This window comes from Pithys albifrons, chromosome 2, assembly GCF_047495875.1.
Source record: "Pithys albifrons albifrons isolate INPA30051 chromosome 2, PitAlb_v1, whole genome shotgun sequence".
In the NCBI taxonomy this organism is placed as follows: Eukaryota; Metazoa; Chordata; class Aves; order Passeriformes; family Thamnophilidae; genus Pithys; species Pithys albifrons.
In genome coordinates, this window is record NC_092459.1 from 3,123,886 (window position 1) to 3,250,579 (window position 126,694).

Genomic DNA, 126,694 nt, shown 5'->3' on the forward strand with positions numbered 1-126,694 from the left:
AGCACAGTATTTGCTCCACTCTGTTCTCCCCCTTAGAATCATAGAATCGATTGGGTTGGAAAAGACCTCCAAGATCATCGAGTCCAACCCTTGGTCCAACTCCAGTCCCTTTACCAGATCATGGCACTCAGTGCCACGGCCAATCTGCATTTAAAAATCTCCAGGGATGGTGAATCCACCCCCTCTCTGGGCAGCCCATTCCAGTGCCTGAGCACTCTCTCTGGAAAGAATTTTTTTCTGATCTCCAACTTAAATTTCCCCTGGCAGAGCTTAAGCCCGTGCCCCCTTGTCCTATTGCTGAGTGCCTGAGAGAAGAGACCAGCCCCCACCTGGCTATAACTTCCCTTCAGGTAGTTCTAGACAGTGATGAGGTCACCTCTGAGCCTCCTCCTTCTCCGCCTTCCCCCCAGCAGTTGTCACGCAGCATGCGATGCGTGTGCTCTCCACTCCTCTCTGCATCCCCTCGTAGGCAGGTGGCAAAGTTACCACCAAGATTTTAATGGCCAGAAATGTAAAGGCTGGCTGAAGGGAAATGCCAGCGCCCTGACCTGAAACAGCAGTGCTGTTACAGTGGGGAAATCGAGGTCAGTGCGTTTCTCCTTGTAACCCTGGGCAGCCCCTTGTGATGGGAATTGCTACAGGCGCCTGAGTTGCTGTGCAACCAGACAGTGAGTGGTTGTACTGAGTGGAAATCCTTAACGCCCTCTTATCCTCCTTCCTTTAGCATGGACACTAAACCGTGCGATGGCAGTTAAAGCCTCCCTGCCATCCGATCCCGTCAGATCTCGGAAGCTCAGCAGGGTCAGCCCCGGATTAGTACTTGGATGGGAGACCTCCTGGGAAATGCCGGGGGCTGTAGGTTCTAGTCCTGAGGACTTCACTGGCACCGTCCAAGCTCGCTCGGCCGTGGCAGATGAACCTCAGGACTGAAACGGTGGGGCCAGTTCTGCGCACGCTGAGCCTCACCTAAAATCCACTGCTCAGGCTGGAAGGGCACAGCCACGTGGGGACAGCCCTGCCCAAATCTTCGTTCGCGAAGCCGAGCCACACACACACAAACCATGCGACTGTGGGAAGAGTTTAAAGAGGAAATTTAGGTACTAAGAAATAGGATAAACTAATTTCAGTTGCATTGCTGATTATTTTCATTTCCTAAGGTGTGGTATGGTCTGTAAGAGTGCTGAGTATTCTTCCTGGCACAAAGGGTTTCAGAGCAGCTCTTGTGCATCCAGAATTTCATACAGATCATGTACAAATCAAGAGAATTTAAAAAAACCCCACCTATTTGTCATTAAGACACAACGTTGATTTATTTAAAAATGGTTATTTTTTAAAAATTAGTTCCTTAAACATGACAAAAATATTTCTACTGCCTCATTATGGTTTGTGTGAATTATGACAGCTGGTGGCTGATTTTCTTCTGAAGAGCCAATTCAGAATGAGAACAGCAAAGTTGTGGCTTCTGCTTCCTCAAAGCTGCGATAAAAGGGTGATAGTTCGTGGCAACATTTAACGACTTGCTAAACAGACACAAGTCAGCAATGCTGTTAATTCAGGGGAAATTCCTAACGATTAAACTGGCAATGAAGTTTCGAAGGGGGTAGGGGATGTTTATTGTCCTCACCCAGCAGTGGAGGCCGTTTCATTACAGCGAGTGGGTTCACAAGGGAACTCAACACTGGGTACAGAAGCTCTGCCACATCCACTCCTCTGGGGTTCTGTGCTTTTTGGCCATGAGCATCAAGGAGACAGTTCCAGAATTGAGCTGATTTCAACTACAGCTCTGAAATACTGGTTTCAGGGGGAAGTTTAACTTGCTGCCTACACACTGCCTATAAAAATGAACCAACGTCGTGTACCTCCAAGGATCAGGCCACAGGGACAAATGGTTTGTTCTAACATGCATGGTAGCATTTTTTATTGAAAAACAAACAGTAAGGGAGGTTTGTAATAAGGATTCAGATTAGGATTTCATTATTGAAAGGCTGACAGCACTATTGGATTCATCATTTTTATGTGCTTGCAACAATTTTTGGAGCCTACCATCTAATAAATGCTTACATCACTTGTACTGTAGGACAGACATGCCATTAAAGGTTTGTACAGCAGCATAGGTATGGCCCACACAGCATCCATGCCCATTATTTAAGTAAGAAGATAGGGAAATAAGCCTGTTAAATTTGCATTTTACAAAAACAGCAGGGCCCAACCAGTGCATGTTTATTCTTCCTCCACACTCAGCTCAAGATTGTGTTGTTCACACTTAGGACAGGTCCCTGCCCTTGGTGGGGGAGGGCTTGAAAGTAAAAGATCTCTAAGGTGCCCTCCAACCCAAACCATCCTATGACTGTATGAAAAGTCAGGCTCCACAACTCTTCATGCTACAACAGGCTTGGCAGTGCTGGGTTAATGGCTGGACACCATGGCAGAGGTCTTTTCCAACCTAAATGATTTTATGAATCTGATTTTCCTGCCTTTTTTTTTAATTTTTTTTTGAGACTGCATTTCTTGTAGCAGCATTACTACAGCTCTTTACCAAGAAAGTCTAGAAGACTTTTTTGGTAAAAGAAAATATATTCTCACCATGAGATCTCTTATAAAAGAACTTTGACTTAAAATGTTTAAGTTGTCACACTTCCAGTTATTCTTAATAAAGGCATACACTATGAAGAATCCAAGAAATATTTGGGATGTGGGAGTTAAGGCCATTTTCCCCCAGCCATCCCCCCCCTTCAAGTTTGTTTCCCAGAAGTGTTTTTCAATGAAGCCAGCAAAGATGTACTTCAACAGTTCCAAACAAGAAAAAAACAAAAACCCACCGTTTGACATCTTGTGTGCTTCACAGGTCAGTAATGAAACACATCATGCATCACTCTTGGCTTCCAAGGTTAAGTTACAAGCAGTACACAGTGCCCTCAAATCCAACAAACTTGTTTGTACATCACAGAAAGTATCATATATACAGAAACCAAATCCCACCTCCTCCCCACCCAAAAAGACAGTCTCACATCAGAGAAAAAGTCACTGTGCTTGCATCCTCTGTGCTTTACATTTCATTAAGTTCACACCCAACAACTTAAAACATTGTCTGACAGCAGCTGGGCAAATACCCTACCTGGGAACTACCCAAAAGGTACCTGCAAATATACCTAATAAAGGAAATATTTAGCCCTAATCTGAAATACCCAAATGCTACAAGATTTCCTTCATTTTTTATGAAGTTTTATTTTAACCTCCTCAAAGAAGAGCCTCACAGTGCAATACAGAACAATGACATGGGACTATTCTCCTGTCCATGTTTTTATTGTTCCTAAAGCTTTTGGGGGAAACCTGCTGCTCTTCCCCTTTCACACGTTTTGGGCAGGTAAAACTAAGTCCAGGATGACTGAACAACACTGACCAACTCTGCCCCCTCCTTAAAATCAAGAGTCACTTTGGCTGTTGATAGAACCACACCTCCCACAATTAGAGAGGGGGTTCAAGGAACAACTTTGAGACTACAATCCAGTTATTTTCCCATCTGCCATGATTTCTTCTATAAAATTGCTACAATAAGGAGAATTTCTATTAAAGCAGCATGTTCCAAAGTGTGTCACTGCAGTAGCTACAGGTGAAGGTTACAGCATCTCCCATTGTCAGTGTTATTGCCTTATCCAAGCCCGTACATCTTTCTTTAAACACACACTAAGTTTTGCTACAATTCATTTTAAAGTTATGAAATAGCAAGAAAAGGTGGATTCAATGCATCAGTTTGCTATTTGCCATCCACTTTTCTCAAGGTAGGTAGGGAAGGGATTAGTAACAATCCAGAGGTTCAGGTTTTCTCTGCTCAGACTTCCCAGCCTGAAAACTGTTAACACCATTACTGCCTTTGCCTTTCAGCTTGACAAGCCCTTGCAGCACTCGGTTTTACCTGATCATCAAATTAAACTTAAGGCATAGCTAATGGCCAGCTCCACTAGAATCAGCTTCACAGACGTTTTCCTTCAGTGTTTTAAGAAAATGGCAATACAGGAAAACAAGGTAGTTCACAGCACAGTAACAGCACTGAGTCAGATGGAATTCACAAGATTTAATATATATCACCCAAACTGAGGTCTGTCTTCCAACAGATCTGCATTTTTCCTGCCTTCCTAAAGCTACTATTACAGTTATTACAGCTAAGCTTTCAGCACACCCCTGCATATTGCTGCACTCACATGTGGCCTTTGGAAATGTCCACATCTGTCTGCAAGGCAGCTTGGTGCTAAGCAAGTGTCCCTGCCATCACAGAGGAAGCCAACAGATCCTCACTGAGTCTGCAATTTAGTGCAGCAAAAGAGTTTTGTACTCCAAAACCCCCCCTTGCAGTATTGACTGTCAGTCACACCGTTCGTCTTGCAGAGCACAACCAAACCCAAGTGTTCCCATCCTTGCCCTCTGCTGGGGGGCTGTGGGTACAGCTGTAAATTGCACTTCAAATTACTCAGTCTGCTACTTCTGCATGAATTTTAAGTTTCTTTCTCCTTCAGGCATTGTCCTCAGCAGCAAAGTGCTAAGAAATACTATCTCACAGAGGGAGAAGGGGAAAACTCTGCAACTAGACAAGTTTTCTCACGTCAGACCAAGTTTTTCACACAAACCTTAGTCAGCAGCTTCTCACCTACCATTTGTGAGCTCACAAAAAAACCCCACAACTACACTAGCAAGAAGATTTACTGCCACACACAAAAGGATCAGAATAACGTGTAGCTTTGTTGACTCAGAATTCATATTTTTCCCTGGAAAAGGCTTTCCTCCAGAAGAACAAACTGCAGTCTTACACCTTTTTTGTGTGCTTGTTCAGAGCATATATGGCTTAAGATTTATATGGCTGCTCCTTGAATTGCATGTCTAGTCCTGCTCATCCCATTCTAAGGCCCACCAGGCACAGCAAATAAAGCACAAGACACAAGTCAAACTCACACTGACAAAGAGTCTCTGGGATGAGATGAACACCCAGTGACAGCTTGAACACTCATGCTCCTTAACTGATTCATCTCCCTTACTCTGAAAGAACCTTCTTACCACAGAAATATAAGACTCCATTTGGACATACAGGTGTGGTGCTTTTAAGTGTCTTTATCTGACCAGCTGCATGGAACTCCTAGAAAATTTAGTCCAGTGTACAGGAAATAGTGAAAGTGAAGCCTTACATTTACCTAAAATCATACCTAAAATGGTAAAGACCTCTACTTACCTAAATAATTTTTTTTTTAATTAAAAATCAAAGAGTTTAATCCTGATTCCTAAAGGCAATACCACTTAGGTTCACTTTTTGGGGCTACAACTAACAGAGCAGTTTGAAGAAATATGCCTAACACTAAACTTAGATGCACAGCACTCATGACCTAGCTGAATAATAATGTTGTTTTCCACAGGATTTATCCCACCAAACTGTCTGTAATAGTGATCATGCAAAAGCTTCCTTGGGCAGAGAATAAAAAAAAAAACAACAAAGAAGTTTAGTCTCATTAAGTGACTTGTTAGAATTGGAAGAGACTTAAAAAACCTCTCAAGGAACCAAATAAAAAAAGAGAGTGGGAAAAGAAATCACCATCTAATAGTCTGTGAAATGCACCTCAGCTGATGTTATTTACCTAAAAATAGCCATTACAAGGTATTTGAGGTCTGTTGTCACTACATGTCTACATACATAAACAGCCTTCCAGGTTTACCTACTGTTAACTTTGACCCCTGGAAGATGAAGTGGCCACAGGGTGAAACAGGAACATGCTCTTTCTCTGCATCCCCGGACTGTGAGTGCCCCAGAGTACCAGTGGAGCAGCATCCATTTCCCTTTACTCCACATATTCATGCTGATCCATCTCTGTAATTTATTTTCTCTATATAAGCTTATTTTAAGCTTTACATGGGAAATAATTCCCAGTGTTAATGATCTTGCAGCAGTGGCTGGGCAACTTCAGTGTGTAGGATGTGCACAGGATTTGCTTGGGCCAGGACAAAATGCTTAACAAAAACTGCAGTAAAAACCAGAACCAACAAGCTGCCCAGGAAGACTCCTATAACTGTGGAACAGGTGTCTCCTCCAAAGGCTCCAGGAACTTCAGCAAGGAGATCTTTAACAGCGTTGAAGGAACCGTTGTTTGGCAGTGGGTCAATACCCAGCAGATGACACAGCAAGGGGTACAAGTCTGTAGCATTCATGCCTTCCTTGGTGGCATTCTTTCTGAAAGCAGGTCCAACTGCCACAAAAATGGGATGCATTTCTGGTGCAGCGTTGTCATACCCATGATTCCCAACTGGAAATAAAAGATAGACTAAGGTCAATATTCTGGAGTTGCAAAATGTCCTGGGTTAAGCTGGCAAAACGCCAACTGCCCAGGACAGAGTGAAAAGGGTTCCTCCTCCCCCCAACCAGCTAAGGGGAAAAGAAGAGGGAGAGGAAGAAAAAACAACTTCCAAAGCTAGAGAAGTTGGTTCTTCAGAGACAGACTTAAGCAGAGAGAAAAGCTAAGAACAAACATTTTACTTCCCTCAGATAACATGATGTTAAGCCAGTGCTCTGGGCTTGGGCCTCCCCATCCCTCCTGGGACCACAGCTGTGAAGCAACTGCCCAAACCACACCCACACACCAGCTCTTACCCCTTTTGAGATGATGCAATATGGTATGGAATACAATATTATTGGCCAGAAGAAGTCAGCTGTGAGCTAGCTCAGTCCAGCTCAAGTCAGCTGACAATTCCCAGGCCTAGCTGAACTTTAAATCCTAAGTTTAGGCTGTTATGGGTTCACCTATCTCAAACCGAGACAAGGCCCACCTGGCCAAACCCATAAGACAAAACAAGCACTGAACCCTTTCCTAGAATTAGCAGAACGCAGAAAAGGTACAACCATCAATTATTCTTGCAGGGGCTTAGAAGAATTCCTTTGATCCACAGCAGAATACCAAGTCTCAGAACTACAAAGACAAAATGCCCTTAAAAAACAACAATGGAGAGCACTGTTTGAATAAGAAAGAAAAAGAGCTAAAAGAAAAGAGCTAAGCTCACATGGCAGTAACAGCACTGTCAATGGCGTGCTACCTACAGCCAAGTTGCCTTGACATTCCTCAAGGAAAAACTCCAACTTTGCAACTGGCCCAGATCTATTAGAGAAAATTAAAAAAAAATGTAGGGATGGACTGTCTATTTGACTCTGAGTTTGACACTTTGTCCAATTTTGTGCATTACTGACTCTTCAATGAGGAAAAAGACCTCACTTTAGTGCCCCTTCCCAACAGGGACACTAAAAATGAACATGTAAAACACACAGGCATGAGAAGTTGCTCTCAGCAGCTACTGACAAACTTCTTAAGTCCTGCAGAAAACGCTCTTCAAAGTCATAACCAGCAGCAAAGTTTAAAAGGTTTTCAGTTAAGAAACTTAATAACTGGCCACATGAAACCTGTATTTTGACTCCTACGTAAGCAAAAAGTTACAATTCATGGTCTCCACTCTAGCTATAATAAATCTCAAAACCCCAAGGTGAGCAACTTAAAACTGTTAGGGTTTTTATTCCTCCCAAACACCTGGAATGCATTTTATCCTCCAAGACAAGTGAAAATCTCTGGTGTGATTTTCCAATATCCAAAGACTACTTGTGGCAACAGAACAAGGTTAGTCCAAGTGTAGCATCCACACAAGCTGAGGACTTTCAGAAAATGTTTTTGTACTTCCAACCCAGCCTTACATAATAAAAAATGTCTGTTCATCCTCTACTCAACAAATTCAGTTACAACTTTATTTTTAATCTCTCAGGAAGTGCTTGAGAGTTTGCTATACCCTGAAAGACCTCAAGTATGAGGCCACTAAAACATGTGACTGATCTTATCTCAGAAAGTTTAACATTTAAGGAAACACTAAGTGCAGATTCTCCTCCCCTAATAGTATGGTGCTTCCCATCCCATCAGGGGGAAACCCTGAAATTCTACACACTTCAGTTTTCCCTCCCAGTCCTAAAGAAAAACAAAAAATGAACATTGGTTGAGACTGGGAGAGAAAGTACCACGTAAGGTCCCTGACTAGGAAGAATCTGCAAACCACTGTAAAGACAGGATACTTACAGAGAAAACCATCAGACTTATTATGTACAATTTCCCATCCTTTATCAGCCACTGCTAAGATGGGCTGAATTCTACTGTTGTGTTTGTAATGCAGTCTGTCTGGAATCTGCTCCTTTTTATACACAGTCATGTTGGGGTGAGCGTTGGCCAAAGCCTCATATACTTCATCCAGTTTGCCTTCAAATAAACAAAAGAGACACAAGACAAAATTAAACATACCAATATGTTTGCTGAACTAATCAGTAGTTTAAATACAGCTGAAAGAAGAAGACAAAATGCACTTCCCAAAAGTGAATTAGAGCTGTAAGAGACAACAAGGTGTGCACGTTACTGTAAGAAATTCAGAGGATCATTCACTGTAAGATCTCACCTGACACCAAACTTCACAGCCTGTTCCCAACAAGTGCCTCGACAGTTTTAGAAAAATCACTCATTTCATAGTTGTCAGAATGGAAGCTTCTCACAGGAATGAGCCAGAAGGCATTCAGTTAAGTCTCATGGAAAAGGAACCAACTCCTAGCTCCATGCAGAGCCTGAAAGCAAGAAAATAGCTCCTAAAGCTGTTCATGAGGTAATGAGGCCATTCAGGCCATTTTCTGTCTGTCCCCCAGTTGGCTGTGATGACAAGTGACACTTTTTATTAATTTCACTTATTTTAAAGCAGTTGCATTGTTATTTGCTTTCCTTTAAAAGGGTAAAGAGAGAAGCCACTTTGTTTCTTGGCATGGCTGCATCACCCTAAGCAGTGAACACACAACAAGCTCAGCAAGAGACAGGTTGGAATGGTAGATGAAGGTGGGACTTTTGGTCTGGAACTGTCAGACAACACCATGAGCTACTTCTCTGAATTCCCAGTGCCTGCTCCTTTCCCTTCCTCAGACACAGTGAGTGCAAACCCTCAAGACCTGTACTAACACCACTGAATAAATAAGCATTTTCCACTCCCAATTCTTTATTTATTTCCAGTTCTGAGCTTGTCTTTCCAATCAAAGTCACTTAAGATCCACAGCCAGTTGGACAAGATGAAACACCAGTGCACAGACAGGAGGAACCAGAATACAAAGACAGGAATCCAAAAGCAAGCTCAGGAATTGGCACCTGAGCAAATTTCTTCAATCCTCCCCCTCCATTTGAGGACAGATTCCTACTGAGGGCTCTGCAGTGCATACAAGAGTGAAATACCAAATCCCTCCATGACTTTGGTAAGTATTTTGTGCAACACATGCACAATCCAGTGGGACAGCTGAGTGCACAGAATGTCTCTGCAGACCCATTTCAGTGACCATTTACAGCCTATGTGGAGTTTTGAATGTATCTCAGGGAAAAAAAAAGACTGTGAGGAGGTGCCCAATGTCTCTAAGGAAACCATGTTCATTTTCCCTCAGTTCCTGGAATCCAGCATAGAAATTGTGAAGAAAAACTGGAAACACATTGATGTATAATGTTTCTTATTCAAACTGGCATAAAAAAGAACCCCTAAACTTAAGAAACACAATAAAGGTCAAGATGAGACAGCAAAAGTGCAGATATAAGAGATACTTAGAGCAACAAGGGATTACACTAGTAATAAAGTTAATTTTGTTATGCCACTTTTCTATATGGGATAGTGAGAAGGAGACTCCAAATACAGCAATGATTTTACACTAAATTAATTATTTTAATTCATATATTTGTACTAAATTCAAGAAAAACCTCACATCAGCAGCTGTTCTACAGGTACCTTCTGTGTGAACATATTATTAGTTCCCCACATACAATAATACACTATCATGGTCAAATAATGGCTTTAATCCATCTCTCAGGGAAGAAATATGCATCCAGTTAAAGAAATTGCTGCATTTTTAAGCACTCAAACCTTTCCTCAATGTCTCAATAAATTTTACCATTCCCTTGATTTAAGTAAGACAAATGGAATAACAGGTGAAGAGTCATTGTTATGTAGTTAAGTATATGTTAATTCATGCATAACTGACAGTGAAGATCATGGTTTTATAATAAAAATCACAGGTGGTAACACAGAAGGAATTTTAGCTGTGCTCAAAACTAATTCTTGTTTACTGTTTCTGCAATAAATACCTGAACCTCTGGGCAAAACTGAATCCAAGATATTTCTGAAATCCATTGAAATGGCTTTTTTAATTACTCTGTCATTTAATTGCTGCAGAGATACTGTTTCTTTTAAACATTTAACAGGTAGGAGAATCAAGTTACACACCTTCAAGTGGTCATTTACTGCATTAGAGATGTTTCAGCACTAAAGTTTACTTTTACAGCTTCTTTTTTTGCTAATCAGAACATCCTGCTCAGGCATGTTTGTCTCTATGAAGATGGAGCTCCCAAACTTGGCTTTTGTGTCACCACTGAGGGAAACAGCACCCAGCTACGAGCACCTGAGTGTGCTCAGGCAGTGATGATCTCACTTTGGACATACTAACAATTTAGTCTGGAGTATTCTTCAAACTGAAAATGGCAAGAGAAATTTGTTTACACATAAAAGTCTATGTCTTGGTTTGAGATAAGCAACTGCCAACCCCCCCAAGCACAGAGAGAAAAGCCTCCCTCCTAACACCAGGGAAAGGGAGGAAAAGAGAGGGGAAAGGAAAAAAAAACACTTCAAACTTGTTATGGGTTCCCCCAGGTGGGCCTAGATTTGGGCTCTGAAGTCTGGACTAGGCCGAAGCTGTCAGCTGACTTGAGCTGGGCTGAGCTAACAGCTGACCTCTTCTAGCCAGTAACTTTGTATTCCATACCACATTATGACACCATCTCCAGGGAAGTAGGAACCAGTGTGGGAGTGGTTAAGGCAGTCGCTTCTCAGCCTCCTCTTGGGAGGACACACGATGCTGTCCCAGGGGGGATGGAGAGGACCAGGCCCACCACTGGCTCACAGGGTATCTCAGGAAAGTAAAATGTGTTGTTCTGGGTCTCTCCTTTCTGCTTGAGTTTGTCTCCCTGGGGAATAAGGTTTTTCTTAAGTAATGTGGAGTTAAGACAGTAGAATTTGTGTGTTCATTAAGAAGTGGGGAATTTGTTGTTGCAGACTTGTGTGAGTGAATATTTGTACTCTCTTCTAATTGTCTCTTTCTTTCTTTCTGTGAAAAATATATGTAGTTTTAGTATAAATGCGGTTTGAAGTGTTTTTTTTCTTTCCCCTCTCTTTTCCTCCCTTTCCCTGGTGTTAGGAGGGAGGCTTTTCTCTCTGTGCTTGGGGGGGGGTTGGCAGTTGCTTATCTCAAACCAAGACAAAACGGCATTTATACTAAAACTACATATATTTTTCACAGAAAGGAAGAGACAATTAGAAGAGAGTACAAATATTCACTCACACAAGTCTGCAACAAGTTCCCCACCTCAACTTCTTAACGAACACACAAATTCTACTGTCCTAACTACACATTACTCAAGAAAAGACTTATTCCCCAGGGAGACAAACTCAAGCAGAAAGGAGAGACCCAGAACAACACAGTTTACTTTCCTGAGATACCCTGTGAGCCAGTGGTGGGCCTGGTCCTCTCCATCCCCCCTGGGACAGCATCGTGTGTCCTCCCAAGAGGAGGCTGAGAAGCGACTGCCTTAACCACTCCCACACTGGTTCCTACTTCCCTGGAGATGATGTCATAATGTGGTATGGAATACAAAGTTACTGGCTAGGAGAGGTCAGCTGTTAGCTCAGCCCAGCTCAAGTCAGCTGACAGCTTCGGCCTAGTCCACACTTCAGAGCCCAAATCTAGGCCCACCTGGGTGAGCCCATAGCATTCTACAAATTACCTCCCTGATGAGACTTTAAATACAGAGTGCTATCCATTACTGATGCAAATGTGACACAGTTCTTAAAAAACACCTTTTCAGAAAGCCATCTCAAAACACAACTTCAAAATTAGCAATTTTTTGTGTGGGCAGGAGTGATATTTGAACCAAATTTTTGCACCAAATAGTTTTAGCACTTGATCATCAAACTGAAGAGTAGCACCTCTGCATCAGTGACACTAACTGTCACCTGGCAATTCAGAAACACTTCAGTGAATGCAAACAGACTTAGATTTTGATTCTCTCACACCATTATCACAATAAAAATGGGATGAATGTAACTGGTTGGCAGCTCAGTGTACCAGGGGAAAAAAAACTAGAGTGAACTAGAATAGTTGGCAGCTAATCAAATAGCCAACAGAGGCTTTCTTTTTATCAAAGCTCCCCATCTAACACTGTTTGAGTTAGAAATATAATTCTTCCACTATGGCTTCAGCATCTTGATGAAAGGCAAGATATGTAACACTCAGGTGTTATCTATCTAGAACACCACTCAGCCTTGATAATACCATTATATTATTTTACTGCTCACAATGACTCAAGGATCTTTGCCAAGATTAGTCAACAACAGACAAATTTGCTCCCTTTTCATTTCAGAAAACTAACCCAGGCTTTTGACTGAGACAGCAAAAAGAACAAAGATGAGATCCTGCAAGTACTCCTTGTTCAAGGCTGATGTCCTGTGGGCATCAGTGCTGCTACCAGCACTTCAGTTAGGGGATGACGTCTGTAAATTTTGGATACTCAAGTATCTCTTCAGAGAATGTTACTGCTGCAGCTCCTACCTTCTTTTGGCAAAATGGCTACTGCAGGAGAATGGTCAATGACTTCATAGAGCTCTCTGTCCACATATTGATCAAGCTCAATGAGCCTTTCTGAGGACAACTGTGACATTCCGTGATCACTGGTGATTATGACATTTATCCCATCCCACAGCTTTGCAGCCTTCAACTCAGAGATGAGATATCCCAGTTTGCTGTCAACATCACTAATTACCGGTCCCATAAGTGGGTTTTCTGGGCCCAGAAAATGTCCCAGCTCATCAGGCTGTTCCCAGTACAGGAGACCAAAGTTTATGGGGTTTTTTGATGTAAACCACTCAATAAGCTTCGAAACTCTGTATTCAAAGGGAACAGATTCATTGTAGGGCATATAATGCGTGGGCAGGACTCCATGTATTTTCACATCTGTTCCAGGCCACATAGCTGCACCAGATTTGTGTCCTTTCCTCTGGTTTGTTACCCATATTGGGCTGGCGTCTTCCCAGAACTTGGAGTTATGGGTATCCATTCTGGTCAGGGAGAAAGTTGCATTCAGGACAGGATCGTACATCTCATTAGCGACGATGCCGTGGCTCTCTGCGTAGAGACCAGTCACCAGCGTGTAGTGATTAGGGTACGTTTTCGTTATGAACACATTATTGACCTGCTTGACATGAACCCCATTCTCAATGGCATAATGAAAATTGGGAGTTGAGACTTTATAAATGTAATCCGATCGAAATCCATCAAAAGACACCAGCAGCACCCTGGGCTGGGCTTGCTGGAGAGACAGTGCACTTTGAAGAAATAGTGAGAAAATTCCCAGGACTTTCCAATAACAACTCATGGCTATTCTGGAAGGTATCTGTCCCCTCTTCTGAGGCAACATGGCACCTGCTGAGTAGAGACAGAAGATTTGTTTCTGTTAACCTGTTTTGTCAAAGTATTAACTTAGTTGTAAAAATGAGTAGCTAAAATATTTCTTTTATTTATATCTTATAGGATGTATTTTACAAGAGCATGGACTGACAGGACAAGGGAGAATGGCTTTAAACTGACAGACAACAAGGTTAGATTAGATATTAGGAAAAAATTCTTTACTGTGAGGGTGGTGAGACACTGGCACAGGTTGCCCAGAGAAGCTGTGAATGCCCCATCCCTGGAATTCCTCAAGGCCAGGTTGGACAGGACTTGAAGCAACCTGGGATAGTGGAAGGTGTCCTTGGCCACGGGAGGGAATTGGAACTAGAGGGCCTTTAAGGTCACTTCCAACCCAAACCATTCTGTGATTCTAATTCTGTTCTTAACACTCAAGGATATTGACTATTTCTACCTATGACTGGAATTCCTTATCTAACATCACGACACAATATGACACATAATTTCACATTGTATTGGGTTGTCCTGCCCCGCCTGGGTTTCCTTCTGCCATTCCCAAACACCTTCTTGTTCAAAACTCAAAGCAAGATCCCTGTAAGAACTCACACGGGACTTCCCAGTCTGTAACTTACCTAAAATTTAATGTTAATATTCCCTACTTCTTGCTCAACAGCCTAATTTAAGCCCAAGACTAGATATTACACATTTCAGTCCTGCACCAATACTCCACACAGTTTCCTTTAGGTTTCCATTTTTCATCAATCCTGGGACAAGTCACTACCAAAATTCAGCTGAAAAACAGTGATTTTGCAACAAATAAACTCATCTTTATATTCAGAGTACATAAATATCCTAGTTAATATAAAAACTCTAACAAGCATCTGAATACCACTGCAATGATGGAATGGGATGTGTCATTCTCATAGAATACAAGATACATTCCATGGGAAGTTTTCCCACTCCAGTTCCCCAGTTCCTCTGATTCTCCTCAGTCTCTCTCTCTCATATACATATTTACACTTGAAAACAGCACAAGCACTGCTGACTGCCCAGAGAGGCTGTGGATGCCCCATCCCTGGAAGTGTCCAAGACAACCTGGGATAGTGGAAGGTGTCCCTGACCATGGCAGGGGGTTGGAACAAAATGAGCTTTACAGTCCCTCCCAACCCAAACCCATTCTGTTATTCTAGGATTCCAAGACTTGTAGGCAGTCAAATGTTACACTAAGCTTGCGTGTCTCCCAGAATTAAGATCCAGGCCCTGAATTCTGCTGAGAATACACTGACACTTCAGCGACTAATTCCCCTTTCAGCAACAGCACAGACCAAAATGCTGCAGAATCTCTCCGTTCCTCCCAACAGGGGATTTCTTCCAGCTGAATGTGAAGGAAAGAAGGGAGAACAGGCTGTTGTGTCCATATGAGCCCCATCTGCCAAACTAAACGCGGCCCCACAATTTCCCTTCTGGGGAGCACCAAGTACAGATTTAGGTCCTCTCAAGTGAAATCAAGTCTTTACTCCTGAATTTTACACAGTTAATGATCTCAACATCAACTATGACTCTATTATTCTAATTCCTTAATTGCGTGCTTTGAATAAATAATAAATGATGGGTGACTTGTTTGTTGATGGGTTTATTTCCCCAAGGCCTTCCCATACTGGTCTGCCCTGGATACAACCGGAGCACATCTACAGACCCGGGTCCCTCCAGAGCCCTTCGCCATAAAGCTCTGGGGGCCCGAAGGGCTCTTGGGAGACAAAGCCAGCAGAGAGGACACACGAACACACGGACAGACAGACGGACGGACGGATGGTAGGACAGGCAGTCACCCCGGGCACCGCTCGGCGGCCGCCGTCGCTCAGCACACGCGAATGCCAAGCCCAGGCCGCCGCCCCCGGCCCGGCAGCGCCCGAACCCGCTGTCAGGGCCGGGATGGAGGACGCCAGAGCCCACCCCACCACCACCATCACCACCACTCCACCACCGCCCCCACCCCGGGCCGCCCCGGCGGTACCTGCGGGGCGGCGGCGCAGCGGGCCCGACCCGGCGGCGGGAGGGGCCGGCGGGGCCGTCACTCGGCGTGGGGCGGGCCCGGCCGGGAGGCGGGTCCGGCCGTCACGGGGGCCATGGAACGCAGGGTTGATTCGGTTGGAAGATAACTCTGAGGTGACCCAGTGGGACCTGTGACCGAGCAGCGCCATGACTGAGTGCTTCCTTAAACACCTCCGGGCACGGCGGCTGCCACTCCTCCCCTGGCAACCTGTCCCGGTGTCTGATCATCCTTTCTGTGAGGAAATGTTTCCGTTATGTCCAGCCTGAACCTCCCCGGCACATACTGAGGCTCTGTCTCTTGTCCTGTCACTGGTTGCCTGGGAGAAGAGCCCGACCTCTCCCGGCTGCCCTCCTGTCAGGGAGCTGTGCAGAGCCAGAAGGTCCCCCCTGAGCCGCCTCCTCTCCAGGCTGAGACCTCCCCAGCTTCCTCAGCCACTCCTCACACGGACATGCACTCCAGACCCTTCCCCAGCTTCCTCAGCCACTCCTCACACGGACATGCACTCCAGACCCTTCCCCAGCTTCCTCAGCCACTCCTCACACGGACATGCATCCAGACCCTTCCCCAGCTTCCTCAGCCGCTCCTCACACGGACATGCATCCAGACCCTTCCCCAGCTCTCTCAGCCGCTCCTCACACGGACATGCACTCCAGACCCTTCCCCAGCTCTCTCAGCCGCTCCTCACACGGACATGCACTCCAGACCCTTCCCCAGCTCCCTCAGCCGCTCCTCACACGGACATGCACTCCAGACCCTTCCCCAGCTCTCTCAGCCGCTCCTCACATGGACATGCACTCCAGACCCTTCCCCAGCTCCCTCAGCCGCTCCTCACACGGACATGCACTCCAGACCTTTCCCCAGCTCTCTCAGCCGCTCCTCACACGGACATGCACTCCAGACCCTTCCCCAGCTCCAGTGCCTTTCTCTGGACTTGCTCCAGCACCAAAATGCCCTTCCTGAAGTGCAGGGCCCAGACCTGGACACAGCACTGGAGGTGCCTCAGCAGTGCCAAGAACAGGGGAACACTCCCTGCCTTGGTCCTGCCGCCACACTATTGCTGACATAGCCCAGGTGCACACCTGGCCCATGTTCGTCCTCTGCCAACCCAGGTCCCGGGGTGTGAGGTGACTGACTTCACCTTGATGAGGTGCCCACCTTGATGAGGTGGGAGCAGGGCTCGCTGGAACAGTCCCTGTGCGGCTGTCAGGAGGGGTAGGTTGTAAGTGTGTGGCTGTGTATTGTAAATTAAACACAAATTAAACGGAAATTAAATACAAATTAAATAGAAAGAGAGCCCGGTCAGGGCTAGCTGGGCTATGACCCCACTGTAAAGACAAGGAGCAAAATTTACTCTCTGGATATCGGCAAGTGCTTCTTCACTTAAAAAAAAAGTACAAAGATCAGTGTCTACAGAGCCATTGTACTGTCTGCTCTTTTGTATGGGTCTGAACCATGGGTCATCTACCGACACCACCTGTGACTCCTCGAACGCTTCCATCAGCGCTGCCTCCGTTCAATCCTAAACATCCACTGGTCTGATTACGTTGATGCCATGAATGATCCCTCCCCCCAAAAACAGGACTTCAAGCCACATTAGTGTAGGATAAGATAAAAAGTAAGGGTCCTTTAATATCACAGGGCCTACGGCCCACAGGAATACATGATGACATGCATGTGCCCCAGTTCTTGTTTCCATGGCTTTTATAATAAGATCTCTCCAATCATTGCTTTACACATCTCTCAGTTCAGCCCCAGTTCCACCCCTGGAATTGGGTCTGGGGTCATCAAGACCCTCTGTCTTCATCAGCTCTTCTTCTTCAGGCACACAAAGGTCTCTTGGAGTTCATCCAGTTCTGGCTTTTGGGTCACTCTGACCTATGTTTATGTTTCATTCTGTAGGCCTTCTGATATTCTTCAGCTCTTTACCTTGGAAAGGAGTCTAAACAAGATTAATTTAAGCTCCCTGTTCTGGGACAGGGGTAGTGATAGAAAGGCATTAAATTTAAACTGTTAGAAATATTAACCCTCTAAAAATCTACAACTACTGTGTTCCTAAAATCTACAAAATGTGAAAATCAGAAATCAAAAACCCCTTTGGCATCAACGTGACCAATGTGTCTGTTCTTGAACAGGCAGGGGTCACCAGTACCAAGGCCATGCTGATGAGAACGCAGCTGTGCTGGGCAGGGCACGTCTCCAGGATGGAGGATCACCCACTGCCTCCCGAAGATTGTGCTCTATGGAGAACTCGCCACCGGCTGCCACAAGAGAGGAGCCCTGAAGAAGAGATATAAGGACTTCCTGAAACAACACCTCAGCCTTGGCCATATTGACTGCCACCAATGGTCCACTCTGGCCTCCAATCGGGATTCATGGAGACACACCATTCACGACGCTGCTGCTTCCTTTGAGAATGCACGGAGAGTCAGTCTGGAGGAGAAAAGACACCGCAGACAGAACCGTTCCTTGCCAATGTCACCCAGGGAGACGTTCCCCTGTGCCTTCTGTGACCGGACCTGCCTGTCCCGTTTCGGCCTTTTTAACTACCAGCCCTTCCCAAATCTCCACTTGCGAAGCCTAGCCATGATAGTGATTCTTCCCATCTTGTGCTCTGAGGCTCTAAATTTTCTATTTATTCCCTGGCATATACTTCTTCCCATGTTCTGATGTCCAGACTCACGGCCATGCTCTGGCAAGAAGAGCAAAATGAGTTTATCCCTCTTCTTCTCATGAGAAATTAAACTTCTGAGCGGGACAAAAATCCAAACAGATTCCCATTCCAACCCTTTCTAGTTGAGGATCTGTGCTGTGTATGGGTCCACAGCCTAAGCCTTGTGTGAACACAAACCTCATCCCACTTCATGGCAGTGTACAAAACCAGTATCCTCTTACTGGTGCATAGGAACATGCAGCTTAGTAAGCATTTTATAGCTGGCACTGCCTATTTGGTATATATACAGATACATATATGTGTGTGTGTGTGTGTGTGTGTCTGTGTGTCTGTGTGAGTGTCTGTGTCTGTCTGTGTCTGTCTGTGTGTGTGTCTGTGTCTGTCTGTGTGTCTGTGTCTGTGTCCGTGTGTGTCTGTGTGTGTGTGTGACACCTTCCTCCCCCTCACCCCAGCTCTAGGAATTGTAATAGGAGACCAGGTTCTTTTAGTTCTTTTCTTAATGTCCTTTTTTCCCTCTTTCCTTAGGGTTCTGTTACAGTATGAGCCTGGAGCCTGAGACTAGTCCAAGACTAGAGATGCACATTGCTGCTGTGGTTGGTAGAAGCTGCAGATGTGGCTGTTGTACATGGAAAACAACTGGACCACACGTGTAGCACAAAGTTCATCATCTGATTCCTGGTTGTGACCTGTACCAAAAGCAGTAAAACTCGTTAAAAAACTGCACATGAGTATTGAAATCTCTAGTTATGTGTCCCTCAACAGGAATGTCCTGTCCCATGCTGTTATTCTTATTAGCTAGAAAAGGTTGGGCTCGTATTTTCTGTTGGTTCAGGTTTGATTTTGACCTCTCACTCGGATCCAGAGGTGTTGAGAGCTGCCTCTGCAGTGGCTTGAATCTGTCACTAGAGGGTACAGGTGTACCTGGATTTAAGGAACTGCTCTAAATAGTTGGAAATGATAATATTTATCTTGGATGCCAGAAATGGTTCAGCTGCTTAACACTGTTATAAAATGAAAACAAAGCATGGACAAAGGAGTTTGCTAATTCCACCAAAATGTTTAATACCATAGTAGATTTTCATTGAAGTACAGAGCTAATGTGAATATTTGTACAAAATATGTGGTTAAAAATAGTATTGATTTATAATATATACAGATATGTCACATCCGTGTCAGAAATGCAGACACTCGAATGAAACCATGAGTAATGCTTTTAAATCTACAACAACATACACGAAATATTTTTGCAGCTACCCACAGTAGGACAACTTGCCAAACTGACACTTAAAGATCCGTCAGTCATTACAGATGGCATTTCTTTTGGAAGTTTCTGAACAAGAATTCTGCTCTAAAATGGATTCATAACATTTACCTTCATTAACTGAACAGTGAAGAGAACACACCTGTGTGACACTAATGTAGACACAACTTCCTTGCACTACATAAATGATCAGTTACAATAATTTGTTAAACCAAGGCTGATTTTCTGGTGAGAATAACAGAGAAGTTTAATCCTTCTTGTTGGATACTCTTACTGATGTGAGGAAACCCCTGACTCAAATGGGCCCTTGATACAGCTCTCAGTTATGTGGATCTGAATCCTGAAGTCTGTCTGAAGGTTCTGAATAAGTTAATTTTTCCTTTGAGGCTGCTCACACTTCGCAGCTTTCCCAGCCTGACCCCAGCAAGGACCTCACTAACAAACACCCCCAATCTCGGCTTTTGCTGCATCGGGACATAGTCCTATATTGATGACTCTTGCTGTAGCCCCAGAACCTCTGTGTAGTGACTGAACAAACTGACAGAAGAAGAGAGAACCCAGGATAGTTTTTAAAGTTTTCTGAGCATCTCTGCAGCAGAGGCGTTTGGAGTTCCTGCTCATCCAACCGGAACGCTGCTGCTGTTTTGCTTTTAACGGTGCCAGCTTCCCTCTCCTCCAAGCCAAAACAAATACACTCCATACTTCAAATAGAGCTGTGGGAAAGAGCTTTTACAACACTTCCTCCCTGGTCATTTTACCCTTGAATGCTGCAGTTTACATGTATTTAAAAACAGAGCACAGCTCACATTAGAAAAACATCTCCTTTTAAGAGAAGCTTGGAATATTGAAAGCTGCTGTGCTCCCTCAGAAGATGGGCTAAACTAGGAAAAGCTGTGTTTGGGTAGCTTTTGTTGTTTGGTTGTGGGGTTTTTTTGCTACCATAACTAGTTATGCAAGAGCTTTATGTGAGGGTGAGTGTAAATGAGGGTCTCACAGGGACTTCAGCCCATACCTGGTTTTGCTTTTTAGTAAACCAGAATTAAATGTGATTTCTTAGGCAGAGGAGAAGCAAGGAAATGCAAAAGTCTTACATTCACACTGGTATGTGAGAGAAAGCCTGAAGTGGCTAAAGTTTAGTGGTAAAATATTTGCCACCAAAGAACAACCAAAATTAAATTCAGTTAAGGTTCTTCAGAGGATCTGAAAGCACTGTAACCATAATCAGCCTGAGATCCTCTGGGACACACAGCTCTCTGCCATTCACAGCTGAAGCTCTGAAGCTCATTTCCCAGTGCTGCCTCCAGTGCCAAACAAGATGGAAGGACCACAACTGGCATCTCAGTTACACAGCTTTTCAGTCAGGTCGGATGGAGAACCTCACTGTAGTGGGTAATAATAAAGAATTAACCAGGCCTCCTGCATTTCACCTCTAAAGTACTCCACAAGAAGTTTACTATTACTACTTATTCTAATAATAATGGAGGTTAAGGCCTGTCCTTTCCAAAGGAATCAAAGAGATCATAGTTTACATTTCCAGCAAGACTTAAAGGAAATCTAATTTTCGGAATCATGAACAATTATCCTTTGAGAAGCTAAGTCTTTTATGCCAGGCACAAAATAAAAAAAATATAGTTTTTTCAAATCCAACATAAGATCTTCACAGGACAGTTATCAACAAACTCATCTCCCAGTTTCCAGTCCTTTGCAAGACCCAGTACAAACTGATGAAAGAGACATCAAACAATTAATTTCAAATTTTATAGCAATGAATGTTACTAGAACTCTTTCCCCAGCCTGGCTGGCAGTTGGATACCATGTTCCTTGTCCAAGCACTCACGCCCACTGCATCATCCATAATTATAAAAGCTTGGTGAGAACCACATCAGGCCAGGGATGTGCTTTTGCTCACCAGGGACTGTGCTACAGCTTTTTTGTGTACACTGAGCCAAATTCACAGCAAACCAGTGCAAGTTCACATGACTCTGAAACTGCAGCAGCTTAAAATGGAACATGGCATATCCTGAAACAGTTTGGCCTATGGCACACATTTAAGCATTTTCAATTCTACCGGGGTATACACCACACTACTCAGTTTATTGATATAGTTTAACTCTTTAAATGTTGCTTTTCCAAATGCCAATGCAAGCAGAACACAAAAATACCATTTGCCATATTTATTATTTTAAACTAAGCTCTGAATTATACAAGTGTAAAAGTGATTAATTAGCCAATAGCTTTTTAATACTCCTATAAAATATGACTAAATAGAATATTTCAAAAGTATATACAATGCAATGGAAGTGCTCACAGCATCTGGCACAATGCTCAGACAAACCACTGGAATCACAGCTTGCATGGTGGTTCGGTCCATTCCCCAGTACAAACAACAGTCTGTGTTTTTGCAGAAAGCTTTTTCAGTGTTGCTGAATGGGAGGGAGGGGGGAAAAAAGACCAAAATATAACTAACCCACCCCTCCCGCTCAATTTAGGATCAAATAAATGCTACACAATTTATCCAGAATTTTTATAATATAAATCACTTTACCGTGACTATGTCCGGTGTCTTGTTATGGTTGAGGAAGGGATGCACTTTCCATGTTTTCTTGCCAAAAACAAAGTGTGCTGGAGTTTGTCTGTCTATGTTGAGAATGGGTGAGTTTGTACTACCTTGTCTTAATTTCAAAAATCAAGGCCACAGAAATTCTTTATTGTTCTATTCAAAAAGAGGAGATTCCAAAATATCCCTTCTCCATGCACTGGAAATGTGTTCATGCTTTACACTGTACTGAGGAAGTCATTATAATTTTGATTTCATATCTGAAGAGGTCAGAAAGGACAAGCAGGCAGCAGGCAACAGAAACAGCAACTGTACTCCCCTGATTTCCTTCTCTTAATTTTCATAGAGCAGCAGGAGCAATGTCCACCCAACAGAGGCCCCAGGGCATTGCTGCCAGCTGCTCCCACTGGCTCCTGCTTTGGGAAGGAAATTAAAAGAATGTTGGCTGTGTCACTGTGCCTCAGGAGCCACAATGTAACAGTGACATTTCATTCTTCCAGGGTTATGACATGGGAGAATCTACTGACTGACACCTGTGAGAACTGCAAGTCAGAGCGACTGAGCTCAAAGATGCTACAGAAAAGCAAATTCCCACTGAAATAAGTAGGGACTTTGCCTCTGATTTACTGAATTAAATAGGACAGTTCCCCTTCCAGATGGACAGCATTTTTTGAAAGGAGCCTTCCTCCCGTGCCAGGGAAGAACCAGCCTTTAGCAAAATACCAGCTTCTCTCAAGCATCACAAATGCTGTGACTTTGATGATAAGGACATTGTTTCACAACACCTGAAACATTACCTTTATAATGACCCATTATTTTATCACATACAGGTGATACATAAGCTTTGACCACAGTTACAACAGGCTGCTTTGAATTTTCAGGTTTGCAGTTGTGTTTCTATTTCTGTGCTTTAAGCAATGAGCTGTGTCCCACTGCCTCCTCAGGGTAGCACTACACAGCTTTACAAAGCCCAGAGCAGTCAGTGAATGGGGCCTCATTTTAAATCTGTCTGAAAATGCACTTTAAGGAAAGAATATTTAAGGTCCAGTGATTTAATTTGCAGTATAGTTTTGCATCATTTGAGGCCAAAGTCCTTGGTTCAGAACCAAGTCTCTTCAAAGTTTGAGAACATGGATACAAGGACAAGATTCAGCCTCCAATAGTCTTGTCTGTAAAAAAGCCCAGAGTATTACCTTTGATTGGTGATGATCTCTGATCACTTATGTGTTTAATACTGATCTAAACCCCACGGGCCTCAGCATTCTGTGTGTTCTCAAAAAAGCCAGTGGTACTCCTAAAATATGGTGTATGGCCTATGACAGTGCTTTCAACAGCAACATCAGGGTATAGTCCTAGGGTTGTGCATGACAATTTGTTTACTTAAACCAATTCTAAATACATTACTGAAAAAAATAATTGAAGTGAAACCCCTAAAGACTTACTTTAAGAAAACTTTACACAGTAGGAGGATATTACACACGAGGATATTAAAGCCTCACTTTCTGTTCAGTCTCTGCTGTAATTAATGTGCTTCTATGCACCACTATGTCCATAATGTAGTAACAAGTATCAAATTATACATAAAGCACTACATCTCATCAGGAATATCAGGGGGCTGTGGTGGTCAGGGAATGAACTATATGAGAATGACAAATCCTGATTCTCAGAACGTCCTCCCCATGCATGCTGGGAATGCCATCTCCTGCCATTACTGACAGAGCAACACGCTTGTTGTCCTGGAAGTGCCACTGAGCCAAGACCCCAGCAAGGGGAACTTGACCCTGCTGAAGCTTTGTAGCCTTGCTGCTAATTAAGGGTGTGATGGAACCCTCCCTCAGAAACCAGATCATTAGGTTTTATGACAAAAATCTTGATTACAGAACCTAAACTGACTTTTCAGATCCCAGAATGAGCTTCCAAGATGTATTTACTTATTTTAGCCTGTAAAGGATTTTAAACTGTGGAATCTTGCTGTGCCATTTCATAGTCACTTTGGGGAGTACAGCTGCAGCTAATTAGCTCAAAAATCCCACCGTACCTTACACATATGCTCAGTTTCTGCAGTATTAATTTCAGTGGAACTACTCATGTGCATAAATTAAGCGCATGCTTAAATATATGCAAAATCTGAGCTCAAATGTCTAGAAAATATGTTCTCAAAATGACAAGTATGCATTAAAAAAATAAATCATCATGGAAGATCTACCAGACAGGGAATCCGGGATCTGTCTGCTGTCAGCCATGATGCAAACACAGAACAATTTTTGTAACTCAGTATATATTGCAAGTGAAAGAAACATGCAGGACAGAGTGAAAAAAGGGGATTCAGTTGCATGCAGTCTAATTTCAAGTGTGTAAGTATGGTCCTGTTTTCTTTGGCCTAAAAAAAGAGGAGAAAAAAAACAACAACAAAAGAACTCCAACTAACCTCTCCTCACCTCTACAAACCCAAACTGCATACAGCTCAAAAAGGACTTTGAAGCACAGGAAATGGGAAGGGGAAAGGGCTGAATATTAGAGATGTACGAGTAATTACTGACAGTTTCAGGGCTATTCACCACACCGCTAGGAAAGCATTCAGCTTGTATCACTACTGGAACTTACAGCTATGACAGAGAGCAAAGAATCCCATCTTAAATTAGCAGTCAGTCAGTTTCTTCCTCAGACTCAGTGAGCAGCACTACTCATATCCTGATGGAAGATAAATTGACAATCCCTGTTGATATTCTGGCTCCCTCCTCCTCAGAGAGAAGGACTAACAAACACCAGACCCTCCAGCTGCGTCTCTCCTCAGCCCAGAGAGCTCCGTCTCACATCCCTGCCACCATGTCAAACCAGTGTTCTTTGCAGCTGCTGGTGGAAGAGGGTGGCTTTCTGCTGTTCCTAAAAATACTGCAAAGACAGTATTCCTTACAGAAAATTCCAGGGGAGTGAAAAGGCCACCAAGCTGCTAGTAGATTAAAAACAACACACATACCCCCTTAAAAAAAATAAAGGAAAAAGGGGAAAAACTCTCTGCTGGGAAGTGAGGAGGGCATAGGAGCAGGCTGCTTGATGAAGGGCAGTAGCAAGTATCTTGGGAGTTTGAATATCAAGCCTGCTATCAGCCTCATTTCCACCCTGAACGATCTCTCTGGTAGTGGTGTTTCAGCATGCAAATTACAGCTGTGAAAAGATCCTCAGACTGAAACCCTCCCTTGTTCCTTCAGCCTTGTTTTGCCTTTTCTAGCTAGAACTATTAGTTGGTGTGATATGGTTACATGTACAAAGATCTTTTTCCTAGCCCTTTTGTTATATAGCCTTGATTACTGTGAAGGGGTTTCAGTGACCTTAACGTCCCGGTACTCAGAAGGCAATGGCTGCCTTTGAACAGAACAAAGCAAACAAAAACCAAGAGCTGTGCTGGAGGAGAAGTGCTGCTTCTGCCGGAAAGGCTCAATTAGACACAGGCGGCGGCAGACCGGGGCGTCGAGTTTGAATGATTTTTGGCTTTGGAGAATTCTTTGGGTCCTCGTCTTCTTCCATGTCGCTGTCGCAGACGTGCACTACGACACTGGGAGTGGACTCTGTTCCTGCGTGCAGCTCATATTTCTCTCCTGAAAGCAGAGAAGAACAGTTACATCAAAAGCTGTCTGTGTGAGTAGCAACATAGACGGTGGCACTCCTGGACCGCAGAACAGTCCTGCACCTGGATAGGGCAGGTGCGTGTGTGCTGCTCCTCAACACAGGTGAGGGCCAGCACGGCTGGACTCTGCCAGCTGTCACAACAGATCGTGCGGGTTCTGCCCTGGGGGCTGTGATCATTGCTCTGTTAAGGCACGAAAAACTACAGGCACACTGCTGTCTGTAATGGTGCTTTGCACCAATACTGGTGCCGACAGCAGCGAAATAAACCTACAAAGTGTGTGTGGCTCTGCTTCGCGAAGCGAACGAAGATTTGGGCAGGGCTGTCCCCACGTGGCTGTGCCCTTCCAGCCTGCGCAGTGGATTTTAGGTGAGGCTCAGCGTGCGCAGAACTGGCCCCACCGTTTCAGTCCTGAGGTTCATCTGCCACGGCCGAGCGAGCTTGGACAGTGCCAGTGAAGTCCTCAGGACTAGAACCTACAGCACCCGGCATTTCCCAGGAGGTCTCCCATCCAAGTACTAATCCGGGGCTGACCCTGCTGAGCTTCCGAGATCTGACGGGATCGGATGTCAGGGAGGCATTTAACTGCCCTAAACCTACACCTACAAAGTACGAAGAGGAGAAAAACCACATAAGGTCATGGTTAAGAAGAGGAACTGGAACTCAACCCATCAAACCTTTTGTCTGAAGTCATGTCACATCTGTTGGGTTGGGACTGTTCTCTGTTGTTGGTGTCCTTCACTTTAGGGAGGCTCCAGCCACATTTAAAATCCACTAGATTCTGCAACTTATTGCCCTCAGGCAGACTTCAACACTTGATCTAATTTCTCCAGAAATAAAAAAAAATACGTATCTCTGCTCCAGATGGATTTTGAGTTTCAAAGCTTTTTAGCTGGGGCTGTAACAAATTTTGTCTCTGCAGATGAGATTACACAGTCTACCAATGCCCACTAGCAGGCTAAATGCTTAAGCAGTAAATTACATTTTCTGACTATCTACATTCCTTTTTTAAGTCTCCACCCAACAGTCCTGCAAGGAAGATGAACATGGCTTGGGTGGTTTCCTGCCAGTGTCCACAAACAAACAAGGGATCGGACACAGGATTTTCAGTCCTGCATTCAGCCTGCTGGCAGTACATGTGTTTTAGATTGTACATGGGATACTAGAAGGTATTGGTTATTAAATTGCAAGGAATTAAGACTTTAAGGAAAAAATATTCCCTGCAAAATATTCAGAGGTGAGGAAGGTGAGGTCCCAATATACCCAGCTGACCTCTGTGGTGCGCCGACCCCTAAATGCTGCAGCACAGGCAGAACCTGGCAGTGCCAGGTGTTGTATGATGGAAGCAAATGGCAGTCCCTGCCTCAAAGCACTTGTAGTTTGCTTGTGGTACTAATTTGGATTTTTATTTGTTAGGCACTTTGAGGCAGAGTCATTCATGTGAAGAAGAGGTTGCAGGTTTGGCCCTGCATTAGCACACACAGTTCTGCGACTGTGCTCACATGCTTGTTTGTGCTGGCAAATTCCTGGTAAAAATAATCCTAGGTGGCTTGAGACTAGAGGACATGCTGTATTTTTGCCTAAAAAAATAGGAGGCAACTAGTGAATAATAGCTATAAGTCAGGCATCTTGCTGGGAGAAATATTTCACTGCTGTGATACCATTAATGTTGACATTTAACTGCTCTATTTTTGGCAACCTTTCCTCTGAATCCAAATTGAGCAAAGCATTACAGGTCTTGCTGATAGGCTAAAATATAAAAAAGAGAAATAGCTCAGTTGTGCTGCATTGAGAAATTATATGGTTTTTCTTTGCCCATTTTCCCTGCGGGCTTCAGCTAATTTCTCAGCTCTGGGCTGACGTCAATGCTGCCATCCAGCACCGAGGGCTGCATTGGTCACTGTCAGCGATAGGCAGCTCTGCAGTGCCACAAACACGCAGCACCAGGCTCGTCCTCCTACACCAGCGCCGCTGAGTAAATCAGATTCACTGCCCTCTTAAAAGGTGATAATCCCAGTTCAAATGCCACATTCTTTTACTGCTCGAATCCTTCCCAGAAGGACTCTTTCCGCTGAAAAAGAACAGTGGAAATAAGTACAGACACAAGGAAAAAATATTCAGATGCCTCTGGCACGAGTAACTGCAGCAGCAATTAATGTCACTTTGCAAACCAAAATGTGATGCACTTGTAAATTAGGTTTTTAAGGCATACAGTTATTTCTGAGCATAAATGAGCTGCAGACTCTGTTCTGTACTCAGGATCACTCATGCCTGCAGAACTGTGTCTCAAATGGTACAAAACCTTTTCATGGCTGAGCCAGGAGTGGGACAACAGTAACTCTGGGACTTTTGTACAGCTGTATCTTGTTCCAGAATGTAACCATTGTTTGTGGAAAAACACTAAGGTGATAAGCACAAAAATAAGAATCCAATTGATACAGCCAGATTAGCTCTTCCCTTCTGCTTTTCTCTGTAGTTTTTTCTTTCCTCTTAAACAACACCTCCAGCAAAATAAAAAAAAAAATTAGTTAAATTTGCAGCAGTTCAACCACTGAAGTAATGGTTGAGTCACTGCCATTGAGTTAATGTTTACAAGACCTACGTTATCACAAGCTATGAGTAGCAAGTCGAGTCAGCATAGTTAAGAGTCACCAATTTCTGTAGCCATCTCATCCAACTGTCTCTGATGTGGCCTCATTTGTATTCTCAGGCCCTACATTGCCCCACACTTCTGCTACTCCCACTCACCTGAAAAAATCTTACAGGTTAAGCCAAAGAATTCTAGGGGAGAGCAGTCCTTCTCCTTCAGCAATCTTTGGCCAATCTCTGTCCTTTAATAATTATTTTAACTATTCACATGAGCCGAGATAGCAATGATAACTCACATAAATTTACTCAGAAAAGTACCACAAAATTTATCAAATGTATATTTACATCCAATCTCTGCCTTCAAGATATAACATAGGGAAGAATTAAGGTGTGTCATCTCCACAATACAGATTTTTCAGAAAATATCTCTGACAAACCCCTGAAAAAAAGCAGTGATGTTCCTCTATTCACTTGCTTCACATAAGAAAAACAATAAGAATTTGAAGTTTTCCCACTCAACAATGAGCACGGCTACTTTTACGTCACGAAGCCCAACCTTTGGTGACCACATGAACCATGAGCAAACCCCTCAGCCTCAGGTGACGCAAGAAAGACGACCACAAGAACAGCACAAAAACGACTTTTGATATTTCAGAATTAAAAGTAATGGCATGGGATTTTCTATCCCTTTGTGAATCACTACTGTGACCTTTCACTGATGGTGCAGCTCCTGTCTAATGAGGCCCTTCTGTCTAGCAAGGATGATGTTCATATACCAAATGAATAATGAACTAATAGTAATGATACTGTGTAGCTACCTCATCCCTGATTCAGACTCAGGAGCAAAGGTTAATCGCGTTTCAGAGCTGCCTGTTCCATGTTAAATGTGGCATTAGCATCATAAAAATACCTTCTACTTACAGTCCCTTCATCCAAGTATGTTACAAATAATAGGGTACAAATAACAGGTGGTCCTTTGTACAGGTGCATGGTGATGATGGAAGAGCTACAGCCCATCTCACAAAACAGCTCCACAGCATGGATGTGCCATATGTAAAATGGAAGAGCTGCTCCCTGGAAGCCCATTATTGATGTTGCAGGAGCAGGGGAACCTCCTCTCCTGCCCAGAGGGAAAGTTTTCTGCACTCACCAGCTCTCCTGTACCCTGCCCCTGGTAAGGGGAGGGAAGGGCAGAAGCAGCCAGAGAACACAAGGGAAAGGAAGGACAGATGAAAAGTTTTATTTATCACCATTTGTTTGCCCCTCCATCTCCTTTTAATCCTCCCTGGGAGTCATATGAAGTATTTAGGATTTCCTTTGAATTAGTGAGAACAAACATGTGAGTTTTAAGACACCTGGGGACAGCAAATTTGCGTGAGACACAGTTTGAAATCCCTGTGTGTGTGATATTTCCTGGGCAGGGTCCTGCTTTCTCCTGTTTTCCTCTTCCCTGAGGAGGAGTGAGCCAAACACAGAGCAGAGCAGAGGCAAGAGATATTCATCCTCCTCAAGAAGCCCAACTAGAGCATGGCAGGAACAGCGACTTCTGAATTGCTCAGAAACAAAAATGAAACCCAGACCAAACAGCCAAGTGGCATAGACAGCTGCCAGGTCTCCTCTGTGTCCCAAGAGCCATCACTGTGGACCCAAGAGCCACCATCTGTGACACTTCAGAATGGTGCTTTTGTAATGTGAAAAATGTATTTTACATGACCTGGAGTGTAGCCTGAGGTGCAGAGCCTGCTGGAATGCTGATGAGGGGCTGGGAAATGTGGAGAGAACCAAAACTGGTACAGACTTGTCTATATGGGCCACTGGAGATGGCACCCAGCCTGCACTGGTTTTCCAACAGTGCCTGAAGCTGTGGAGGTGAGTGGCAGCTGAGAGAGTGTAAAATCACACTGGGGAGTGCATGGAGCAGGTAAAGTGCTCACCACTCTGACCTATATTGTGTATTATTGTGTGGTGCAGATCTCAGGAGCAGAGCAATGATCTGTGAATCAAAGTCATGGGATAAAGTGAATTTGTGTGGGCAGCAGGCAGGGATTGAGGTTGGCAAGCGGAGGCCAGGGTAGCACCTGGAGAAAGGCATTTTCTGCAGTGCAGCTGGAAAGTAAGGTAGTACAGAGCAATCTGTTGTGAAGAAATTGGGGTGACAAATTTGAAAGAGGCAGTGGGGGAAGCAGGACAGATGTGGGCAGGTTGCAGAGCGGATAGGAAGAGGACTGCTTTCCAAAAAGAAAGGGCAGATTTTAGTGCCAAGAGGATGGTTTGTAAATCACTGCACTACTAAATGGCAAACAGCTGCCTTTCCTTTGAGAGCAACAGCTCTGCTGTAGATATAGTTTGGACCTGGAGATTCCCCCTCCCTCCCCTTACAAGCATTTCTCATATAAAATTTTTCTGGTCTTCCTCAGTGGGATGAAAAGACATGAGGGCTTAGACTACACAACAGCTTGGTAGGTTGCAAACATTCCTGTAGGAAAAGGTTAGGTCCAAGTCAGGCCAGGCAAGGATACAACCTGGACCTAACAGGCAAAAAGCCAACGAACCACCCCAGCTCAGTGCAATGCCTTTACATCTTCATTGGCTTTTCAAATCTGGAAATTCTCTTGACAGTGGGAATGCTTTCCATCAAACTGATTAATGATCACACTTCTTTATTTGAAATATATTGAAAAAATTTTAGGTTGGTGGTCAGCACCAGGCACAGTCACAGTTCCTGCCTCTGACTGATCTACAGCATTCTGTTCATGCCTCATTTACAGCCTAATTTCTGCATCTGCAGAAAGTGAGAATACACATCAATCAACCAGGATCTTAATTAAATATGCCATGATCTTCCCTAAGAAGTAAATGCACCCTCACTGATCTCAATTTAAAGGGGAAGGACCAAAAACAGCTTCCCTTTGAGCACAGCAGGAAGAAACCTCTTCCATTAGATCTCTGAGATGCCAGTCCCTCACTGCTGCAGCAAAAACACCTGTCCTAAAACTGAGATTGGAAAAAGGGGGCACACAGAAAATCTGTTAACTCGCTTCTAACATATTCATTGTACTCTGGAGCAAATCTCTCAATGTGTTGCACTCGGGGCAGTTTTGGTCTCTAATTTTGTGGCTATGATAATTATGGCAGCGTTCTGTGACAGGAGGTGACCTGTATTCATAGAATGGGGAAGGAGTGTATCCAAGTGGTGCATCTTGCATTCCCAGCAAAGTAGGTCAGTAAAACTCACCTTATGCTGAGGACATACAAAGACACTTCACTATTCACTAGCTCAAATGAGTTTTCCTTATCCTTAGATATTTATTTTAACAAATCACAATCTTTAATACAGCAAAGATTCCTCACAAGTTAAAGACATGGAAGTCAGGCTCCAACACTCACAGTCCTGTAAACAATTGTCCCAGTGTTTCTCAACAGCTGATAAGCCATAGTTACATTTTTTAATTGTGTTTCTGAATGAAGAAAACATCTCACTTTGCTGAGGCTACCAGTGCTATTGGATTCCCAGCAGAATGTCTTACTGCTGCGATACTGAGAAATGAGCGTTCGTGGGATTTGTTTTTCAATGAAATTCTAAACATAGTAAATGTACGACTGAGAACAGCAGCACTATTTTAAACCCACCACTGCAGTTAACTAAAATTGATCCCTCTAACGAGTGCTAAAAATAGAAAGAAGAGAGCACACAGTGACTTTTCATATTGCTCCCTGCAGGCTCCTTAAATCTGGGTGAATTTGACCTTCACGCAAAGCTGTCCCAGAGTGTGGGACAATGAGTGATATTTCACATTCCACTGCTCCAGAACAGGAATTGATTTATTACCCAGCTAGCTTGGGAATTTGTTTACATGTTTCCATTTATAACACTGCTGCATCAAAGGAATAAAAAAGGGAGGTTTTTGTTTTTCTTTTATTCAGCAGTTTAGAAGCAAAGTATCAATTCTGGAAATAATAATATGCTGTATATTATGAAGTGTTACACCTCACTGCCTTTTTCTCTGGGCTTTGCTGCTGAAGGGGAATAAACCACAGGACACACTGATGTTCTCCTGATATGTATTTTCCTCCTGAAAGGGAATGCATGTGAAAAAGACAGGAGATAATCCTGCAAACCTTGTGAACAATGAAACATCTTCCTGCACCCCACGCACTCCAGTTTTGGGTTACTCTGGTGCAGGTGCACAAAAGCCCCAGTGATAAGATGTCTGCAAGTGGAAGCTGCTCTCAGAGCAGCCAAGCAACATCTCCAGTAGCTGGGGAGAAAAAAATTCTCTCATCCCACAGGCATTTAAAAAATAAACTGCTAAATTTTCGTGGGCTCACCCCTCCAATTGTTATTAGATTGGATTTGAAGTGTTTTATTTTGGTATGACGATAATTTAATAAGTTATTTTTTCTTTGTGGTTTATGAATGTAAATCAGATTAATTTCTAAATGATACTGCTTAGACCTGAAACTGGAACATTTTCCACTTTGAAATTTTTAAAAGAGGATGCTTTAACAGCCTTGAAAGAAAACCATTTGTAAAGATGGCTTAATTAAATCAAAAGTAACCCTCTCCTAAGAAAAGTTTTGGCTTCATCAGATGAGCATTTTCTAAGAGAAAGCATAGTCTGAAAATCCCAGCTATCTTCAATTACTGGCATTAGCTGAAGGTAGGAAGACAGAAGAAAGCCTGTCTGCATTACCCAATGACATTGATTCTGTGTTAACAGAGGGTACAAGTTACCCCATTCCTCCTGCGTGCAGTTTTCAGCAGAAAATGAGCATTGCTAACAAAGCAATCCTGCTGGGATTGGGAAAGGGTAGTTCACTCTTGACAAACTTGTTAACATGCGAGATTCTCCACTCCAGTGGAGCTGCTGTGATGCCTAAACATTGGACGAGATATCTGCATTTTGGAATGCAGTACTGAGCAGATGTCATTTAAAGGAAAAACTCCTCATATTCATGGCCAAACATTTGTCCAGTTCTCACCTAAGCCATCAATTGTCTCATCTAAGCACAAACACCAGCACAGTATATTTGCTAAGAAAGCTTTGATCTGCTGTTTAACCCAACAGCACTCATGAGCTGCAGGTAACATATAATTCTGTACATATGGCTAAACTCATTCTCAAGAAAAGAACCAGTTGACATCCCTCAACTTAAATTCAAAGCTTTAATGCAATTTACAGGCTTTATGCCAACTCCCTCTATAGCTATCATCTATGCTGATAATTCTTGTCTTCTTTTTCTGACATATTTTCACCCAAGGGCCACAGGCTTACCTGGTCCAAGCTTGGAAACTGCATAAAGGAGGTCATAGTTGATGACAGGTGTAGCATCATCTATTGGTTGCCACCCTACAGGTGGGGAGGCTGGAGGCGAGATGAGAAACTGTTTTGCAGGCTGTGGTGGTGCCAAGTGAAGCTTGTCTCCATCTGTCTCAGAGGTCTGAATCTTTAAAGCACAACAAAGACATTGTTTAGTACAGCATAGAATCATGGAATGGTTTGGGTTGGAATGGACCTTTAAAGGTCATCTCTTCCAACCCTCCTGCAATGAGCAGTAACATCTACAACTAGATCAGTTTGCTCAGAGCCCTGTCCAACCTGACCTTGACTGTTCCCAGGGATGGAGCACCCACAGCATCTCTAGGTAATCTGTGCCAGTGTTTCAGTCTCATTGTAAAATACCTTTTCCTTCCATCTAGTCTAAATCTGCCTTATTTTAGTTCAAAACCATTCCCTCTTGTTCTATTGCAACAGGCCCTGATAAAAGGTTTGTCCCTATCTTTCTCACACACCCCCTTCAAATACTGAAAGGCCACAACAAGGTCTCCCTTCTCCTCTGCTGGCTGAGTGACCCCAACTCTTTTAGCCTGTCTCCACAGCAGAGGTGCTCTAGTCCTATGATCATCCTCGTGTCCCTCCTCTGGACCTGCTCCAACAGGACCATGTCCTTCCTGTGCTGAGGACCCAAGAGCTGGATGCAGCACTCCAGGCAGGCTCTCACAAGGGCAGAGTAGAGGGGGAGAATCACCTCCCTGGACCTGCTGGTCACTGTTCCTTTCACACAGCCCAGGACATGGTTGGCTTTCTGGGCTGCCAGAGCACATTGCCAGGTCACGTCCAGCTTTTCATCCACACAGGACGGTTAAATGCAATGATTACTCAAATCACACACTTCTAAACCCAAATGCTGCCCAGGCAGGGTTTCAACGTCAGTCTCAGCAGAGAAGGCCTGGAGATGAATTTAATCTCAGCCTTACAGATGGTGCCTCTGCAGTAAATGCACAGTGGGGGGCTGTTATATCAGCAAAGCTACACTGTTTGTGCCTATTGTCTACCTTCTCTGAGGATAAGTACAAAGCTTTGGTATCCACAGCTGCTAGCTCAGACATTTTTGAGGCTGAAAAGAAACTGTTGTGATCTCCTGGTCTAAATGCCTAAATAAAAACAGACATTACACAAGAAACCAGTAACTCCTGCACCAAGACCTTATAAGTAACTTCAGAAAGATTTCTAAATATTTCATTTCATTAGTTGAAGTAATGAAGGACTCTATCATGTTCCTTATGAATGTTCTCATCTTATTTCCATCTTAAATTATCTAGTTTAATTCCTGCTCTTTTCTTTTATGTTAAAGAAGCTTTGACATAAATGAATTATACTACAGCCATACCTGAGCAAGGTTACAACCAGCTTAAGCCCAGAACAATAAACTGCATTTCCATGACAGCTGCCAACCCTCCCATACTGGAATGAGGTTTGCAAAGAGCCAGTCTGGGTCTCTCAACATCAGGTTACCCAGAACTTCTACGTCTGGAAGTGGCTCTTCAGTCTGGCTCAGGCCATACACTGCTCCAGACTGTGCTGCTTCCACATCTTCATGCTTGGACATGACTAATAAGCTCTTTTAAGACTAAGTGTACTGGAGAGTACAGTGCAGATACCAGAATGGCTCTGCAGGAAATCAGCTTAAGATAGGGAGACTAATCACTACAGTGCACATTTTTCTTTTTCTTGTTATCCCCAGTTTCTAATTAATGTTTTGGTTGTTCACTAAGAGTGAAATGATCCTCAGATCTCCTTAACTGCAAGTTTTGAAACATTTCAGAAAAATAATCAGAGCCAGATCTAGGAGATTAAGGCATATAAAATAGGATTGAGGCAGATACCCAAAACCTAAATCCAACAGTAAGATCTTTGAACTCATCTCCTGCCAAGGCTCAAAACAGCTCCTATTCTGAGCAGGAAGAAGAGGATCACAACTTAATAGCCTCTTGGGTTTGCTTGATACCTTCAAATGAGTCAGCCCTTAACCTAAGACCTTTGAAGTGCCAATCTGGCAGCTCAAAGCACACTTACACTGCTCATAGACACTAGTGGGTGTCTCACATGCCACAGCTGGCCACAGTGGCCACAGCAATTTATTACAATGCATTCAGAAGAGTTGGTGGTTGGGTTCTCAACCTCCCTCACCTTTCTATATCCTGGCTGGGACCTAGTGCCCTCCCAGGCTGCAGGAGGTCTGTGTTCTCTCTCCTTTGGCCAAGGAGAACTGAACCCCCCACCTAACACTTCCAATAGATGGATATAACCACCTATGACCTCAGGCTGGGAGTGTTGTTCTTCCCCTACCTTCTTCCTTTTACTTGAACTTAATAAATTCTTTCTAGAGAATTCAGTATTTGTAATTCATGTATTCAGTAAGGAAAAAAAACCAAAAGGCAGGAGGAAGCCTGACTGTGGCTCAGGGTTGCAGTCAAATAAGTAATCCAGCCTTTTTTTTATTACTATTCACTTGGATTCTTTACATTCGTGCTTTTTTATGGTTAGTTTAGAGAGTTACTGGCAGACAACACCCACTGTTGTAAATCACCTCTAAGCTATGTAATTCTGTGTGTTGAATAAGCAACTTTAGTCGTAAGTGGCCCTTTAAATTTACTGCAATGCCTCAGGGCAGGTACAGCTCAGTCAACATAAGGAGGCTTGAGTAATCTTTTAGCAGAGAGACTGGGCATTGGAGAAACCTTTATTACTTTTATTCGGTGTTACTGCACAATATTTCTATAAAAGCTCTGCACTAACACAGAAGTAGATTCCAGATTTCATTACCTGTGCAAAATACAACTTTAACTTCTTCCCTCTGAACTGTGTTTCATGAAGCTCTATTCTGGCACGAGCAGCTGACTTGGGACTGCTAAAATTTATCCGCACGCGCCTGAAGCTTTTGAACAGCTGGAATGTCACACAGTCATCGTAGGCACGGAACAAGCCTTCAAACTTCTCCTGCAAATGAAAAAGAAATAATGCTGAAGATTAACTTTGTGCTCTGTCACATCAGTGTGTATCAAAAGAGAATCTGAAACTGGACAACTGTTTATCCAGGAGGTTTCAGCCTGTGGCCTTTGGGGGCAGGTGTCGAGAGAGTAATAAAGGCTCTGTGAAAAGAAATTGAGGAAAGAAGTGGTCTGGTAGTGTTGGGCTCTGCTAAAAGTTTGGGGGAAGGAGAGTTCAAACTGAGAACCCAGCAGTTATTGAACTTCTCATAGAAGTTGAGCAAAACTGCAACAGTGACACATGAAATGAAGCTGAAAGGGCTCATGACTGAAAACACCAGACAACTGTGGGCTCTTCTGTACAGAAACAACCATTGTGCTGAAATACAATGGAGTCAGCAGAGAAAGGCTGGAACAGAGGGTTACATCCACCTCAGCACTGCAGGGTCATTTTGTGTTGCATGATGTGTTTTTCTGATGTTTTGTCATTTAAATACCTGGCAGATACTCATTCTTTGAGAGCTCCTGTAGCACCTGAGAAACAAATTCCAAATCTGAAAACAGTGACCTGTCCCAAAGACAAATTTCAGGATGTAGAAACTCTTTCAAAAGTATATGACAAAAACATGGATATTTAAAATTGTAAAAGAAAGGTCTGAAGTGTATCACATCCATGGACCTGGAGATGAAGAGAACTTCAAGGTACTTTGGCAGCCCTGGAAGCTCAGACCCACTGTGATTTCTCACACACAGAGGACTAGTTCCACACCATCAAATAAAATCAAAGTCCTTAAATCAGTTCTGGTGCCTGCATGGGTCTTTTCATTCACACAAGCACAGATTCATAAAATATTAAGGCTGAAAGGGGGCAGTTATCATAACCTGATGTGGCTGCCCCATCCCAGGACATGTTCAAGGTCAGGCTGGATGGAGCTTGGAGCAACCTGGTCTAGTGGGAGGTGTCCCTGCCCATGGCAGGGGGTTGGAACTGGATGATCATTAATGTCCCTTCCAACCCAAACTATTCTGTGATTCTGTTTTCTATCTCTGCAACACAGTATGGTTTTGCATGCTTTAAAGTATGACTTCTTTTCTTCTCATCCAGGAAAACAATTTCTCACTCCTTAGAGTGAATAACTGGTAGAGACTGAAGAAGACAAAAAAGAAAAAGCAATTTATGTAATCTCATCAATACTTCATTTCTCATCTACTGAGCTTACAAGCATAACAAAGAATTGAGAACTTCTTAGAAAAATGTATCCTGAAGCACAGTGCAGCTGCATCAGGGAGCACTAGGGGCACTGGGGGAGTAGCTAGTGTCAGCCTGAGACATTTGTTAAAGAGTGAACTGGGAAAACACACCAGTTCCATGGCAAGGACTGTGACACACTAATGTGCATGTACCAGATCTCCTTTCATTCACTGCCAACTCTGTGGTCTTCTTCCCCATAACTGATATTCCATCTCTGGCACCCTTTCAAAGGAACCTCCCTGTGGTCTATTAAGCTTTCATGATTTTCATTTCATTCTGCCTGACCTCACTCACCTCTTCCTCTCACCGCAGGAGACACTTTGGGGGAATAAAAAAAGCAAAAGAAAAAAGAGAGGCAAGAGCTCCATGGTTTGGCTGAGGGTGACTAAAGGCACACAGAAATCCCCCAAACACTCTGATGCCATTAGGTTTGTACAAGTGGGTCTAGTCATCCCACCTAATTCCAAATTGTCAACATTTCCCACCTGAGTTATGCCTTTTACCTACTTTGCTGACATTTTTGAAAAATTCCATTTTCCTGAGCAGAAACCTACATCCAGTGGCATTTGTATAAAGGTCAGCCAAAAGCAGCAGTCATCTCAGTCCTGTCCTGCTTAGAATTTTGATGCTACAATTTTCACAATGACCAGGCTAAATAGGCTGGGGGAAGGGACAGAAGCCCAGAACTGTGTAAAGTAGGACTCACACAACATTCAAAAACACAGTCCAAATTAAAGATAAAGCAACTAGTTAAAGCTTATGTCTCTATGTCACCCACATTACCTATTTCAGACTTCTTTTGTACATTTTTAAAAAGGATCTTGAAGTAAACAAACTTAAATACAAATATAGACATGGTTTAGTGGGGGACTTGGCAGTGCTGGGTTAATAGCTGAACTTGAATCTTAAAGGTCTTCTCCAACCTAAACAAGTCTACGATTCTATGAGAGATATGAAGGTATTTATATTTACATATCCTAGCCCCCTGTAGTAGCTCTCAGTTTCCCTACAAGTCAGCAATGAAATCATCCATCGTATTAAAAAAAAACCAGTTTCACAAACCGGGGAACAAACCAGGCATGGACTTCTCTGGACACTGGGAAGTATCGATTATGAGTGACTCTTTATTAGGCAAGAGATCCTCCCTGTCTGGATGCAGCAGTATTTGCCTGCACTAGCCAGTGCTGTGTGCCTGCCTGCCCTCTTTGTAACACAGCCCAAACCCCAGATCTTGGTCAGGGACATAATGCAAAAGAAGGGAAGACACAATTTCAAACGTGGGTCTGAGAACAGGGAGCACAAGGAATGTTCTGGGCACATTCCTGGACAATACTGAGACTCTCTCTCATTAGGCCCTAAAAGGGATAGATGGAGTATCTCTAAAAAGAGCTGATTAAATGCTGGATGCCACTGCCACACTGGGAGAACTGTAAAGCACTATGGACTTTATTCTGCTTACTTTTCAGTTTGATACTGGCACAGCTTTAGAGATCCAGCTTTGATTAACACTCCTAAAAATGCCGTGGGGAGGAGGGAAATCAAGCCTTTATTTGATATTAATACAGGGCAGTCTGTCCACAGTGGGGACACTTCTACTGTACCAACTGAAACTGCAACTCCCATTAAAAAGATTCATACATCTGGATTTTTCTGTGTTTTCAGCTGATAATAATAATGACCTCAGCAGAGGTCATTAATCATCAATGGAAGTTAATGGCCCTCAGCTGCATCTCGAGCCATCCCAACTCCTCCTAGCTTGATATTAATTCCCAGGAAAGGCCTTATGCCTTAATTGCTATTGCCTGTGACTTCTAATAACTGCTGAATATACTTATCTGGATAAAAGTCTTTCAGAGTCACTCCAATATACAGCAAAATTTATCATACATTTTAAAGACCTAAGCAAATTCTCTCCCTTTCAAGTTTTGTGGATAAATTATTCAAGACTCATAATCCTCTCAATTCAGGACTTTTAAAGTGCTTTTAGGATCTGATACTTTTAAAATGCTTTTAGAAAATAAGTCTTTAAACTTTCAGGGCACTTTGAGAACTTATGAAAAAAAAAAAGGGACATCCAAAATTAAGAAGCAGTGATGCTACTCTTAAAAGGTCCAAGTGCAGAAAGTCATGAGTTACGCATTTATTTCTGGGATTTTGGAGTGTCTTCCTCCATCCCAAGTATGTCTCCATGAGACCCAAATAATGCTCTGGAAAATATGAGGAGCCTTCATTTGACCAAGTTCTCACCTCTCCCTCGTGGACTCTGTGCTCTCTCTTCATTTCATTATTCCTGTGCCCAACACTGGGCACCTTTCCCCAGTTCTTTCCTGGCACTGTCTCATTCCAACCCTCTCATTCACTAATTCTAGCAGTTTCTAAAATTCCTTTTTTCCCCCTTTCTAAATTAACAAAATCAGCACAAAGTAGGATCATACTAATTAAGGCTGCTGATTACTAAAGCTTGGTGGTTATCATTTACAACAGCCAATGCTGAGGACAAACAGAGCACCATGCAAGGAAGAAATGAGGGTTGGAGTGACAGACATGAGCTAAAAGCCTCTGAGGACAAGGCCAAACCTATGCTCTGCTGGGCTAAAAACTATTTCTAACGCTCAATGGGACTCTGTAAGTCACATGATAACAGTGATCAGTGATTTGTAGGCATAAGGAGGCAAACAAAATACTGCATATAGCTGAAAAACTATTTCCAGTAAAGCAAGGAAAGTATTAACAGCATTATATAGAGCACTGTTGCACCTCATTAAAAATGCAGCATTTGTTGGCTGTATCCCAAGCAGATTAAGGCAAATGGGAATAGACTCAGATAAAGGTTATAGGGAGGTGCTGGAGCATGTCCAGAAAGGGGCAACAGAGCCCAGGAAGGGTCTTGAGCACAATTCTGATGAGGAGAAGCTGAGGGAGCTGGGGGGGCTCAGCCTGGAGAAAAGGAGGCTCAGGGGGGACATTATTGTTCTCTACAACACCCTGACAGGAGGGTGTAGCCAGGTGGGAATCAGTCTCTTCTCCCAGAAAACAAACAATATAACAAGAGGAAATGGCCTCAAGTTGTGCCAGGAGAGGTTTAAATTAGATATTAGGAAGAATTTATACATGGAAAAGGCTGTCAAGCATTGCAAAAGCCTTCTCAGGAGGTAGTGGAGTCACCATCCTTACAAGTGTTCAGAAAACATGTGGATATGTGGCACCTGGGGACATGGTTTTGTGATGAACATGGCAGTGTTGGGTTAATGGTTGAACTCTATGACCTTAGAGGTCTTCTCCAACTTTAACCTTTCCATGATTCTATGAATGAACAACTTATTGAATAAGAAATGAAAATGCGTGGCTTATTTAGCAAAACCAAGCAAAGTCTGATGGGACAATCATGAGAAGTTTATGAGAACTGTTCAGAGCAAGGACAAAGTACACTTTATAAAGTAGAAACTAAAAGACTATTGGTGTAAAACAAGTGGAAACAATTGGCATGAATAGGTTCAGGCTAAAAGTTAAAGAAAGTTTTAAACATCAGAGTAATGATCCAGAAACAACCTTCCATTACAGCAGCAGCAGCAGCAGCAACAAATGACTTTTTTTTAAGATGGAATTTAGTTCATGTGAGGGACTATGAGAAAATATCCACACAACAAGTACTGTACAACACCACTGCCAGAATTAGCAAGTGAATTGGGTTCTAACACAGCAAGTTCCTGTGATTTATTTCCAAACATTTCTTTAATGAATAGCTCCACTGGTATTGTGTTCATCAAGGACAAAAGCCAAGGCCTAATTCAAATCAATGGAAGCCTTTCCACAGACATCAGTAAGCTTTGGATTAGAGCCCTGGAATTCAGAACCCAAATTACATTTTATTATTCAATGTGTTTGCACTCATTATCACCCTTGTTACACATTTCATTTAGGAGCTGGCTGTGATTTAAAACTTTAGTCTAATGTTTTTTTCCTAAAGTTCTGCAAGCAAACAAAGCAAGCATTTTTCCTATTTTCATTTTTCCTGTTCATTTATGTAAAAGATACCCCAAGGAACTAACTATAATAGGGAGACAAAATTTACAATTATGAAATACGTTTTCCCTGAAATTAGTTCCATACTGGATATAAATATTCCTGTAAGATGTAAACTCATCTCTCAGAGTTGAATTCTGTTTCCACATAGCCACACTGGTTGCAACACTGCAGAGCTCTTGTGCAGCAAGAGAAGATGGAATTTGAGAGAACACGTGGAGGGCAAGCACTGAGGAGTGTCATAACAAAAACAGTCTACCAACAGATTCATTCCCTGTTTATAGCAAAGAGGATGGGCATACTGGGGGATATTCTGGGGGATATTCTGGGGGATAAAGGAGTCACTGAAGTAACACACACTTAAAAAAAAAAGGACAAAAACCAGAAGCCTGGAAAATATCAGTTGGATGCAACGTGAGGATTGGGATATGTCAATGTCACATGAAGGGTGTGATAATAACCCAGCCTGGATATTGTGTATAGCTCTGCTCATTATGGATTAAGGAAGATGGAGGCAAGATGGAAGAGCAACAAAGGACTGCAAGGATGATCAGGGAAGTTGAGAACCTGTCACAGGAGGTAAAGGTAGATGATCCCCATCCCTGGAAGTGTTCAAGCACAGGTTGGGATGCGGTCCTGAGCAAACTGGCCCAGTGGAAGGTGTCCCTCTCCATGGCAGGGGTTTGGAACAAGTTGATCTTTAAGGTCCCTTCCAATTCAAACTGTTCTAAGACTCTACGATCTTGCCTTGGGAAAGAGAAACTAAGGTACAATGTGTTTCCTGATACATCCAAATAAAAGAAAATCAGTAAGTTATGTTAAGGGAAAGGGATTATCTCAATTAAAATAACCAACAGCATTGTAATGAAACAAAGACTGTCCACTAAAATATGTAGGCTTAAATTGAGCAGGTAATTTAGCACTATACCTCTAACACTTCAAAATGCCATTGGCTCAGAAGTAGAAAAAAGGCTGATTACATTTATGAAAAGGATAGGAAGGAAAGATTAGAGGAGAGCAGTGTTACATTCCTGTGCTGAAAGGAGAGGAGAGACAAGAGGAAAAGAAAAAGGGACTCTGAACTTTAAAGACCTGGGTTCACCTCAAGGGCTTGTAACTATTATTTCATAAGCCACACAAAACAACAATGCAGCTTGATACGACTTACATGTGAAAACACTTTAAATGCCAAGAACTCCCAGAAGTCACCAGTGTAAGCAGCAGTCTCATGAATGATCAAATTCTCTGATTCTAAAAAGGTGAAACATTGGGAAATTTTGGAAATGCATATAAAAAACCACTGCTGATTCTCAGTTAAAATTTCAGGAGTGATGTAAATAGAAAAAGTATTTTAAATCAATGATGATGAAGATGAAGATGAAAAAAGAGTTCCTATGGTCTTGTCCTATTGCCTTTAAGAAATGGCAGGAGAATTAAACACAAATTTACCATTCAGAGAACTCCTTAAGATCTATAGGGGGTAGCTTTTTATTTTACCTGTCACTGGAGGTAGCTGTAGCTGAGAGTGTAGGATCTTCCTACTCCAGCCTTACTAGCGGGACAGGATATTATTTGAATAAAATATTCAGACTGAATACTACTGTCTGAATGTTGGTTTGCAGAAAGTTTCTTCTGTTACCAAAGGGAATCGCTCATACAAACCTGTAGCTGGAAACAGCAACAGAAAAATGTGTCCTCCCACCTGTCACTCACCAGGGTACATTTTGTTTTGTTTGGGAACAGAGGACCCAGGCATAAGGTAAACAATAGAAAGAATGGTTTTCACCCTTTTCAGCAAGTACCTGAGAGGTACCAGAGGAGGTCAGTCCAACCATGCTGGCATGGCCTGGCAGTCTCTTGTAGTGAAAGGCCTCCTGTTAAGTGTCTTTCTATTCTTTTACATACTGATGGTGTTGATCCTTGATGACAAGACATCTGCCTTGAAGGACCACATATGGACTATATATATATGTGTGTGGAATACAAGCAAATGCAAGAATACAAGGATTGCGTGGAAAGACCAGTGTGGAATAAGGGGTGGAGAATGTAATGGTTTGCCCCATGGCTTCCTCAGTAACCACTGTATCTAAGGAAGTTACAAGTATTCCACACGTGTCTTCCAGGTAGCAGGGGTGGGGTGTGGGTTTTTTTGTGGCTTCCCTTCCTTGGCTGAGGAGCTGGAGGGAGGTGGTTGCAGTCTGGTCCCTCCGGTCCCTGGTGGTTCTCCTGTCCTGGGTGAGATTGTTTCATTCTTGTTCCCCTTTCTTGAGGTTTTTAATTGTGTTTGTTTTGATTCATTCGGTTTCTTTAGGTTGGGTTGGTGTCTTCCCTATTTTCTGGCTAATCAATCCCCTTTTCTCCCACCCACCAGGGGAGAGGGGAAGGGAGAAAAGGGAGAGGAAAAAAAAACCCTCAAAAGCAGGTTTATGCTGAAACTAACTACATGTATTTATACAGAGAAGAGAAAATTAAGAGGAAACTAGAATATAACACACACTTACACAAGTTATATATAACAAGGCATAACTTCCCACTCCCCAATTAATACAAAGCAAAGTCTATTACACCAGATCTGTAAGTACTCTGAGAGACACATAGCAAAAAACAGAAAAAGTAATAACAAAAATGTTTCTGCTTCCCTGAATGCAAACAAAATGCAAGCAGAGGCAACAGGATCAGGGCCTGCTCCAAGACAAAAGTTGGATCACATCTGGCTTGTACCTCGGCCATGGCAGAACTGACTGAGCCACTCCCACACACTGGATTTTACCCCCTTTGAGATGATGTAGTATGGTATGGAATACAATATTATTGGCTGGAAGAGGTCAGCTCTGAGCTAGCTCAGCCCAGCTCAAGTCATCTGACAATTTCAGGCCTAATTTGAACTTTAAAGCCTAACTTAGGCCCACCTGGCTAAACCCATAACAGATGGCAGCATTTCTACATTATTTTAAAAGGGGGGAAAAGCAGGGTATTGTGTCAGGTAACCAGAATTACAAAGTATTCTGCAATGACTACCTGGTTACTGTACTGTCTAAAAGTGTGTTCCTCACCTTGGAACTCAGAGAAAAGCTCTGCTTGTCTCTTCCTGAAGTTACATTAGAGCACTGGGATAGGACTGAAAAGAGATCGAGTTTATTTATTTACATTACACACAGCAATGATGAGCATCTTCCAAAACTGCACAATCGTCTCAGGATATGAACAAAGTAACCCAGGTTTGCTACCCTGGTCTGTTCATTTTGTTGTCCTGTGCTTGGCTTTCTCTTCTTTTCAAGGGATGAAGGTCAGGTAAATTGTGAGCCAAAGGTGAAATAAAAGTCAAGACAAAATAAAATTTAAGGGTAGACTTTGAGAGGAACAGGTTAAAAAATGTATTAAATCTTGCCCTTTTTGGTTAAGTCAATGCCAATTTTCTTGCACTATTGCAATCCCAATAAAGGGGATCCTAATACCTTTAAGCTTTGCTATGAAAAGAGTGCAATTTGTATTCCAGATGTGATGGTAAATGACTTTGTTGCTCTGCACTTCACTGGGAACCAATCCTAAAGAGACCCCACACTGGCCACAAAATGTGTCAACACACAGCCCTGGTCCATGGCTCCCACACCTGCCGTGTCCCTCTCACACTCTGGGGCTGTTGGGAGGCATCTGTGTAGAACTTTCAGATCCTGAAGGAAGCATCAAGGGTTTTCCCTTCATGTTGTGCCAAAATCATTCTGACAGAAGAAATATTTGATACGATGCTTCCTGCTTAAAGATGCAGTGTCTTGTTCCAAAGACAGACTTTGAGAAAGTGTAACAGACATTACACAGGGTTGTGAAGACATTTGTAATTTGTCATCCCTCAAAAAGCTGTGATGACAAAAGGAGGGTGGAAGCTGGAGGTAGTTTTCTAGTCTCACCTCAGACTGGGACTAAGGCAGTAAGAGCCACCCCTCACTCCCAGCCCTTGTGCATTACATGCCCACCAAGGCATGACAGCACTGCAATGGCACTGCAAACCTCCTGGTGAAGAAAACAACACACATTTCCCTCTTGAAAAACCAACTGAACCAAATAAATTTATGTTCAGCTTCCAACTTATGAGCACACAAAAGGTACAGAGATAGTATCTGCCCCAAAGCTTAATGGAAATGGCATTCACATTTCCGAAGAGGCTGACAAATGTCAGGAGCACAGAATTTTGCTGCGTTGCCTTTTCTGTTTTTAACCAGCTCACATCCCTGTTTACCTCAATGTGACGCACATTCCTCCTGCTTAGCTCCACTGATCTGGAAACCAAAAGCTCCTCCAAGATGAAATAAATTGTTCCTGTGGCAATGCCAAGGGGGTGATTTAATATGGTTTGGAGACTTCTCAATTCAATTTCACACCCAAAGACTGAGCTAAAAGAAAAATCCACACTTTACATTTCTTCTCTATAGGAGCACTGTTATTTTACTGTATTACCAGCCACAGCTTTTTTGAGCACACTGGATCTGAAGTACTCCACTTCCAGATGCTGTATGAGCTCCCTGAAACACTGAAAGTGCTCTTTCAAACCAGCTGGCCAAGTGCACATTCTATGACCAGATCCATTAGTTTTGACCCCAGTGCCAGGGAGTGTTCTGTAGAGACATCATTCTTTGTTCCCTGAGAAGCTACTTTTTATTCCTGTGCTGGCAACATCACTCAATACTTACGTCTTTTTCCCCCCTCTTTTTGCATTATATTTGGCAGTGAAAAAAAGAAAAAGAAAGAACAGGTCTATGGGGGATTTAATGCCATTTGTTTTCCAAGTAGCAGTCTTACATTTTGGCTTGAGAATGATAAAAATAATGGCCATACCAAAGACATGAAGAAAATATTCAGACTGTCCTGGAAAAAAAAAGCCTATTTTTGTTTGCTTTAAGATTTCAAATAATAAATGAGTAGATAATGTATGTATTGAACTCCAAGTTGTTCATCTGCATTGGATTTAAGAATGTACACAGTACAATTCCAGGTATCGATTTTGTCTTGTTGCTGAAAACATTTAAGCCCAACAATTAATTAGGAGCAATAGGAACAAATTAAAGTTCTTATTATCATAATGTGGTAAACAAAATAAGGAAGTAAAACAAGTCTAATTAAGTTTTACCAAAAGCTGCTACATTTGTATCAGTCGGGGTGTTCCAGGAGCAGATCTCTACAGCAGAACAGTTGGTGCTGAGGACTTTCTGATCAGGTGCCACAGACTGAATGCCCATTAGCTGTTGGAGCATATCAGGCACATTACTAGAGTGCATCTTCTGTATTAATTTCATCTGAAAGGCATCCAGTTCATGAACTGCTCTGCCATGTGAATGAAGAGCACAGTTAATGAAGAGCAACGGAAAGTTGCCTCGTGAGAATCCCCAGCTCAGACTCAAATTGTAATGGAGATCTCTTTTAAAATAGTTATCTGACACTAATAGAAAAGAAAAAAAACTAAACCACCACAATCAAAGTGAAGTGCTAGGGCCAGTAATAAATAAGGGACTGGTGGTCAAACCTGTGCAGGAAGCTAGGATTGAAATTATTCATTTGGAGAAGCTGTGTGAAAATTATTCATATTCATAGAATTACAGAATGGTTTGAGTTGGAAGGGACCTTAAAGGTCATCTCGTTCCACCCCTCTGCCATGGGCAGGAACACTTCCCACTTGGCCAGGTTGCTCCAAGCCCTGTTCAACCTGGCCTTAAACACTTCCAGGGATGAGGCAGCCACAGCTTCCCTGGGCAACCTGAGCCAGGGCCTCACCACCCTCACAGGGAAGAACTTCTTCTTCATATTAACTGTATAAACTTTGGGACCATAAGAAAAGCTACAAAAATATCCATCTTCTTGCAACACTACTTTTCACTATTTTACTGAGCTGTTGAAGTGTCAGGGGGCACCTCAGTTGTCAGTGACACAGTGTTAGAACGTCAATGTGCAAAACACTAAATGCGAGAATGAAATATCACAAAGGGAATAGTAAGAGCTGAGGAACTGTGTTTTATTTATACTCTTGGAGATGCAATGTTGTAAAACAACCACAAAATACATACTATTCATTCCCTGACTCTGTCAACCCAGTTAATCTAGAAAAGTAAACAAGAACAAGCCATGGGACAGTTTAAACAAATAAAATGCTTGCCTTGCCCATTCCTGATTTACTATTTTGCCTACAGTGATCAATATTTATAGCATTTCAGCTGTTTCTCATTGGTCATGGGGAATGCTTTTTCCTTTCCCTCTCCCCAACACTGCAAACTGCATGAACATGACTAAAAATACAGCAATTTGTCTGGATTTGGAAAGGACACTGACAATTTTGAAAGTGACTATGAAAAAAAACCCAATTAGGAGAGCAGAACAGAATCTCATCCCATGCTGCTCCATAAATGTTATTTAACCATCCAAAAAAAGGTACAAGGGGAACTACTGACCCACCCCCACACATCCTCTCATCATCCTCTCTTGCCTTCCTCCCTGCCACTGCAGCCCACAGTCAGTGGGCACAACCAGCAGTACCGTGACCACACTCTGGTTGTACTGTTTGACTGTTTCTTACCCTTGCCAGTCTGTCTCAACCATCTGTCATTTGCTGTCTTACACTTCATTTGCAAATTACTCAAGCAGATCTGTTGTCTGTACATCTGAATATCTCGTAGGAGTTACAGCCTGAGACTGGAGCCTCTCTGTACAATGAAGATACACAAAGGACAGGAATATGCTGCCTCCAGTTGAGTCTGTAGCAAACCTACATGAACTACACACAAATAGCATTTTCAGGTTTAATGGTTGCCACAAAAGTATCAGAAATAAACATGAAAGGAAGAGAAAAAAAGAAAACTAGGGGAAAAAAAATCATTGTTGGGTTGGAAAAGAGCAAAGGTGCGCACGGAAAGAAGCGTTCTGTTTACAAATGTGACAAACAGAGGAATATTGACATCACATCAACACAGATCATGCCTGACATGAGCTGTTAATGCTCACTTGCAGCCCATACAGCCAACTGTGTCCTGGGATGCACCGGGAGCAGTGTGGGCAGCAGGGGGAGGAAACAGATTCTGCCCCACTGCTCTGCTGTGGTGAGATCCCACCTGGAGTGCTGCCTCCAGCTCTGGGGCCCACAATGTAAAAAGGACATGGAGCTGTTACAGCAGGTCCAGAGGCAGGCACAAAGATGATCAGAGAGATGGAGCACCTCTCCTTCTGTAGCTTGCCAGTGAAAATCCATATTCATCATCAACAGTCTGTTCCTCCTAACTTCAAATGTCTGAACTTCCACAGAATAAAATTATTATATTTATACAGTTCTAAAAGACTGCAAGTTTCTCCTTCTCCCACATTCACTGATTTGGAGCCCTCAGAGGAGGATCAGATGAGTTATAATCTGCTGGGTATAATTCCTCTTAATGCTGTTATCACTCTGAAAAGTTTAACCATGAATTTAATTTTGAAGATTGTAACAGAAAATGGATAGAAAGCAACTGCATAAACAGAGGTGATAAACTCTTCCCTCCATGCTGCTTCTATATATTGTCACTGGAACGCCCAGTTCAGCATTGTCCTACAAAAAACTGAAGATGCTTTCCATTTTTGAAAGACTTTTACACTTAGAGAGGCTGGTTTGTCCCCATCAGAGGTCATAATCTTTAGAGGATGCCAGGATCCCAAGCTGCACAGATGCTGAATTACCAACAAAATGCCACACAGTGGTTTACCTGCCTAGTGAAAAAGATTTCAACATCATATTTTCATTTCCAATATATACCAAAATGCTTAGAATCATAGAATCATAGAATCGATTGGGTTGGAAAAGACCTCCAAGATCATCGAGTCCAACCCTTGGTCCAACTTGTCGCAGGTTTGGCCCAGCTGTTGCCAACCCTGGACTGGCCCCCCTTCCCCCCAGAACCTTCCCAGCAAAGGAAAGGAAAAAAACTGAAAAGAAACGCACTCTAAAGAAACTGAACTGAATAAAAAGAATAAATTATATTTACTAACATTCACAAACCACACTGTATACACAATACACAGGATCCCACCCCCCAGGGGAGAGGGGAAGGGAGAAAAGGGGATTGATTAGCCGAAAAATAGGGAAGACACCAACCCAACCTAAAGAAACCGAATGAATCAAAACAAACACAATTAAAAACCTCAAGAAAGGGGAACAAGAATGAAACAATCTCACCCAGGACAGGAGAACCACCAGGGACCGGAGGGACCAGACTTCAACCACCTCCCTCCAACTCCTCAGCCAAGGACCTGGAAGACAGCAACAACCCAACCACTCCCCCACTGCTACGTGGAAGACGCGTGTGGAATACTTGTAACTTCCTTAGATACAATGGTTACTGAGGAAGCCATGGGTCAAACCATTACACAACTCCAGTCCCTTTACCAGATCATGGCACTCAGTGCCACGGCCAATCTCAGTTTAAAAACCTCTAGGGATGGTGAATCCACCCCCTCTCTGGGCAGCCCATTCCAATGCCTGATTACTCTCTCCGGAAAGAATTTTTTTCTCATATCCAACTTAAATTTCCCCTGGCAGAGCTAAAGCTCATCATGCCCCCTTGTCCTATTGCTGAGTGCCTGGGAGAAGAGACCAGCCCCCACCTGGCCAGAACTTCCCTTCGGGTAGTTCTAGACAGTGCTGAGGTCACCTCTGAGCCTCCTCTTCTCCAGGCTAAACAACCCCAGCTCCCTCAGCCTCTCCCCATAGGACTTGTGCTCCAGTCCCTCTTAATTGGCCTCTAGAACTTTATAGTGCTATAGTACCTAATGAAACCAAGAATTCAGCACACCTCAAAAAACAGGGCTTGTGTAAGCCAAGAAAGAAGGTTTGCATGGACTTGGTAAGCAGCTTCCCAGCACCCAAAAAGGGGTTGCTGAGATGACAGACCCAGGCTCTGTATCAGGTACAGAAGGACAGAAAAAGAGGCAATGGTTTCTACCTGCATCAACAGCCATTAGTACCATCCACTTCCAGACAGGCCATGGAACAGGGAATTTTAGTCTTACAGTGATATAATTGTTTTATTAGGCAGATGGAAGAAACCCCAGGGTGAAAAAGCAAATATTCCTGACCGAACTGCTCCCATGTAATTTTTCAACCAACTGGATAATTTCCAGTTGGCACAGATTTTGTTTAGAAACAAGAATTGGAAAGTAGACTAATCCTATCTTAGAGCTAAAACTAGCACTGCTCTTCATCAAAATCATTTTCATTTCCTGATGTGAAAAATATATCAGTAACAGCATGATATTAAAAAGATACTGGACTGGCATTATGAAACTGGAGCTGCTCTCCACAGATACAGAGCAATTGGTAAGAAGGAATAAGCCCTGTGACTGGCAAGCAGGGTGGTAACAAATGGAGATTTTCTCCCTTTTATGAACAAGTTTTTAAAAAATAAGTAGGACATATAAAAATTATTAGTATCCCACAGAGTTTCTTGCCCTGTGGCACTGTTTCACACTGCCTGTGTCTCACAGAAAGGTGCCTTGTGAATGCCCTTGTGCCAGTCTGTAATGTTGGAGACAGATAAATACAATCAGAGAATATCCAGAGTTCGAAGGGACCGGCAAGGATCATCAAGGTCCAACTCCTGGCCCTGCACAGGACATCCCAAGAGTCACAGCGTGTGCCTGAGTATCATCCAAACGCTTCTTGAACTCTTTCAGGCTTGGTGCTGTGACAACTGCCTTGGGGAGGCTGTTCCAGTGCCCAACCACCCTCTGGGGGAAGAACCTTTTCCTGATATCCAACCTAAACCTCCCCTGACACAGTGTAGACTCAAAAGAGTCTGACTTTGAGGTCAGTGAAGTTTCTAAAGCACTTAAGTTTGGGGCAAATAGATTCTAAATGACAGAAGAAGTGGGACTGCCAATTTTGGGGGCACTAGTCAGTCAAAATAATGAGAAACAACCTGCCCACTTACTGTGGCTTCATCTTCAAATGTCAGAGGGTCTCCCAGACCACTCAGCCTGATGCATGGACTGTACCTGAACATCACTGCATAGCAGAAGCAGCATCAGTTGTAGCCTTAAGAACAGAATTTGCACTTTTCAGTTCCAATTGAAATTGAAAACTGTGTACTTAGTCAGCATGGGATACTAGTATTTAATTAGGAAGGGTAAAATCACAACAGAGCTGGAATTCCTACATATAAACCTCAAATTTTATGTAAAACATTTAGGGAAGAATAAATCAACATGAGCACCTTACAGGTAAGTGGTCTCAACTGAAAGAGGGCAGGTTTAGATTGGACATAAGGAAGAAATTCTTTACTCTGAGAGTGGTGAGGCCCTGGCACAGGTTGCCCAGAGAAGCTGTGGATGCCCCATCCCTGGGAGTGTTCAAGAACAGGCTGGATGGGGCTTGGAGCAACCTGAGCAGGTGGACGGTGACCCTGCCCAGGGCAGGGGGGATTGGAACTAGATGGTATTTAAGGTCCTTTCCACCGCAAACCATTCTGTTAATCTATGATTTTCTGATTCTAAAATAGAGTAGTTTAATAGGTACCAATCTACAGACATTATCAGCCACATCATTTTACACACAAGTGTACACTCCCATTAAGCATCATTTTACCATTCTTATACCAATTACTTACTCCCAAAATAAATTCTCCTTATCCAAGATTTTTCTTTATGTTAATATCTTTCACTCCACTTCTTTTTCACTATAACATACATAAACTCTAAGCCTATATAATATAGTTGAAGCTTAAGCAGAAATGCTGGCAAACACGGAGCCAATGACATGGCAAAAATACCATGTACTGTTTTCTAGGATGCAGCACACACTGAGTAATGTCCAGTTTTGTGACTGCTACAGTATGTCAAGCTCTTTTCCCCTATCCCAAAAAATAACACTACTTTGGGAGTCAAGACTGTAGGCAGATAACTTACATCACTACACTTTTTCAATAGTTTCAGTCTAGTTATCTAGTACAAAAGCATGAAATAGATGCCTAAACACCATTCCTCTTTATCCATGTATTTAAAAAAAAACTCAGGCAAAAATCCATCAACTTCCCAAAGCTCTAAAATTTTAAGTACACCAATTATTTATTTCTGGCTAACATAAGCAGCACACTCATTGCTGTTACAGCCCAGCATTTGGCTTTACTCCCAGCTGTCTTGATTAATAAGAATTTTTTTTAGTTCAGCGACTCTCAGATTCTGGTTCAAGGACTAGCAGTCGCCTGCAGAAAGCTGGCTGGTCACACAGCCCTGCAGTTCCTCTAATAAAATTAGCTGTTTCTAAAGATAAAGGTACCACATTTCACACTTCAATGGCTTTCTTCTTAGGCTCTGGAAACAAAATCACAAAGTGAAATCTCATTTTTAGACAAAAAAAAAAAAGTGCAACTGAAAAGTCTGGCCAGTCAGCAAACTGCATATGAAACAGCAAATTTGGTTAAATTGAATTAAACTGTCTAGTGGCCACATTAGCACAGAACCCAAACTCATGAATGGCTACTCAACACAATCAACGTGCTCAAGAACACCACAATACCCACAGCTTTTGGTTAGCTTGGTAACAGTTAGAAAGTAACTGCCTCTTGCAAACCACTATCCAAACACCAAGAGGGACTACATTTTTATTCCACAAATCCAGGCTCTGTAACAACTTCAAAAAGTGGAATAACCCCTCACACCAGACTAGCTGTGACAGAAGAGTGTAAATGCTGCCAGACTGGTCTCTTTGCCAAGCTTTTAATGTTCTTGCAGCTTTGCCATGTCCTCTCCAGTCAACTGCCTTTCTTTAGAGCACACTGCAAACCAGCTGTGGTAGCCCAGCCTCAATGTAGCAAAGAGAAAGAATAAGTGATAGCACTGTCTTCTGTGCATCCAGGAATTACATGCAGGGAATATATCCTGGGCTGTATAAAAGGAACAGTGGCAAACAGGTCAAGGGAGGTGATGCTCCCCCCCCCACCCCACTCTACTGAGACCTCACCTGGAGTCCTGCATCCAGTTCTGGAGTCCCCAGCACAAGACATCAAGACATGGACCTGTTGGAGTGAGTCCAGAGGAGGGCAGAAGGGATCAGAGGGCTGGAGCACCTCTCCTGTGAGGAAAGGCTGAGAGCTGGGGCTGTTCAGCCTGGAGAAGAGAACACTGTGGGAAACCTTATTACAGCCTTTGAATACTTAAAGATGATATGCAAGAAAGATGGAGAGAGACTTTTTACCAGGGCTTGTAGTGACGGACGAGGGGCAATAGTTTTTAAACTTAAAGAGGGACCTTTAGTGCTAAGGTAGAAATTACACTGGGGGTGGTGAGGCCCTGGCACAGTTTGCCCAGAGAAGCTGTGGCTGCCCCATCCCTGGAAATGCTCAAGGCCAGGTTGGATGAGGCTTGGAGCAACCTGGGCACGTGAAAACTGTCCCTGCCCATGGCAGGGGGTTGGAAACAGATGATCCTTGAAGGTCCCTTTGAACCCAAACCATTCTGTGAGTCTACATTCGTTCTGATTGCAGAAGGATGATACTGCTGACTATCCCCCACTGCAATTCACCAGAACTGAAGAGATTTGCATCACACAACTATTTAGACATGAGGGTTTCTTTATAGAGACTTTGATTTCTTCTTAGGTGTTCTCCTTGGCACTAAATTTCATCCTGTTGCATATGTAAAGGTTGTTCAGAATTTTGACCCTGCCTCACCAGAAGTGTCATCCACACATTTTTAAGGGTTTTCTCTCTTGACTACTGTAATTAATCTCAACCTAATTCCAGGAAGAAACCTGTGAGTTTATCTACTTCAATGTCTTCACCACTTGAGAATGAACCAGTTCTGGTTTAGACACTCTGTAAACAACTATGCACCCACCTTAAGGAAATTAAATTTAGAGTATAGATTACTTATGGACATTACTTGAACAGTGTGAAAGCTTCAGTCAAAATACCTACATTCCACATCCCTTCTACCCTGCTTATGCTGTTGCCCTGTCAAACAAGGAAGGCATATTGGTCTCACATGATTTGGTCTATACAATCCAGGCCTAATTACTCCCAAAGTACTTACAAACTAATTTCCAAAATTCAAGTCAGATGAAAATACCTGCAATTACTCAGGCCTTTCTCCCCCTCATCCTTTTAAACACAAATGCTATTTCTTTCCATCTCTCATCCTCTGCAGTCTCTTTGTAACCTATGAACTCTCAAAGATAATTTCAAATAGTAATAAATTATATCTGCTACACCCTAAAGCATTCTTAGGTAGATTTTAGTGGGTCCTGCACACTTAAATAACTGTCTTACCTCTGTATTTTTAGCAATTTTTGTCTGCTTTGGCCACTACTAGGGTCAGGGCTTTTTCTATTAATTTAGCTGATTATCTGTCAAGCACTTTAAATAACACAAATGAAATCAATCACACCAAACCCCCCACATTATGTATCTTGCTGTTAATGGATTTGCATGTTGCTTTTCCTCTGAATTTTTAGTACATCATGAGAGTTTCCTTGTTCTGATTTAAAAACTATACCAATTGAAATTTATTTTGAGATTTTGTACACTTGATTTATATATATTTATATATATCTCCTTAAACTGCTGTAAAGCAAAAGGAGTATCTGATCTAGCCCAAAGAGTCTCTTAATGTACTCCCATCTGTCCTTTCCATCAGGATAGATAATCTCCATTATGCATTCAAAAGTGCCTCCTTAGCTGCTAATTCTCATGTACTTCTTGGTCTCTCAGATAATCTTCTTAGGAGACACCATTTACCAGTCTGATAAGGTTGCTCAAAATGACTTTTCAAAAAAATAGTTCTCCTTGTTCATCTGATTTCAGACTTTATTTCAAAGGCTTACTTCAAAGTAATTTTCACCAGCAGTATTTGCCATTATTAATTTCTTTGTTAACTGGTAGAATCAAAAACAGAAAATCAAATAAAATTACCTACATCCATTTGCCAAAAAATGCACCCAGAACATTCTCTTTATTTTGATATATCACATCTTACTGTAGCACTTACTGTTTGGATACTTTCAACAGTTTAAAAATTATTAATTATTTCTAGTATCATCCACCACACTGAACAAATACAACAAGGGAAAGCACACAATTCCTTCTTGCATTCCAGAAGAATAAAGCAGAAAGAAAGACAGAGAAGGTAGGAATGAGATATATTAAAAAGAATAGATTTTATTTGTTTTTTGTAAGGTGTCCAAAATATCTTTTATCCCATGCATACATTTGTAGTTTAGTCTAGAGATGTTCAATCATTTAATTCCTTGTGAGACTTTTAATAGCAAAAAATTTTGAGGAGGGAGTTGAAAGGAGAGCAGCAACAGCCCAGAGTAACAGTTCACAAAAGGATTTTATTACCTGGAGGTGGAAGACGCTCTCAGGAAAGTAGAAAGCTGTCAAGATTAATTTACATAAGGTTTCACTGATGCCAACACCTGCTTGGTGAAAGCTTTGTCACAAACTCCTCCTTTTTTAGACTATCAAAGGCATCTTGTGTCATCTTTTGCTTAAGCAACTGCTTTCCTCCTCCCTCAGGTTAAAACCACAACTTGGAGGACTTCCACCTCTGACCTGCCCCTTAAAGTATTTGCTTCTCTTAAATAGATGTTCCTCTTTGAGGGAGAAAGGACATTTCTGATGGTGGATGGGGTTTTGGTGGGGTTTTGTTTGTTTGTTTGTATCAGCACTCACAAATACAATTAAAATCCCCCAAACAAAACACAACACACATCACATAACCCCCAACACAACTAACAAGGACCCATACTAAACCAACAGCCACACAACAGTGATGGTTAAAACAAATTTCCCAGTATAAGTCTAATTATTTAGACAATTCATAAGTTTTTATTCTTAGTGGTTTAGTTATTGGTTTCCTCTAAGGAATTTGCAAATGTAGCTGAAACTGAATGAACCTTGTCATTGGACAAGAGAATACACAGCAAAAGATGATGAAACTTGAGGCTGGTAAAGTCTGAGTAAGATCTGTACAACAAATAAAACAATAATCCTCTTATCTCCTCCATAAATGGAATTTCTTTTATTGAGAGGCGTAGCAGGTTTTTATACTGTAACTTGTTCATCGGCACCACACCAGCCCATCTGGCATACATGAGTAAAAGGACAAGTGAGATTTCTGCAAAGTTACCACTTCCCTGGCCAGGTCATGGTGTAACACAGCAGAAGTCATGCTGCATGATTCAGCTTCCTAAATTCCTCCACCTTTTTATGGCCAGTGTATTACTACGGGAGATGAAGCAGAGAGATTCTTCTGCGAGTGACAAATTGAGCTGCGGAAATTCCCCTGTACAGCTGCCTGTTGCTACTGCTCTGAGCACAACAGGTTCATTGGGTTTCTCAGCTCAGTGACTATTATTTCAACAGATGGGAGTATCTGGTGCTGCAAAACTGGAGGCCCTTCCATGCTGCAGTACATTGCTCCTGCCGAATATGAAGCTGTCCTGCAAGACCAAGTCAGTCTCTCCATCCAGATGCTGCTGGAATCCAATGCAGATTCTGCAAGGTAGCAAGTTTGGGCTACTTAAAAGAATAACCCAACCAAAACTCAGCTTCTGGTAAGCAAAGCTCCCTGCTCTCCAGAAATTGTCTTGAGCTCAAACAATATTTGAGATTGAACATCTCCAAAATCTGATTATTAAAACTGAGGATTATTAATTACAGTAGCTCTGATGCATTCCAAGCCAGTTTCACAATCAGAAAACTTACTTCCTGCTTCCTTAATTCTCCATCTGCAAATACTTGGAACTTTTTATCTCTAACATCACTTTGAGGTTTTTCAGCAGTTCCAGGTGTACCAAACAGACACACTGCCACTGGAGATGCTGCTGCAGCAACCAGCCCATCCAGCTGGTTCCCCATTCTGCAAGGACTGTGGGGCTGTTCACTCCATCAGAGATGCTACAACCAAAGGTTGCTCCTTGATTCAGAAACAACAGAAATTCCACGTGGGGACAGTTAAACATATCACAAGAACAATAATGCTGAGAGAAGGCGGTCTGTGCTTTCAAGAACTAACATGAAACAAAGAAGAAATCAACCTGAATTCAAGATGGAAAACAGATTGGAGCCAAACTCAGTGGCTACACGTGCATATTAGAAGTCATGGCAATGAGGGAAAAAAGACAGGTTGACTATTTGGCCAGAAAAAATTAAATGTGCAGTACCCTATATTGCAGGTAGGGCAGAGAGCAGCTAAGCTGTCATGCCTTGCAGTGGCAGCAACTGAGGCTCATCTGTCTGACCTACAACACACGCAAGAGTCAAGACTCAACACTAGAAGTCAATAAACAGAGCTACTTCAAAGAGAGTTGGACAGTACAGGCTCAAAAGTCTGCCATGGGGGAAATTTTAATTCTGTTGGCATTTACAAGAAGAAGGTGCTTATTGACACTTAGTCATATCAATGGGGAAAATTTTCACAAAACGCTCTTGCACACAACACTGGTACCACTGTAAATATAGAGAACACACAGTCTCCCAGCAACTGAGCAATGACTACAGGCTTTGCTTGGCCAGTTTCTGGACCTTGGCAGCCTGTGTGTTAGCCAAGTGTTTGACAAACTGTGGTACTCTTCTTCTTCAGCACCTCTTTGCCAAGGAAGAATTCTCTGCTCAGGACCACACTGTCACGGCTGTTTGCACTCCAGCATATGATTAGATAACACCTTCCAAAGCAAACAGGCTGTTTGGCACATGAACAATCAGAACTGAGTAGATTATTTAAGGCTTTTGGTAGAATCACTCCTAGAAAATATTAAAGAGCTGTCCAACCATTAAGAATGTTCATTAGTCTATGAGCAAAAAAAATCATCAAAGATACATACAAGGTTGGTGCAGACCTCTGCCTCAAAACCTGCACCTTCACTCAGTATCAAAGCTTAGTCATGCTAAGCAGCAGCAAACTGCATCAGTAAAATTTGAGACAAAAGAATGCACATACACAGCACCTTCAGAGGAGAATGACTAGATCACTACAGGCCTGAAAATTACATGTTCTAGCTTCTTTTTTTTTTTTTTGAGAAAAAAAAAAAGAATTTGGGTACTTCACCTCTTTAGGTTCTTCTGGGAATTCTAGCCAAAATAATTATTTAATGACAAATCAGTATCACACTTATATGTATATTACAAATACCTCAATCTAGAGCTATACTGATTAATTCTTCAAATCTGCTGAAGAAAATCATCACCTCCTCATTGCTCCTCACATAGTCTGGGCCATTTATCAGCATAATTAGAAGGTCCACCTAACCTTATTACCTGCCTTGGATTAATGCTGCACCTTCTACCAACGCATTCTAGCTGTTATTTATTTTCATTTGACAAATTGCTCCTTGTCTAGTTATCCTTATGAAAGGGAAATATCTTCATGTGACTTTCAACAGAAAGGAGAATCAGAGAATACAAAACCCTCTGACTTGTTCTGCTGTTCACTGTTAGCATTAAAAGGGTCAAGAAGGAGAAACAGAAAGGTTGTCCATATTCACAGGTGTGTAGGCACCTGCAGCTGCCACTGACCTCTGGTGAAACAGCAGCATTCCCTTCTTCTGAGTCAAGGGAAAATGAAATACAAATAACTGAAGGTAAGCCTAAAGGGCACAGCATGACCCTTAGATGTCTTACCATTGTATCACTTATTTTGGAGAGTTCTTGAAGAGTTCAGATGCCTTCACCCAGTACAAAGGCAAAGCCCAACCTAGTCTGTAACACAAGTTATCAGCAGCACCTCAGTCAGTCCCAGATTTGATGGCTCAGAGTCTCTCAGTGCTGACACTGATGCCCACAGCAGAGTCAGTGTGCTGGAAACAGCACTGTGGCATCTGGGAAGCTCCTCTTATTACTCACTGTAGATGAGGACAGACAGTAAGCAGAGATCAAAAGACATGTGTGTCTGTATCTCCAGCAGAACTATTGGATCCTGCAGATTTCACAGACACAACCTTATTTGCAAATAGAAGGAACTACCAACTACAGAAAATGCCAAAAGAAGTTAAAAAGCAGGCATTTCTAGCCATCAGGGTATTTTTGGTAGTCATGCTGTTGTTTGGTTTCCTCATTATAGACTGTCTGTGGAGTCTTATGACTGTGCAACAGTCTCTTCCCACAGATCAAGCTCATGTGGTTAAGGAGAAGAATTTAAACTCAGAAACTCAGAAACTCTCCCAGCAAGTCAGGCTTTCTGCCACTGGACAGCTGACAGTATCCAGCTACACTCCTGCCTTTTTCTCCAGCTTTCTTCACTTGACTCTAATCTTAGGGCACTTAAACCTCAGAACATCTTTGTGAATGAGCCACTTAAACAAGTGGAGAATTGAAGTGGAGAGCAAAAACCACAGGCATCTAGTGTGCTTTTGCCCTCTAGACCTCAGAAGTTTAGTCTGCTAAACTTCTCAAAGGCAACTGCAGGGCAGTGCCTGACCTTCAGCCCATCCATCCCAAACAATTCCTACTAGCAGGATGCTCAGTGGAGCATTGGAACTGCGCAATGAGTTTACAGATTGACAGAGATCCTGCTCCAGTGGGATTAATCCTCCAAAGCAATACAGTCAAAACAGTGAAATGATTTAAGCTATTTCCCTTTGCTGCCAGGCTCATGTCCACACTGGGGTTTTTTGCTGCATTAAGATAATGGTCCCATCCACATTACTTTACATTACTGTCTTCAGATACAAATGGGATCCAGATGGATCATTAGTATTTCTTCTCTGTTCAGTAGTGTCAAGTTGTCCCAGTCCTACCTTGCTTCTGAGGAGAATGGTGCATGTGAACATAGCTGAAGAGAGAACATGTAGAATTAATCATGGAAGAGCATGTTGCTTAGACTAAGAAGTAGGAGTGTAAACTCTGCCATTGTTTCAGTGATGTCTGGAATTCTCTGTTAGAAATAAACAAGATATTCATTAACTAATTGCGTATGTGATGAAGATCATTACATAAAATTATCATTTAAATGCATTGAAAGAAGAATTTTAATTATTCAGGTGAACTTCAAAGCAGAACTGCACTTTGTGATTTCTGTGGTTGCCTTTTCAACTTCACTAGTTTCTGATCTACAGGCCCTGTACAGTCAGTAACATGTTGATTAGCCTGACCTAATTTTTGGCTAAGAAAAGACAATTCAATGCAGCAGCTGATCAAAAATGAGAGGCTTGTTGGAGGGGTTCATGGATGGCAAACCAACAGTGTCAGGGCTGTGAGCCAGCTGCTACTTCCAGGGCAGCCATACAAGCCTCTGTTTGTTGAAAGGATGAGATGCTCCAAATGTTGCGTCTAAAAAGCTTTGCCTTCAGTACTAAGCAATTGCTCCCCTGCTCCAGAGGCCAAATGGAGAAAAAAGAATGTTTCTGAGCCTGCCAGATGCTAAGAGCACAGTGCATACAATAAGCTTACCTCCATAGGTGGAAAAGCAGCAATTAGCTGGAGAGTTCCAAGCCCTGTGCCCAGTGTCAGCTCTGTGTAAGAACTGCCTAAGTACTGAAGGGCCAATATTCTTGAGAAGTGGCAACTTCAAGGAGTTCCCAGTGCCACCTGCAGTTACAGCTGCTGCTCCAGAGCTGGAACACATACTGAGCTCTGCCACTGCAGGCCTGGCACCCTCCTCCAACCTCCAGCAGCAGTCAAACCACAAACAAGTGGGAAAGCGATGGCTCCCTGCAGCCAGCATCCTTCTCCCAAGGCTCGTGGGAGAACAATGGCTCCCTGCAGCCAGCATCCTTCTCCCAAGGCTCACAATGGCTCCCTGCAGCCAGCATCCTTCTCCCAAGCCTCATGGGAGAACAATGGCTCCCTGCAGCCAGCATCCTTCTCCCAAGGCTCACAATGGCTCCCTGCAGCCAGCATCCTTCTCCCAAGCCTCATGGGAGAACAATGGCTCCCTGCAGCCAGCATCCTTCTCCCAAGGCTCACAATGGCTCCCTGCAGCCAGCATCCTTCTCCCAAGGCTCACAATGGCTCCCTGCAGCCAGCATCCTTCTCCCAAGCCTCATGGGAGAACAATGGCTCCCTGCAGCCAGCATCCTTCTCCCAAGCCTCATGGGAGAACAATGGCTCCCTGCAGCCAGCATCCTTCTCCCAAGGCTCACAATGGCTCCCTGCAGCCAGCATCCTTCTCCCAAGGCTCGTGGGAGAACAATGGCTCCCTGCAGCCAGCATCCTTCTCCCAAGGCTCACAATGGCTCCCTGCAGCCAGCATCCTTCTCCCAAGCCTCATGGGAGAACAATGGCTCCCTGCAGCCAGCATCCTTCTCCCAAGGCTCACAATGGCTCCCTGCAGCCAGCATCCTTCTCCCAAGCCTCATGGGAGAACAATGGCTCCCTGCAGCCAGCATCCTTCTCCCAAGGCTCACAATGGCTCCTTGCAGCCAGCATCCTTCTCCCAAGGCTCATGGGAGAACAATGGTTCCCTGGAGCCAGCATCCTTCTCCCAAGGCTCATGGGGGAACAATGGCTCCCTGCAGCCAGCATCCTTCTCCCAAGGCTCATGGGAGAACAATGGTTCCCTGCAGCCAGCATCTTTCTCCCAAGGCTCATGGGAGAACAATGGCTCCCTGCAGCCAGCATCCTTCTCCCAAGGCTCATGGGAGAACAATGGCTCCCTGCAGCCAGCATCTTTCTCCCAAGCCTCATGTCAGTTCTAAATCTAAATTTGAAATAAAATGGGGTATGCTGTAAGCATATCCTAAGCCCTAAACACAATCTTTGCTGACATCAAAGAACAGGACTAATAGCTCATTTTATCAATTCTCACCAAGCACGACACGTATCATAAAATCTTTAATATCTGTTCTACCACTGAAGGAACATTCCCTTCACACAGTCAGAAGGTTCCCTACAAAAAAACTTCCCCTACATGAAAAGCTTTATTGGAGAAGAAAACTGAAGGGGCAATAGCCGAGACTTCAGCTGCTGATGCTACTTCTGCCTTCCAGCTGAGCAGCGAAGGGCTGCACAGAGGGGATACTCATGGGAGAACAGGGCAGGGGAGAAGGCAGGGTTTCTGTGCTTTCTTTTGCTCTTTTAGCTTCCAACTTCCACCCCCAAAACCAGCTTCTCAAAACAGCCTCTTTCCTCTTTAACTCTAAAGCCTGATGTTCCCCATCCCATCAAAGTCAACATAAACACTTCTATGCTGACTATGACCATACTGTCACAACAAAAACCCCAACCTTAAAGTGAATGCCTTTGGCAGAGAGTAAAAACAAATTCCTCTTTTTTTTCCCCTGCAGTTCTGCTGGGAGTGATCAAAGAGCATTAGGTCTCTCCATTTTTAAACTATCAGTAGCACTGAAACTTTCACAAAGAGGATGCCCACACTGCTGGCTGCTGTGTGGAAAGCCCGGGGATGAGCAGAGAGCTGGACAGGCTTGGGCAGCAGTTTGGTGACAACTGGGTGGAAATGAGCCTGCAGTGAGCTCTGGGTCATGCAGGACACACTGTTGGCAGCATCTAAGCCAGGCAATTTCGAAGTAGACTTAGCATTTCTAAGCTGCAGTGCAGTCTGCAGTGCAGTCTCCATTGTAAATATACCCAAAGTCTTTGCAATCAACACTGTAATTCAGACATAAGGGGGGGAAAGCCACAAAAAAGGGCAGTTTTAACTAATGCAAACAAGGTACAGGAAGTCCAAGTAACATGAAAGGGATTGTGATTCCTGCAATGTCTATGTAACCCTTTTGTTCTCTTTTATCTCATGTTCCTGGCTCACACTTTCCAGATGCTGCAGCTTAAATAAGGCTAATGAAAGCCTTGCCCAAGTCAATGGAATGCTTTCTGCTGATTTATGGAAGCTGAAATTCTGTTTTTTCATTGCTCTGAAATATGCATAAGGATACAAGAAGCTCACTACAACTTTAATTTCTTACATAGTCCTACACTGAACATGCACCAACACTAAAAGATAGTTGCTGCAGATACAAGTTTGTATCAATGCAGGTGTAAAACCCACATGTTAAAAAATATGTATTTAAGAAAAAGAAGGAAAAAAAAAGGAATAAGCAGATTTAACTACTTCAAAATCATACAAAAAACATGTCCCAGTGAAGGCAAGACTGCTCGTCTGAACCATTCCTCTGAATTACTCACTATTTCATCTCTAAATCCAGTAGGAAACTGTTAGGAAAAAGCTTCCTAAATTAAGAAGAACCTCTTGCTGCCAACACAAAAGCATCTGTACAAACTATACATTATCGCACCTGCTAACAAACTAACAGGGAAATAAAAATCATCATAACCTCTTGCAAATCAAAGTAGTTTCATTTCCAGATATTTCCACTGACTCCAGTGTTTGACTCAGAATCAAACAGAACAGAGGTTCAAAGTTTGACCTCCAATCTGTAAATCATTTTTACTCTGTTCCATTCTTTCAATACTAAGAACAATCAGATTAGAAACTAATTTTCTCTGTACCTTTGTCCTTTAAATAAACTGCTGAATAACACTGTATTATGCCTGTGAGCTCTTTCAGATGATCTGTGAAAAGCATACTTAAAATTCCTCTACCAAACTTAATTTGCAGTGATTTTCTTGCAGTAATATGAGAAAAAAATGAAAAAGATAATTGATTTCAACAGTAAGCAATTACACACAATGACTTTTCTACAGCAGTTGTCTAATTAAGAGACTATAAGCCCAGCATATCAAGCCTTTGATTTAAGCATTGTTTTTCGGGTAATCATATGCCATGCAAGATGCACAACTTTTTGTGTTGTGTTATGTTGCAGATGCACCAAAATACTTGCTACAAACTTTTAACCCTTTGCAAAAAAAAATTTATACTTGCACACGTGATTTGAATCTGAAGGAAAGAAACAACTAATGTTGAACTGCGTAGAAATATCTGAAGGTTATCAACATTGATAAATAACATTTATGGCAAGGCTGATCTAAAAAAGTGACACTGGACTAAAAATAACTTGAGAAAATTAACAATGAAAGATTTTTTATGAATATGAAACATGCATATGCACAGATGTCAGTTATATAACCCATTCCTTATATCATTAAAGAGTAAACACCAGCCTATTCTTTCAGCTTATCAAAACATAGTAAAAAGCAGGCACAATTCCTCTCCCATATTTCTCTCTCCTAATTAACAGATTTTTTTTTTAACTGCTCGTCTTTTACTACTGCAGCAGAATCTCATCTGCCTCCTTACTCTGAATTGCTACATACAAATGCCTATTGCTCCCAAAGGCTTTTCTAAGAAGCATCTGTAACAAAAGAACTGTAGGCTCATACCTTAACCTCTTGGTTGGCAAAAATCTCCACATCAACCCCACAGGCAACCAGAGTAGAAACATCACAGTCCATGCTACGGGCTGGCATCCCCCGCTTTTGTACACAGAGTTAGGCGAGCTCAGAGTAACAAACGAGTGGAAGAAAAAATAAATAATAATAATAAAAAAAAATCTTCAGTTCAGTACTGCAATTGAACAGTCCAAAATGCTGCCTCAATGACTACAAGCTTCCAGCACAAGCTCTTTGCACTTAACTGAGTTGCTCCTTGCCTTTTCCCCTACACCCACCAACTGAGCAGGCACAGCACAGTAACAGCGCTATTCCATCTCTCATGGCAATGACATCACCACAAAGACTGACATAAGCTAAATCTATTTTTTCAACCCTTTTATCTCTAGGCAGCACGGTGGATCAAATTGAACATGATTATGTGCTAAATCTGAACTCGGACTAAATCAATTCAAGCAGCGTTCACTGTCAACTGAGTCATAGCTGTTGTTTCAGCTGAGTGCTTATGTTGGCAAAAAAAAAAGATCGCCTGACACTGAAAGCTCCGCTCTGAGTGTAAATTAACCCAGCATTTAAAGCCACTAAACTCAAGGTAGTGTTCATTACTTTATTATACTTTAAAATCTACAGCAGAGCGCTGATGAAAAAAAACCCCAAATCAACAAAAACGTCAGCATTCTGCTTTTAGTAGCTCTAAGTCTTCTTTTTTAATAAGGCACGCTCCTGTAACCCCGCACACGGGATTAGAGAACATCCAGTCCTATCATCGGGAGTGATCAACACACTGCAAATTTGATCCCGGTGCTTCCACACACACGTTGCACTGTGACTCATCCCCGGGAAGATCAGAGGCATGTCAGTGTCTGATTTGGGAGTCAATGCCCCTTCAAAGAACAGAACATGAAAATTTCCTTGAAATTAGGGCTCTGCACTAGGCAACATTTATACCATCCATCTTTGGTTAACCCTTCACAAATGGAACTCTTCAACTGAAAGAAACAGATATGAGTAAAGTGAAGATGCTTTACACCTACTGACTCAGTTTATTCTTTGCAAGTTTATTTTTTTATTGATAGAAATAAAATATCTACAAATTTGAGACTTCTGAAGTGATCTTTATCCCAGACTAGCATCATTATTTTTCCTCTAACATTTAATTCTTGTGATCCAGAAACTACTTGTAATTGTTGTAGGCCTAGAAATGACATTTATGTATGTCAGATTAATGGGCAGAATTAAAACTATTGATATGAACATAGGAGCAGCTGATAGCTCAGTGTAAGAGACTGCTCGGCTTAATCATAGAATCATAGAATCGATTGGGTTGGAAAAGACCTCCAAGATCATCGAGTCCAACCCTTGGTCCAACTCCAGTCCATTTACCAGATCATGGCACTCAGTGCCACGGCCAATCTGCGTTTAAAAATCCCTAGGGATGGTGAATCCACCCCCTCTCTGGGCAGCCCATTCCAATGCCTGATTACTCTCTCTGGAAAGAATTTTTGTCTGATCTCCAACTTAAATTTCCCCTGGCAGAGCTTGAGCCCATCGTGCCCCCTTGTCCTATTGCTGAGTGCCTGGGAGAAGAGACCAACCCCCACCTGGCCAGAACTTCCCTTCAGGTAGTTCTAGACAGTGCTGAGGTCACCTCTGAGCCTCCTCTTCTCCAGGCTAAACACCCCCAGCTTCCTCAGCCTCTCCCCATAGGGCTTGTGCTTCATCGAAAGATAAAACATCCACATTAGATGTTAGGAAGAAATTCTTAAAAGTGAGATTCTGGCAAAGGTTGCCCAGAGACTCTGTAGATGCCCCACCCTTGGAAGTGTTCAAGGCCAGGTTGGATGGGGCTTGGAGCAACCTGGGATAGTGGAAGGTGTCCCTGCCCAGTGCAGGTGGTTGGAACAAAATGGTCTTTAAGGTCTCTTCCAATCCAAACCATTCTGTGATTCTGATTTTGCAGCTTGTACCCCATTCTGTGATGCTGCACATGCTTTACTCCTGATTTTTTAACCAGGTTGTCTAAAACTCCCTCAGACACAAACATTGAACCATGGTCAGTTCAGGTTGCAAGCTACCATACTCCTGAGGAAATTCAAAATGAAGAAAATATATGAAGTTGTATGCACCAAAACTGTGCTCTAGATGAGCCTCCAGCCAAACCAGCTTCTTGCCTTACTCTTTTGCCAGCACTGTAATTTCTTTTAAGTGCAGGGAATTCCAGATTAGCCAATGACAGACCAAACTCCAACCAGTTACACCCTCTTTACTCCTGCGAGTTTGATGCTGTTACAGAAAGGCCAAAATCTCTTACCAGAACATTATTTTCTAAGTTCTATTAAATTTCCCCCCCACTTTTTAACTTATAATAATCTATTCAGCAGTAATCACAAACTGAGATCCAGAACCAGGATAGAGACATATCCCAACACTAAAGATTTTACAAACCCAGACTATACCAATGAACAGAAAAATGGACAGGGCAGCATAAGGCAGTAAATGAACCAATATTGTCTATTATTATCAATTGCTTTGTAAACTAGTCACTTAATCACTGTCAAGATTTTTCATAAACCATAGGAAACCACTTTTTTATAAAGAATATGAAGTTAACATTTTTGTGCATGTTTAGAGGAACTTTTATTCATATATTCAAATATAATATACATGTGATAACAGGGAAAAAAGGCATAAAGATGCCTGATTGAAGTTCTACGCAGACAGCAATGGAAAAAAGCATCAGAAAACTGAGAAGTTACTGAGTGGTTATCAAAGAGCTGGAAGAAAACACTGAAAAAAAAAGATGAGTCATATGCATCTGAGTCTGCTGAAAGTTTTAGCAGCAAAGGAGCAACAGGACAAAAACATAACATTTGAAAAAGGAAAAGATCTAGAATTAGACAATGCTGGTCAGTAAGGTCTAGAAAGGCACCCAAAGTGAAAACAATGCCTGGCCCAAATATAGTTTCATAAGCAGTGATGGAAAAAAGATCTTTCAACACAGAGCTACAGCAGATAGTTCCACAATAATTTATTTCTTTTTTTCACTTTTAAAACTGTCATCTATCAATTTCAATAGCCTTCATCTTCTTATGAAAATTGGTACCTGGCATCCAAACTGACCTGTTCCACTTCATGATTATTGCTGCACTTCCACTATTCATCTCCTTTCAGAAGAGAATCGTTGCAATTTTTCCACTCCATAAGAGTACGAAAACCTTACTGACATCAGTTACTTTCATTTTTTGCTGCTTCTTGCCTATTCCAAAGAATAACCTAATTTTTCCCCTTAAAAACCACTCTAGATCACTAGAATGTTTTAGTGAGCTTTTTAAAAAGATACCCTAGTTGGTTTTGCTTCTCAAAAACAAAGATTACCTAACAGAAAAACTCTACAAAGCTTTTGAGTACTTCAAGTTACATCTTTCAATATATGTCATATTCTATTTGTTACTGCTCACTTCTCATTTGAAATCAAGACATAATTCTGTGCGATTTTTTTTTCAGGGCATTCTATAACTGCTTATAGCCTTATGTAATGTTAATAAAAATTATTACTGGACAATTAAAAATTTATTAATATTACTTATTTCTACAGTTTAGGAGACTTGGTTTCCAACAACTCTTTTTAAAAAGCATTTCAATTTCTTAAAAAAAAATCTTAATTCTGGTTCTAGAAGGTCTTGCTAAATTCAGTTCACTGAACTCCCATGAAAAAATGAAGCCATATTTCATGTATGTTTTTAAGGATGAGATTTAAGAAATAGAAATTGATAGTGGCACATATGCACTTCAGCATATTACTGATCCTCATTCAGGAGATTCTCCAGATCAAAAACTGTGTTACTCACAGCTTTTGCACTAACACATGTGCAAAGAAAGCCATTCCTTTGTTGGCAGTGATGCCGTGAATGACCCTTCCCCCCCAAAAAAGGACTTTGAGCCACGTTAGTGTAGGGTAAGATAAAAAGTAAAGGTCCTTTAATAACACAGGGCCTACAGCCCACAGGAATACAGGATGACAGGGATGTGTCCCAGTTCTTGTTTCCATGGCTTTTATAATAAGATCCCTCCAATCATTGCTTTACACATTTCTCAGTCCAGCCCCAGTCCCACCCCTGTCCAACCCCCTGGAATTGGGTCTGGGGTTGTCAAGACCCTCTGTCTTCATCAGCTCTTCTTCCTCGGGCACACAAAGGTCTCTTGGAGCTCATCCAGTTCTGGCTTTTGGGTCACTCTGACCTGTGTTTATGGTTCGTTCTGTGGGCCTTCTGATATCCTTTAGCTCTTTACCTTGGAAAGGAGTCTAAACAAGGTTAAATAACTAAAGGAATTTGAGCTCCCTGTTCTGGGACAGAGGTAGTGATAGAAAGGCATTAAACTTAAACTGTTAGAAATATTAACCCTCTAAAAATCTACAACTACTGTGTTCCTAAAATCTACAAAAGGTGAAAATCAGAACAAAAACTCCTTTGGCATCAGCAGGTGCTAAGCCAGAGGGTTTGTGGACCATGGATACACCTAAAAGCTTCACCTGAAAGATAAAAGCTAGACAATATCTATAACTAATACTGACAAACACAAGCAGATTTTTTTCCCAAATAAACAGCTGGTACTGAGGACCTGATATCAACACTACACCTGTTTCAGCAGAAATTCTTTTAGGCTGGCTCTAGTAAACCCTGTGGACGGGAACCCAGTGGCAGCACAGCAGCCCTGGAGGCACCTTTGGTGTAGGGTCATCTGGAGGAACAACACACAGTGTACTGTGACGTGAGCCAAAGCACCAAAGGTGGAACACCATTTCCAAAGAAAACAACTTGAACTAGAATGCTCATGTGAGTGCATCCAAAAGGACACAAATCCACAGACAACCCGTACCAATTTTACTGTGGGTTTAAGACCATGACCACAAAGTCTGAGAATGGAGAGAAGGCACAGAGTTTTGAGCAGTCGCTCAAGAACCTTCTCTACTCATTTCAGGTTTTGAGCATAGTAACAATTGTGTAGGGAATCAAATGGGCATTGCTGACTGTGTGTGAATATTTCAAGGGGGGTGAATTCAGGAGCAATTGAGGCCCACTTAAAATCATAGAATCATAGAATTGATTGGGTTGGAAAAGACCTCCAAGATCATCGAGTCCAACCCTTGGTCCAACTCCAGTCCATTTACCAGATCATGGCACTCAGTGCCACATCCAATCTGCGTTTAAAAATCTCTAGGGATGGTGAATCCACCACCTCTCTGGGCAGCCCATTCCAATGCCTGAGCACTCTCTCTGGAAAGAATTTTTTTCTGATCTCCAACTTCAATTTCCCCTGGCAGAGCTTAAGCCCATCGTGCCCCCTTGTCCTGTTGCTGAGTGCCTGGGAGAAGAGACCAGCCCCCACCTGGCCAGAACTTCCCTTCAGGTAGTTCTAGACAGTGCTGAGGTCACCTCTGAGCCTCCTCTTCTCCAGGCTAAACAAACCCAGCTCCCTCAGCCTCTCCCCATAGGACTTGTGCTCCAGTCCCTTCACCAGCCTTGTTGCTCTTCTCTGGACTCGCTCCAGCACCTCAATATCCTTTCTGAACTGAGGGGCCCAGAACTGAACACAACACTCAAGGTGTGGCCTCACCAACGCAGAGTACAGGGGAAGGGTCACTGCCCTGGTCCTGCTGGCCACGCTATGTTTGATACAGGACAGGATCCCATTGGCCTTCTTGGCCACCTGGGCACACTGTTGGCTCATGTTGATCTTCCTGTCAATTAGTACCCCAAGGTCCCTTTCTGCCTGGCTGCTCTCCAGCCACTCTGTGCCCAGCCTGGAGCGCTGCAGGGGGCTGTTGTGGCCAAAGGGCAGGACCTGCACTTGGCCACTTGTATAACTAGGCTGAATATGGAAATACCAAGTTCTCACAGTTACATGGATAGGCATCAGACAGGTTCTAAAACTCAACAGGAATAGTCCAGGTGGTATTGTTCCTTCACAAGCACCAAAGCAACACCATAGTATCACCAGACTGATGATTAACTCTTGATGATCATGTCTTACACTTGAATCAGCCTTCAAAGAGACAAAACCCTTCCCTGGTCAGAAGAAAAATAAGCCATGTTGTTCCAGACAGGAACAATCCTGTGTTCTGGATTTGTACAGTGCCTGAGATAACAGAGTTCTAGCCTACAACCCAGGGTTGTTTTTCTGCTGTACTTATGGCAGTGTCTCAGCTCAATACACAGAAGTAGAACCATGGATTTAAGACTTTTCCAGCTCAACTATCAAGTCATCAAAACAACTTTTGCAAAATCCTGACCTTCATTTTGCAAGCAAACTACTACTGATTTAGCCTTAGGGGAAACTTCACTGGCTCTGGACCAGACAGTAATGTCAGCCACGTTGCAACCAAAACCAGCAGCTAAATTAAGAAGAAAGCTTGACTTTTTTTGCTCACTGGATGAAGCTTGTGCTTATTATTACTAGTACTAGAGGGGTTATTTCTATAGTAGCTCTGTTTGCAGGTGCAAACCATATTAAGGCACTGCACAAATCCAGAAAAATAAAAAGCAACCCCATTTCAATGACCATTTGAGGTTTGAATGGAACACTGCAAACAGACTCATATTATGGCTGATTCAAATGTTTCTAATGATGTGCATCAATATTGATCTCATTCAGCTACACAAGTCAACAGTATTTAAACCAGGCACCTACCTGTTGCTAGGACCATATTTTTACAAATATAATGTTCATATTTACAAATAATCTACAAAATTTACAAATATAATTCACAAATACAATTCATTTTAATAGCATTATAAATACTTTTAAAACCCTAAAAAAGTTTAGTAACTACGAGACGGGCCTGAAAAAAAGCCCAGAAAAAAAAAGACAGTTCTTCCAGTTTCTCTGTCTGCAGCAGAAGATAAGAAAGGCCAACCAGAAATATTCTTCAGGAGCAAAGTTAGATCCTTCAAAGAAGTGTTTCACAAAGATTCAAAAGAAAATGAAATGCTGAAGATTGGATAGAGTTCAGCTCAGGCACAAAGGAAAACGAGTGTGATTTGTTTTTCTTCTGACAGTGAGCATTAGCTCTTGCTAAAGTAGATCACCCGCAAAAGGATGGAAATACCCAACAAATGTAGCCAGGGACACACCAGCAACACAGCAGAGCAGGAGAATCTGGGCCAAGAACTGGAATCTGAGGACAGGAGTTTTCCTCATCTCTATCTACACTGCAGTTTACACGCAGTACATATTCAAGGGTGAATATCTGGCACTTGCAGCATCAGAGAGATGCATCCAAAGTTAAGGGAGACATGAAAGCAAATGAGATAAAATACATTACCTGATGCTATGAGCCAGCACCTCTATGCTGCATGAATTCACTGTTACCTGGAAATAATATTCCCACTCTTAATTCCCAAACAGAATGGCCATCAAACTGTTTGGGAATATATCTTTTAGGTAGAAAATTCAATTGGCATGTACAGTAAATAAGGAACAAAGAACTATTCAACAGCTACAAAACCACTGATTTTTTTCCAAGATGAGTTTGACCTCCAAGCTAAAGTTTCTACAAATTCTAAATTGACATCAATTGTGGCAAAAAAGGGCTCTAATTCACCACCTCTCATAACAAATAATCATTCCTATGGTTTGAAGTCTTTTAAAGACACAGAATTTTGTCCAGACCAGAAAAGAAAACAGAAGTTTAATTAAATTTAGAATAATCCTAGAATCAATAAGTTCATCATGCATGCAAAGACTTTAGAGCTTGGAAAATGCCTTGGCTAGCCTTGATTTTTGGAAAGGTAACTTTTCTGTATTGTAAGTGATACTTTGCTTTTCTGTAGATAATAGTTACTGTTAGTTATGCTTACAGATCTCAGAATCTGAGGGTCCAAGAAAACAAATCATCAACATTATGAAGGATTTCTTCCCCTTAAATAAAGATAATATCGAGCAACTTGAAGACCCACATATGATGTGAGGATACTCTGGTGGCTGCATAAACAACTGTGTCATTTAGCCAACATCATTTTCCTGTCTCATTTAGCTACACACAAGTTTCAATTCTGAGTCAGAATTGCTCAATTATTTTAACATGACTGTATTATTCATAGTCCTTCACTTCCAAGTATATGTGGGGAGGTGTGAGGGGGTGGAAATCCATACGTGTGTCTTCTGTCTGCTCAAAATGGTTACAAATCTGTGCCAGATCCACACACACAAAAAAAGAAGTGTTGTGATTCCAGACTACAAAACCCTCTCTCTCATAAAATGAACTGCTGCAGTTCAGAGGTCAGGACGCCCTTGATTCATTTGGTGAACTGATGGCCACCTACAGAATACACAACACACATGAATCCCTGGTAACAGAGGAGGACATCACCCTGCAGTGTAAGCTAAATTTATTTGCAGCCTATCTACACAGTATCGTTGATAAATTGCATAGGTTTCAGTTTTAAATTAAGAGAACTAAACATAGATCTCCACATCCTGGTATAGACATTGCCAGTCTAAGCAACAGATTTGGGAATTAATTCCATGGCTCCAGCACGGATAGCTAGAGCAATGGGAGATGCCTTAGGGTATCCAAGCAACGTGCATAGGCTTGACAAACGTAATCAAGGACTTCTGGAAGACCCTTCTCTTCTGAATCAGCAGCCAAAGGCCCCAGGAGGTTCTTCAGGATTTTTAAATTAGCATTTAGTATTTTGGCACCTGTTCAATACACTCCTTGTTCAAAACACTCCGTGGACTCTCGGAGTGGGATTTTGCCGACCAGGAATTTGCTGTGTAGTTTAGGAAGGGCTGAATTGTTCTCTATCCTCCAACTGCTAACAAGATTTCCAGCAACTACAACAGAAGCATGTAGTGCATATGTATAAAGTGACACTTAAATTTAAGTGTTGAATCCCACATACAAGGTTACCATTGTGCCTCAATTTCTTCAACAGCTACACAGGATTGGTGATGCCTGCTATGTAAAAGTGTGTCAATGTTAATAAGCACATGTAAACCAGATTTCCCAGGCAAATCTCTAATCAATACATTTTTATGCTATCTTTGATTTTATAGAAGTGATAATGACCAAAGACTACAAAACAGGTGAAGCACATATATTTACTCTTGCAATACTTGAAAACAGAATTAAAAGCAGATCATATATGGATTTTGTAAGAGACTCGCACACACACAGGATGTCAGGCCAGTGCTCTGCAAAAACTCCAGAACCTCAGGCACCTTCTGCGGTCCCAGTGGGGAGAGGGAGGTGCTCAGAGGCTGGCACAGGAACAAGACACTGAAGAAATGGATTCAGTTCTTCACTGAACTACCTTTGTGACCTTGGATGAAGAAGATACAGGAATACACATTCAAAAGGGCTCAGAGCCTTTGTGTTTTATTTGTATTTTAAGTATAAGCTGGACAGGACAAGTAGTCCCCATTACTAGTTGTTATTTAATGGATGATGCCAGCTGAAATAGCTCTGTAATGCTCCTGTCTAAAATTGTGATTTGCAGTTATCCAAGAACTCTGTTAACAGTTTCAAAATGTATTTTTAAATCATTTCCATTTACCCCTACTTGTCTCAGACTAGCGAGGGTATTTAACATGCCTGTGTGTTTTCCTTGTCATTTCAGACAACTCATCACAGCAAAATGCCCTTGAAAGAAGAGGCTGGAATACCAATGCTCACTGCTGAGAGAGACCAACCTTATCTCTCAACTGCAGCTCTGCACAGGACACGCAGGTGAGAGATTTAATGGCTGTGCTGAGAGAAAACAGCATTTACTGCCAAGCCAGCAAAAGCAGTCCAGTTCAAAGGGAGGAAAAAATAAAGAAAAATGTCCACTGTCAAACAGCATGTAGTCAGACAGCAAATAATGAATCAATGAATAATAGATTTCTTACATAATTACTATTTTATCCTGATATTATAGGGTAGGTATTCAGTTTGCTGCAACACTTTAAACCAGACAGTCTCTTCTCCTGTTAATCACTGATCCAACTGTAGATAAAAAAGGAAGTGTTGATACTTAAAATTTGCCTTATATAAATATTAATTCTTGTCTTCATTACAGACTAGTGACATTGGCTTCCATTTTCATAATTCTCTGCTCCTGGTTTTTTTCACTTATATTCAAAGGACAGATGGAGATCAGATAATATGGGACACAAAAGTCAGATAAAGAAGCTTCTCCAGTGGCTCTAAAGTGAAATGAAAAAAATTGTTAAGGAAGGGGTTTTTTTCTCCCCTAGATCAGAAAAAACAAGAGAAATCTGAGTAATTCTAAGATATTAGTGAACTTGTAATGTATTTATAAAGTGGATTAACCCAGTTCCTCCCTACAAGACTGATTTCATGATATCACAAAGAGAAGACCATAATGGGCCACTTTAGAGCCTGTATCGTACATGAAGAGACACGAGACAGATTTAATTTCCCTTTTGGATCTCTCTAAAACCCAGACTTATTTTCCCAACTAGGACTTAAGAAGTAGTCTTCCATTGATCCATTCCAGGAAAAGATCAGAACCAAGTCCAGTGCTATGTTTTGCACTCTCAGTTTACATATTTTATGAAGTGCAATTCAGCTCTGATGAGACATTAACAAAAATAAGAAAAAATGAATGCAGAGCTACATCCCATACAGGCATTTCATGCACAAAGTATCCATGGTCTCAGAAGGTGAGTATTTAATAGAGTTCTAAATCATTTAGTCATTCTATATGTTGGTTCACTCTCTAGCAAATGCATTGTCAATATTAAATTGACAGTAATTAAATAGCAGATACATTAAAATACAAGTGAGTGACAGAAAATTGATCTTATTTCAAAGCAACTGATCTATATTTAAACAATCAGCTGCCTTCTGAAACACGGAGCTGCAACCAATGGACTCGGATGCAGGGTATTCATCAAACCAAAACATTTTCCAGTAGATGAACATTTTCATACAAGGGAAGTCTTGTCTGCACTTGATACTGTGGCCAGGTTAGATCACTTGATCTTGGAAAATGCTAATAAAAATTCCACAAACTTGTAACTTCAATCTCACAACGATTGCCTTTGATTTCTGCATGTCCATACAGAGGCCTGTTAAACTCATGTGGAGTTGTTCCCATAGTTCATTCCATCTGTAATTTTGTCCAAGATAGATTTAAACACCCAAGTGAGGAGTAGCTTTAACAAAAACTGGAGTTAAAATTAACTGTTAGGACAATATGACTCTATCTGCTACTCAATTCTACATTTCTGATCTTGACCACTCTGAATTTTGCTCACAGCATTATCACAGCTTACTTCACCTCATCATCAAGCAAAGCATATTTAGTTTTGTTCATATTTCTTCACAAGTAAACCCATAAAATGATCTGAGAATATTTATTAATTTTTTAACTTTAATTTTCTAATTATTTTTGCAATCTGTTACCATAATTCCAAGGTAATACTCTATTCTAGTCATATGAATCAATTCATAGAACAGTGATGAATACAGCTTTAATTAAAGTTTATCACATAGCTATAGACCACTTAATTGCCTCTTTAGTCACTTAAATTAGAATAGTGCAAATAAGCTATAAATGGAGAATGCCAGCAATAAATCACTCAAAAAATTGAACCATTAAGAGTTAATCCAATAGCCTCAATTTTCACACAAAGCACAGTATCCCAGCTGAGGAAAAAAAATGTCTTACTAAAAACCTCCCACTCCTCTCATCCTGTGCCCTCGGACATAAGGTGCTCCATAGCAATGTTTGCCATAAAATAAGGACTTGAAAGGTCATTACTTGTTTCAACACCTTCCTCTGTAAAGAAAACTTTTTCCTTGCAACATAAAGCAAGTAGGGTTTACTGGAGAAAGGTGGTTTTCCTCACTGTTGAAAAGACAGAAAAACACGAGTATTAATTTGTAATTTAATATGAATTTCTAAAATACTATCCATGCATTTTAGTCATAAGTTGAGTTTTTACAGTCAGAATTTCATTATCATCCTTCAACTTAAGATGGACAAGCAAAATCCTACTTTCCTTCACCTGAGATAACACCAATTATATTACAATTTTCTCAGGCCACAGAGATAAATTTAAGCTAAAATAACCAAAGAAAGCAAGAGGTACCTTGGGTGTACCACTTGCTCTTGAAGGATCACTTGGACCTGCTTTGTCTTGTTCCATGGCACTGGTTTCAACAACTTGAGTAAGAAGAAATTCATGTTTCAAAATGTGTGCAACAGAGCAATGTCACAATTCCTTAAATTAGCACTTAAAAGACTACTAGAGAGTGTTCTAACATCAGATGATATCAAATGATAGCAACCACTTCTCCTGAAAAGGATATGGTCTGCAGCTAATACAGTAATTTAGAGTGGGATGAATGTAAGTGTGTGTTTCTAGGACACAAGGAAGTAACTGAAGACAGTTATGAGCCAAGACACATTTCTTGAAGATAACTAAATTAGAACTTGAACAAAAAATAATTTCTTCTCTTTTGAAAAGAGCAACTGAAAGAGTTATATATTTCCCGTTCTGTCAATGTGCTTGTAGCATCTTCAAATATTATTGCAACCTCTGGGTGCTATTTACAAAGTATTTTACATACACCAATGAACACAGACAAATTTCTGAAGGGACATGTAGCAGACCACATACAGTGAGCAGATTTTAAAAAGAACCAGTTCTCCAATGAAACAATTCCCACATCAAGTCACAGATTGTTTCAAGGCAATCTGCCCCATGTTAGACTGTCCTAAGAGGCAGCCACTGAAGTCTTCAAGGCATCACATTCACTGTAGTGATGGGCATAATATAAAAAATTTACATCTAAAACATTTAAGAGAGCACCTTGCTAAGCAGAGAAAGCCACTCCCAATCAGTCTGCCAAGAAAGCACACTGATCATGGACAAGGGGCACAGTACAGTCACACAGGCTTAAACTGGGCTTAAACTGAGTCCTCCTCAACAGCAGCATAAACCAACAGGGATTAAAAGACATTCATCAAGACACATATTCTGGCATCCATATGGACAGTCCCGACTTGCTGCTTTGTTCCTGTAAAGATACAAAGGAGAAGGTGGATGGCAGACAGGTTTGTAAATTAGCATCTACTTATTTGTGGGGTCAGCTGTGTGTGTATGGCCAGGCTTCGAGAACGCAGATTTGGGCAGGGCTGTCCCCACATGGGTGTGCCCTTCCAGCCTGCACAGTGGATTTTAGGTGAGGCTCAGCGTGCACAGAACTGGTCCCATCATTTAAGTCCTCAGGTCCATCTGCTACGGCCGAGTGAGCTTGGACAGTGCCAGGGAAGTCCTCAGGACTGTCACATCACCCGGTACTAACCGGGTCTGACCCTGCTGAGCACTCGAGATCTGACGGGATCGGATGGCAGGGAGGCTTTAACTGCCAGGGGACGGTCCCCATTGAGACTCTAACTCAGGACCTTGGGATTCAGAATCCAGAGTGCTCTCCTGTACACCGCGGGATAACCCCTGTTTGGGGTTAGCTACAAAACTGTAAAATACATATTCAAAAGCTCCTAAACATACCGAATCATAGAGAGGATCTTTAAAAGCCATCTAGTCCAACCCCCCTGCAATGAGCAGGGACATCTTTCAATAGATCAGGTTGCTCAAAGTCTCGTCCAGCGTGAATGTCTCCAGGGATGGGGCAAACATCTCATGTTAGTTTGAAAGCACATAGAAAACAAAAGCTTTTCCAGAAGACAGAGTAATTATCAAGTACAAAATCATGCCACAGAGAATCTTCAAGGCATTGAGAGGTTCTTTTAAATCCCAATTTAAGATCTGGAAAAAGTATTTAAATTTTCAAAGTCCATATTTTTTGACATTTCTTCTAATGCCTTTGAACCGTTCCCTGGTTAAAACTGATGCATTTCAATTTGTTAAATCAATTCTTCAGTTTTTGAAGATAAACACAAAATTATTTTTACCAGTTCATTTATTACTGTACAAATTTCTGGAAGTAAAATCTTTATGCAAGCTTAATGCACAAAATCAAAAGGAGTTCTTCTGCCCCTTAAATATAGAAGGGATTACAGGTTAAGAACCATTCTGGCACTACTTCTAGAGCAAAAGCTGAGCAAAGAAATAATTTTTTTAAAGCAAAATTTAAAAAGAGAATCAAGGGATATCTTTTCCATTGTTTATAAATCAGTATCCTCAGTGATTTTATAATTCACAGTATGCTGCAACCAATAGAATAATTTTTTTAATATGTAATAACTTTCTGACCATAATTCCTTTATATGTAACGCTGATGGAGAATTCATCAGTATTGCCTGGAATTGAAGTATTACTTCCTTTGGTGAATGAGAATTTAGAGGTCCTGGTATTTGAAACATGAATTTGTTAACAAACAGGACACTGCAGAAGAATTTACATAAATAAAAGTGACCTGAAGTCTACGGAGTTTTAAATCCAGAGTAAGAACAAACAGAACTCAGACAGAGATTTCAATCTTCAAAATGGCAGATAACAGAGAACCAAACCGAAGCTCCTTCCTTTCCACTATCTCAGACCTCCATTTATCAATGTACAGAGTCTGCTGCAATCTGGGAAGCCACTGAAAATAGATAAATTGGAAAAAGGGACTCTTGTTTACCCTCTACCTACTTTTTTTGCAGAATAATTTTCTAACCATTTCATCCTGTCTCTCATATTCCTTTTGAATCTCACTATTTGAGTGCTTTCTTGGTTTAGTGCATTGTTTATTATTTCTAACAAAAAACACCTGAAACTTTCACCTCAAATCAAAGACAAGAGATTGGACAGCCTCAAATTCCATCAATCCAGGGTTGTGTCACCAAATGATAAAACCCCAGACTGGACAATAATAAACGCAGCTTTCTTCAATATAGGTGGAAGTGTAGAAGGCAAGCACAAGCCTGCACAAATTCATGAAATGTTTGGAAGGGGTTTTGAAAGAGATCATTACCATCCACACACTCAAATACTTTTAAAAAAAGTCAGCAAAATTTAAAGTTGGTCTCTTTTCGAAGAGAATTGTCAATAGATTTTGTCTAATAGGGTTTATTTCAGATAAAAGAATGAGGATTTATTACAGATAATAAATTTATTACAGATAATATTTATTATTATTTATTACAGATTATTATTATTATTTATTATTATTATTTATTACAGATAATAAATCATTTCACAGAGCAAATAGCTTAATGAAGAGAAGGTAGGATTGGCGTAGGAACTGACAAAGTGCAGAGGAGAACAGTCCCTGCAGAGCCAGCAGAGGAAGTACCACACCGGGGGAAGGATATTAATAAGCTTCTATTGAAATTGATTATTAGCACTAATTTTATCTGGCATACTAATGACAACCCACACACAACCCACGATAACCCAGTCAATAGATCAGCACTCACGAACTTGCCAATGGCATAAAGACTTCCAAGCACAGGAAGATGAAGATTGCAACTACAAGTTGACCAAGACCAACAATGCAGGGAAGGGAACACAACCAGCATTTGGAAAAAGCCAGTGCAATCTCAGGGCTCAGCAGCAACATTTACAGGTAAAGAAAGACAAATGATTATGTCACTTTCCAACGCCTCAGCTCAATGCTGAGCACAATTGAAGGAGAGATAGATAAAAGATGACGGTGGCATAGGAAATGAATACACTCTTGTCATCAAAGAATGAGCTCCAAGATGACTGTGGGAATGCTAACTGGACAGGATGATTGGCATTTCTGTTGGAAAGAAAAAGACAGGAGTAAGTTGAAAGGTTTTTTACATGTGGGAGGGAATAAATGCATAGCAAAGAAGGCAATAAATTTGAAATGGAACTATAAAATAGCACATGAACACATAAGAGTGATCATGTTGGAGAGAGGAAAAAAGAAGCCTGAGCACAATCCTAATTCACACCATTTTGCATCTTCCAATACATCAGAATCACAGGCACAATGATTCATGAGGAAGATGCTTAACAGCAATGCTGAATAATGAAAGAGTCAGGGAGAAAGTGTGGGAGTCGTGATACCCAAGTGCACGGTCAGCTCAGCTCAGACGCTGTTCTGGCCACAGAATCAGGGAAAGAACAGTTCTTAAGTTGAAGTTTCCCGAGCATAGATAAACTTAGATTGATTGTCTGCGTCTGCCACCTGGAATCAGGGCAAAGATATTGCGCCATATTCAGCATAAAAGAACAAAAAAGACGTCAGAAAAAGAAAAGGAGTTTAGTTTCACTTGGTCAAGTTTTTACATTGTCAGCAAAGCACATGTAAGTGTCCAATAAACCAGGCCAACTGGTTTTAAGGAGCCAGATAAGAACTGGGGAGCTAAATGAATTCCAGCTTTTGTGCTGATGATTCAAGTCAGGTGAAAAAAAAAGCAATGATCCAAGGCAACTTAAAGAGGAGACACTGAAGCACAAACAACAGTGCATTATGTCTGATCAGTAAATTGGGAATACAGAGTCAAAACCAGATCCAACAGGATCTTGCTAATAACCCAAAGTAGTAATATACTAGAAGCTATTATATTTCCACAGAGCCTGATTTTAATTTGGGTAAAAACTTCAAGAAATGGCAGTCAAAGAGGTGTCCAAATAACTGTAATAAAATTTTTCTAATGACTACTAAATCAGTACAAACTGATCATTTTAAATCAAGTGGTCTGCAATAATAAATTTAAGTGTGGGCAAAGAGGAATGAGAAGTCGGGTATCAGCCCATCAACACTCCTAAATCTACCAAGAAAATTCTACTTCACACGCTGCTTTTTTAGGAATGCTTTACATGATCAGTCTGAAGTTGTGACTTTTTTTATAAGGGGAGGAAGATGAGTAAGAATCAGGGAAGAGGTACAACAGGAGGGCAAGTCTGGAGATCATTTAGTCCAACCCCCTGCTCTCTGCAGGGTCAAACTAGATGAGGTTACTCATGGTTGTGCCCAGGTAGATTTGCAGTATTTTCAAAGACTGAGAGTCCAGTCTCTCCAGGCAAAATGCTAACACTTGACCACCCTACATTAAAAAAGCTTTTAAATTTTTTTAGCATTTAAAAGGAATTTCTTTTTTTTTCCAATATGTGCCCACTGTATTTCTTTTCACTGAACAACACTGAGAAGAGCCTGGCTTCAGTGTCTTTGCTCTTCCCTATCAGATGCTTATACATTCTGATAAAATCCCTTCTCTTCTCCAGGCTGGGCTGTCCCAGCTCTCTCAGCCTCACCCTGCTGCCACCACTCCACTGAATACTGCCCTGAATCTGTGGCACGGGGATGCACTGCTGGCTCATGGTTGACTTGGTGTCCACCAGGAGTTCAGGGCCATTTCTTTACAGCCAGTCCATCCCCAGCACAGCCTGGTGGACTGTATATTGTGCTCCAGGGGCAGGACTCACCATTTCTTAAGCCTGCTGAGGTCCCTCTGAATGGACACCCACTCTGGGGTATCAGCTGTGCCTCCTGGTTTTGTGTTGTCTTCAAACTTGCTGAGGGTGCACTTGGTCCCATCATCCCAGTCATTAATGAAGATGATGCTCAACACTGGCCCGAGCAGCAACCCCAGGGGTGCACCATCAATGACTGACCTCCAGATGGGCTTTGTGCTGCTGATCACAACCATTTTAGCTCATCACATGAGCTACTTTTCAAACCTCTTCACTGTCCACTCATCTATGTCATTAGTTTGTGCATGAGGATGTTACAGGCGGCAGCATCAAAATACTTAAAGCCAAGATAATATCTACTGCTCTCCCCTCATCCACTGAGGCCATCACTTCACTCCAGACCATCACCAGGTTGGTCAAGCATGACTTTCCAGGTATTTAACATTTTATACTATAATTTAAGGAATGAACCAAAGCCTATATTTAACAATTTTTCTCTCTTCCATTAGTTGCCTTTGTGTTCCCTCTGCTTTTTATTCTCTCTCTCCATGTCTGAAATTCAGCTAAGCACACCCAAGCACAACAACATATTTGCTATTCAGTAGTTTCACCACACAGACACACAAAGATCAGAATAAAATCCATAGTAATGGGATAGTCATGTGCATCAAAAATGTCTTTTTATTTCAAAATGTTTGAGAGAGTTTACATGACTAAAGCTCATGCTAATATGGCCCCAGGAATTCTTTATTATTCTGTTTTAAGTCTCCCCAGTCAGGTAAGCAAAATCTCGACTTCAATAAATTTCACATAAACAACAGTATTTTATAGGTGCAAGTGTATTTGCATTTAGTTCAGATCAGGACTGTGCTTTTGAGGCAAACCTCCTGACAACCCTCACCTATCACACTTTGTTCTACACCAGTGATCAGGCTGAGTGTGCAAATTGGATTTCTCTGGACAAAATTGAAGTGGAAGGGGCATTCCAGGCATGTTCAATCCAGAGGACTTAAACTAGATTAAAAAGTAGTCTGAAATACCAAACCCACACACAAATACAACTGTTTTCCTCTACAGACCCACTCTGGCTTTGCTGTCCTGTTCTCCAATGCAGAAGTTCTGCAAGATTTCAGTCCAGAGACAGTTTCCTTTAGCAGAAGTTGTCAGAAAGTAAGAACTTCAGCACACAGTAGTTGGTCACTGCATGGAAAAAAAATTAAATTTCATCAACAATGCAAGAAAGATTAGGATGGTGTTGGAATGCTGGTAACTATTTTCCATTTCTTCCAAGTCATGCAGGAGGGAATGCAAAGAATGAGAACTTCTTATCTGTAGTAACAACAATGCATAGAAGGATGAGGAACCACTTCAAATAAAAGCATGATTTTAAGAGACCTGTAACCAGTCATGCTCCATCTATGGCAGTTTATGCATAAGGAAGCTCGACATTTGCCAATTAAACAACAAAAAGGCTGAGACCAGACACAGTAAATCAGTGAATCAGTTTTGTTCAGCATATGTCAGTGTTCACATGTAACGATTAAATGCTTTACAAAGTCAATATTAAGAACCACAGCACAAAGAAATAACTGACTTTGCTAAATGGTCTTCCAAAGGCAAAGAGGAGAAGAATAACCATTTACCTAAACCCACATTACTTTCCAGGATATACCAATAAAGTACTATGTATGTCTCATAGGCCAGTAGAACAATCTACCTTGGAAAGGACCTCTGAAGTCATCTAGTGTAACCTCCTACTGTAGACAGGGAAAGCCTCAAAGTTGAATCAGATTATTCAGGGCCCTGTTCAGTCAAGTTCTGAAATACCTTCACAGATGGAGGTTTTTCAGCCTCCTTCAGCATCTTGATTCAGTGCTTACCCACTGTGAAAACTGTTTTTCCCTGTAAGTTGAGATGTGGGGAATTCTGACTGGATTTATTTGAACCAGGGAATGGTGCAACTGCAAGGAAAGTCTGACTGTCTCCTCTCTACACTCACTTGGTGGTAGACAACTAAGTCCCTCCTGAGTTTTATTCTTTTTTTTTATGCTGAACAAACCCACCCTCTCCATGCGTTATGTGCTCCCTTTCAGTGCCCTCTCCAGTTTGTCTACATCTTTATTTTTTTATATAGAGGCCCAAAACTGGACACACTATCCCAGAAGTTGCTTTACAAGTAAATAAAATAAATCACCTCCTTCAGCTCGCCGGCTCTGCTGCTGCTGACGGAGCACAGGACGCAGTTATCTGTGACTGAAGACTGGGATCAGAACATTTTAAAATACAGAAGCCTCACAGCAAGAAAAGAGAAATGAAACACAGCTGGAAGCAAATTTACCCCTGTCTGCTGTATCCTCAGAGATAGAAGGGTTACCCTGTGGGTGACTTTCCATCCAGCAACAAAGTGGCTTCCTGCACTGCAGGAAACTCAGCGCTCTCTCTGGTTCCCTGGGAAGTCCTTTTCCAGTATCTCTGCAGCTTGTGCTTCTGCTTCCAGCTCTTCCCAAAACTCTGTTGCAGTGCAGGTTTCTTCCTCTCATCACCTTTTTCTCCTGCTACTTCCTATTCTGGAGGCCTGCTTTTCCCAGGGCTCAGCTGCTTCCAAGGAAGAAATAACATCTCTTTGGCTGCTCAGCAGCTCAGGGAAGGCAAACTGAGCTTTCTCTTTAAGTCAGTCCAAGACATTAAAAACCAAACCAAAACAAAACCAGAGACACAGGAAATAGTATGTTCATATTAAGCATTCAAATATAATGCAAATATCACCTGTTTCATAAGCACTTTAAAGAGCTTTGAGAAAGACCGACTTAGCTAAATCCTGACCCAGTGATCTCATTTGCGAGCTGAGGAAGTAAGAGCTGCATGAACAGACTGTTCAAATGGGTTGAGAACGTGGTGAACTGACAGGCTGAAATGCTAATTATGAAGTGCTCAACATCCACTTGACAACAAATAACAAGCAGAATATCACAAGGGTCAGTATCAGAGCAGAGACTGTTCAGTATCCTCCTAAGCACTCTGGACAAGACAAACTGAAAATTTGCTGTATGTGAAAATGATACTAAAATAGTAAATAAGGGGTAAAGACTTAAGTTGCAGAAATTTGTTTTTAATTGAAGGGTAATACGAGGTTCTTACTTACAGATGGCATCTGCTCAGAGAGGTTTCCAAGAGCTGATGAAAAAAGTGTCAGAGTTGACCTCAACTAGTGTTGGAAACAGTCCTAAACTTTGAGCCAGAGGCTGGACGAGATGGCCTACAGAGACCCCTTCCAACCAATGTCTCTGTGACCCTGTGAAGATACAATGAAGGCTGAGGGCAGCAATGATAATTTGGGGTACACTCTTGGGAAGGACAAAGCCTATACCAGTCCAGTATGTGGATGCACCAAATAAAACACTTGCCACTCTGCTCAGCCAAGCGGGCGCTTGTTACCACTCTCAAACTCAAAAAGGAATTTATGTGTTTCAGACCTTCTCATTACGGGTTTTATTTATTATTTGCATGAGGAAAAGCAGAAAGTTCTGCTTGCTTTTAGAAACAAAAACCACAGAGAGAAGTCAAATTCTCAATATGGTAACTATACAATACACTTTGCGTTGCCAAGAGCTTAGAGAAGAGTCCCTTGCTTTTGTTTGACAATTCTCTTGTTGACTCCTCCTTGACTGGCACTTAAATATCACTGTACATTTAAAGAACTTATTATATTTACCCAGACTTTGAACAACAATGTAATTCTTCACAGGTACTTCTAAACATACAAAATCATCTTCTTACGTAGTTGGCCTTTAGGGTCTTCCAGTATTGCCAACAGAAATAAGATGTATACAGGATTCCAGTTAAGAATAATTAATTTTAGAAATAAAACGGAATTTTTGCCAGTAATCAGAATTATTTTCCTAAAGTACACACACACACACACACAACATGCATATGTACATGCAACACAGAAGAAAAATATAGGCAAAATAAAAAGAAAACAAACTGAAAGGAATGTTTATGATCTACCCTTATAGACTCAGAAAAAAGTAATGCAGAGAAAGGTCATCATTACACTCAGTTCATAGAAATATATTAAACTGATTTTTTTCTACTCACATTAAAACCATTTTAAAGTATTACCTTAGAGCAGGAAGTTCATAATTAAAGGGTCTGGCTTAGAATTCATTGAAAAGTCAAAGTTGTATAAATATAAAATGATATCACCAAGATCATTTAAGGTATTACAGAGGGACATGAGTCATATCTACCAAAAAAACCCTGATCCTGGCATTGTTAGCATGATCTTATTCATTTTGGTTGTGTTTATTCCTCTAGGGTGTAGTACACTGTATTAGGTGCTGTACTAACAAGCATCATAGTCCTAATATGCTTACGATAATCAATAACCACATCAAAGAGACCAGTCTTTCCTGTTTGCAAGGCTTGAAAATTATACTTATTTTTCTTTGTTTTATGAATTTAAAACCACAGTTGTATCAAATATTTCAGGAAGCTTTCTCTCCAGTCCATTCATTTCTTTAACTATCCTTATGCATTAGATAGTGACTGTACCCATTAGGCACCAATTAGCTCTATTAAGTACTACTGTGCATATCTGGAGGACATCCTTCCTCCCTCCTAATGATAAGAGTATCAAAGATTTCTCCCCACCCACTAAGCAGTCAAGTGGAGAAGACAAGTGATATATTCTTAAACTAGAATAAAACTATCTCTTTAACAAGGCTGGGATAGGAACAGCACAAATACTCAATCTTCTCATTTTGCTCAATACACACTGCAAATGTATTTAAATAATTTACTACTACATATTTTAACTGATCCCATTCATCTAAGCCAGGCTGAACTTGATCCATCTTACCCATTACCTTGCTTTCAAATAATCCTATATACTTCAGTTGGGCTTTGATGAATAAGTCAATAAATATGCATAAACATGGATCAGACTTTAATCATCTCAATGCAACAATACTTCTCTTTTACTTTACCAAAAATAAAATTTTAAAAAACCAACAAATCTTCAGGGCGTAACAGCCAGGCATGTTAAGTGCCTTAAATCATTCTTGGGATGAATTTGCTCTCTACAGCTACCTGAAAGGAGGTTGTATTCAGGTGGGGGTCAAGCTCTTCTCCCAGGTAACAAGTGACAGGATGAGGGGAAACAGCCTCAAGTTACACCAGAGAACTTGATTCCAGATATTGGAAAATTTTTTTCACTGAAAGGGTTGCCAGGCATTGGAACAGGCTGGCCAAGGAAGTGGTGGAATCATTACCCCTGGAAGCATTTACAAGGCATGTGGATGTAGCACCTGGGGACAAGGTTTAATGGCGGACTTGGAAGTGCTGGATTAACACTTGGACTTGATGATCTCAGAGGTCTTTTCCAACCCTAATTATTCTGGGATTCTACTTTCCTAACAACATCCCACCTACAGTAGGTGGGATAGTAATGGAGTCCTGGTCAGGGGAGAAATACAAACCTGTGAACACAATTTGGGTCTCAAGTCCCAAATAGGCCCATAATCATTTGGTTATACTTCCTCTCCAGAGCACGGAGAGCAAAGGTGCTCCAAGAATGAGGATTAGCTGGAACCTGAGGTGACCATAGTGCAGCAGTGCCCTCACAGGTCACAGAATATGCTGAGTTGGAAGGGACCCACAAGGATCATCAAGTCCAACTCTGGACTTATCCGTAGCATCTCAGCAGCCTGCGCTGAGCAGGGTGCTGGTCACCGTAACCATCAATAGCCCTGGCCACAGAAAGTGATGGAAACAAGTCCAGGTCTGTCCAGAGAGCCAGAAGGAGAAAGGGATGGGACCAGAGTCAAAAATAGAAAGGCTGCAATGCAAGTCTAAGGCTACACTGTGTGTCCAAGGATCTATGTCATCAGGCCAGGAATGAAGGCCCATCCTGAGCTGAAATGGAGCTCCTGGTTCAATACACAAAGGTGGGACTGGTCATACTGACTACAGCCTGTTGTGCACTTGGGCCCTGCCACAACCACCATGTGTTGCACAACTGTGTTATAAAATTATTTCAAGGAAACTGTTCACTCTTATCTTCTGAAACAGCTACTGGGAATGATTGCAGGGACTGTGCAGACTCCCAAACTATGCCTGGAAGTTGTTAGGGAAAGCACTATTTGTCCTCAGCCAAAAGCATGTCATGGACCATTTTAATAATTCAGCTGAAAACATCATCTCACGTTATAGTGCTGGAGCCCCTGCCAGAACATGATTTGATTTACAGCAGGACTATGGCATTAGATATCACACTGTCATGCTTATTAGGATTGAATTCCTCCTCAGCAGATGCTCACCAACATTCAGTTGAGTGACCCAAAGCAAGAAAATTATTTTAGGTTTTAAAGAAAACTATGACAAGCAAGACAAAACAGAAGTTGCCTTAAAACCCAACTTAATAAGTAGGCAATAAACTACTGTATGGTCTCTCTAAACTGCTCTCCTTCAGTTTGTCCCTCTTCTCAGCTTTGCTACTAAATCAGGTGTAGTCATCCATTTGTACCACTTTACCTGGCAGTGCCCTTAGTATATCACAAAGGACAACAAAACCTATTTTACCAGGTTTCCAAGCAAACACATGGATGAAATCATTTCAGTCTGACTTTCTAGCTATGTACAAGAATGTACATGTGGAATAAATGGAATGTAACATGTGGAACAAAGAAAGACTTCAGAAATGCTGAAAATAAAGTGCAGAGTCAGAATCAGAGTGCAGATACTGAGCCACAAGACACTGCAAAACTTAAGATCTAGGTCCACCATAAGCTACAAAATAATAATTCTGTAGAACTGTTTTGCAGTGCTGAAATGAAACAAATACATTTAGGGTGAACACTGTTGTTCACACTGCACAAACTGAAGCAAGGACTAAAAACTGTATTTTGTATTTAATATTCGAGTGGCAGAGTATTTAAAACTATGTTACTTAACATCTTTCTTTTTTTCTCACAGCCATGAGCTGTGTGATGCATGGAGGAGTCAGCAGATGGCACCCATGGCCCTCAGTACAAGCAGAGAACAGACAGCCTGATGGCCTTGAGTTCACACAGAAAGGGTAGAATTTTTTCCTGTACCAGTCAGGATTTTCCTTTATGCAGTGTAAATAGTCTAAGTGTGTATAAACTAAGTTTATCTTCACTATCAAGATGACTTGCTGCATGACTATCAGGTGCAAGGGGAGATCAGAAAGAAGTGGAACAGTGCTTTTCACTTTCATCATTTTAAACCCAAATTCCCTAACATTAGTGTTTTTATTCCAGCTTTCAGAAGTGATGCTTCTGTGCAAGAATGCCATGTTCAAATACTCTCTTTCACCTCACCAAGCACACACCTAAGGTATGCCCTCAAGAGAAAGAAAACAAGAGAGTAAAAAACAACCAACATACAGATGGTGAATTGGGTGTACCATAAAGCTCAAAAACATGGAAGGCATTAATAAGAACCTAAAGTTTCCCTAAAAATCAATATCACAATATTGACACAACTCATGTCTTACAGGTCTGGGGTTAACAGCAGTGCATATACTACAAGAACATGGATAAAGAATAGCTGAAGGTCCTTCAAAACAAAGTGAGGTAAGGAAAGCATTAAGTGCTAATGCAGAAATAGAAGAAAAAGCAAGGCAGGTGCCAAATATTTCAAGATCAGCCAACCCAGAAACTGAAGACTGGGTATTTGCAGTGCATAAAGCATGTAAAATCCTAAAGAAGTCACTGTCCTCATGTGATTTTTCAGCTTATGAAGACTTGCTGAGAAAACGGTGCCCATTAATGTTTGTATTCAGACTCCACCACCCCTCCTCCCCTTCAGTATTACCAGCAGAAAGTAGCTGGTTTTTACATGAAACTAATTCTCAGACTAAGTGCAGAACTGTGCAGCATTTTTTCCCCCTCCTGTTAGTAAAAGAACAGGCTGGAAAAATACAAGGTTGTGCTGGGAATGGCAGATACGAGTCTCAGAAAAGTCTCATCTTCAGTGAAGGTACTGATAAGGCATCCATACCTCTCTTTCTGTTTCAAGACTGACAAATAACAGATAAGGATTTAATTCCTAGACCTGAAGTGAACGCATGCAATGCAGACACAAAGCTCAGACAAGCTATTTTAAGCAGTTGCTTTTGTTGTCATCACTATACAACATCAATCAGATCATACATTTTAGATCAACAGAAAGACTGTGGTGCAGAAGGGCTTTGAATAGATAATCAGAACTCTGCTTCAGTAAGTGACAGCTCCACAAAAATTTCCCAGAATCTAAATACATGCACAGGACACACTGCATCTGCTATATGTAGGTCATAAACCAGCAGGGAGTCAGAAAAACTTCCATTCAGAACTCTAAGTGTGATAGATCAAGACAATCAGTAATTAATAAAACAATTTATTCAGGAAAGACCTATTAAAGGTACAAGCTTTATTATTTAAACCATTTGGCAGTGGAATATAAAAAAGGAAAACAGATTATCCTCCTAAGAAACACTCCTGTGCCATTTATGCTGTTTGTTTCTCCCTTTAACTGTGAGACAAACAGGAGCAATTAGAAGCAGCTGCATCACAGAGCACACAGCAGGTATAATGGACACTCCAGGTAAAGACAGACATGAAAGGAAGATATGTAGTTACAGATTCAAAGGATAAAGGGATTTACAGAAGGACACAGGAAGGAAGGACAGCATAACACCATTCTGTGACATATTTCTGCAGCTCCTGTTGTTAGCAGCAGACTTGAAAGGGATTTGGAACTTTTTGTGACCAAAACCTTCGAGTCAGATGGTGAGAAGCAGCTGCATGTTTATTCAGAGGAACATGATCACCAGCACATAAGAACTGAACGGGTCTGGAAGGTACTTATTTAAGCATATATCACTATATAACCTCAATTGTCTCCTTGCTTATTACAGTGACATTCTTGGGACAATCCACCCAAAACCTTTACAAAGGCAAAAAAGTGAAAGCATCCACAGGCAAAGGAAATTAAACTTGATAATGTACATAAAAAATGTTTGATACTGCATATGAGGCAATATGCCTGTACTGCATCGGTGCTCCCAGTCTGTACATGGCCCTGTCCCAGGAACTGAAGGAAGCACAAATGACTCCAGTTCCCAAAGTGGCAGAAGGCTGATTCAGACAGCCCTGTGACTCGACCAAACACAGCCTCAGCCATGTGAAATACCCATCCTCTTCACTTCAACACTGAGTGAGCTGACTGTACTTTCAGTCAGGGATACCACAAATCCAGCTGTTTAACAAAACAAACAAACAAACAAATCCAAAAGCTTTCAAGAAGAACTATCTAGAGAAATAGGAAAATGTCTTTAAATTCACTGCAAGGACAGTTAAAGACAACACATACTGACTTGAGTCCACCTTGCTGCAATGTAATAGATGCCTTCATTGCTCTCTTGCCAGGGATACTGTAAATTCTTTTTCCCATTCTACTGTCATTTTAACTTCCAGCTCATTAGTCCCTATCACATGGAAGGCTTCTCTTATCCCTCTGAGACATACACATTACATCTACCATATCTGCAAAGCCTCTGTTTCTGTATTAAGTTTCAAAGCCCAGTTCAAAAGTCATGTAACTTAAGCAGGGGAGAGTGTCCAGAAAATACAAAAGAATTAGAAGAAAAGAACATAAAAGTAATAACACTAAAGCAAGACAATTAAAAAAAAAGTACAAGATACATTATTTTAAAACTATTCACATACTCATTTTACACAGAAACCTGAGAAACTGAACAAAATCCTCACTGAGGGAATGGTGTTGTTTATCAGCAGATCTGTTGCCCAAACATTGGATCTGAGAACAGTCACTGAGAAATCCTTGCACTAATGCAGCAAATCACAAAATTTGAATCGGCTGGAAAAGAATGAGGATTTTTTCTGGCACAGAAGAGAACATGTTTTCAAATACACAGTAGTAGTCAATAATTAATTCCCCCTTGATCCAACTCTGATCTCTCACTTTTGTGCTCACATCTATTGCACATTTTGGCTTAATCAATGACACAAATTTAAAGCTGCCATCTCTTCCACTCTGCATTACTTCAAACCACCTTCTCATGCCCCTTATTTTCTAACACAATATTCCTTTTCAAGCATTACTTTTTACTCACCTCTATTAAGCAATTATTTATTATGTTAAACTGGTGCAGTGTTCTTAACATATATTTTGTATGAAAGACTTGAGAAATTCCATTAAATAACTGGTAATTAGAGTTATAAATTTATTGTTTTGAATATGATTAAGCCAGAATGTCTCAGCTGTAAATGTACTGTCTTTATGCACTGCTAATGGAAGGCTGACCTTCATTTAGAAGCCTTTTCCTTGGGCCAGAAAACTGATATCAGAACTTGTGGATGGATTAGGACCTCTGATGGTATTAAAATAAAGAACAGCTGCTGCTCTAACCACATTAGAATGGCTTTACTGCACTTTTTGATTACTATCAGCTAGGAAAACAATATTTTTGTTGACTTCAGAGTGACAGTTTGCTGGAAGAAGAAGGACAAAACTATGTTAGATTGTTAGCAGATATTTGCTGATAAGAACTACTTAGTGGGACAAGCCAAAGACTTTTCTACAAATTACATAAAGGCAGCTTTTCCTTTCGAGAACTGTAGCTCTTGTTGTGTCAGCAGATACCAGGAGGGTTGACTTCTTGCTTTAATATGCCATGTGCCAGCATCAGTTTCAACTAGACACAAGGAAATTCCTGTAGAGTTCATGGTTGTGGTTTATTCCAAGTGTGTCTTGGTGTCTTGTCACCCTGGCTTTACACTGTTTCACAAAAACATGCTATGCCTTGGATTGCCAGACAAATTAAAAGAAAACAAACCTCCAAAAAACCCCAAAACCCACAGGAGTAATACTGGTCAAGAATAGCAAGTTTCAGCAGCTACAATAAATCTTCCCATCCCAGAAAAGGACATATCCTGCTATCACCCTGGAAAAGAAAGTATTTTATGTACGCACAGTCAAACCCTCCAATATTTTCAATCAGAATAATCAGAAGGAAAAAGCACCACCACCAAAACTCCTCTGTCAGCAGAAGTCCCTGCTTGACCTCCCCATTCCAACCATCACTGGTGGAGCTCAGAGGAAAGCCACACCAGCCTCCCTCAGTGTTCCAGGCCAGATCTAACTTCCTCAGAGATCAAAAGGCATTTGAGCCCAGGAATTTAGTTCAACCTATTACAGGAGACAGACAACTGCAAGGTGGAATCTTAATCTAAATTTGTACAGTGTTTAGGGATATCTAAATCAGACCTACCCACAGTTTATCCTATGGTAGCCATTGTGCCAGAGAAAGAAGTGATTCAGAGAATGGTTCTTTACTGACTCACATACAAGACTTTGCCATTCCCTGTGGCTCCCAGAGCCTGTTTTCTCATGCCATAACAGAAAGCCCCCATGAACCTTGGCATGGATTTACTAAAACCTTTGTTAAAATGTCTCACTATTCAAAACTCTGTATTTTAGTAGAACTGATAAGAAAATTGTATTCCTATATTAAAAAAAAAAGGAAATACCCTGAATGGTCCTTTCCCAGGAAAGATTTCCCACCCACCCTGGTTTGAGATAACACATTCCCTCTAGACAGCAGAGTAGAACATGGCCAGAGAGAGCCAACACTAGAAGAATTTTTCCATAGTTGCTCTTAAGGAAAAAAGTACGTTTCCAAATTTAAAAAGCAGACAGTAACTGCTGTTTTGTGTTCTGGAAAGAACATTAATCAGTTTATTTTTGTAATTTACAAACAACTAGTACAGTTAAAAGCTTTGAAGCCCTATTTTGATTTTCAGCTGCAAGGAATACAGGCCTACCTTTAACCCAGTTGGTCTTTTGCCAGGCACGTTCTCCCATCGAAACAAGGGCATTTGTGCTACCAAGCACCCTGTGCATGGATGGGAAAATAACTCCAAGGACTGTATAAATTAGTAGCATCCACATTACAGGCAGTGGCCTTTCAAGCTCAGGAATACTTAATACTTACTTTTTGGTTGGTTGAGGGGTTTTTACTGTTTAAAAAGAAAATAATAATAACAAAAAAAAAAGACCAGCACATTTTCAGGGCAGGAATTGAACACTGATTCAATTGAGGAATATTTGGAGCTTGGTAATTCCTGGATGGCAACAGGACAACTGTGGTCAGCTATACCTTCTACTTGCACAGGAAGAAGTGGGAATATGCAGATGCAACTTGGCCATGCTGTTACAAGTACCCACCCTCAGCATGCCCTTTGTGCTTCTTTGGTGGAAATCAAATCATAAAGCTTATGCATCTTTCCAGAAAGACAGTAGAAATGCTAAAGCCTTTCAGTAACAGCCAGAACCACCTAAGAGAGAAGCTGGAAGGGATGCCTAAACTAGACTAACAACTCCTTACAGCTCCTTTAGAAATTCAGATCACCTCAGAGAAAATTACCATCAGACCCTATATACATACATAAGTGCAAGTTGTCTTGTTAGCTACAAGAGCAACCTTAAATAATCTCCTCATAAATATGCATTAATATTCTGAATATGCAAACTGCACCAATCAAAATTAGTTAATTTTCTTCCTCCAAACCAGAATGAATACTCAATAGGTCCCAAATGTCAGTGAAGGTTAACTTCCCTACTGCCCTTTCTCCAGTGAAACCTCAGCACCTCGCTCCGTGGTTTGAGACCTATGGAGCTCCAAACACTCAGATGCTTTGGAGACCTTACTGCCAGTTATGTTTTGATGGCTCATACTCTACAAAATATCCAACTTCATGAAGTTACTGCTTTTCTTCTGTTAGCTCCTCAACATAACTCACACCTGACCTGTGGGTAAAGCACAGACCAACAGCCCCACAGAAGAGCTGTTACATTACATCCCATTCATTCCATGTGCCAGTACAGAGCTGACTGACAAGGTCTAGCAGCTGTACTATGAGAAATAAAGTGAGGGAATATGAATGACAAATACAGAGTCATAGAATGGTTGGGACTGGAAGGGACCTTAAAGATCATCTTGTTCCAACTGCCATGGGCACAGATACCTTGCACTATCCCAGGTTGCTCAGAGCTCCATCCAACCTGGCCTTGGACAGTTCCAGGGATGGGGCAGCCACAGCTTCTCTGGACAACCTGTGCCAGGGCCTCACCATCCTTACAGTAAAGAATTTGTTCTTATTATCTAATCTCAACCGAGCCTTATTCATTTAAGGCCATTTTAATGCCAAATACCAACAGCTCTTTTCAGTTGCAGAGAGAACTTCTATAATGAGTCTGAAAAAGTACAGATCATCACTCCAGGAGTCAGACAGGATATCAAATGCAGAACATAGAAGGTCACACGTGTTTTCAGACAAAATACTGTATTGCACCAAGATGATTTGAAGGAAAAGTATTTCAAATTAGTTACAGGAAAAAAAACAATGCAATGGAAAAAACTTTAGACTGTGTATTTCTCAGAGTAAGATCAACTTCCTATAGCTTTATTTTAGTGCTTCCCTGATCATGCAAAAAAAAGCAGTGCTTAGCTGTCTGCAAACCACCACCCAGGGAAGAGTGCAAAACAGGATCCCCAGAGGGCAGCCATGATTCATGAAGGATGCTGCTCCTACAGCTTTTTGTTGCAAGCTCTCTGTATTTTCATTTTATTAGATGTATAGAGTATAGTAAAGAAACGCTTCCATTTTTACAGAATGCCAGGGAATAACATTCATCTTGTTCATAAAGCAGGACAAAGCAAAGCAGGTAGAGATTCCACAGCACAAGACACAGTCTGCTTCAAGTGGCAGTTTCTGATAATGTTATCATATCAGCCAACAACAACCTTAAAAGGTAGAAAAACTGAAAGTAAAACAAAGCAACAGCAAGTGTACCAGGAAGGCAGAACGAAGCCTGCATTCCTTTCCAGCCTTGGAGCGTGACTTCATCTTTGCTAGGGTCACCTTCCACTGAGTCCAGGCTTGAACACTAATATTAGACTAAAAAGAAGTGTGCCACCCTCTAAATATAATGATGACTCAACACCTAGAGGCTTCAGTGATGTAATATGACCAGAGAGATTCTGACTTCACAATCTAGATGTTTAAAAATGAAGACTAAAGGAACAGATCTTGCCCTGCAGACACAAAGCCTGCCTAGAGCCTCCCAGAGCATCTTCTTGAACTAGCCTGTAGGACAAGGGAACCAAAGAAACATTTCACACATGGCAGCAGACATACTGGCTCCACTTTGTTTAAAAAGAACACTGAACAGACACATTTCAATTATCTGCTTCAGAGTCAGCATCAGCAGAACGTTTCAGTTCCAGTATTAACGTAAAAGTTAAAGACAACACAGCAGACCACTGAGCAGTCCAGTGCCTTTTACTGCACTTTAAAAATAAAAATAGCAGCATGAAGATGGGCTTTGTTGAGAAAGCTGAATGCAAGTTCAAAGGAAAAAAGCCTTTCCAAGTAAAGCTGCATAACTCTCTTTAAGTATCACCCTTGGACAAAGATTCCAGCACTCACCTGAGATAGCCTTGAATATTTTCAAGGTCCAAGTGCAATAATACACATTTAAAAAAAAAGTCAGAGCAAGAAGTCATCCAATATATGTAAATAAAGTTGTAATGTGAAAGTATCCCTCGTGAAAATAGTAACTGTTTTCATAGTGAAGTTCTTCTATTAAAGTAGAATTATCTTTTCCATTGACTTGTTAGTTTGACTTCTCTCCTTCCTTCCCCACCCTGCCTCCATTAAGGGCATGGTTCAGGAAATGTGTTTTTGATCACCTCTATTCCCCAGTCTTATCTTCACATATCTGACCCTCTTCATGAGAAGAATTAGGACACACTTCAAAAAATCAGATTGGTAGAGGTTGGAAAGGACCACTGGAGGTCATCTTGTCCAATATACCCACAGCTCAAGCTGGGACATTTAAGAGTCCAGACAAGCTTTGGAATATCTCCTTGGAGAGACAAAGACTGTACCACCTCCCTGGGCACCCTGTGCCAATGCTCAGTCAGAGTCAAGGCAAAAAAGTGTTTCCTGATGTTCAGAGGGAACCTCCTGTCTTTCAGTTGATGCCCATGACCTCTAGTCCTGGCACTTGACACCCCTGAAAAGAGCCTGAATCAGCCTTATTTGCACGGTGTCTTCAGGTCTTTGCACACACCCTTAAGATCCACCTGAGTGTTCTCTTCTTCAGCTCAACAGGCACAGCTCTCTTGGCCTTTCTTCACAGCAGACACATCCAGTCCCTTCATCTCAGGGGCCTCTTCCCAGTAAGTTCGGGTCTTCCTTGGACTGTGAAGTCCATAACTGGAAACACGTTTTGATCACTGTACTTTTTTCACTGAGAAATATCATCTCCTATTGGTTTAAATTACATTGGCAAGAAAAAGCACTTAGTGGACTTTGTCTCTCACTGCCTAGGCAGCTTCACCACAACTAAAATGCTCAGAAACTGACGAACTATTTTTTATGAGAAGTAAAACTATCAAATTTAACCGGTGCTCCTTCCAATCTGAGGCAAAAGAATGGAGAAAAAAGGGAGCATACAGGCTGTAAACAGCTTGAGGAAACACATCCTTCCCTCACGAAAGCACATTCTAATAATGACAGCTTTGCTTAAGCACCTCCTGAGGCACTACAGGATCCGAAGAAACCATCTTAAAAGACAAAGATGCTTCACTTTGACAGTGTGTTTACCGGTCTCAGCCTGAAGGAAGTTCAAGTTGCAGAACAGAAAAGATGGTTTTACAAAACAGTGACATACGCATAAGAAAAGCACAACAAAAGAGTTACTATCCAGAAAGTTTAAGGGTTATGGGTAGCAATTAACTGCTGAAACACACCCTTAGGAGTTATTAGAGACATGCCCTTTGGCTCACCAACACAATGGCTTTATCAGGAAAGCTAAAAAGAGCAGCACCTCCCATTCAGTCACACCATCAGCCAAAAATAAGTCTCAGTTTGCCCTATCTTGCCCACGTAAGTAGCCCCATCAGTTTTTCCAAGAGATGTGACAAATCCCAGGGTTTAGGAGCAATTTTATTTTTAGCTTCTTTACAGTAAGACTTCCATGACCCACTCGAGTCAGTGCTGTGTGCTCCAAACCCCAAAATAATCTGCCCCTACCATTTACAGCTTTGTGCCAAAACAAATGATCAGAACACAGGGCAGTGAAGGGACAAAGTCGAATGTGACCCCAGATTTGCAACAGATTATCCTGTTAGATAATCAGCTCCACACCTTTTCTGGTTTTTAAAACCTAAAACTCTCCGTATTTTCCAGCACCCTGGAGAGAAGGTACAATTTCATTTTCTGTGGAAAGGGACAGGCTGCCCATGACGGGAGTGAAGATAAGCAAAGCCACCTCCTCTCAGTTGTAGGAATTTGTTATCGCATTGAAGCTGCTAAGCCATCCTGCACAAATCCTTAAATGCCCACATTATCGACCCAGTTATCTGGGGCATTCTCCAGTCTAAGTACAGATTTCTTTCCAAGAACACAGGCCTGGAAAGTAGGGAAATATTTTTTGACCATATGCTCTGTTACTGTAACACAACAGATACATTGTTGGTAGAATTAATCTATATTCTCCCTCTCTGCAGTGTTTAAGGGCAGTGAGTCCAATGCAGCTTCCATGAAGCCCAATGGCAACAAGCACCTTCCTATCCCAGGGCCCAGAACTCTTCAGACTTGCTATGGTGAGAGCTCAGGGTGCCAGCCAGGAGAAAACCCAAGCCTGGCTTGATCCAGTGTCTTTGCCTGCAAAGGACATGGACTTCAGCTGCAGGAATTCCTCATCTGCAGAAAACGATGGTCCAAACTCAGGCTCCCTACAGGTGCCATCATTGCTTTTGACAGGCAGCACAGAATCCTTTCCAAGAGGGATTGTAGACTCACAATACTGGTGAAAGGGTATTTCTAACACAGGAGGACTCTGTAAGAACAGGCAAAGCAAATCTGCTTATCCACAGCACAGGTGTAGGTGCAGCCAAGTGTTCCCTCCAGGGTGCTGCAAGTCTGTACTCAAGCACAAACTGGAACTTCCCCTGTATCTTACACAAAGTAAATGCCTTCAAATTAAAGCAAAAAATATTTAAGCACTTTGCTTTTAAAACCTAACTTTGGTGAGTATATTGCTTAGGTGTTTCTTGTTAGAAGTTTGAACTTTGCAGTTCAGCCTCTTAAACACTTCAGGTAATGTAACTTTAAAATTAACTGAGTAAATTCTTTACATTAATACTGCTGTATGTTAAAGCCACTCAGAACTTTATGTATTTGAATATTATTTATGTACTAAGTTCACACCCTAAATCAAACAAATCATTTACAATGACAGGCTTCTCCAGCTTTCTTTAATGGTTAACTTCTAACTTCCAAACCGATCATATCTTGACTTTCCTCCTAAAAATGCAGGTCAGTAGTAAAAGCCAAAGGTACATAGCAAAAAACTTTACTTTCTGTAGAAGGAATAACACAATGAAGTGACTGTAGATGTAACCATTACTGTAGTAAGTTATTTGAAAAAGTTTAGTGTACCTTTATATATACTTTGGATCAACAGTCAAAGGATTGTTAGCAGCATTTACTATAATTGTGTAAGATTTTAAAGTTTCACTTAGTAACTTGACAATATTTTAAACTGAATTCATATGTGCTCTTATCTTGCAGCAACAGTTATTAATAGAAAGGATTATGGGTATTAATCAACAGGGAACACAAGTACATGTTTTACAGGAATAATAAAACCATAATCAACTCCCCGGGTTGTTGGATTTAATGAGAAATCTGAAGGTAATCCCATCTCCATAAATGTAGACTTACAGGAGTAACTACTTACCTGCAAACAGAGCTGTTCAATCCATGGAATTGACAGATAGTCTACAGACCTGCACGTGGCACAGAATATCCACCTCCACAACCCAGCTGCTATTCTTAAAACACATCCTTAAGTCCTGCAAGTCTTTGGGGATTGCTATCCCACATACTTATATAATCACCCATTCCATTTCCTAACTAAGCCATCAGCTAAATACTAGAATGCAGCTCTCAAAGGGGAAAGCTCTGGAGCCAGTGGGGATAGAATCTCTGCAGGATGAAGAGATATTCTCCAGTTCTAGGCAGGCTTCCGTTTTCTTCCCTTAAAATGGGCTTTCAGACCACTTGAACTTTGGTCAAGCTCATTACCAGATAATTAGAAAATTTTGCAAAATGGAAGGACATAAATGCAAGATGCTTTTTAGCAAAAAGTCTTACATACAACAAAATGGGGCACAGGTTTCCAAAACTACAATTTAGAGTGTAGGATTTTTATATGTATAAATATAAACATTTTGTTTATAGCTGTGCTATGAATCTTTCTTTTAATCTATACTACTCAGACATACAAAAGACATCATTCTGAAGGACAAAGATGCCTAAAAAATTAAACCCAAACAATTCCCTTGTGAAGCCTCAAGAGACACCACTTTTGATACCTTTAACAGGAATCCTGTATCCTCAGAAGTCCTGTTTTATTTATCTTTCATTTGGTAATTTGCCCACTAAAGATCAGTTGTCCATCCTGGCAAGTTCTGGTCCCAGTGAATTTGTAGTTTTATCTGGATATGTCAGGCAGTTCCAGCCAAAACCCACTGTACCTCTGCCAGCTTGTTTCAGAATTGAAAATTCTGAACAGGATACTCAAGTAGCCTCAGAAGTGCCTATAACAATTAGCCCAGACTCATTTAATCAGACAATAAAGCCCCAGGCTATCAGCTTTATACTCCTGAAGTCACAGTCAGGAAGAATTCTAGACTTGGAAACAGACACTGAATGCTTCCTGCAAAAGTTGAATTTTTTTAAATATTATTTTAAGAGCACGTTGTTCTCTACATTCTGTTTTAGATTAATTGCATAGTGAAAATATTTTCATAAAGTTTCTCTTGTGTTTTTTATATGGAAAATCTAAAACTAATGATAGTGGGAACACAGTATTACAGATAACTTAAAATACTTCAGACCTTATCTGTCACTCTACAACTATGTGAAAGGAGGTTGTAATGAGGTGTGTGCTGGTCTCTTTTCTAAATTAGCAATTGATGAAACATGAGGAAATGGTCTCAAGGCATGCCAAGGGAGGTTTAGATTGGATATTAGGAAAAATTTCTTCACTGAAAGGGTCATCAAGCATTGGAATAGGCTGCCCAGGGAAGCAGTTGAGTCACTATCCCTGGGGATATTTAAAAGATGTGTGGATATGGCATCTGGGGACACGCTTTAGTGGTGGACTTGGCAGTGCTGGGGGAATGGTTGGACTCGATGATCTTAGAGGTCTTTTCCAACCTAAACAATTTTCTGATTGTATGATAAATACAGAAAGGCAGCCTCCCATCAGAGTGATGTGTGATCAGCAAGAAGCAGCAACCATCACATGTTTAACTTTGCCATCACTGCAGCTGCAGTTGCTATGAAGACACAAACCTGCATTTCAGTATTCTGGAAATCTGAACAAAAGCAAAACATCTTTGTTGACCTCAGCGGCCAAAAAGGCTTGTAAGCTCTTGAAATAAACATCATGGCAGAGCGTTGTTGTCACCTTAGAAAGAAGTCATATTTGTCATCAAGTTTCTTTGCAGAAGACAGATGAAACTGTTTCACTGACCACAATAAGCAAATATTAAGTTTCTCTTACACAGCAAACATGGAAACTGGCACAGTACCTTACTGTCCTCGTCTTCAAACACGGACTGGTGAACGTTGCAGGCAAAGAGTGAATTGGGGAGATCGTTGAAATCAATTATTTCATGAAAATCTTCCTCTGCAAAACATCTCTTTAAGCTGCTGTCTCCATTTATAGAGTAGAGTAAGAATTGTCCTCCATCCTCCGGGATGCAGCCGTAGTGACCCAGGCCCCGCATTCCAAAGAAGTAGGAGTCTCCCCTCATCCCTGGCAGCATGGAGAAGTGACAAACAGTTACATTTTTAAACATTCCACGTCCACAAGTTCACCCAGAGATTCTTAGTTTGGGGGCTTAGTTTGTGGAAAGTAAATTTCACACTATTTTAAGGCAATTAACTGCCCTCTGACACAGGGCATTAAAGATGAGCCTCACCAAGGCTCAAACGGGCTTGGCTTTAGCTTCATTTATTAGCACAGGAAAGACCTCAATGTATCAGCACAAACTGCTGGACACAACCAGAGGAGAGACATCACCTTGAAAGAAAATACTATGTTGTATTTAGGTTTAAGAGTGCCAAGTTTGTTACTGGGAAGGCAGGCTGGTTATTTAGAGCTTGCAGCCAGCTTTGGAAGTGAATGCACTGGGTAAGAAGAAAATGAAAATAACTTTGAAAATAATACCAGGCATCAAGTACAAGGGGAAAAAAAGACCCTGTTGGAAAGCAGCATGAACACAGAGTCATTGAAAAGCAGTATAACTAAAATACAACACATCTCTACTAAAAAGAATAAAGCCATTTTTTTTCTACAGTTTCAATACAGAATATACCTTGTATTTCCATGCTCATTAGCCCATGCTCATCTTAATCACACCAGGAAACTAAGTTAAGGGAAAAGCAGGCTCAAGATGATTCTAAGCACTTTTAGGAAAGTCCTGCTGACTTTTTGGAGCCTTTACCCCAAATGCATCGGAATAGAAAGGCAGTTTTAAGACACATAGAAATAACAAGCTCATATATGGAAGAACATCCCCCCTGTCAACACAAGAGTAAACTTCATACCAGCCAAGGGGAATAAGTCAAGGTCCAAATAAATATCAGTGTGTTAATTAGCATAAAATCAGGTATTTAGCAGTCCTTAGTACCAGTGTATTAGACACCAAATTACACTCTCGAGTTCCATTAAGCTGACTAGGAGCTTACTGGATAATAATTAATTCCCTTATATTTGTTCCTTTCAATGACAATATGCAATCATTAGCTGCTTTTTTTTTCTTCATAACACAAGGAGTTAGAGAGTTACATAAAGGCACAGTGCTCATCTGTTTCAGATTTGCCCTTGCTCTCCTGCATGCTTGCTATTCTCTATAAATAGCTGTAAATATTAACTCAAATACACTATATAGAACTAGTGTCCAAAATTAAACCCTATGAGCTTATTACACTTAATCTCAGTAAAGCTAAATTATGGAGCTAATTTGCTATGCCTGTGTCTTTCATATAACCCCTGCTCTGCTGCTGCTCTGAAATTAGATTTGGCTGATGACAGAGCACATCGTTCCATAACATAACGTTATGGAAATATGAGTAATTCTTATTGCTGGAGTCTCAGGGCTAATGACAGGAGTTCTCAAGAAAACAAGCTGAAGTCACGCTCAAAAGTTATCAGTTTGGAGCACTGAGTCTACACTTGCCACACTCCCAAAACAGAGATTTATTAACCAGTGCTAGTCAGAACCACTAAGGTTGGAAGGGGGATGCAGAGGTTACCTAGCTCAAGTCACAAGGACACACCAGGCTAATTCAAGATCATCCAGAGGTCCATGTTGAACAGCCACACCACTCACAGTGCATACAGGGATGTGCAGAGAGCTGGTAGGTCACAGGATTTTCACTGTTCTCCTTCTCCAGGTAGTAAAGTGTGTTATACAGGTAAAAACAGAGTCGTTTCCTCGTCCTGTACTATATGCATGTAATTGATGAAGAAGGGGGTTAAACCAAACAAGGATGCAGTGCTGTGAGGAAGGAAGTGCAGCAGGAGAGGCTCAGGACAGCTGTCTCTTTTACTGTGTTAACCTGAGGACAGGTTTTTTGGTTATCAAATACATACTTTTTTTTTCCCCACCAGCTCAGTCCAATATTAGCGCAACTATCTCCAATTAATCTCAGTTTAGGAAGTTAATTCTAACTGAAAAAAAGACAAGCCCAAAGAAATTACAGAGGAGGTGGCTCAGGATGACAGTAAGATTGCCCCTGGTATTTGAACCAACTCACTTAAGCCTAGTACTACTGTACATATCAGGATAAACATATCCAGGGAAGTACTACCAAGAAATCCTCATAGCAGCCAGAAATTTCACTTCAGAATGTAATACTTTTTCTAGCAAAAAGCAGTAATAGATCATCTCCTCCAAGAACAATCATCTCTAAGTGTGTTTGTCATCAAGTCTAGCCTGTGTCATTAGGGTTATGAAAATAAACCTCAAGCCCAGTGTGTTAGAAAACATAATTTACATGGCAGAGCAGGCTTCTGTCAGTCTGTATGAAGCATTTCATTCACAGCAGGCAAACCACTTGCAGTCAGGGACTATTTTACAGTCACAGAAGCTGACAGTCAAAACTTGCAGGAATTTGGATTATGAATGTTAAAGGTAACTTCATGGAAGCTAACAAGTTTCATACCTCCCTTCCCAATGCATAACAAAGCTATCAGGGTGTGCAGGGAAGTGGAGAATCTCAGTCTACTGACAGAAGTCAGAAAAGTCTATAGCTTTCCTCACTAAATAGTTGTTTATTTTTCCCTCCTGAAAGAGTTGTATTTTTCCTCTCCTGGTAGGTACTAGATAGGAAAGGTTTTAAGTTAGGAATTCAGCAAACAGAACTGGATTTTAAGTTACAACCATGAAGCTCAGGTTTTAAACCAGTAACAAAATGAACACACACTAGAGCAGCCGAGATAAGAAGTTAGTTAATACTTACATCATGTCAGTAGTTCTGTTCTGCTAGAACTCTTGAACGAGAAAAGCTTGTTTCTTTTTTCAGCCAATTATTGAGACAGATTTGCCCAGTGGGTCTTTGGTATTGGCCAAGTCTTTTTAAGAAAGTCACTGTCATACATGCCTTTTGACCAGCTCTTTTTCAAGACTTGTAGGTAGCTGTGTATACCTGCACAAGCCTTTTCTACACTTCAGATATACCCAGAATTCTGAGCAGTGTTCCCTCCACTGGCAAGTCAACTTACATACCCTCATTATTGTATCCTCTGCCCAGCTTTTGATGGGACCTGCACAGTTAAGAACTTCTGTATGGAATAACAACTGTTTTATAAAACTTTGCTGTACAAACCCATGTTCTGCACAACATTAAGCACAGCACCACAGTTAAAACAGAAATCTCACTAATAAAATACATTTATGCTCCCCAAGAGAAGTAAACTGCCTAAGAGACTGAGCTCAGTGATAATCAGAGGGGACAAACATACTTGAATCAACAACATTTGTTAGCACACTTCAAGCCCTTGGGCTGGAAGTACAGACTCTGACTGGACAAACTAGCACTTCTGCCAAAAGATGCAACATCATCTGTCACACACTTTGAGCAGCTCATTTCCAACACCAGTCACTTCCCTACACAGGGAAAGGCCCAATGCTGCCTTTTCTAGTGGAGAAAGCATCTCCTGCTCAGATTCATGGCACAACCACTGATTCCAGTAAAAGAAAAGGTCTAGGGAAAAAACATTTGGGTTTAACTCCACTAGGTAGGTCTATCTGGTAGATAACTGACCAGATTCACTTCATGGCTGCATAATTATTTGTAGCAACCAGAAAAAAAACACGACCAAGTTTGGGAATGGGCAGGCAACAGTCAAGGTCAGGACTGCACTTTTCAGCAACAAACCTACTTAAAGCATTCATAAAATTATAATCAGAGTTTTCACAGCTCTGCATGAACTTCATAAATCACCGTATCACAAGTTATCCTCAGCTAGTCAGGAGTTGGAAATCTTTAATTTTTCCACATTATGAATAATGTTACTCACACAAAAATCATAACTATGTATCCTTTTTATGTCTGTTAAACACCTTAAGGTTCAGGTGTTTTGTTGTGAGTAGTGTTCTGTGCCTTCTTTGAAGTTGCTTAGCCACTTCAGGCAATCCTCTGGCAAAAAATATTTTTTTTCTATTATTCTCCTAATGTAGAACAAAAGAATTTACATTTCAAATCCCATAAAACAATTAATTCTAAATCATGTATAATCCATGAAATGCATTTCCATATAAAATAAGCCCAATTAAAAGTAATCCTTTATGTAACTGTAATACAATCACTGAATCACAATTCTGTTTATCTTAAAGCTCCTTTCCACAGCTCCTGACAAAGTAAGTTCACTTCCCCCACTCAGGGTTCCTTTTATATTATTATAAAAAAAAAAGAAAAAAAGACATCTTCATAAGAGCAAACCATACTTATTTTACTTTTTAAATTCAGTGAGTTCAAACTGAGCTGTGCATTTGTTTCTCCCTTCTCAAATCAGGAAATTTTTAAATACTTGATACCAGAAGTTGTCATACAAAATTTCAAAAAGAAGTGGCAACGCCATAAAAAAATAATGCAGTAACAACAAGGTATTGTCCAGCACCAATATTGATGCTAAATTATTCAAGATCTGAACTGGGACCACACCAGCAAACTCTGTAGCAGGACTGTTCCCTTGAGAAGTCTGAGATACTGAGGCATAATCAAACCTGAGCTCAAGTTCATGTAACCTTCAGCTAATACTGATCACTTGCCACATCCATTTATTCCCATTATTTAAAGTTCATCCAAATGTTATCTGTGTTATTTCTGAATTTGGTGTAAAGTTTTGACCCTGAAGTTTCAAGTCAGATAATACATCCCAGAGAACAGAATCCCAAGAGTGCAGCATTATTAACCCTTGGAAAACCACAGCAGCCACTTCTCTTCCAGACCCTATACATCACTTTACACTGATGAAAGTTATTTCAAATTTCTCCTCCTGTGGTGCAGGTGTGCAAGGGTGTCCTAGTTCAGCAGGAGGGACCAGTTAACACTGTGTGAGGGGTGATCAAAGCTGTGTATTCTACCCCCTCTATTCATTCCCCAAGGACAATGGGCCATTAGCAGCAGCTGCCCAGGGAGTCATTAGCACCTTCACACCCAGCCTGAGGGGGCGGAGCTGCCAATGGGCCATCAACAGTTCAATACCCCCTGGCTCCCAGAGTTAATCCCCCATTGTGTGAGTCCCCGTCAGGGGGAGGGACTGGGTGCTCCCTGAGGGTACATAAGTGGTGGGTCAGAAGACCTCAGAAACTTCTCATGGGATCCAGAGGAGCAGCAGGACCTTGACAGGAGGAGATCACTGCTCTCACCCAGACCACAGCCCTCGCCTGCACCAACAGGGTTTTCATTTCCTTTTGCTCTGGACTTGGGGGAGCCACAGGGGTCTCAGCACAAGGGCAAACAAACCCCCCCTGGGTTTGTGCCCCAGGACACTGGGTTATACTGCTGGGGTTTTGTGAGTTGAAAGCAGTTTCCCTTTTGTGTCAGTGTATCTATTGTAATATTATTATTAAATTTTAGGTCTAACTTATAATCTCTCTCGTGGTGGGTTCATTTCCTCTGCTGGTTTGCCTTTAAACCAGCACAAAGGGTTTCTAGTTTGGAATAGCTCAAAGCCCCTTTCCCACTTGAACAAATCAGGCTATGTCAGTTCAGCACTGGAGATACTGTGATCAAATGATCTGTAGAGATTCCAAGTGGGAGCTCTGTCTTCATTCTGTTACCTCACTATTTTTAGACACAGCACACCTCTAATTAAAATTGTCAGAGAGCAGCAGAAAATTATATTCATTGGCAAACAGCAATAGCTCCCTAAAGTTTCTATTTGAAAAATTGCACTTATTTAGTGTAAAATTGAAAGGGTAAAGATGTACATCTTCCCATGAAGTTAGATCCCCACAGAGCCAAAAACCTCAGCAGAAAAATGGTCTTCATTCAACAAAATGAGTACATGAAGTGTTAGAATGGACCAATGCCTTATATACAACCAAGAATGTATAGATTTGCCCATTGTTTTTATGGAAACTAATAAGACATTTCCTTGGTGAACATTTTCCTGTCTTCAGAGTTTTTAGAAAGAGTCCCTGAGGGACACCAAGAAACAGGCACATATCTCTTGAAATCACTAGGAAACTTCACTTTTTTTTATTAAACAGTGCTTGCCATGACAAACAACATGACTAAAAATAGAATAAAGCAAACAAAATGTTACAAATAGAAGCTTTAAATATAATCACTATAAACTAGAAGTATTATTGAGTCCTGAGTGCAAACCTAGAAACTGTAATCTGCAGGAATTAAGAAAATTTGGGGAAAGAAAAACAAAGCAAGGAAAGTTGCAGTTGCTTTTCTAGAAGAGTCCAGGAAAAGTGTAGGGATTCCATCTTGGCTCCTACTGAATTAAAAACACCCCTAAAAAAGCAAGATTACCATAATTCAAGGAGTCAGCAGGAAGTGGGAGGAAATCAAACCCATGGGTAAGATTTTACTGAAACAATCAGGTTTTACTTAAAATATTCACTGACTTCAAGTAGCAAAGTCACCAATTTCAGTAGTGTCAGCCTAGGGATGCAACTTATACTGAAGTCAACTGAACCCATACTGAAGACTTTGTAAGAAGGAACAGGGAAGGTCACACAGAACTTACTGAAATTCCATTCCACTCTGCACAATGAACAATGGAGATGAGCATTATTTTTAATGGTGCTAATTCGTCACTGTGGAAAGCTCCCATAGACTTAAATGGAGGCTTTTTACTTAATTAGAAAGAGCAGAACAGGACCTCACGTGACAGGATTAATGAGCCTCTGCAGTCTCAAAAGCAACACAGACTATAGTCATCCCCTCCCCTTCTCTCCCTCTGCCTTCATCCCTGGTCTCCCACCTCAGCAATGACTGTCTCCTTTACAGGAAACAAAATCACCACTGCAGGTGTTCCCTCACATTTGAGCTCCAGATTGGCTGGCATCACACAAAAACAGTGTCAATCTCACTTTTCCTCTTACAAAACATCCACTCTTCCTCTAACACTTTTCATCTTCCTCTCAGATATGAGGAAGAGGATTTTAATTTTTTTTCTAAATGCTAACTGGTGCAAATCCCAAATGTTCTAATCCTTTCCATTGACATTCTGGCCGTATTAAATTTAGCTGAGACTTTGTAACTATTTTTGGAAGCTTTTAACATCCAAAGGGACTATTCTGTTTTATTCCTCTAAAGCAGGACTGGCCAGCTCAAGCAGCCCAAGATGGGCACATTGCGCTGAAGGTTCAGCTGTGCCTCCCACGCCAGGGATGTATCCTGTGACCAGCAAAGGGACTGAATTGGCATTGACTTGTTGAGCACCTGCATCTCCAGGTGAACCCAACTAAGCCAAGAAACCCGTCCCATTCCACAATAGGAAAGGTGATGCTTTGGAGCAACTAATGCAAGGTGTGAAGATTTCATGTGCTGTTCTTATGGTCAAGAAGCTGAGCTCTGATCAATCAGGCACCACAGTTACCATGGCAACATTAAAGGTATTCAAAGAACAAAAAAGAAACCCTCCCTAAACACAAAGAAACCAGAACAAGCTTCCTGATTACCTTCACATGGCCTCTATGCTAATCTATTTAAAGCAAGCCCGTTTTATAAGGGGCACACGGCATCAGAGCGTCACTGGCCTTGAGCCAGAGCTGTCACCTCACACAGGGGTCAGTGGAGCACTCTCTTAACAGCCCTCCAGCTTGTAACCTGAAAGACATAACTGTACCCCAATTCTTACCAATAACTACTTTCTCTTTCCCTGTTGGAAGCAAAGAAAGAAAGAATCCATCTATGCCAGAACTACCTGCAACAGGAGCCATTCACAGTGCTTAACTCCTGGAAGGTACTCAAGGCACTGTGATGACTGGGATTAAAATTTCAAAGTTTCCTCTAAAAGGGTTTCCTGCTGGCACACACGAATAATTTATGACTTAAAAAACCATTAAGGACATGAATGCAATGACAAACATTTTCAACACAAACAATGACAAACCAAGCCACTGAATCTGAGTATACACTACAATATTTGAAAAGAGGATAGAAACTAGATCACAAAGCTGACAACTTCTCAGAAGTTTAAGGAGAATGGAGCAGTTCCTGCTGTTAAAGGCACCAGTTACCAGTAAACAGAGCTGATCATCTACAGAAAATCTTCTGCCCTTGCTTACTGTTACGTTTGATTTTTTTGTTATTGTTTTATATTCTTATACTATTCAGACTTCCATCTGTTCAGGAACTATATGCAACCATAAAATTTAGTTTTAAATGCAGCAGTTTCTTTACAGTAATTATGTATTTTCAAAGAAAAAGAGTTCTCATTTTCTACAGAGGAGACATTCTAACTAGCTAAACAAAGAGCAAACCATTTGTAAGGGCAACACTTGAAAGCCTAAGACAAAAGCTGATGTAAAGCACAAACCCTGAGTAAAATACAAGTCTCGTTTGTATGATTTCTTTCAGCAGTATAAACCTATCATACATTTTCTTTTTAAGAAATTTCATTAAACTCCAAAGTCAAGCAGTAAAGGACTGCAGTATTCTAAAGAGATGCAAAATAATCTAGGAGAGGTGAAGAAAACAAACAAACCAGTAACTTTGGAGAGCTACCTGTTATATAAGCATCAAATGACATTGGTGTGGGATCACTGAATCGCAGAATGGTTTGGGTTGGAAGGGACCTTAAAGATCATCCAGTTCCAACTCCCCTGTCATGGGCAAGGAACACCTTCCACTTCAACAGGTTGTTCGGAGCACCCATCCAACTGGCCGTCAGGACTTCCAGGGATGGGGCATCTACAGCTTCTCTGGGCAACCTGTGCCAGTGTCTCACCACTCTCACAGCAAAGAGTTTCTTCCTAATACCCAATCTAAACCAACCCTCTTTCACTTGAAAGCCATTCCCCTCGGATGCCGCAGACAAGTTTAACGCAGCCCGCCAAGAGCCTCCCGCAGGGATTCGGGCTCCCAGCGCTCCCCAGCCCGAAGCCCCCGAGTTCCCGGTCCGGGTCTGCACCGCTGCAAAGCCCCTTCCCACGGCTCCTCTGCATCCCAGCGGGGCACACACCGGCACCGACCCCCGCGGGAAGCCGCGCGCTCGCCGCGCATCGCCCCGGGGATGTGGCAGGAGCCGCGGGGCGAGCGCGGCCGCGGGGCGGTTGCATAACGCAGGTCGGTGGGGAGCGCTGCGGCCCCGCCGGGGAAGGAGCCCCCGGGGCGGCGACCCTGCCCTTACCTGCGGCTCGCAAGCGCTGTCCCTGTCGCTGTCACTGTCGCTGTCACTGCCCGAGCACCCGCGCCCGCCGCGCCGCCAGCGCCTGCTCGCCCGCCCGGGCGCAGCTGGAGGACCAGGCGGACCAATCAGCAACGCCCCCCGCGCGAACGGGCAGCAGGAGTCGCCAATGGGAATGCGAGGAGCGTGCTGGCCCCGCCTCCTTCGTGACCTAGCCACGCCCCTCAGGTCCCGCGGCACCGCGCGGGGTCCGGGTGAGAGGAGGGGGACGTGAGAGGTCAGCGGAGACAGGGATGTGGGGGGACAGGGATGTGGGGGGACAGGGATGTGGGGGGACAGGGATGTGGGGGGACAGGACAGAGGGGACAGGGATGTGGGGGGACAGGGATGTGAGGGACAGGGATGTGGGGGGACAGGACAGAGGGGACAGCGGAGACAGGGATGTGGGGGGACAGGGATGTGGGGGGACAGGACAGAGGGGACAGGGATGTGAGGGGACAGGGATGTGAGGGGACAGGGATGTGGGGGGACAGGACAGAGGGGACAGGGATGTGGGGGGACAGGACAGAGGGGACAGCGGAGACAGGGATGTGGGGGGACAGGGATGTGAGGGGACAGGGATGTGAGGGGACAGGGATGTGGGGGGACAGGGGATGTGGGGGGACAGGGATGTGAGGGGACAGGGATGTGGGGGGACAGGGATGTGAGGGGACAGGGATGTGAGGGGACAGGGATGTGAGGGGACAGGGATGTGGGGGGACAGGGGAGAGGGGACAGGTGACCCGGGACAGAGGGGAGCAGGAACAGGGGATGTGCAGGGACAGGAGGTGTGCAGGGACAGGGGAGAGGTGAGAGGGCACAGGGGCTGTGCAGGGACAGGGGAGAGGGGGCAGAGGAGCCAGGGCAGGGGCTGTGCAGGGTCAGGTGAACCGGGACACGGGATAGATGAGAAACGCTGGGTACAGGTGAGCAGGACAAGGGACAGATGAGGCAGAACAGAGGCTGTGTAGGGACATATGGGCAGGGACAAGGGATGTGTGGGGACAAGGGCTGTACAGGACAGGTGAGTGGGACAAGGGACTGGTGAGGCTGGAACAGAGACTGTGTAAGAACAGGTGAGCAGGACAGAGGACAGATGAGCAGGGCCAGAGGATGGTAGGAACCAGGCAGAGGTTTGTGTCCTCACAGCAAAGATTCTCACCCCCAGGGTGTTGGCCACCCCCACACTGAAGGTGAGGTTGGGAGGGGTGGGGTTGGATGGGGTGAAGACGGATGGGATGGGGTGGGATGGGAGGAAGGGTGGGGTGGATGGAATGGGAGTGAGGAGTGTTGGGATGGGATGATAAGAGGTAAGGTGGGATGGGAGGAAGGGTGGGGTGGGATGGAATGGGAGTGAGGAGGGTTGGGATGGGATGATAAGAGGTAAGGTGGGATGCAAAGAGAAGTGTGGTGGATGCCCACATGGTGCCAGTGCACCTTGCCATGGTTTTAGTGACAAACCCCCAAAAGCCCCCAGGGATGATGTTGAAGTGGGCTTGATTGCTCTGGAGGATGGAGCTCCGCAGACTATTCCTGTCTCTGACCACCAACATGCAAACTGCCCATTGCAGTGAGCTTCATCTGGAATGGATCCAGTTGTTGCTCATCTCTTCTTCAGACTAACAGGTGATTCAGGTGTATCTCCCCATTGCAAACGAGTCCAGAAGGTGCATTAGAAGGACTCCTAAGGAATGTCATATTTACTATGGAGAAAAGCTGATGCTCATCATGATTTTAAAGAGAAGAGAAAGCCCTCAGATGCCCCCAAGGCACAGTTTATTAAAGGAAGGGCTATTTTCTCTCTTGCAGCTGTACATCCAAGACTGCTCAGTGTCAGAGGCTAATGCTGATTTTCTGTGGTCTCTTCACTTTGGAATGTAATATAGAGGGATTTAATCAATAGGGTGAGACAGAAATGTAAATAGGTTTCTGTAAAGATGGCTTTGAAAATCTATAGGATGTAATGGAGAACTAGAAGACTCTCATATAATTATTAAATACCCTATAAAAACCTATGTAAGGAATAATTCTCCATTAGTTACAAATATATAAAAAGATGTGTGCCATTTATAGCAGCACTTTCCAATAATAGCAGAAAAAAATGGTGAAATGATTGGAATCAATAGCATATCCCACCTCATCTCTGCAAACAGCAGAGAGCAATGCATTGGAGATTGCTCTACTGGTCCCTTAACTAAGGGCTGACTTATGTCTCAATGCATATCTGGTTTAGACCCCTTTCAGGCTTTCTGCCTTGGTTCTACTTTTATTTTTAATGGTAATAGATATTTTATTGGTTTGTCCTTATGCCTAAAATATCAATCCCTGACCATGATCTTACTGCTGTTGGCACTAAGCAGAAGACAAAGCAAGCTATGGAACCACAGATGTCCCAGTATAAACTAATCACGTTTTAAATCAAACTATGTGTTTGTTGGCTTTTGTTTTAAGAATTAAATCGGTGGGATATCTTTCTTTATCTCCATTTACATGCATTCCCTTTGCAAGATGTGTTATAGAATCACAGAATCATAGAATCGATTGGGTTGGAAAAGACCTCCAAGATCATCGAGTCCAACCCTTGGTCCAACTCCAGTCCCTTTACCAGATCATGGCACTCAGTGCCACGGCCAATCTCAGTTTAAAAATCTCTAGGGATGGTGAATCCACCCCCTCTCTGGGCAGCCCATTCCAATGCCTGAGCACTCTCTCTGGAAAGAATTTTTTTCTGATCTCCAACTTAAATTTCCCCTGGCAGAGCTTAAGCCCATCGTGCCCCCTTGTCCTATTGCTGAGTGCCTGGGAGAAGAGACCAGCCCCCACCTGGCCAGAACTTCCCTTCAGGTAGTTCTAGACAGTGCTGAGGTCACCTCTGAGCCTCCTCTTCTCCAGGCTAAACACCCCCAGCTCCCTCAGCCTCTCCCCATAGGGCTTGTGCTCCAGTCCCTTCACCAGCCTTGTTGCTCTTCTCTGGACTCGCTCCAGCACCTCAATATCCTTTCTGAACTGAGGGGTCCAGAACTGAACACAGTACTCAAGGTGTGGCCTCACCAACGCAGAGTACAGGGGAAGGGTCACTGCCCTGGGCCTGCTGGCCACGCTATTTTTGATACAGGACAAGATCCCATTGGCCTTCTTGGCCACATGGGCACACTGTTGGCTCATGTTGAGCTTCCTGTCAATTAGGAAGAGCATCCACTGTGCTTTTTCTGTCCTGCATTTTATATTGTACAATTTCCTTGTATCTTCTTGTCCCCATCCTTTTAACTGTGTCATGTGCACAGCAGCTTCCCTCAATTTTTATTAATTTTCATAGTGCAAGGAATATTTTCATTGTGGTGAAGTTGCATGTTTTTCTTGTAGTAAAATAGGAACATCTACAGCTATGAAATCAAGCTAACCCATGCACAGGAAAAAATGGGAATGTGAAGATCAGCACTTTGGATTTATATGCATCCAGGCATTATTGCTAAGATAAAGGTGAAAAAACCTTAAATTTCACTGTTTGTGATGTCCTTTAAACTAGATCATTATGAGAATAGCAACAACTGCAGGGTTTTAATATCCTCTGTTGTAAGCATTTGAGACTTCTGTTAGGAAAGGTCACAAAATAATATATTATTCAGGCACAGAAAAAATGGTGTTGCCAAAATAATAAAATAAGTGCAACTGAGAGAATGTCCCTTTTGGCGTTTCACCCTTTACCCATGTGGGCTCCAGAGCTATTCAGGCCATGCACTCTGTGCTTCCTAAAGCCTGTGGGCATCTTCCCACAACCCAAGTATCTGTAGAGTGCCAAAACCTGGAGGAAGCTATAATTCTGGAAATGACACCAAAGGAGGTGATGAAACAGCTGCTACTTGCAGGATCTGCAAGCAGTGCTGCAAACCTGCTCCCCCAGAACTGAGTGGGAGTTTGTTGCTGATATCCCAGAGCACAGGCTTAGCCAATCTCCTCCAAATCCTGAGCTGCTCATTATCTTCAGTCTGCACCTGCTTCCTATCTCCAGATTTAATCTGTAAGCAAAAGTGGCCTCTCGAGTGTGCTGAAGCAGCCACGGTGAATTTCAACACAACTGAGCAGTGTAACCAGAAGATTTTGTCCCCTACCACATTACTCTCATTTCTGATCATCAAAATACAAACCCTTATTCAGTCCTGCAGCCTTTGCAGAAGCTTTGGTGACAAAGTTTCCTCTTTTCAGAAGAAATGAGTAAATAATGCCTCAAAATCTGTACATGCCCAAGAAGTTAATGCTTCATCTTTTACATTTCTGCTCACTGGGATAATCCCACATTCTTTGGCCAGATATGGATTATGATTTTTCTGAAAATGGCTCAGTCTGGAGATTAGACTGGATAAAGCAAGTAAAATTAATGTTGACTTTGTCAGCATTATCATACACTTGACTGTTTCTGTTACTTTTTTAGAATATAAAAAACACAGTTGGATCCATGTAGCTCTGTATTTTGTCTCCAGCAGCCAAGACTGAATGCTTAGTAAAACAGTGTAAAATTAGACCCTCTATTGTTCTATTTACCTTGCAAATTTGCAGCAGTTTTTCAGATAAAGATTTCTGGAACTCAGAGTTGTGTCTAAGCTATTCCACTTAGTAGCTACCAGTGGTCCTGTTTTCTAGGAGTTTGTCTTGTCTTTTTGAGCCCCATTTGTGGTTCTACTTTGCACAATTTGCTGTGGCAGGATAATTCTTCAGCTTATAAAAACAATTTCAAGTCTTATTCCTGAATAAGTGTTGCTTAGTTGTAGGGGCTGTAAATTTATTATTTTGACCTTTTCACCATCATTCTAAGATGAGGGGGAATGGCCTTAAACTGAGAGAGGACAGGTTTAGATTAGATATTAAGAAGAAATTCTTCCCTGTGAGAGTGGTGAGGCCCTGGCAAAGTTTGTCCAGAGAAGCTGAGGCTGCCCCATCCCTGGAAGTGTCCAAGGCCAGGTTGGATGGGGCTTGGAGCATCCTGAGCTAATGGAAGGTGTCCTGGCCCATGGCAGGGTGAGGTAGGAATTAGATGTTCTTTAAGGTCCCTTTCAACCCAAACCATTCTAAGATTCTATGGTTATTTTTCAGACTTTAATTGGATTTCCCTTTAGCTATTCCTCTTTCAAGGTTTTTCCTTGTTTTCAGTGGGGAACTTTATTGCCATCCTCTCTGACCTTTCTATTTTTACAAGAAAACACTCCTTTCTTTAAAACTTTGATTCTGCTAAAAGGACTATTGAATTTTGCTGGATCTGGAGCAGGCAAGAGCTGTCTGGCCAAGGGACTTTTGGAGAACTCCAAGCATCTGAGTGCTCGAGTCCTATGACTTTGGTGGTCTCCTTGTCATCCAGGGGAGGAGCTACTAATTCTTAACATTCAGTTTCCCTTTTTGATCACTTCCTAGCCCCACACTGATATTTTCAGAGCACTTTCCACTTCAGCTTGCAGTGATAGCTGGAAAAAAGTGCCTATGTGTGTATGGTTGGGGTTATTTTTTCCCCTGTACATTACTTTGCACTTATCACTGCTACATTTCATCTGCCAATTTATCACCCAGTCACTCAGTGCAGTGAGACAACATTGCCTCAACACCTCTTCAGTGCCATCCTGTGTGTGTACAGCAATTGCAAAGCAGCTTAGCTACAACATATTACAGAAAAAAAAAACAAAACCAAACCAAAACAAAAATGTACAAAGCAAACACCATCTCTCCTTGTGTTTTTGGGGTTTTTTTGCTCTACAGAGCATTTTGCACAGTTCTGGGTATAAGAACAGTAATTGCACAAATGAAAAATTGCTGCAGAAAGGGAGAATATTTTTCACCTGGTGTAATATTTCAGTGACTGTAGTGCCCTTGCACATGATACTCCACAAACAGGTTGATCATCGAGCAGAGGTGTTTCCTTTTGGGGTTTGGAGATGCAGAGAAGCACAAGTTTCAGCTGCACACAGGGATGCCTCTCCAAATCTGACATGCTGGGGTAAGGCAAGGATGATGAAGTGCTTCCAGGGGGCTTCCAGAACCTAAATGGGCTACAAGAGAGCTGGAGAGGGAGGTTTCACAATGGCATGGTGATAGGTCAAGGGGTAATGGTGTTAAGCTGAAAGAGGGTAGGTTTAGATTAGATATTGGGAAGAAGTTCTTCCCTGTGAGGGTGGTGAGACACTGGCACAGATTGCCCAGAGAAGCTGAGTTCTCTGATACTGGATGTGTTCAAGGCCAAGCTGAGAGGGGCTTAGAAGCAACCTGTTTTACTGGAAGGTGTCCCTGCCCATCACAGGGATTGGAACTGGATGATCTTTAAGCCCCTTCCAGCCCAAACCATTCTGAGATTCTACAAGGACCTCTGGCACTGCTCTGGGAACCAGCAGGAGAATCCCTGCATTTGGCTCTGTTGGTCCCTAAACCTTCCCTCTGGTATATCCCTTTTGTTTCTGAGCATCCTCAGGGACAGACAGAGGTCAGACTGGAGGCTTGTGTCTTTTAAGGCAATGAGAACAGGAACAAAGAGTCTTCACCTTGTCCATCCACTTCTGAAACTGAGAGTTACCTGAAAAAGGGTCTTTTAGATTTGACATTGCAAAAATTCTTTATGTAACATGAAGTTGCACAAAATGGAGCTTTATTATCTTACAGCTAGCCCTGAGTTTTGAAGACAACAAAAATGACACATCCCCATCTCTGGTTAAGGGATATTTTTAACCAAGAGATGTTTTTTCAGCCTAGATGCATAAGAGATCAAGGGAAAAACAGGTTTCATTGACTTTTAAAACAATCTCCATTTCAAGAAAGAAAAACACAAACCTTTTTTTCTGTAACAACATCCTTAAAGTACGAGTACAGTTCTCTCCAATGTGAAATGTAAATTCTCCCATTTGAGTGAGGCTGATGAGAGATGAGGAGGTTTGCAATTTGTTCCTTGTTTCTTTAAAATTTTGTGGGTTTCTCCTGATGTCTTTTTTCCAGTAATTTTCTCTCCAGAGTCCTGGACTGTTTATTTCTCAGCTGGTTCACTCAGACCAAGGTCTGTACAAGCTACTGTGCAAATTCAAAAGCAGTCTTGGAGGTGTAGCCACAATTCAAGAGCGTGTCTGACAATATCAGCCCAGATTCCTCAAGAATAAACTGTGGTTTGCTGCCATATGTGTTAACAAGTAGAAGCCCTTGGTCTCTAGGATTTACCCAATCAAAATACGGGAAGCTAAAACATCTGGCTTTTCAAAGGATCATAATCACAGAATCATAGAATCATAGAATCGATTGGGTTGGAAAAGACCTCCAAGATCATCGAGTCCAACCCTTGGTCCAACTCCAGTCCCTTTACCAGATCATGGCACTCAGTGCCACGGCCAATCTGCGTTTAAAAATCTCCAGGGATGGTGAATCCACCACCTCTCTGGGCAGCCCATTCCAATGCCTGAGCACTCTCTCTGGAAAGAATTTTTTTCTGATCTCCAACTTAAATTTCCCCTGGCAGAGCTTGAGCCCATCGTGCCCCCTTGTCCTATTGCTGAGTGCCTGGGAGAAGAGACCAGCCCCCAGCTGGCCAGAACTTCCCTTCAGGTCGTTATAGACAGTGATGAGGTCACCTCTGAGCCTCCTCTTCTCCAGGCTAAACAACCCCAGCTCCCTCAGCCTCTCCCCATAGGGCTTGTGCTCCAGTCCCTTCACCAGCCTTGTTGCTCTTCTCTGGACTTGCTCCAGCACCTCAATATCCTTTCTGAACTGAGGGGCCCAGAACTGAACACAACACTCAAGGTGTGGCCTCACCAACGCAGAGTACAGGGGAAGGGTCACTGCCCTGGGCCTGCTGGCCACGCTATTTTTGATACAGGACAGGATCCCATTGGCCTTCTTGGCCACCTGGGCACACTGTTGGCTCATGTTGAGCTTCCTGTCAATTAGTACTCCAAGGTCCCTTTCTGCCTGGCTGCTCTCCAGCCACTCTGTGCCCAGCCTGGAGCGCTGCAGGGGGTTGTTGTGGCCAAAGTGCAGGACCTGCACTTGGCCTTATTGAACTTCATCCCATTGGAATCAGCCCATCTCTCAAGTCTATCCAGATCCCTCTGCAGAGCCCTCCTGCCTTCCAGCAGGTCGACACTCCCTCCCAACTTGGTGTCATCAGCAAATTTGCTGCTGATGGACTCAATCCCCTCATCTAAATCATCAATAAAGATGTTAAACAGGACTGGACCCAACACAGACCCCTGGGGAACACCACTGGTGACCAGCTAGATGCAGCTCCGTTCACCAGCACTCTCTGGGCCTGACCCTCCAGCCAGCTCTTAATCCAGGAGAGGGTACACTTGTCCAGGCCATGGGCTACCAGCTTTTCCAGGAGTATATTATGGGAGACAGTGTCAAAGGCCTTGCTGAAGTCCAGGCAGACACACCCACAGCCTTCCCCTCATCCACCAGGTGGGTCACCTGATCGTTAAAAGAGATCAGGTTGGTCAGACAGGACCTGCCCCTCCTAAACCCCTGCTGGCTGGGTCTAATCCCTTGTCCACCGTGAAGGTGCTGTGTGATTGCACTCAGGATGATCTGCTCCATAACCCTGCCAGGCATGGAGGTCAGGCTGACAGGCCTGGAGTTGCCAGGGTCCTGCTTGCAGCCCTTGTTGTGGATAATGTTACAGAGGGGATGACAAAGATGCCAGACAAATAAAATCCAGAAAATTAGCACAGTTTAACCACGATGTAAGTTCAGTCTCTAAGCACACTCTCTTACCTGTCTGATGCATTGATTTCTGCTTTTCAGGCTTTAATCCTCCATAAAGGAAACTTCATGTATTTGAGGAAGTGGTAAGCATCATGATGGTTTTTAGTAAGTAACTCTTACCACCACTACTGCTATTTCTTACATTTGTGATGAGAATTATTAGAAGTGACTTGCCCATTGTGACCCAAATGGAAATAAAAAAATGCAATGAGCCATAGCTATGTGACCTCAAGCCAAATGCTTCAAACTCATGTACCTAAATATAGACACCTAAATAAATGGCCTGGTTTTCAGAAGCACTGTGTAACTCTCAGAGCTGTAGGTGCTCTGAAAAATCAAGATGCTTATTTAGGTATCCAAATACAGACTGAGCTTATGAATATATTAATTTGCTTCAGAATGTAAACAACTAAGAAAACAAAGCTACTAGAAATTCTATTTTTATATGTTCTAATTAGAAGGCCACAGAGTGTAATTCACTGCAAAACACAATTTACTCCTATAAAGCAAATAGTGTGGTAATTATTATTTATTAATTGTTGAGAAATAGAGTTTAGGAGACCTATTTCTGAATCAGTGCTAGACGGGTTTGATGGAGAAGTCCACAGTACTAGATTTCTTTACCTTTTATTAATCTTTATCCATAATTGTAGAGATAGACATACAAATGCTTTCCAAAGTGTCATTTTAAGGAGCTTAGTTTATATTGAGAGATCATAAAAAAAAAATTTATGTCTTTCAATCTCTTCAAGTGTGATCCATTATCTTCAGGCTTTTTGTGTTTTCTTTTGTTCCTGAAATTTTCATTCATTATTCTGACACTTTTAGGTGACTATTGAAGGCATAATTGAAGTATCATGGAAAGCAGAGGGCTGTGAATGATGAGTTATTAATCAGCACATGGCACCACATACACATTCAGTTAACAGAAAATAAGCAGCTCAAGCAGGCAAGTAACAACTGAGACTGCATTTTTGAGCCTGAATTGTGCCTAGCAGTAAAAACTTACTTTGTCCACACTTCTACTAAGACACATTTTGCTTACACACTTTGTCTGTGTTTATGCTTATATATATATATTTATTATTATTATATGTCTTCTGTAAATCACATCAGTGATTGACAGCTGGCCCCTGGATGATGCCAGTGCCCTTGTCCTGCCAGCCCTTGTGCAAGTTGAACACTGGAGATGGCAAAATAGAAACGGTCTTGGTGACACAGATATTTTTGGGCAGTCACAGCTCCCACAGCACTGACTCATTGCGGCAGAGCAAACTCTGAAGAGTGTCCTTCTTCCAAATCAGCCAGAGGGAGGAATCTACCCCTTCCTCCTGCTCTCCCAGCAGTGTGATAGAGCTCCAAAAGAGATACCCAGTCCATCCATGCATTTTGGCCAACCAAGGCACAGGTCTGCCAGGCTTAACCTTGCAGTGGTGCCCTCCAACTTTAAGCTTTTTAGATATTTGGCATCTTCGTTGTCTGAAAATCCTGAAGGAAAATGTAAGCTGAGCTTGGAGGGGGAAAAATGGCACTAGTGAAGTTCCCAGGGAGGACAGGAATAGTAAATGGAAGTGGAAAGGGAAGGGAAGCTAAAAGAGAAGATGAAACATGGCCTCTAGTCTAGATTGATGCCCTTGGGCTGCCACCTTGGGAAGAAACCCACTGTGCTATGAATTTATTATGTAAATCTGTTTGCAGAAGAAGCCTGTGCTAGAAATGTCCTGTTCACAGGCAGCCCACGAAGACATCCAGTGGCATAACACACTCCCAGACTCTGAGATGCTCAGAGTCCAGCAGGCAGGACAGCCCCGGCTCCCACTCTTTGCCCAGCTCCCACCTTCATCCACTGTGCAAAAGATGTCACTGCTGGCACATCTCTGTGTGGAGGGATAAATGTTCCTTGTCAGGTACAGATCCATGCTGGCAGGTGTGGCAGCTCAGGGCAGGTGTTTTAGTGATTGCAACAAATCCCTTGGATTTGTCTTGGCTTGTGGGTCTGTAGAGATCTCATTTCCTACACACCCACTTGCCTGCATGTGCAAACTGTGCATGTCCACAAAACCTCTGAATCAGGCTGTGAGGCCAAGGTCTGCAAGAAAAATTCAGCTGAGTATGTTGCTTAACACTCAAAGGACAGATTTTTTATTATTTTAGGAAAAAAGCAGATCATTGTGATGAAACTGGCTTTTAACAAAGTGGTGCTTGATTTCAGTTCATGGTAAGCAAAGACCAGTTGCCAGGTTTTCAGATAGTAGGACATTCTTTGGTTTATTTTTTCAGAAAAAAAAGGAATTTCAAACCTCAGCTTTAATGCCTGAAAACGCCCCTATAATCATCCTTTTTTATCTGTATATTATTCCAGTTCTATAAACAAGCTTAAAATAGTAAATGATAATACCAAGATTTGGACAGAAGAGCATCAAAGGCAGTATCTTCAGCTGTAATAAATTACTTAAAGAGCAGAATTCTTGAAGTACCTTGCACTGCTTATCTATTCATTTTAACCTGGGAATCACTCGAGGAGCCATGTCACGATACTGCAAAGCCCTTGATTTTCTTCTGGTATTAAGCAAACAGGACACACTTAATGCTTTTCTGAGCAATGATGGTTTTCAGAATAAAGGCCATATAAAAGGCCAATGCCTTGAAATTGCCTCTGGATCTGTGTCAACAGTAACAAAGACTGACATTATGAACCCAGTGAAACTTTTGTGTTCAATTCAAAAGGGTTGAGTCCACAATTGAGACCTTTGACATGAGAAAGTGTGACAGAGCCCCAGCTTGGGTCATGATTTACCAGTGCAAGACTCCACAGCTAGAGGAGTCTGGGCATGCAGTGCTGAGGGACTATATCCACAAAGCCTCACTTGGCTCTTATTTGGGTCAGATCTTCACAGAAATCACTGGTCATTGTATCTGAGCAAGGACCCAAGAAAAAGGGAATGCCAAGTCTTTCCATTCCCTGATTATGCCTTGTACAGAACATGATCCTCCTTAGGTTTAGGCTTCTCTGCCCAGCTGTGATTACTTAATCTGAGTATTATACCCTCAGAAAAGATATTTTCTGCCATTTTAGACTACTTTATGGAACCAGAATGCCCTCATAGAAAATGTAGATCTTCAGACTTTCCTGATTTATGTTCTGCAGTTTCCTGAGAAGTAAACAGATGCCTTTCCTTCCTCTCTCCACCCTAGGAATGCACACATCACAGATCAAAAGCTTCTGTTTCAGAAAAATGGACAATTTTGTTGTCAAGACTATTAATATAGAAATGTAATTACAATGCTTGGTAAAACAATTCAATTTTCTGCTCTGGATTTTTACCTCATTTCAGGTGGGAATCTGCTCGTTTTCCCTTCAGTCTACTGCAAAAAGGCACAGCAAGCTCCAAAGGGCCCATCCATTATTGAAATTGGGTATCCTCAGACCATTCTCAAGTCACTTTTGAGCATTCCCTTTCTTAAGCTCACCAGATGGACTCCAGAGCTGGGCAGGCTTAGCAGCATTTCCATCAACTTTTTGGTTCAGCTCTGATCTCCCTCAAATTTATCAGCAGCTGTTTGGAATCACAGCTGAGGCAGTTACAGTGCTATCAGTGGGGATGTAGTGTCTCTGCTCCTGCACTAAAGCTCTTGTTTTCATATCTAAAATCCATGTTTTCCCCTCCAGGCATATAATCCCATTGGACCTTGGACCCAATTGTTTGCTCATTTGCCATCACTCCTTCCTCACTTGTCTTTTTCAAAACTGCACACTTAAAAAGATGATGTATGAAGTTTCTAAAGCAGTAAAAGCCTTGTGCAGCTTAGGAAAGTTAGAGTAGAGGTGTAGTTCCTGCTCCCAGGTAGCTGCTACTCAGCCTTCTAGGTAATGCTTCTCTGTAGTTATTGGTTTTACAAAAGGATGTTGTATTTTTACTCTACAAGAAACTTGTTAATAGTTTTTAAATTCCAAGCTTGCATTAAAAACAAAGTATTTCTGGAGTGTGTGGGGTACAGCTGTTTCATTATCCTCTTAAAAGTGTGACTTAGGAGATGTAAAATATTTCTCCTTGATATTTTGACTGTAACTCTACAAGTAATGTAACTTACCAGGAGCACACATCAGGAAAGCACAGAGCTTATCCAGAGCCTTCCAGACATCCATTTCTATCCATAACCAGGTGTGAGTGCTCTGATGAGTGGGAGCAATATTTACATCTTTTAAGCCATATACACTTTGCTGAACTGGGTAATTGTCATTATTACCCCAATGTATAGGTGAGGAAACTGAGGGATGAAGTGATTCACCCAAAGAGCAGAGTGAGTGAGTCAATAGGAGAGCTGGGAATAGAGGGCAGAATTCCCTGCCTTATCCATTGGAGTCCTCAGCTAATATAATTTTATAAATGCTCTGTCTTTGTAAAGACTTCAGTGCTATAATTATCCTCCCAGAACTCTCATGGAAACAAGATATTTATAACTCCATTAAGCCTTTCCTAGTAATTTTGTGATCAAAGTGAGGAAAACAAATAAGGCTGTGACAATCAGTCGCCATGTGCAATGTCATTCAGAATGGCCACCTGATGAAAGACTCTCCTTGGTTGTTGCAATTAAGTGCTTGCTATCTTTTGAATGCCCTTCTTGTGTCTAATTCCCCTTCCACCACATACCAGCGGAGAGGAAATATTTTTCTGCCATGTGATGAGCCACACATTTAGAATGTACCAAGTAACTGGGAAAGATGCTTGCTGCCAACAAAGCCCACTGGTTTGTGCTATAAATGCTCCCTAAAATCCTTTAAAGTTGGCCAGTTTCACCTAAAATGAGCAAAGCCACCTCAGTGTTCCACCAACCCTCATATGTCTTTAAAACTACAGCACAGATGCCAAGACTAACTGTAAACAACAGGTTAGGGACTGAGGCATTTGGACCCCAGTTCAGCAAAGCACTTAAGCCTGTGCTTAGATCTAAATCCACTCTTATTCCACAAATCCATTTTAAGTGTTTGTTTAAAGCAAAACACATGCTTAAGTTGAGTTTTGCTTGGCACGGTGCTTAAGCCCAGCACAGAGAGAGGGCCTTAGAATTAATTTCTTTTCGGCAGGAAGTCATTATTTTTAGCTCACCTCTTAATGGCCACAGCCCTATCTTTTAGTCCCCAGACATCTGTTTTGAGGAGGTATAAGTGCTAAGCCTAAACTTCTGGGTTCTGTGAAAATCAGTGGCACAGAAAAGAGAAAGAGACCACTTGAAATACTTGACTGCTCATTGTGGATGAGAGGAGCCTTCAAGGGAGGCTCATTAGAGGGAAAACGTGAAAGAAGTTGTGATTGTTCTGGGAGGTGGTTGCTGATGGACGGGATCTTTTCACTGTGATGACTGGAAAAGGTTCACTTGCAGTAGGCCAACAATTTTAATTCAAAATGTTTTCATAAGTTTTATATTTCTGAAGGAAATTTATGATTTCAGGGAAACTGTTTATTCTTTCTTCAAAAGTATCAAAACAGGTTTGGTTGCAACATAATATTTTCCCCTTTTTTTTTTGGTTTGTTTTGCTTTTTGAAACTTTTCATTAACATACAATAAAATCCAAAAATTATTAAAGGAAGTTTGATTTAACAGAGTTTTATTGCTCATTTCTCGTGGCTCTAGTTTTCCTGTCTTTTTAAGAGAACTCCTACCATTGTTTCACTGGCTTAGATACTGGAATTATTGATCAGGTAGATCAGGCCTATGGCATGTCTGGAGGAGGAACAATTGCATTCCCTTTGACATCCATAATTTATACAGAAGGTGGAAATACAAAGATAGGTCAAAATGCATCATTATTTTTCTCTGTGGGCTTAAAAATCTGCTTCGTACATTTCTGGAAGTGCTGTGGATTAAACCTGGTTCTGACTCCTCCTCCTGATATGTAGAACAGCTTTCTAACCGTAGAGAGGGTCAGGTAAGAGGACAGATCCCCCACTGAATTTCAGCACGGCTGTACTTAAAAGCAGATTGGAAAAGCTCTTGAAGAATAATTTGGATACTGTTATTCCACTCCTTCACAGGGTATTGTGATGACCTTTTAATTCCCATTTAACCCTGTCCCATGGGAAAGTTCTTCCCTCCCCCAGAGGTGTCTGAATTATTTCCAGGCAGAAGACTCCATTTAGCTCTACCACTTGACTACCACATTGCTTTACTAATCCCCTTCTTTGTTTTTTATCACCTAGGAAAGTACAGTGAGTGCCTGGAGCCATCATCCACCACAGGGCAGTGATGGGATCCCAGAGACAAGCCCACTCTTCTTTACCTGCTTGTTTGGTATGTGTCTGCCTTGAACAGCTATTTCTTTCTTACCAAATGCCTACATTTCTAATAAAAATAGGTCCTGCATTTCAGAACAAATATTTCCATGTCTGATTCTCAACTGCTTATGGAGTTGCTAAATCCTGTAGATCCACAGAGGTGAGGCTGCTGCAGTCCCACACCCCTGAGCCCAGCTTGCAGTGAGGCTGCACATGGATTCCCAGCAGGCAC

The 126,694-nt window shown here is 42.0% G+C and overlaps 2 protein-coding genes across 5 annotated transcripts; both read right to left on the bottom strand.

The window, feature by feature from the left end:
• Nucleotides 1–1,291: 1,291 nt before the first annotated feature.
• ENPP5 (ectonucleotide pyrophosphatase/phosphodiesterase family member 5) lies at nt 1,292–15,731 on the bottom strand. 2 transcript variants are annotated; one of them, XM_071548217.1, is made up of 4 exons: nt 15,546–15,731; nt 12,677–13,546; nt 8,085–8,261; nt 1,292–6,281 (listed from the first exon to the last, which is right to left on the bottom strand). In XM_071548217.1, the coding sequence occupies exons 2-4, from the start codon at nt 13,539–13,541 to the stop codon at nt 5,911–5,913; spliced, it is 1,413 nt and encodes a 470-aa protein (XP_071404318.1). In that variant the 5' UTR covers nt 13,542–13,546; nt 15,546–15,731; the 3' UTR covers nt 1,292–5,910. The 2 variants fall into 2 exon arrangements, with proteins under 2 accessions (XP_071404318.1, XP_071404317.1); XM_071548216.1 differs by having other exon boundaries at nt 12,677–13,549.
• Nucleotides 15,732–19,298: 3,567 nt separating this feature from the next.
• On the bottom strand, nt 19,299–111,491 carry RCAN2 (regulator of calcineurin 2). 3 transcript variants are annotated; one of them, XM_071548219.1, is made up of 5 exons: nt 111,431–111,491; nt 102,135–102,361; nt 36,396–36,569; nt 33,564–33,735; nt 19,299–25,669 (listed from the first exon to the last, which is right to left on the bottom strand). In XM_071548219.1, exons 2-5 carry the CDS (start codon nt 102,357–102,359, stop codon nt 25,509–25,511), a joined length of 732 nt encoding a protein of 243 aa, XP_071404320.1. In that variant the 5' UTR covers nt 102,360–102,361; nt 111,431–111,491; the 3' UTR covers nt 19,299–25,508. The 3 variants fall into 3 exon arrangements, with proteins under 3 accessions (XP_071404320.1, XP_071404319.1, XP_071404321.1); XM_071548218.1 differs by lacking the exon at nt 111,431–111,491 and having other exon boundaries at nt 102,135–102,371; XM_071548220.1 differs by lacking the exons at nt 102,135–102,361; nt 111,431–111,491 and adding an exon at nt 65,072–65,538.
• Between the last annotated feature and the right edge of the window lie 15,203 nt (nt 111,492–126,694).

Excerpts from the sequence above, each read along its gene's own strand:
- ENPP5 (XM_071548217.1), bottom strand. The coding sequence starts at position 13,541 with ATGTTGCCTCAGAAGAGGGGACAGATACCTTCCAGAATAGCCATGAGT. Across the intron at positions 8,262-12,676 it reads AGCCATTTTGCCAAAAGAAG|GCAAACTGGATGAAGTATAT; the intron begins GTAGGAGCTGCA and ends GTTTATTTGAAG. Across the intron at positions 6,282-8,084 it reads TAAGTCTGATGGTTTTCTCT|TTGGGAATCATGGGTATGAC; the intron begins GTAAGTATCCTG and ends TTTTATTTCCAG.
- RCAN2 (XM_071548218.1), bottom strand. The coding sequence starts at position 102,371 with ATGCTGCCAGGGATGAGGGGAGACTCCTACTTCTTTGGAATGCGGGGC. Across the intron at positions 33,736-36,395 it reads TAAAGTTGTATTTTGCACAG|ATTCAGACCTCTGAGACAGA; the intron begins GTAATGAAATCT and ends TGTGCTTTAAAG. Across the intron at positions 25,670-33,563 it reads AGTTTCCAAGCTTGGACCAG|GAGAGAAATATGAGCTGCAC; the intron begins GTAAGCCTGTGG and ends CTCTGCTTTCAG.